Source organism: Rutidosis leptorrhynchoides, chromosome 9 (assembly GCF_046630445.1).
Source record: "Rutidosis leptorrhynchoides isolate AG116_Rl617_1_P2 chromosome 9, CSIRO_AGI_Rlap_v1, whole genome shotgun sequence".
Taxonomy (NCBI): domain Eukaryota; kingdom Viridiplantae; phylum Streptophyta; class Magnoliopsida; order Asterales; family Asteraceae; genus Rutidosis; species Rutidosis leptorrhynchoides.
The window spans coordinates 6,619,217-6,763,395 of NC_092341.1; the positions used below are offsets into that span (position 1 = coordinate 6,619,217).

At 32.9% G+C, this 144,179-nt stretch overlaps 1 non-coding gene across 1 annotated transcript; it reads right to left on the reverse strand.

The window, feature by feature from the left end:
• Positions 1-113,204: 113,204 nt before the first annotated feature.
• Positions 113,205-113,311, reverse strand: LOC139869556 (small nucleolar RNA R71). The gene has a single exon (XR_011766163.1). It is a non-coding gene; the product is annotated as a small nucleolar RNA R71 (small nucleolar RNA).
• Positions 113,312-144,179: the final 30,868 nt, after the last annotated feature.

Here is a 144,179-nt window from a genome sequence, read left to right on the forward strand (position 1 = left end):
CTCCCTAACTCTACTGGTATCAAGTCAATCTTAAATGTTTCGCTAACCAGTTTAATTTCTCAATTCCGACATATATTATCTGCTGAAATTAATTTACCATTTACTAATTCGAGTTAAAATTTACTATCTAAAGGCGTCAATGGACAACTTAATTTAGCACAAAAATCTCTACTCATATAGCTTCTATCCGCACCCGAATCAAATAAAACGTAAGCAGATTTATTGTCAATAAGAAACGTACCCGTAACAAGCTCTGGGTCTTCCTGTGACTCTGCCGCATTAATATTGAAAACTCTTCCGCGGCCTTGTCCATTCGTGTTCTCCTGGTTCGGGCAATTTCTAATAATGTGGCCCGGTTTTTCACATTTATAACAAACTACATTGGCATAACTTGCTCCGACACTACTTGCTCTGCCATTACTCATTCCAACACCATTTGTTCATTTCGTTCTGTTAACCCCTGGTCCGTAGACCTCACACTTTGCCGCGCTATGACCATTTCTTTTACACTTGTTGCAAAATTTGGTGCAGAACCCCGAGTGATACTTTTCACACCTTTGGCATAGCTGCTTCTGATTGTTATTGTTGTTGTTGTTGCGGTTGTTATTGTTGTTGGGATGATTGTTGTAGTTGTTGTTGTTGTTGTTGTTGTTGTTGTTGGGCCGTTTGTTGTAGTTGCGATTGATGTTGCGATTGTTGGGATAGTTTTTGCGATTATTGTTGTAATTGCTGTTGTTGTTGTATTGGTGATTCTTATCACCGTTTTCCTCCCACTTTCTTTTGACTTGCTTCACATTGGCCTCTTCAGCAGTATGTTCTTTAATTCTTTCTTCAATCTGGTTCACTAGTTTGTGAGCCATTCTACATGCCTGTTGTATGGAGGCAGGCTCGTGTGAACTTATATCTTCTTGGATTCTTTCCGGTAATCCTTTCACAAACGCATCGATCTTCTCTTCCTCATCTTCGAACGCTCCCGGACACAATAGGCATAATTCTGTGAATCGTCTTTTGTACGTGGTAATATCAAATCCTTGGGTTCGTAACCCTCTAAGTTCTGTCTTGAGCTTATTGACCTCGGTTCTGGGACGGTACTTCTCGTTCATCAAGTGCTTGAATGCTGACCACGGTAGTGCGTAAGCATCATTTTGTCCCACTTGCTCTAGATAGGTATTCCACCATGTTAACGCAGAACCTGTGAAGGTATGCGTAGCGTACTTCACTTTGTCCTCTTCAGTACACTTACTTATGGCAAACACCTCTCGGTCCACCGTTTTAATCCGATCGGTCATTCGGTTCCATCAAATTCCAAAGGTTTGCAGGCAGTGAATTCTTTGTAGGTGCATCCTACACGATTTCCTGTACTGCTAGTTCCAAGGTTATTGTTGGTATGTAGCGCAGCCTGTACTGCGGCTATGTTTGAAGCAAGAAAGGCACAAAATTCCTCTTCGCTCATATTCAAGGTGTGTTGAGTAGTTGGTGCCATTTCCTTCAAAATAGTCAAATGGAACAAGTTAATCATACAGAATATTAAGAGTAGTCAATAGTATCTCGTAGCATAATATGAACTCATTTATAAAAGCTTTTTCTTCATATTAGCGTTTTATAAGTTTAAAGTCGGGCAGTACCTACCCGTTAAGTTCATACTTAATAGCTAATATACAATTCAACTACTACAATTCTATATGAAAAATTGATTATAATAATATTTCACGTTCAAACTTTTACACAATATTTTTCAAACTTACAATACCGCTTATTTTACATATAGCATGAAATATAGCACACAATAAATTTGATACAAGATGGTTGTGAAGATAATTCTAGCTAGTACACAAGTCGTTCCACAAAGGCAATAAAGACACGTAATTCATACGTCCAGAAACAAGTCATGCATTCTGGTTTTACTAGGACTACTTCCCATCCTTGGTCTTGTGGAACATAACCGTTATGGCCGTTTATAAGACAGCGTGTTGTAACGTCGTCAAAGGGACGAGGGTTATGTAATGTCCAACAGTCCCGTAACAATATAAAAATCTCATTTCTTACCCCAATTACCGACTCCGTCACTTGTGGGAATGTTTTGTTTAATAGTTGTAGCCCGATGTTCTTGTTCTCACTTTGGTGAGAAGCGAATATTACTAACCCGTAAGCATAACATGCTTCCTTATGTTGCATGTTAGCCGCTTTTTCTAAATCACGAAGTCCTATATTCGGATATATTGAGTCAAAATAATTTCTTAACCCGTTGCGTAAAATAGCATTTGGGTTCCCCGCAATATATGCACCAAAGTAAACACATCGTAACTTATGGATTTCCCAATGTGATATCCCCCATCTTTCGAACGAAAGCCTTTTATAAACCAAGGCATTCTTGGAACGTTCTTCGAATATCTTACAAACTGATCTCGCCTTAAATAGTTGTGCCGAGGAATTCTGACCAACTCTAGACAAGATTTCATCAATCATGTCTCCGGGTAGGTCTCTTAAAATATTGGGTTGTCTATCAATTTTGTGTTTTTATACTGTAAAATAGACAAGAGTTAGATTAAAAAAAAAAATACTTATTAATACAAGCAATTTTTACATATATCATAAAGCATAAGCACACTATATTACATATATTACACCACACGAATACAACTATCTTATTCCGACTCGCTCGTTTCTTCTTCTTCGGTTTTGGTTCGTTTTGCCAAGTTTCTAGGGATATATGATGTTCCCCTAATACGAGCCGTCATTTTCCACATTGGTTTAGAAAAACCTGGTGGTTTAGAGGTTCCAGGGTTATTGTCACAACTTAAGAAATACGGGTGTTGACGATACATATAAAGTTCATCGGGTTTGGAATCAAATTTCTCTATTTTTATACCCTTTCCCTTATTGTTCTATTTTGCCTTATTAAATTGTGTTGGGGTAATTTCTATAAGATCATCGGAATCCTTGTCGGGATCCGATTCATCGGAGAATTGGTAATCCTCCCAATACTTTGCTTCCTTGGCGGAAACACCATTAACCATAATTAACTTTGGTCGGTTGGTTGAGGATTTTCTTCTACTTAACCATTTTATTATTTCCCCCACTTGTTCTATTTCTTCTTCCGGTTCCGATTCTTCTTCCGGTTCTGACTCTTCTTCCGGTTCCTCTTCGGGAACTTGTGAATCATTCCACGAATCATTCCAATTTACATTTGACTCTTCATTATTATTAGGTGAGTCAATGGGACTTGTTCTAGAAGTAGACATCTATCACATAATATCAAACATGTTAAGAGATTAATATATCACATAATATTCGCATGTTACAAATATATAGTTTCCAACAAAATTTGTTAAGAAATCATTTTTCAAGTAAACACGGTCGAAGTCCAGACTCACTAATGCATCCTAACAAACTCGATAAGACACACTAATGCAAAATTCTGGTTCTCTAAGACCAACGCTCGGATACCAACTGAAATGTCCCGTTCTTATTGATTAAAAACGTTCCATATTAATTGATTTCGTTGCGAGGTTTTGACCTCTATATGAGACGTTTTTCAAAGACTGCATTCATTTTAAAACAAACCATAACCTTTATTTCATCAATAAAGGTTTAAAAAGCTTTACGTAGATTATCAAATAATGATAATCTAAAATATCCTGTTTACACACGACCATTACATAATGGTTTACAATACAAATATGTTACAATGAAATAAGTTTCTTGAATGCAGTTTTTACACAATATCATACAAGCATGGACTCCAAATCTCGTCCTTATTTAAGCATGCGACAGCGGAAGCTCTTAATAATCACCTGAGAATATACATGCTTAAAAACGTCAACAAAAATGTTGGTGAGTTATAGGTTTAACCTATATATTATCAAATCATAATAATAGACCACAAGATTTCATATTTCAATACACATCCCATACATATAGATAAAAATCATTCATATGGTGAACACCTGGTAACTGACATTAACAAAATGCATATATAAGAATATCCCCATCATTCCGGGTCACCCTTCGGATACGATATAAATTTCGAAGTACTAAAGCATCCGGTACTTTGGATGGGGTTTGTTAGGCCCAATAGGTCTATCTTTAGGATTCGCGTCAATTAGGGTGTCTGTTCCATAATTCTTAGATTACCAGACTTAATAAAAAGGGGCATATTCGATTTCGATAATTCAACCATAGAATGTAGTTTCACGTACTTGTATCTATTTTGTAAATCATTTATAAAACCTGCATGTATTCTCATCCCAAAAATATTAGATTTTAAAAGTGTGACTATAACTCACTTTCACAGATTTTTTACTTCGTCGGGAAGTAAGACTTGGCCACTGGTCGATTCACGAACCTATAACAAATATGTACATATATATCAAAGTATGTTCAAAATATATTTACAACACTTTTAATACATTTTGATGTTTTAAGTTTATTAAGTCAGCTGTCCTCGTTAGTAACTTACAACTAGTTGTCCACAGTTAGATGTACAGAAAAGAAATCGATATATATTATCTTGAATCAATCCATGACCCAGTGTATACATATCTCAGTATTGATCACAACTCAAACTATATATATTTTGGAATCAACCTCAACCCTGTATAGCTAACTCCAACATTCACATATAGTGTGTCTATGGTTGTTCCGAAATATATATAGATGTGTCGACAGGATAGGTCGAAACATTGTATACGTGTCTATGGTATCTCAAGATTACATAATATACAATACAATTTGATTAAGTTATGGTTGGAATAGATTTGTTACCAATTTTCACGTAGCTAAAATGAGTAGTTTTTACCAAATTTTGTTTTGCTCGCCATTTCTTCGTTTCTAATCCGTTTTGAGTGATTTAAGCGGCCACGGTTTCGTATTGAACTTGACTTTATGAAAATAAACAGAAAAGGTATAGGTTTATAGTCAGAAATACAAGTTACAAGTTGTTTTTGAAAGAGGTAGTCATTTCCGTCGAAAGAACGACACCTTGATGACTATTTTGAAAAACATACTTTCACTTTGAGTTTAACCATGATTTTTGGATATGGTTTCATGTTCATAAGAAAAATCATTTTCCCAGAAGTATAGATTTTAAATCAAAGTTTTTCATAGTTTTTAATTATCCAAACCAAAACAGCACCCGGTTGTAACTCTGACGGCGTACATCCGGTTTTATGGTGTTTATCGTGTTTCCGGGTTTTAAATCATTAAGTTAGCATATAATATAGATATAGATCATGTTTATAGTTGATTTTAAAAGTATATTTAGATGGATTAACTTTATTTGTGAACAAGTTTAGAATTAACTAAACTATGTTCTAGTGATTACAAGTTTACCACTTCGAATATGATAGCTTTTTATGTAAGAATTGAATGATGTTATGAACATCATTACTACCTTAAGTTCCTTGGATAAACCTACTGGAAAAGAGAAAAATGGATCTAGCTTCAACGGATCCTTGGATGGCTCGAAGTTCTTGAAGCAGAATCATGACACGAAAACAAGTTCAAGTAAGATCATCACTTGAAATAAGATTGTTATAGTTATAGAAATTGAATCAAAGTTTGAATATGATTATTACCTTGTATTAGAATGATAACCTACTGTAAGAAACAAAGATTTCTTGAGGTTGGATGATCACCTTACAAGATTGGAAGTAAGCTAGCAAACTTGGAAGTATTCTTGATTTTATGAAACTAGAACTTGTAGAATTTATGAAGAACACTTAAAACTTGAAGATAGAACTTGAGAGAGATCAATTAGATGAAGAAAATTGAAGAATGAAAGTGTTTGTAGGTGTTTTTGGTCGTTGGTGTATGGATTAGATATAAAGGATATGTAATTTTGTTTTCATGTAAATAAGTCATGAATGATTACTCATATTTTTGTAATTTTATGAGATATTTCATGCTAGTTGCCAAATGATGGTTCTCACATGTGTTAGGTGACTCACATGGGATGCTAAGAGCTGATCATTGGAGTGTATATACCAATAGTACATACATCTAAAAGCTGTGTATTGTACGAGTACGAATACGGGTGCATACGAGTAGAATTGTTGATGAAACTGAACGAGGATGTAATTGTAAGCATTTTTGTTAAGTAGAAATATTTTGATAAGTGTCTTGAAGTCTTTCAAAAGTGTATGAATACATATTAAAACACTACATGTATATACATTTTAACTGAGTCGTTAAGTCATCGTTAGTCGTTACATGTAAGTGTTGTTTTGAAACCTTTGGGTTAACGATCTTGTTAAATGTTGTTAACCCATTGTTTATTAAATCAAATGAGATGTTAAATTATTACATTATCATGATATCATGATGTATTAATATATCTTAATATGATATATATACATTAAATGTCGTTACAACGATAATCGTTACATATATGTCTCGTTTCAAAATCATTAAGTTAGTAGTCTTGTTTTTACATATGTAGTTCATTGTTAATATACTTAATGATATGTTTACTTATCATAATATCATGTTAACTATATATATATATATATATATCCATATATATGTCATCATATAGTTTTTACAAGTTTTAACGTTCGTGAATCACCGGTCAACTTGGGTGGTCAATTGTCTATATGAAACCTATTTCAATTAATCAAGTCTTAACAAGTTTGATTGCTTAACATGTTGGAAACACTTAATCATATAAATATCAATTTCATTATATATATATATATATATATATATATATATATATATATATATATATATATATATATATATATATATATATATATATATATAAACATGGAAAAGTTCGGGTCACTACACCTGTTTTGTTTGTCAAGAAGAAGGATGGTACATTTAGGTTGTGTATTGACTACAGAGAGTTGAATAAACTTACCATCAAAAACCGTTATCCACTGCCGAGAATTGACGACATATTTGATCAACTACAAGGCTCGTCGGTTTATTCGAAAATCGATTTACGTTCTGGATATCTTCAAATGCGAGTAAAGGAGGATGATATTCCAAAAACTGCTTTTAGGACGCGTTATGGTCATTACGAGTTTATGGTTATGCTGTTTGGATTGACTAACGCACCAGCTGTGTTCATGGACCTTATGAACCGAGTGTGTGGGCCATATCTTGACAAGTTTGTCATTGTTTTCATCGATGACATACTTATTTACTCAAAGAATGATCAAGAGCACGAAGAACATTTGAGAAAAGTGCTAGAAGTATTGAGAAAAGAAAAACTGTACGCTAAGTTTTCAAAGTGTGCATTTTAGTTGGAAGAAGTTCAATTCCTCGGTCACATAGTGAACAAAGAAGGTATCCAGGTGGACCCGACAAAGATCAAAACCGTTGAAAAGTGGGAAACCCCAAAAACTCCAAAGCATATACGTTAATTTTTAGGATTGGCTGGTTACTACAGAAGATTCATCCAAGATTTCTCCAAAATAGCAAAACCCTTGACTGCATTAACGCATAAAGGGAAGAAATTTGAATGGAAGGATGAACAAGAGAAGGCGTTTCAGTTATTGAAGAAAAAGCTAACTACGGTACCTATATTGTCATTGCCTGAAGGGAATGATGATTTTGTGATTTATTGTGACGCATCAAAACAAGGTCTCAGTTGTGTATTAATGCAACGAACGAAGGTGATTGCTTATGCGTCTAGACAATTGAAGATTCACGAGCAAAATTATACGACTCACGATTTGGAATTGGGTGCTGTTGTTTTTGCATTAAAGACTTGGAGGCATTATTTATATGGAGTCAAACATATTATATATACCGACCACAAAAGTCTCCAACATATATTTAATTAGAAGCAACTGAATATGAGACAACGCAGGTGGATTAAACTTTTGAATGATTATGATTTTGAGATTCGATACCACCCGGGGAAGGCGAATGTGGTAGCCGACGCTTTAAGTAGAAAGGACAGAGAACCTATACGGGTAAAAGCTATGAATATAATTATTCGTACTAACCTTACTACTCAAATAAAGGAGGCGCAACAGGGGGTTGTAAAAGAAGGAAAGTTGAAGAATGAGATACCCAAAGGATCAGAGAAACATCTTATTATTCGGAAAGACGGAACCCGATATAGGGCTGATAGAATTTGGGTACCAAGATTTGGAGATGTGAGAGAAATGGTACTTAAGGAAGCACATAAAACCAGATATTCAATACATCCCGGAGCGGGGAAGATGTATAAAGATCTCAAGAAACACTTTTGGTGGCCGAGTATGAAAGCCGATATTGCTAAATATGTAGGAGAATGTTTGACGTGTTCTAAGGTCAAAGCTGAACATCAGAAACCATCAGGTCTACTACAACAACCTGAAATCCCAGAATGGAAATGGGAAAACATTACCATGGATTTCATTACTAAATTGCCAAGGACTGCAAGTGGTTATGATACTATTTGGGTAATAGTTGATCGCCTCACCAAGTCAGCACACTTCCTGCCAATGAGAGAAGATGACAAAATGGAGAAGTTGGCGCGATTGTATTTGAAGGAGGTTGTCTCCAGACATGGAATACCCGTCTCTATTATCTCTGATAGAGATGGTAGATTTGTTTCAAGATTCTGGCAGACGTTGCAACAAGCATTGGGGACTCGTTTAGACATGAGTACTGCCTATCATTCACAAACTGATGGGCAGAGCGAAAGGACGATACAAACACTTGAAGACATGCTACGAGCATGTGTTATTGATTTCGAAAACAGTTGGGATCGACACCTACCGTTAGCAGAATTTTTCTACAACAACAGTTATCATTCTAGTATTGAGATGGCGCTGTTTGAGGCACTTTATGGTAGAAAGTGCAGGTCTCCGATTTGTTGGAATGAAGTGGGGGATAGATAGATTACGGGTTCGGAGATAATACAAGAAACTACCGAGAAAATCATCCAAATTCAACAACGATTGAAAACCGCCCAGAGTCGACAAAAGAGCTACGCGGACAGTAAAAGAAAAGATATAGAGTTTGAAATTGGAGAAACGGTCATGCTTAAGGTTTCACCTTGGAAAGGCGTTGTTCGATTTGGTAAACGGGGGAAACTAAATCCAAGGTACATTGGACCATTCAAGATTATAGATCGTGTCAGACCAGTAGCTTACCAACTGGAGCTACCTCAACAACTCGCGGCTGTACATAACACTTTCCACATATCGAATTTGAAGAAATGTTTTGCTAAAGAAGATCTCACTATTCCGTTGGACGAAATCCAAATCAATGAAAAACTTCAATTCATTGAAGAACCCGTCGAAATAATGGATCGTGAGGTTAAGAGACTTAAGCAAAACAAGATACCGATTGTTAAGATTCGATGGAATGCTTGTAGAGGACCTGAGTTCACCTGGGAGCATGAAGATCAGATGAAGAAGAAATACCCGCATCTATTTCCAGAAGATTCGTCAACACCTTCAACAGCTTAAAATTTCGGGACGAAATTTATTTAACGGCTAGGTACTGTAGTGACCCGACCTTTTCCTTGTTTATATATATTAACTGAGATTGATATTTACATGACTAAATGTTTCTAACGTGTTAAGCAATCAAATTTGTTAAGACTTGATTAAATGAAATAAGTTTCATATAGACAATTGATCACCCAAGTTGACCGGCGATTCACGAACGTTACAAATTTGTAAAAACTACATGTTGTGGTATATATATATATATATATATATATATATATATATATGGTTGACATGAGATTATGATGAGTAAGTATCTCACTAAGTATATTAATAATGTGTGATATACATAAGAAATGAGATTACTAAGTTAAGAAACTCGAAATGATATATATAACGATTATCGTTATGATAACGTCTACTAAATACATATGTATCATATTAAGATATTGATACACTATATTTAACATGGTAAAATGATATTTAAATATATCATTAAGTGTGTTAAAAATGAACTACATATGTAAAAACAAGACTACTAACTCAAGAATTACGAAACGAGACTTATATGTAACGATTATCGTTGTAACGATATTTTAATGTATATATCATATTAAGAGATATTCATACATGATAATATTATGATAATATAATAATTTAACATCTCATTTGATATAATAAACATTCGGTTAACAACATTAATTGAGATCGTTAACTTAAAGGTTTCAAAACAACACTTACATGTAACGACTAACGAAGACTTAACGACTCCATTAGAATGTATATACATGTTGTGTTTTGATATGTATTCTTACACTTTTGAAAGACTTCAAGACATATATCAAAGTACTTCTACTTACCAAAAATGCTTACAATTACATCCTTGTTCAGTTTCATCAACAATTCTACTCGTATGCACCCGTATTCGTACTCGTACAATACACAGCTTTTAGATGTATGTACTATTGGTATATACACTCCAATGATCAGCTCTTAGCAGCCCATGTGAGTCACCTAACACATGTAGGAACCATCATTTGGCAACTAGCATGAAATATCTCATAAAATTACAAAAATATTGGTAATCATTCATGACTTATTTACATGAAAACAAAATTACATATCCTTTATATCTAATCCATATACCAACGACCAAAAACACCTACAAACACTTTCATTATTCAATTTTATTCATCTAATTTATCTCTCTCAAGTTCCATCTTCAAGTTCTAAGTGTTCTTCATAAATTCCATAAGTATAGTTTCATAAAAATCAAGAATACTTCCAAGTTTGCAAGTCTACTTCCAAGCTTTCTAATCCATTCCAAGTAATCATCTAAGATCAAGGAACCTTTGTTATTTACAGTAGGTTATCTTTCTAGTTCAAGGTAATATTCACATTCAAACTTTGATTCAATTTCTACAACTATAACAATCTTATTTCAAGTGAAAATCTTACTTGAACTGTTTTCGTGTCATGATTCTGCTTCAAGAACTTTCAAGCCATCCAAGGATCCTTTGAAGCTAGATCCATTTTTCTCATTTCCAGTAGTTTTATCCAGAAAACTTGAGGTAGTAATGATTTTCATAACATCATTCGATTCATACATATAAAGCTATCTTATTCGAAGGTTTAAACTTGTAATCACTAGAACATAGTTTAGTTAATTCTAAACTTGTTCGCAAACAAAAGTTAATCCTTCTAACTTGACTTTTAAAATCAACTAAACACATGTTATATATCTATATGATATGCTAACTTAATGATTTAAAACCTGGAAACACGATGAACACCATAAAATCGGATATACGCCGTCGTAGTGAAACCGGGGGCTGTTTTGGTTTGGATAATTAAAAACTATGATAAACTTTGATGTAAATGTTGTTCTTCTAGGAAAATGATTTTTCATATGAACATGAAACTATATCCAAAAATCTTGGTTAAACTCAAAGTGAAAGTATGTTTTTCAAAATGGTCATCAAGATGTCGTTCTTTCGACGGAAATGACTACCTCTTTAGTAATTGACATGTAACTTAAATTTCCAACTATAAACCTATACTTTTTCTGTTTGGATTCTTAAATTAGAGTTCAATATGAAATCATAGCAATTTGATTCACTCAAAACGGATTTAAAATGAAGAAGTTATGGGTAAAACAAGATTGGATATTTTTGATCTTTTTAGCTACGAGAAATGTTTAACAAATCTATACAAATCATATCCTAACTAACTTATATTGTATTATACATGTATTCTAATATATTATGTAATCTTAGGATACCATAGACACGTATGCAAATGTTTTGACATATCATATCGACCCATGTATATATATTATTTGGAACAACCATAGACACTCTATATGCAGTAATGTTGGAGTTAGCTATATAGGGTTGAGGTTAATTCCAAAACTATATATACTTTGAGTTGTGATCTAGCCTGAGACGTGTATACACTGGGTCGTGGATTGATTCAAGATAATATATATCGATTTATTTCTGTACATCTAACTGTGGACAACTAGTTGTAGGTTACTAACGAGGACAACTGACTTAATACACTCAAATATTTAAAACATAATAAAAATGATTGTAATTATATTTTGATCATACTTTGATATATATATATACATATTTGTATTGGTTTGTGAATTGATCCGTGGCCAAGTCTTATTTCCGAGGAAGGAAATATCTGTGAAAGTGAGTTATAGTCCCACTTTTAAAATCTAATATTTTTGGGATGAGAATACATGCAGGTTTTATAAATGATTTACAAAATGGACACAAGTACGTGAAACTACATTCTATGGTTGAATTATCGAAATCGAATATGCCCCTTTTTATTAAGTCTGGTAATCTAAGAATTAGGGAACAGACACCCTAATTGACGCGAATCCTAAAGATAGATCTATTAGGCCTAACAAACCCCATCCAAAGTACCGAATGCTTTAGTACTTCGAAATTTATATCATATTCGAAGGGTGTCCCGGAATGATGGGGATATTCTTATATATGCATCTTGTTAATGTTGATTACCAGGTGTTCACCATATGAATGATTTTTATCTTTATGTATGGGATGTGTATTGAAGTGTGAAATCTTGTGGTCTATTGTTACGATTTGACACCAACATTTTTGTTGACGTTTAAAGCATGTTTATTCTCAGGTGAATACTCAGAGCTTCTGCTATTGCATACTAAAATAAGGACAAGATTTGGAGTCCATGTTTGTATGATATTGTGTAAAAACTGCATTCAAGAAACATATGTCGATGTAATATATTTCTATTGTAAACCATTATGTAATGATCGTGTGTAAACAGTATATTTTAGATTATCATTATTTGATAATCTACGTAATGCTTTTGAAACTTTTATTGATAAAATAAAGGTTATGGTTGTTTTAAAAATGAATGCAGTCTTTGAAAAACTTCTCATATAGAGGTCAAAACCTCGCAACGAAATCAATTAATATGGAACGTTTATAATCAATATGAACGGGACATTTCAGTTGGTATCCGAGCGTTAGTCTTAGAGAACCAGAAAATTTGCATTAGTGTGTCTTATCGAGTTTGTTAGGATGCATTAGTGAGTCTGGACTTCGACCGTGGTTTCTTTAAAAATGATTGCTTAAAATTTTTGTTGGAAACTATATATTATTAACATGTAAATATTATGTGGTATATTAATCTCTTAACATGTTTGATATTGTGTGATAGATGTCTACCTCTAGCACAAATCCCATTGACTCACCTAATAATAACGAAGAGTCGAATATATATTGGCAAGATTCACAAGTTCTCGAAGAACCGGAAGAAGAGGAACTAGAAGAAGAGGAACTAGAAGAAGAGGAACCGGAAGAAGAAGAGGTTTCGGATGGGGGAATAGTAGGAACCACAGAAAACTGGTCAAATAAAAGAAAATCCTCAACCAATGGACCAAAGTTAATAATGGTCAATGGTGTTTCCGCTAAGGAAGCAAAATATTGGGAAAATTATCAAATTTCTGATGAATCGTATCCTGATGAGGATTCCGATGATGTTATAGAAATTACCCCGACCCAATTTAATGAGGCAAAAGAAAATAATAAGGGAAAAGGCATCAAAATAGAGAAATCTGATTCCGACCCCGATGAACTTTATATGTACCGTCTGAAATGTCCCGTTCTTATTGATTAAAAACGTTCCATATTAATTGATTTCGTTGCGAGGTTTTGACCTCTATATGAGACGTTTTTCAAAGACTGCATTCATTTTAAAACAAACCATAACCTTTATTTCATAAATAAAGGTTTAAAAAGCTTTACGTAGATTATCAAATAATGATAATCTAAAATATCCTGTTTACACACGACCATTACATAATGGTTTACAATACAAATATGTTACATCGAAATTAGTTTCTTGAATGCAGTTTTTACACAATATCATACAAACATGGACTCCAAATCTTGTCCTTATTTTAGTATGCAACAGCGGAAGCTCTTAATATTCACCTGAGAATAAACATGCTTTAAACGTCAACAAAAATGTTGGTGAGTTATAGGTTTAACCTATATATATCAAATCATACCAATAGACCACAAGATTTCATATTTCAATACACATCCCATACATAGAGATAAAAATCATTCATATGGTGAACACCTGGTAACCGACATTAACAAGATGCATATATAAGAATATCCCCATCATTCCGGGACACCCTTCGGATATGATATAAATTTCGAAGTACTAAAGCATCCGGTACTTTGGATGGGGTTTGTGAGGCCCAATAGATCTATCTTTAGGATTCGCGTCAATTAGGGTGTCTGTTCCCTAATTCTTAGATTACCAGACTTAATAAAAAGGGGCATATTCGATTTTGATAATTCAACCATAGAATGTAGTTTCACGTACTTGTATCTATTTTGTAAATCATTTATAAAACCTGCATGTATTCTCATCCCAAAAATATTAGATTTTAAAAGTGGGACTATAACTCACTTTCACAGATTTTTACTTCGTCGGGAAGTAAGACTTGGCCACTGGTTGACTCACGAACCTATAACAATATATACATATATATCAAAGTATGTTCAAAATATATTTACAACACTTTTAATATATTTTGATGTTTTAAGTTTCTTAAGTCAGCTGTCCTCATTAGTAACCTACAACTAGTTGTCCACAGTTAGATGTACAGAAATAAATCGATAAATATTATCTTGAATCAATCCACGACCCAGTGTATACGTATCTCAGTATTGATCACAACTCAAACTATATATATTTTGGAATCAACCTCAACCCTGTATAGCTAACTCCAACATTCACATATAGAGTGTCTATGGTTGTTCCGAAATATATATAGATGTGTCGACATGATAGGTCGAAACATTGTATACGTGTCTATGGTATCTCAAGATTACATAATATACAATACAAGTTGATTAAGTTATGGTTGGAATAGATTTGTTACCAATTTTCACGTAGCTAAAATGAGAAAAATTATCCAATCTTGTTTTACCCATAACTTCTTCATTTTAAATCCGTTTTGAGTGAATCAAATTGCTATGGTTTCATATTGAACTCTATTTTATGAATCTAAACAGAAAAGTATAGGTTTATAGTCAGAAAAATAAGTTACAAGTCGTTTTTGTAAAGGTAGTCATTTTAGTCGAAAGAACGACGTCTAGATGACCATTTTAGAAAACATACTTCCACTTTGAGTTTAACCATAATTTTTGGATATAGTTTCATGTTCATAATAAAAATCATTTTCTCAGAATAACAACTTTTAAATCAAAGTTTATCATAGTTTTTAATTAACTAACCCAAAACAGCCCGCGGTGTTACTACGACGGCGTAAATCCGGTTTTACGGTGTTTTTCGTGTTTCCAGGTTTTAAATCATTAAGTTAGCATATCATATAGATATAGAACATGTGTTTAGTTGATTTTAAAAGTCAAGTTAGAAGGATTAACTTTTGTTTGCGAACAAGTTTAGAATTAACTAAACTATGTTCTAGTGATTACAAGTTTAAACCTTCGAATAAGATAGCTTTATATGTATGAATCGAATGATGTTATGAACATCATTACTACCTTAATTTCCTTGGATAAACCTACTGGAAAAGAGAAAAATAGATCTAGCTTCAATGGATCCTTGGATGGCTCGAAGTTCTTGAAGCAGAATCATGACACGAAAACAAGTTCAAGTAAGATCATCACTTGAAATAAGATTGTTATAGTTATAGAAATTGAACCAAAGTTTGAATATGATTATTACCTTGTATTTGAATGATAACCTACTGTAAGAAACAAAGATTTCTTGAGGTTGGATGATCACCTTACAAGATTGGAAGTGAGCTAGCAAACTTGAAAGTATTCTTGATTTTATGAAACTAGAACTTTTGGAATTTATGAAGAACACTTAGAACTTGAAGATAGAACTTGAGAGAGATCAATTAGATGAAGAAAATTGAAGAATGAAAGTGTTTGTAGGTGTTTTTGGTCGTTGGTGTATGGATTAGATATAAAGGATATGTAATTTTGTTTTCATGTAAATAAGTCATGAATGATTACTCATATTTTTGTAATTTTATGAGATATTTCATGCTAGTTGCCAAATGATGGTTCCCACATGTGTTAGGTGACTCACATGGGCTGCTAAGAGCTGATCATTGGAGTGTATATACCAATAGTACATACATCTAAAAGCTGTGTATTGTACGAGTACGAATACGGGTGCATACGAGTAGAATTGTTGATGAAACTGAACGAGGATGTAATTGTAAGCATTTTTGTTAAGTATAAGTATTTTGATAAGTGTATTGAAGTCTTTCAAAAGTGTATAAATACATATTAAAACACTACATGTATATACATTTTAACTGAGTCGTTAAGTCATCGTTAGTCGTTACATGTAAGTGTTGTTTTGAAACCTTTAGGTTAACGATCTTGTTAAATGTTGTTAACCCAATGTTTATAATATCAAATGAGATTTTAAATTATTATATTATCATGATATTATCATGTATGAATATCTCTTAATATGATATATATACATTAAATGTCTTTACAACGATAATCGTTACATATATGTCTCGTTTAAAAATCATTAAGTTAGTAGTCTTGTTTTTACATATGTAGTTCATTGTTAATATACTTTATGATATGTTTTCTTATCATAGTATCATGTTAACTATATATATATATCCATATATATGTCATCATATAGTTTTTACAAGTTTTAACGTTCGTGAATCACCGATCAACTTGGGTGGTCAATTGTCTATATGAAACATATTTCAATTAATCAAGTCTTAACAAGTTTGATTGCTTAACATGTTGGAAACATTTTATCATGTAAATATCAATCTCAATTAATATATATAAACATGGAAAAGTTCGGGTCACTACAGTACCTACCCGTTAAATAAATTTCGTCCCGAAATTTTAAGCTGTTGAAGGTGTTGACGAATCTTCTGGAAATAGATGCGGGTATTTCTTCTTCATCTGATCTTCACGCTCCCAGGTGAACTCGGGTCCTCTACGAGCATTCCATCGAACCTTAACAATTGGTATCTTGTTTTGCTTAAGTCTTTTAACCTCACGATCCATTATTTCGACGGGTTCTTCGATGAATTGAAGTTTTTCGTTGATTTGGATTTCATCTAACGGAATAGTGAGATCTTCTTTAGCAAAACATTTCTTTAAATTCGAGACGTGGAAAGTGTTATGTACAGCCGCGAGTTGTTGAGGTAACTCTAGTCGGTAAGCTACTGGTCCGACACGATCAATAATCTTGAATGGTCCAATATACCTTGGATTTAATTTCCCTCGTTTACCAAATCGAACAACGCCTTTCCAAGGTGCAACTTTAAGCATGACCATCTCTCCAATTTCAAATTCTATATCTTTTCTTTTAATGTCAGCGTAGCTCTTTTGTCGACTTTGGGCGGTTTTCAACCGTTGTTGAATTTGGATGATCTTCTCGGTAGTTTCTTGTATAATCTCCGGACCCGTAATCTGTCTATCCCCCACTTCACTCCAACAAATCGGAGACCTGCACTTTCTACCATAAAATGCTTCAAACGGCGCCATCTCAATGCTTGAATGGTAGCTGTTGTTGTAGGAAAATTCTGCTAACGGTAGATGTCGATCCCAACTGTTTCCGAAATCAATAACACATGCTCGTAGCATGTCTTCAAGCGTTTGTATCGTCCTTTCGCTCTGCCCATCAGTTTGTGGATGATAGGCAGTACTCATGTCTAGACGAGTTCCTAATGCTTGCTGTAATGTCTGCCAGAATCTTGAAATAAATCTACCATCCCTATCAGAGATAATAGAGATTGGTATTCCATGTCTGGAGACGACTTCCTTCAAATACAGTCATACTAACTTCTCCATCTTGTCATCTTCTCTTATTGGTAGGAAGTGTGCTGATTTGGTGAGACGATCAACTATTACCCAAATAGTATCAAAACCACTTGCAGTCCTTGGCAATTTAGTGATGAAATCCATGGTAATGTTTTCCCATTTCCATTCCGGGATTTCGGGTTGTTGAAGTAGACCTGATGGTTTCTGATGCTCAGCTTTGACCTTAGAACACGTCAAACATTCTCCTACGTATTTAGCAACATCGGCTTTCATACCCGGCCACCAAAAATGTTTCTTGAGATCCTTGTACATCTTCCCCGTTCCAGGATGTATTGAGTATCTGGTTTTATGAGCTTCTCTAAGTACCATTTCTCTCATATCTCCAAATTTTGGTACCCAAATCCTTTCAGCCCTATACCGGGTTCCGTCTTCCCGAATATTAAGATGCTTCTCCGATCCTTTGGGTATTTCATCCTTTAAATTTCCCTCTTTTAAAACTCCTTGTTGCGCCTCCTTTATTTGAGTAGTAAGGTTATTATGAATCATTATATTCATAGATTTTACTCGAATGGGTTCTCTGTCCTTCCTGCTCAAGGCATCGGCTACCACATTTGCCTTCCCCGGGTGGTAACGAATCTCAAAGTCGTAATCATTCAACAATTCAATCCACCTACGCTGCCTCATATTCAGTTGTTTCTGATTAAATATGTGTTGAAGACTTTTGTGGTTGGTATATATAATACTTTTGACCCCATATAAGTAGTGCCTCCAAGTCTTTAATGCAAAAACAACCGCTCCTAATTCCAAATCATGCGTCGTATAATTTTGTTCGTGAATCTTCAATTGTCTAGACGCATAAGCAATCACCTTCGTTCGTTGCATTAATACACAACCGAGACCTTGCTTTGATGCATCACAATAAATCACAAAATCATCATTCCCTTCAGGCAATGACAATATAGGTGCCGTAGTTAGATTTTTCTTCAATAACTGAAACGCTTTCTCTTGTTCATCATTCCATTCAAATTTCTTCCCTTTATGCGTTAATGCAGTCAAGGGTTTTGCTATTCTGGAAAAGTCTTGGATGAACCTTCTGTAGTAACCAGCTAGTCCTAAAAACTGGCGTATGTGTTTCGGAGTTTTCGGGGTTTCCCACTTTTCAACAGTTTCTATCTTTGCCGGATCCACCTTAATACCTTCTTTGTTCACTATGTGACCGAGGAATTGAACTTCTTCCAACCAAAATGCACACTTTGAAAACTTAGCGTACAATTCTTCCTTCCTCAATACTTCTAACACTTTTCTCAAATGTTCACCGTGTTCTTGGTCATTCTTTGAGTAAATAAGTATGTCATCAATGAAAACAATGACAAACTTGTCAAGGTATGGTCCACACACTCGGTTCATAAGGTCCATGAACATAGCTGGTGCATTAGTTAAACCAAACGGCATGACCATAAACTCGTAATGACCGTAACGTGTTCTGAAAGCAGTCTTTGGAATATCATCTTCTTTCACCCGCATTTGATGATACCCGGAACGTAAGTCAATCTTTGAATAAACAGACGAGCCTTGTAGTTGATCAAATAAGTCGTCGATTCTCGGTAGTGGGTAGCGGTTCTTGATGGTAAGTTTGTTCAACTCTCGGTAGTCGATACACAACCTGAATGTACCATCTTTCTTCTTGACAAACAAAACAGGAGCTCCCCACGGTGATGTGCTTGGTCGAATGAAACCACGCTCTAAAAGTTCTTGTAATTGGCTTTGCAGTTCTTTCATCTCGCTGGGTGCGAGTCTGTAAGGAGCACGAGCTATTGGTGCAGCTCCTGGTACAAGATCTATTTGAAATTCAACGGATCGATGTGGGGGTAATCCCGGTAATTCTTTCGGAAATACATCGGGAAATTCTTTTGCAATGGGAACATCATTGATGCTCTTTTCTTCAGTTTGTACTTTCTCGACGTGTGCTAGAACAGCATAGCAACCTTTTCTTATTAGTTTTTGTGCCTTCAAATTACTAATAAGATGTAGCTTCGTGTTGCCCTTTTCTCCGTACACCATTAAGGGTTTTCCTTTTTCTCGTATAATGCGAATTGCATTTTTGTAACAAACGATCTCCGCTTTCACTTCTTTCAACCAGTCCATACCGATTATCACATCAAAACTCCCTAACTCTACTGGTATCAAATCAATCTTAAATGTTTCGCTAACCAGTTTAATTTCTCGATTCCGACATATATTATCTGCTGAAATTAATTTACCATTTGCTAATTCGAGTAAAAATTTACTATCCAAAGGCGTCAATGGACAACTTAATTTAGCACAAAAATCTCTACTCATATAGCTTCTATCCGCACCCGAATCAAATAAAACGTAAGCAGATTTATTGTCAATAAGAAACGTACCCGTAACAAGCTCCGGGTCTTCCTGTGCCTCTGCCGCATTAATATTGAAAACTCTTCCGCGGCCTTGTCCATTCGTGTTCTCCTGGTTCGGGCAATTTCTAATAATGTGGCCCGGTTTTCCACATTTATAACAAACTACATTGGCATAACTTGCTCCGACACTACTTGCTCCACCATTACTCGTTCCGACACCATTTGTTCCTTTCGTTCTATTAACCCCAGGTCCGTAAACCTCACACTTCGCCGCGCTATGACCATTTCTTTTACACTTGTTGCAAAATTTGGTGCAGAACCCCGAGTGATTCTTTTCACACCTTTGGCATAGCTGCTTCTGATTGTTGTTGTTGTTGCGGTTATTATTGTTGTTGGGATGATTGTTGTAGTTGCTGTTGTTGTTGTTGTTGTTGTTGTTGTTGTTGTTGTTGGGCCGTTTGTTGTAGTTGCGATTGATGTTGCGATTGTTGGGATAATTATTGCGATTATTGTTGTAATTGCTGTTGTTGTTGTATTGGTGATTCTTATCACCGTTTTCCTCCCACTTTCTTTTGACTTGCTTCACATTGGCCTCTTCAGCAGTCTGTTCTTTAATTCTTTCTTCAATCTGGTTCACTAGTTTGTGAGCCATTCTACATGCCTGTTGTATGGAGGCGGGCTCGTGTGAACTTATATCTTCTTGGATTCTTTCCGGTAATCCTTTCACAAACGCGTCGATCTTCTCTTCCTCATCTTCGAATGCTCCCGGACACAATAGGCACAATTCTGTGAATCGTCTTTCGTACGTGGTAATATCAAATCCTTGGGTCCGTAACCCTCTAAGTTCTGTCTTGAGCTTATTGACCTCGGTTCTGGGACGGTACTTCTCGTTCATCAAGTGCTTGAATGCTGACCACGGTAGTGCGTACGCATCATCTTGTCCCACTTGCTCTAGATAGGTATTCCACCATGTTAACGCAGAACCTGTGAAGGTATGCGTAGCGTACTTCACTTTGTCCTCTTCAGTACACTTACTTATGGCAAACACCGATTCAACCTTCTCGGTCCACCGTTTCAATCCGATCGGTCCTTCGGTTCCATCAAATTCCAAAGGTTTGCAGGCAGTGAATTCTTTGTAGGTGCATCCTACACGATTTCCTGTACTGCTAGATCCAAGGTTATTGTTGGTATGTAGCGCAGCCTGTACTGCGGCTATGTTTGAAGCTAGAAAAGTACGGAATTCCTCTTCATTCATATTCACGGTATGTCGAGTAGTCGGTGTCATTTCCTTCAAAATAGTCAAATGGAACAAGTTAATCATACAGAATATTAAGAGTAGTTAATAGTATTTCGTAGCATAATATGAACTCATTTATAAAAGATTTTTCTTCATATTAGCGTTTTATAAGTTTAAATTCGGGTATTACCTACCCGTTAAGTTCATACTTAGTAGCTAATATACAATTCAACTACTACAATTCTATATGAAAAACTGATTATAATAATATTTCGCGTTCAAACTTTTATACAATATTTTACAAACTTACAATACCGCTTATTTTACATAAAGCATGAAATATAGCACACAATAACTTTGATACAAGATAGTTGTGAAGATAATTCTAGCTAGTACACAAGTCGTTCAGCAAAGACAATAAAGACACGTAATTCATACGTCCAGAAACAAGTCATGCATTCTGGTTTTACTAGGATTACTTCCCATCCTTGGTCTTGTGGAACATAACCGTTATGGCCGTTGATAAGACAGCGTGTTGTAACATCATCAAAAGGACGAGGGTTACGTAATGTCCAACAGTCCCGTAACAATCTAAAAACCTCATTTCTTACCCCAATTACCGACTCCGTCACTTGTGGAAACGTTTTGTTTAATAGTTGTAGCCCGATGTTCTTGTTCTCACTTTGGTGAGAAGCGAACATTACTAATCCGTAAGCATAACATGCTTCTTTATGTTGCATGTTAGCCGCTTTTTCTAAATCACGAAGTCCAATATTCGGATATATTGAGTCAAAATAATTTCTTAACCCGTTGCGTAAAATAGCATTTGGGTTCCCCGCAATATATGCGTCAAAGTAAACACATCGTAACTTATGGGTTTCCCAATGTGCTATCCCCCATCTTTCAAACGAAAGTCTCTTATAAACCAAGACATTCTTGGAACGTTCTTCGAATGTCTTACAAACTGATCTCGCCTTAAATAGTTGTGCCGAGGAATTCTGGCCGACTCTAGACAAGATTTCATCAATCATGTCTCCGGGTAGGTCTCTTAAAATATTGGGTTGTCTATCCATTTTGTGTTTTTAAACTGTAAAATAGACAAGAGTTAGATTCATAAAAAAATACTTATTAATACAAGCAATTTTTACATATATCATAAAGCATAAGAACACTATATTACATATATTACACCACACGAATACAACTATCTTATTCCGACTCGCTCGTTTCTTCTTCTTCGGTTTTGGTTCATTTTGCCAAGTTTCTAGGGATATATGATGTTCCCCTAATACGAGCCGTCGTTGTCCACATTGGTTTAGAAAAACCTGGTGGTTTAGAGGTTCCCGGGTCATTGTTACAACTTAAGGACTTCGGGGGTTGACGATACATATAAAGTTCATCGGAGTTGGAATTAGATTTCTCTATTTTTATGCACTTTCCCTTATTATTTTCTTTTGCCTTTTTAAATTCAGTTGGGGTAATTTCTATAACATCATCGGAATTCTCGTCGGAATCCGATTCATCGGAGAATTGGTAATCCTCCCAATATTTTGCTTCCTTGGCGGAAACACCATAAACCATAATTAACTTTGGTCGGTTGGTTAAGGATTTTCTTTTACTTAACCGTTTTATTATTTCCCCCACCGGTTCTATTTCTTCATCCGGTTCCGATTCTTCTTCCGGTTCCGATTCTTCTTCCGGTTCCGACTCTTCTTCCGGTTCCTCTTCGGGAACTTGTGAATCAGTCCACAAATCATTCCAATTTACATTTGACTCTTCATTATTATTAGGTGAGTCAATGGGACTTGTTCTAGAGGTAGACATCTATCACATAATATCAAACACGTTAAGAGATTAATATATCACATAATATTCATATGTTAAAAATATATAGTTTCCAACAAAAATGTTAAGCAATCATTTTTAAAGAAAACACGGTCGAAGTCCAGACTCACTAATGCATCCTAACAAACTCGATAAGACACACTAATGCAAATTTTCTGGTTCTCTAAGACCAACGCTCGGATACCAACTGAAATGTCCCGTTCTTATTGATTAAAAACGTTCCATATTAATTGATTTCGTTGCGAGGTTTTGACCTCTATATGAGACGTTTTTCAAAGACTGCATTCATTTTAAAACAAACCATAACCTTTATTTCATAAATAAAGGTTTAAAAAGCTTTACGTAGATTATCAAATAATGATAATCTAAAATATCCTGTTTACACACGACCATTACATAATGGTTTACAATACAAATATGTTACATCGAAATTAGTTTCTTGAATGCAGTTTTTACACAATATCATACAAACATGGACTCCAAATCTTGTCCTTATTTTAGTATGCAACAGCGGAAGCTCTTAATATTCACCTGAGAATAAACATGCTTTAAACGTCAACAAAAATGTTGGTGAGTTATAGGTTTAACCTATATATATCAAATCATAACAATAGACCACAAGATTTCATATTTCAATACACATCCCATACATAGAGATAAAAATCATTCATATGGTGAACACCTGGTAACCGACATTAACAAGATGCATATATAAGAATATCCCCATCATTCCGGGACACCCTTCGGATATGATATAAATTTTGAAGTACTAAAGCATCCGGTACTTTGGATGGGGTTTGTGAGGCCCAATAGATCTATCTTTAGGATTCGCGTCAATTAGGGTGTCTGTTCCCTAATTCTTAGATTACCAGACTTAATAAAAAGGGGCATATTCGATTTTGATAATTCAACCATAGAATGTAGTTTCACGTACTTGTGTCTATTTTGTAAATCATTTATAAAACCTGCATGTATTCTCATCCCAAAAATATTAGATTTTAAAAGTGGGACTATAACTCACTTTCACAGATTTTTACTTCGTCGGGAAGTAAGACTTGGCCACTGTTGATTCACGAACCTATAACAATATATACATATATATTAAAGTATGTTCAAAATATATTTACAACACTTTTAATATATTTTGATGTTTTAAGTTTATTAAGTCAGCTGTCCTCGTTAGTAACCTACAACTAGTTGTCCACAGTTAGATGTACAGAAATAAATCGATAAATATTATCTTGAATCAATCCACGACCCAGTGTATACGTATCTCAGTATTGATCACAACTCAAACTATATATATTTTGGAATCAACCTCAACCCTGTATAGCTAACTCCAACATTCACATATAGAGTGTCTATGGTTGTTCCGAAATATATATAGATGTGTCGACATGATAGGTCGAAACATTGTATACGTGTCTATGGTATATCAAGATTACATAATATACAATACAAGTTGATTAAGTTATGGTTGGAATAGATTTGTTACCAATTTTCACGTAGCTAAAATGAGAAAAATTATCCAATCTTGTTTTACCCATAACTTCTTCATTTTAAATCCGTTTTGAGTGAATCAAATTGCTATGGTTTCATATTGAACTATATTTTATGAATCTAAACAGAAAAGTATAGGTTTATAGTCGGAAAAATAAGTTACAAGTCGTTTTTGTAAAGGTAGTCATTTCAGTCGAAAGAACGACGTCTAGATGACCATTTTAGAAAACATACTTCCACTTTGAGTTTAACCATAATTTTTGGATATAGTTTCATGTTCATAATAAAAATCATTTTCTCAGAATAACAACTTTTAAATCAAAGTTTATCATAGTTTTTAATTAACTAACCCAAAACAGCCCGCGGTGTTACTACGACGGCGTAAATCTGGTTTTACGGTGTTTTTCGTGTTTCCAGGTTTTAAATCATTAAGTTAGCATATCATATAGATATAGAACATGTGTTTAGTTGATTTTAAAAGTCAAGTTAGAAGGATTAACTTTTGTTTGCGAACAAGTTTAGAATTAACTAAACTATGTTCTAGTGATTACAAGTTTAAACCTTCGAATAAGATAGCTTTATATGTATGAATCGAATGATGTTATGAACATCATTACTACCTTAATTTCCTTGGATAAACCTACTGGAAAAGAGAAAAATGGATCTAGCTTCAATGGATCCTTGGATGGCTCGAAGTTCTTGAAGCAGAATCATGACACGAAAACAAGTTCAAGTAAGATCATCACTTGAAATAAGATTGTTATAGTTATAGAAATTGAACCAAAGTTTGAATATGATTATTACCTTGTATTTGAATGATAACCTACTGTAAGAAACAAAGATTTCTTGAGGTTGGATGATCACCTTACAAGATTGGAAGTGAGCTAGCAAACTTGAAAGTATTCTTGATTTTATGAAACTAGAACTTTTGGAATTTATGAAGAACACTTAGAACTTGAAGATAGAACTTGAGAGAGATCAATTAGATGAAGAAAATTGAAGAATGAAAGTGTTTGTAGGTGTTTTTGGTCGTTGGTGTATGGATTAGATATAAAGGATATGTAATTTTGTTTTCATGTAAATAAGTCATGAATGATTACTCATATTTTTGTAATTTTATGAGATATTTCATGCTAGTTGCCAAATGATGGTTCCCACATGTGTTAGGTGACTCACATGGGCTGCTAAGAGCTGATCATTGGAGTGTATATACCAATAGTACATACATCTAAAAGCTGTGTATTGTACGAGTACGAATACGGGTGCATACGAGTAGAATTGTTGATGAAACTGAACGAGGATGTAATTGTAAGCATTTTTGTTAAGTATAAGTATTTTGATAAGTGTATTGAAGTCTTTCAAAAGTGTATAAATACATATTAAAACACTACATGTATATACATTTTAACTGAGTCGTTAAGTCATCGTTAGTCGTTACATGTAAGTGTTGTTTTGAAACCTTTAGGTTAACGATCTTGTTAAATGTTGTTAACCCAATGTTTATAATATCAAATGAGATTTTAAATTATTATATTATCATGATATTATCATGTATGAATATCTCTTAATATGATATATATACATTAAATGTCTTTACAACGATAATCGTTACATATATGTCTCGTTTAAAAATCATTAAGTTAGTAGTCTTGTTTTTACATATGTAGTTCATTGTTAATATACTTTATGATATGTTTTCTTATCATAGTATCATGTTAACTATATATATATATATCCATATATATGTCATCATATAGTTTTTACAAGTTTTAACGTTCGTGAATCACCGATCAACTTGGGTGGTCAATTGTCTATATGAAACATATTTCAATTAATCAAGTCTTAACAAGTTTGATTGCTTAACATGTTGGAAACATTTAATCATGTAAATATCAATCTCAATTAATATATATAAACATGGAAAAGTTCGGGTCACTACACCGTCAACACCCGTATTTTCAATATCGTGACAATAACCCGGGAACCTCTAAACCACCAGGTTTTTCTAAACCAATGTGAAAAACGACGGCTAGTATTAGAGGAACATCATATATCCCTAGAAAATTAGCAAAAAGAACCAAGTCCGAAGAAGAAGAAACCAGTAATTCAGATTAGAGGGGTGTGAGCATGTTGTGTAATAAATGTATTGTAGTGTACTTGTACTTTTATGTTCTATGTAAAAATTGCTTGTATTGTTTGTTATTACGAATCTAATCCTTGTCTATTTTACAGTATAAAAACAAAATGGACGTTAAGGGTAGACAACCGAATATTTTAGAAGACCTACCAGAGGATATGATTGAGGAAATCTTGTCTAGAGTCGGTCAGAATTCATCAGCACATTTAGTTATGGCGAAATTAACTTGTCAAACATTTGAAAGACTTTCCAGAAATATCTTAGTTTATAAAAGGCTTTCCTTTGATAGGTGGGGTATATCACATTGGGGAGACTTCAAGTTACACGGACAGAGTTCCGACTTTAAAACCCGTAAAACATTCTTACAAAACCTTATTATTATTAACTTTAATTAAAATTATAATTATACTAAAAATATAAATATATATATATAGATTGAGAATCAGAGAAACAGAAAAGAAAAAGATGATGAGAATTCGAGCAGAATGCATGAGCTTTTATAGGCCCACTTTGAACTGTACAGCTCCGCGAGTGCGGTACTTTTGTGCCTTACAGCTCCGCGAGTGTGGAGCTTCAGATTTCAGCTCACCAAATTGAGTTAAACATGGGATGCTGAATTTTATAATATATAATATAATAATATATAATTTTATATAATTATATATATATATATATTATATTATATTCTTGTGCATAGTTGACTTGTAATTTTAGCTCCGTTGAGTTGTACGTTGATGCTCGGTTTATGTCTCAGTTCTAGATTTTCGAACGCCTTTTTGTATGCTTAGATATCTTGTACTTTGCGTTTCGCGACTTGTAATCTTGTCATTTTTAGACATTATTCATCAATAAATTGAACCACTTGGATTATAACTTGTACGTTTGAGCTTTTTGGTCATTTGCGTCTTCAAATCATTGATTCTGTCTTCTGTCTTCACATTTATTTATTTAAACGAATATTACTTGGAAATAGAACAATTTCAACTAAAATCTTTACATATTGGAAAGATATTGATACTAAATATATATTCATTTGGAGCACTATCAAATATCCCCACACTTGAACGTTGCTTATCCTCAAGCAATATAGAATTTGAAATTCAATCACACTTCACTCGAATCACTTTTTTTTATTCTCACACTTTATACATCGGTGATTTTGATACAATGGTATGAACAATGATAGTAACGATGTGGTTTACAGTCCCACATGACTATGAAAATTTAGATCTTTTAAGGAAATTGGATCTTTATGAAAACATTTGATCTTTTGAAAATTCATTCTAGCTTTTACCCTAGATAAGTTTTCCGAAATAACCTTTCACCGGTGTTTGCAAAATGTTTTTGCGGGTTTTGTGGATTTCAGATTTTAAAATTTTTAGCTCAAAACTTCTGGTTTTTTGTCACCCACTTGCTAACCTTGTATTAGGAAAGCACACGTCTAGTATACTTGCTCCGTATATTACCTTTCGGTAAACTACCATCCGGTTGTAAAGGAAAGCGATGAACAAGAAACTGTTAAGGCAATGTCTCATGACATGCAGATAATTGTGGTCAAAAACGTGTCGGATGCAATTACTATCCTTTGTAGGAGAAATAATAAAGATCACCCTATAATTTTTCGGTCTGGCACAAGGTCCTGTCTTCGACCATGCTGTGCAACCACCATTCTTACGGTTGACACCCGATTTGGTTCAGGTGACCTAATGAATTCCAGGTGAATTCTCAGGATTTTACGTTCAATGGTAATGAATGCATTGAAAATAGGTTTTCAGAAAACAAATCGGTTTTAATTTGATCAAAATATTTTCTAGTTCAAGCTCGAGTTTAGATATCATTGAATTCCATGAGTTCGTAATTCTCAATCTTTAAAGTCAATCTCAAGGATTGAGTAATATCAGGCTTAAATGCTGATTTTTAATCTTTAAGGAGATTATCCTTTCTAGGGGTCTGATTCATTATTCTTATCAAGCTAATTTGCACAGCGCCCTCCCCATTTTACGAGACAGATCCTATCATGGCTAGGATAAGTCTGACCACATGGCGACCCTGTTTGATGCTGAGGTCCGTGGATTTCCTGCTGATTTTAGAGATGACTTTTCTAGATTTTTCGTCAACCTACAGCTGGTCTGGACGACAACTTCCTGACCTAAATCAAGAAGCGCGTGTCTTTTTTGAAAGACTTTACTTCCTTTTAATGATGGAATAGATTCATCGTGTAGATCCATCTTTCTTTCAAATATATTACAGTAAATCAGGTAAAACTAATTAGTTTATTCCATAGCAAAAGTACCTGCAATAATCATGTACAAAAATATGTGATATATGTTTTAAAGAATTTGGTAAATTCTTTCCACACTTAGCTTTTATTTATTCTTTTCTTTGCCTTTTTATTCTCTTCTATTCCGTTTTAAATGAATTTAAGCGTTTTGGGTTGTTTCTCCATTATGTTCTCTTCGAGGTAACAATAATTTCGGTATTATAACCTAGTTTTATCGTTCATAAATATGTATAAACATGATTTTGAATTAATTTAGTTGAAAATTTTTCAAATTTTCACAAAATTTGGCAATTAAACTAAGTGTAAACCCGAGAGAATTTATAACCCTTCCCCACACTTGAGATCATGCAATGCCCTCATTTGCATGAAATCAGACTATAATTATAAACTCATGAGGGTAATTAGTGTAGAAAAGTGATTAAAAATACCGACTTTGCAAACATATTGTTTTATATCACATTTGATATTTTACGTCTTGTCGTGAAAATTAGTAGCTTTTGCTGAACTTAATGTCAGTCTTTGAAAGTGCGCTGTTTTACCCTCTTTTACATAAGATAAACTACAAACATATATATATACATATATTATTTTTTTATAAAACTTTTATTTATTAAAACAATTTAAATGAATAATTAAAAATTGTCTTTTTAAAGCGAGTGTTTTAAAAACAAAGATTTTCGAGTTTTTTAATTTTTTTTTTGCATACTTTAGATCAGTAATATTAAAAATAATGATAACAAAATTTTTTACCCCTTCTTTAGGTAAAGCAATTTCGATTCTATGATCTAGTCTTTAACTCACGACAAATTTTAGAAATCAATTTTTAAACTTAATGAAATAAAGTAAATTTTGTTTTTAAATTCACACAAAACTTAAATTTAAAAAGCATATTAATTTCATACAAAACCTATAAAACAAAAATTCAGAATGGAGGGAGAAAACTAGTTCTTTAGTGTCTGCTAGTGGAAAAGACCAATCGGATTCCATTCTCGGAACTACACGAGAACAGAACAACTAACTCTAGACAACGTTTTCTTTTTAGAACATTTGAATCTCCCCACACTTAGGTAGCTATGGTGTCGAATTTATGATTAACTTCATTGTCAATTTCTTTTGGACTATAATCAACTTGCATATCTGTGACTTTTGCTTTAAGCCATTGGTCGGATTCCTGTGTAATATTCACAAATTCAACCAGTTTTGCCTTTTCTTTAGGCGATAGATTGGATACTAACCAGTTACATAACTTAAAGTTCCCCTTGGTTCTAGCATCGTGAATCCGTTTAATAAGTTTCTTCATTGAACTGTTAATAACGGGGTCATTTAATTTTGTATCAACAACGGGTTCTTTGTTATCAGGTCATCATTAGGTGTCACTTCATCTTCCCCACACTTAGGCGTTTTATTATTGTTAAGCACTACCGTTGGAGTTGGTAAAACTATATGGTTCTCATCGATCATTTTTATTGGTTCAACGGTTTTGGTTGGAAACAGGATGGGTGGTCTGTATGGTGCCACCACTGGCTTTACATACTCGGGTGGTGGTGGTGGTGTAACTTCTTCATTGTTACTCACATCTAAAACCTTCCCATCTTCTGTTGCTGATTTTTCAGAATTTTTTGACACCATATTAACATTCCCATTCCGAGGATTTACTTCAGTATTACTTGGTAGCTTTCCTTGTTCCCTCTCACTCATCATGCTAGCAAGAGTACCTACGTGTTTTTCTAGATTCAGAATGGAAGCTTGTTGAGTTCTAAATGACTAATCAAACCTCTCATTCGTTTGGGTTTGAGATGTAATAAATTGAGTTTGAGATTCCATTAGCTTTGCCATCATTTCTTCCAGATTTGGCTTTTTCTCTTCGATTTGTTGTGATGGTTTATACAAGCCAGGTCTTTGTTGATTGAAAGTGTTGTTTTGAGTTGGTTGGTTATTCGGACCTTGTTGGTTATACGAGTTATTGTTGGGTCCATTTAGATTGTAAAGAATGTTTTAATTTCGATTAAAGTTTGGCCTTGGCAGTTGATAATTATTTCCCGGCCTTTGGTTCATGTAGGAAACATTCTCACGTTGTTCTATCATTTGCTCGATGTGACAATCTTTCGTTAAGTGTGGTCCACCGCATTGCTCACAACTGATTCGTATTGCGTGAATATCTTTAGTCATCTTTTCCATTCGTCTTTCAAAAGCATCTATTTTTGCGGAAACGGAATCAAAGTCATGGCTAGAATCGGCTCTAGCCGCTTTAGATGAACGAAAAATATCTTTTTCCTGACGCCACTCATGTGAGTGGGAGGCTGTGTTATCAATAATTTTATAAGCTTCAGTTGCGGTTTTCTTCATAATGGAACCACCAGCTGCTATGTCGATGTCTTTTCGTGTAGTAATGTCGCATCCTTGGTAGAATATTTGTACTATTTGATAAGTGTCTAAACCGTGTTGAGGACATCCTCTCAATAACTTTTCAAATATTGTCCATGCCTCATATAGAGTTTCATTTGGCTTTTGTGTGAACGTAACAATTTCTCCTTGAAGTCTCACGGCTTTAGATGCCGGAAAGAATCTTTTAAGAAATTTCTCAACTAAAACATCACATGTGTCAATCGCCCCTTCAGGTAATGATTCTAACCAATCTTTGGCTTCTCCCTTTAAAGTCCAGGGAAATAACATGAGATAGATCTGTTCATCCTCAACTTCTCTGATTTTGAATAGAGTACAGATCCTACAAAAGGTTCGAAGATGTTCGTTTGGATCTTCTTTTCCCGTACCACTAAATTGGCATTGATTAGTTACCATGTGTAGGATTTGTCCTTTGATTTCATAATCTGGCGCATTAATGTCTGGCTTAATAATGGCGCGACCTTGGCCCGTGCGTGTGGCTCTCATTCGGTCTTCCATACTTAGTGGTTCTGTTACTTCCATAATTGAATTTGTTGAATACGAATCATTAGAGGATTCTGATTTAACGGTTTATAGTTCAGGAGGAATGATTAGTGGTTCAGGATCTTGGAATTGTCCTTGAATATCCTCCGGGTTCTCAATTGTGAAGTCGGTTTCAAAAAATAGATTATCGAAAATTTAAATTGGAGTTCTTGTTCGACTAGATGATGATTCTAAAGAAAAATCAACGGCGACAATATTGGCTAGATGTCTTGATCGAGTTACAGGTGGTGAACGTATGAAATGTGGTGAACGTTTTCCTCGGTGCATTCACTGAATATCCTATTAGTTATAAAGATAAAAATTATATAAGTTATCAAATTAATAGACTTTTCTGATTTTGCCCACATTTCGAATAGCCAATAGATGCAGCAGGTAGCCAGGACCCTTTGAATCGGAAGTCCACAACTCGCCACTAACAAATTCAACTATTACTACGAACCAGAAAATTTTGGATGTCTATCAATTTAACCGCTTAAAATAATTTTTCGTCGAAATTCAAAGAAGATAAAAATCTATGTCCTAAAAACTAGAGCTTAGAAATGAGAAAGAAAAAGCGCGTCGAAAAATAAGAGGTCGAAAAACAAACGTCGAAAAATAAAAAGTCGAAAAATAATAAAAAGAAAGAAAAACGTCGAAACTTAAAAGTCTAAAAACTAACTCTAAAAAATTACGCCTAAAGGTATTAAAACTTAAAAGAAATTCTATATCCAAAACGGCAATAACTTAAAAGACACTAAAATATATAAAAGGCGTCGCAAAATTCTAAAGCGCCTAAATCTTAATTCTAAAGAAAAAGCACTTAAGGGATTTTACGGTAAAACCTAAGAAATCTAGAAATATAAATTAACTACGGCAAAAACTAATCTTAAAACTAATTACGAACGAAAAATATACAAATTACAAATAAACGATAAAAATATAAAATTTATAAAAAGAAACAAAAAAATGATAAAATTACTTATTTTTATAAAAATATTATTTTTATATTATTATTTTATAAAAGTATTAATTTTTATAATTAATAATTATTTTAGAACTTAATATTACTAATTATAAATTAAAACTAAAAACTAAATACTAATTAAATAAATAAAAATCTAATTAGGTTAATAATAATAATAATAATTAATTAAAACCCTAAATACGTAATTAATGCGTACAAGGTTGCAGATGTCAGACAGCTCCGCGAGTGCGGATGCTTGATGCCCAAAAGTCTCCGCGACTGCGGAGTAATGCAGTTCAGACTTCGTGCAGGCCAAAATTCGTGCAGGTTCAGTTTACTTTTTTTTTTTACTTTCTGTTTTTAATTTATTGAAAATATAATTTAAATAAAACTTAAAAATAAAAAAAAATTTACTTACTAGTTTTTATAACTTTTAACAATAAAAATATAAACATTTTTTTTATTTAACTAAACTTTAAAAATATAGATATATATTTTTTTCTTTTTCTTGTTTTTATATTTTTGTTTTTAATATTTAAAACTTATGTAAATATATTTTTACAAATATAGATTAAAAATATAGTGTTTCGCCGAGTCCCCGGCAGCGGCGCCAAAAACTTGATGTGTGCAGCGGTGTATACGAAATACTATTATTTTTTTAAATACAAAATAAGATACAATTTTACACAAATTTTATTATTTATTTATAGATTGGATATACCTAAACTCTACTACAACACTATAGGCAGTGTACCTAATCGTAGAGTAGTGTAGTTTTTAGTAAGTCCGGTTCGTTCCACAGGGAGCTCACTAAGTTTAACGCTATATTTATTTTAAACTATATTTATGTGTATATATATATATATATATATATATATATATATATATATATATATATATATATATATATATATATATATATAAGTAGTATTATTATTATTATAAAAAGGGGGTTTTACTGTTTAATGACCGGTTTGTCGATTTTATGTCTTAAGTCACAATTAAAACCTAATGTAAAATATTAAATATAAATATAACTTAATTTAAAGCGTAAAGTAAATGACGATAAATAAAAATGCGATAGAATAAAAGTACGATAATAAAAAGTGCAATAATTTAAAGTACGAAAAATAAAATGACGATAAATAAAAATGCGATGAGATATAAAATAAAGGAATTATGCTTATTTAAACTTCCGTAATCATGATGTTAGACGTGTTGATTTTAATTTATTACCATGGGTTAATTGTCCTTTGTCCTGAATTATTTGATAAGTCCATCTGGTTTTTGTCCATAATAGTCCATCGGTCATAAATATAAAGTGCGAGTGTCCTCGTCAAATTACCCTTATATCTGAAGTCAAATATTCCAACTAATTAATGATTTAAACTGTGACGCAGTTATCACTTCTGTCAACAATTACACCAGTTATCACTGTATGTAATCCACCCCTGTTTTAATTAGATATGAATATTAATTTACCCACTTGATCAGTTTGAATAATCAATTACCCAACCCGAATAATTAATTAAATGATTAATTATTATAATAGATTCCATATGAACGTCACTAAATAGGACAACCATGATCATTATTAATTATTAGGTTAATTAATTTGAAGATAGGTTCGACAGACTCCAATGAGTTGTCACTCAATTAGACAATACCCCCATCTATTAATAGTCAATAGTCCAATTTCTACAAGTGTCGGTCTTTTGCCCAAACCTTAATTATGGTCCAAAGTTCAATAGCCCCATCTTAATATTTAGTCCAACATCACGATTACTTCAGCTCAAATAAGCATAATAATAACTTAGTTACGAGACATTAAATTAAAAAGAAAGAACATAGCTTACAGTGGTATTTAATCGCGTAGCATTACACAGACAGAGTTCTGACTTTAAAACCCCTAAAACATTCTTACAATAACCTTATTATTATTAACTTTAATTAAAATTATAATTATAATAAAAATATAAATATATATATAGATTGAGAAAAAAGAGAAACAGAAAAGAAAAAGACGATGAGAAATCGAGCAGAATGCGTGAGCTTTTATAGGCCCACTTTGAATTGTACAGCTCTGCGAGGGCGGTACTTTTGTGCCTTATAGCTCCGCGAGTGCGGAGCTTCGGATTCCAGCTCATCAAATTGAGTTAAACGTGGGCTGCTGAATTTTATATTATATAATATAATAATATATAATTTTATATAATTATATATATATTATATTATATTCTTGTGCATAGTTGACTTGTAATTTTAGCTCCGTTGAGTTGTACGTTGATGCTCGGTTTATGTCTCAGTTCCGGATTTTCGAACGCCTTTTTGTACTTTGCTCGGTTTTGTACGTTGATATCTTGTACTTTGCGTTTCGCGGCTTGTACTCTTGTCATTTTTCGACGTTATTCATCAATAAATTGAACCACGTGGATTGTAACTTGTACGTTTGAGCTTTTTGGTCATTTGCGTCTTCAAATCATCGATTCTGTCTTCTGTCTTCACATTTATTTATTTAAACGAATATTACTTGAAAATAGAACAATTTCAACTAAAATCTTTACATATTGGAAAGATATTGATACTAAATATATGTTCATTTGGAGCACTATCACTCATTAATATGCGCCGCCAAATATAGTACATTTGGCGGCGCATCATTTTTGGTTCTAAACTGTGCTGAAATTCCTAAGATCACCCTAAAAGAGAATAAGGAGCAAGACTCCCTGAAGGTGTCTTGCCACTATAGCTCATGTGTATGAAGAAAATGATATTTTATTCATTTTAATGTTCTTTTTAAACGTTTTGAATTTCTATCATATTATTATTTTTGTTAATTCATGAATTAGGATGGTATAAATAGTTTAAAGGCCTATTATTTCCCTCACATTGTAATTATGTATAACACATCTAATTTTGAAACTAATATCACTTCACCAAGTACAAATTTTAACTCATTAATATGCTTCGCCAAACGTAGTATCATTTGGCGGCGCATCATTTTCGGTTTCAGATTGTGCTGAAATTCCTAAGATCACCTTAAAAGAGAACAAGGAGCAAGACTCCCTGAAGGTGTCTTGCCATTAGAGCTCATTTAGATGATGAAAATTATATTTTATTCATTTTCATGTTCTTTTTAAATGTTTTGAATTTCTATCACATTATTTTTTTTTTTAAAGCATGACTCAGGATGGTATAAACAATTTTATGGCCTACTACTTCTCTCACCTTGTAATTATGTATAACGCATCTAATATTGAAACTAATATCACTTCACTAAGTACAAATTTTAACTCATTAATATGCGCCACAAATGCAGTGTCATTTGGCGGCGCATCATTTTCGGTTTCAGACTGTGCTGAAATTTCTAAGATCACCCTAAAAGAGAACTAGGAGCAAGACTCCCTGCAGGTGTCTTGCCATTAGAGTTCGTCTAGATGACGAAAATGATATTTTATTCATTCTAATGATCTTTTTAAAAGTCTTGAATTTCTATCATATTATTATTTTTGTTAAAGCATGACTTAGGATGGTATAAATAGTTTTAAGGCCTATTTTTTCTCTGACTTTGTAATTATGTATAACGCATCTAATTTTGAAAATAATATCACTTCGCGGAGTACAAATTTTAACACGTTAATATGCGTCGTCAAATGTAGTATCATTTGGCTGTGCATCATTTTCGATTTCAAACTGTGCTGAAATTCCTCAGATCACCCAAAAGAGAACAAAGAGCAAGACTCCCTGAAGGTGTCTTGCCATTAGAGTTTGTCTAGATGACGAAAATGATATTTTATTCATTTTAATGTTCTTTTTAAACGTTTTGAATTTCTATCATATTATTATTTTTGTTAAAGCATGACTTAGGATGGTATAAATAGTTTTAAGATCTATTATTTCTCTAACATTGTAATTATGTATAATGCATCTAATTTTGAAACTAATATCACTTCACTAAGTACAAATTTTAACTCATTAATATGCATCGTCAAATGTAGTATCATTTGGCGGTGCATCATTTTCGATTTCAGAGTGTGCTGAAATACCTAAGATCACCCTAAAAGAGAACAAGGAGCAAGACTTCCTGAAGGTGTCTTACCATTAGAGCTCTCTTAGATGACGAAAATTATATTTTATTCATTTTAATATTCATTTTAAACGTTTTGAATTTCTATCATATTATTATTTTTGTTAAAGCATGACTAAGGATGGTATAAACAGTTTTATGGCCTATTATTTCTCACACATTGTAATTATGTATAACGCATCTAATTTTGAAACTAATATCACTTCACTAAGTACAAATTTTAACTCATTAATATGCGCCACCAAATGCAGTATAATTTGGCGGTGCATCATTTTCGGTTTCAGACTGTGCTAAAATTCCAAAGATCACCCTAAAAGATAACAACGAGCAAGATTCCCTGAAGGTGTCTTGCCATTAGAGTTCGTCTAGATGACGAAAATAATATTTTATTCATTTTAATGTTCTTTTTAAATGTCTTGAATTTCTATCATATTATTATTTTTGTTAAAGCATGACTTAGGATGGTATAAATAGTTTTAAGGCCTATTATTTCTCTCACATTGTAATTATGTATAACTCATCTAATTTTGAAGCAAATATCACTTCACTAAGTACAAATTTTAACTCATTAATATGCGCCGCCAAATGTAGTATCATTTGGCGGTGCACTATTTTTGATTTCAGACTGTGCTGAAATTCCTAAGATCAACCTAAAGAGAACTAGGAGCAAGACTCCCCGCAGGTGTCTTGCCATTAGAGTTCGTCTAGATGACGAAAATGATATTTTATTCATTCTAATGTTCTTTTTAAAAGTCTTGAATTTCTATCATATTATTAGTTTTGTTAAAGCATGACTTAGGATGGTATAAATAGTTTTAAGGCATATTTTTTCTCTGACATTGTAATTATGTATAACGCATCTAATTTTGAAAATAATATCACTTCTCGGAGTACAAATTTTAACTCATTAATATGCGCCGTCAAATGTAGTATCATTTGGCGGTGCATCATTTTCGATTCCAAACTGTGCTGAAATTCTCAGATCACCCTAAAAGAGAATAATGAGCAAGACTCTCTGAAGGTGTCTTGCCATTAGAGCTCGTTTATATGACGAAAATGATATTTTATTCATTTTGATGTTCTTTTTAAACGTTTTGAATTTCTATCATATTATTATTTTTGTTAATACATGACTTAGGATGGTATAAATAGTTTTAAGGCCTATTATTTCTCTAACACTGTAATTATGTATAATGCATCTAATTTTGAAACTAATATCACTTCACTAAGTACAAATTTTAACTCATTAATATGCACCGTCAAATGTAGTATCATTTGGCGGCGCATCATTTTTGGTTTCAGAGTGTGCTGAAATACCTAAGATCACCCTAAAAGAGAACAAGGAGCAAGACTCCCTGAAGGTGTCTTACCATTAGAGCTCGCTTAGATGACAAAAATTATATTTTATCCATTTTAATGTTCTTTTTAAAAGTCTTGAATTTCTATCATATTATTATTTTTGTTAAAGCATGACTTAGGATGGTATAAATAGTTTTAAGGCCTATTATTTCTCTCACATTTTAATTATGTATAACTCATCTAATTTTGAAACTAATATGACTTCACTAAGTACAAATTTTAACTCATTAATATGCGCCGCCAAATGTAGTATCATTTGGCGGTGCATCATTTTTGGTTTCAGATTGTGCTGAAATTCCTAAGATCACCCTAAAAGAGAACAAAGAGTAAGACTCCCTGAAGGTGTCTTACCATTAGAGTTCATCTAGATGACGAAAATGATATTTTATTCATTTTAATGTTCTTTTTAAAAGTCTTGAATTTCTATTATATTATTATTTTTGTTAAAGCATGACTTGGTATAAATAGTTTTAAGGCCTCTTATTTCTCTCACATTGTAATTATGTATAATGCATCTAATTTTGAAACTAATATCACCTCACTAAGTACAAATTTAAACTCATTAATATGCGCCGTCAAATGCAGTATCATTTGGCGGCGCATCATTTTTGGTTTCAGATTGTGCTGAAATTCCTAAGAATACCCTAAAAGAGAACAAGTAAAACGTATTTTTACAAAAGTAAATTAAGACTTGATAAAAATCTTTTTTATAGCGTTTCGCTTTCGGCGTTGTTTGTCTCCGGCAGCGGCGCCAAAAACTTGATGTGATAGCGGAGGTGTACGAAATACTATTATTGTTTGTTATGAAATACGGCGAAATTACACAAGTTTTATTTATTTATTTATTTAGTGGATATACCTAAACCTTGCTACAACACTTATAGGCAGTGTACCTAATCGTAAAGTAGTGTAGTTTTTAGTAAGTCCGGTTCGTTCCACAGGGAGCTAGCTGAGTTTAACGCTATATTTTTTACAACTATATTTATATAAAATATATATAATTATATATAGTAATATTATTATAAAAGGGGGTTTTTACCATTTAATGACCGGTTTGTCAATTTTAAATAAAGCGTAAAGATAAATGACGATAATATAAATGACAGAATTTAAATTACGATAAAGTAAATTGCAGTAATTAAAATGACAGTAAATAAAGGTACAATGAAATAAAAATATTATGCTTATTTAAACTTCCGTAATCTTGATGTTTGACGTTTTGATTTTAATTTATTACCCTAGATTAATTGTCCTTTATCCTGGTTTATTTGATACCTATTTGGTTTTTGTCCATAATAGTCCATCGGTCATAATTATAAAATGCTCGTCAAATTAACCTTATTCTCGAAGTCAAATATTCCAACTAATTAGGGACTCGAACTGTAACAAGGTTTTAATACTTTGTTTAATGATTACACCAGGTTATCGACTGCGTGTAATCCAAGGTTTTAATACTTTGTTAACAATTACACCAATTATCCTTGTATGTAATCCACCCCTGTTTTAATGAGATATGAATATTAATTTACCCACTTGATCAGAATGAATAATCAATTACCCAACCCAAATAATTAATTAAATGATCGTAAAAGATGTCGTATAAACGTCACTAAATAGGACATACATAATCATTTTAATAATTATTAGATTAACTAATTTGAAGATAGGTTCGACAGGTTCCAATGAGTGGTCGCTCAATTAGACAATACCCCCTATCTATTAATAGTCATAGTCCAATGTCCAGAAGTGTCGGTCTTTTGTCCAAACCTTAATTATGGTACAAAATCTAATAACCCGTCTTAATATTTAGTCTAACATCGCGATTACTTTGGCTCAAATAAGCATAATAATAACTTAGTTACGAGACATTAATTTAAAAAGGAAGAACATAGCTTACAGTGATGATTAATCGCGTAGCGTTGCTCGAACAGAATTTTGACTTAAAACCTGTAAAACATTCTTAAAATAACCTTATTATTATTAATTTAAAATTAAAACTATATTATATATATATATATATATATATATATATATATATATATATATATATATATATATATATATATATATATATATATATATATATATATATACGTTTCAGAGAAGGAAAAATAAAAAGATGTGTCTTGAGCTCGAGCACCAGACTGCCTTTTATAGGAATGTGGCCAGAAAAAGTAGGCCATGCGATTGCATGGGAATTAGGCCTCGAGGCCATGCGATCGGATAGAGCAAGGATCCAGCTCACAATCGTTTGTCTCCTAGTTTGCCGACGGTTTTTAATATATAATATAATATATATATAATTTTAAGAATTATTTATATATTCTATTATATTTATGTGCATAGTTGACTTATAATTTTAGTTCCGTTGCGTCGCACGTTGAAATTTGGTTCGTGTCCCGGTTCCGAATTTTCGAACGTCCTTGCGTACTATTTAATATCTTGTACTTTGCGTTTTGCGGCTTGTACTCTTATCATTTTTGAACGTTTCTCATCAATAAATTGAACCACTTGAATTATATCTTGTACATTTGAGCTTTTTGGGTCATTTGCGTCTTCAAATCGTCGTTTTCTTCTTTTGTCTTTGCACTTATTTATTTAAACAAATATTACATAAAAATAGAACAATTACAACTAAAAGCTTTACATATTGGAAGGATATTGTGCCTAACTTTATGTTCATTTGGAGCACTATCAAATATCCCCACACTTGAACGTTGCTTGTCCTCAAGCAATACAGAACTTTAAAATAAAATCACACTTCACTCGAATCACTTTTTTTTTATTCTCACACTTTATACATCAGTGATTTTGATACAGCGATATAAACAATGATAGTAACGATGTGATTTACAGTCCCACATGACTATGAAAATTTAGATCCTTTAAGGAAATTAGATCTTTATGAAAACATTTGATCTTTTGAAAATTTTCCGGAATAACCCTTCACCGGTGTTTGCAGAATGTTTTTGTGGGTTGTGTGGGTTTCATATTTGAAAATTTTAGCTCAAAAACTTGTGGTTTTGTGTCACCCACTTGCTAATCCTTGTATTAGGAAAGCACACGTCCAGTATACTTGCTCCGTATATTACCCTTCGGTAAACTACCGTCCGGTTGTAAAGGAAAGCGATGAACAAGCAACTGTTAAGGCAATGTCCCGTGATATGCAGATAATTATGGTCAAAAACGTGTCAGATGCAATTATTATTCTTTGTAGGAGCAATAGTAAAGATCACCCTATAGTTTTTTGGTCTGGCACAAGGTCCTGTCTTCGACCACGCTATGCAACCACCGTTCTTACGGTTGACACCCGATTTGGTTCAGGTGACCTAATGAATTCCGGTGAATTCTTAGGATTTTACGTTCGATGGTAATGAACGCATTGAAAATAGGTTTTCAGAAAACAAATCGGTTTTAATTTGATAAAAATATTTTTTCGTTCAAGCTCGAGTTTAGATATCATTGAATTCCATGAGTTTGTAATTCTCAATCTTTAAAGTCAATATCAAGGATTGAGTAATATCAGTCTTAAAAGCTGATTTTTAATCTTTAAGGAGATTATCCTTTCTGGGAGTCTGATTTATTAGTCTTATCAAGCTAATTTGCACGGCGCCCTCCCCATTTTACGAGACAGATCCTCTCATGGTTAGGATAAGTCTGACCACTTGGCGACCCTGTTTGATGCTGAGGTCCGTGGATTTCCTGCTGATTTTAGAGATGACTTTTCTAGATTTTTCGTCAACCTACAGCTGGTCTGTACGACAACTTCCTGACCTAAATCAAGAAGCGTGTGTCTTTTTCAGAAGACTTTACTTCCTTTTAATGATAGAATTGATTCATCGTGTAGATCCATCTTTTCATTCAAATATATTACAATAAATCGGGTAAAACTGATTAGTTTAGTCCAAAGCAAAAGTACCTGCAATAATCTGTACCAAATATGTGGTATGTGTTTTAAAGAAATTAGTACATTCTTCCCACACTTAGCTTTTATTTATTCTTTTATTTGCCTTTTTATTCTCCTCTATTCCATTTTAAATGAATTCAAGCGTTTTGGGTTGTTTCTCCATTTATGTTCTCTTCGAGGTAACAATAATTTCGGCATTAACACCTAGTTTTATTGTTCATAAATATGTATAAACATGATTTTGAATTCATTTAGTTAAAAATTTTTCAAATTTTCACAAAATTTTTCAAATTTTCACAAAATTTGGCAATTATACTAAGTGTAAACCCGAGAGAATTTATAACCCTTCCCCACACTTGAGATCATGCAATGCCCTCATTTACATGAAATCGTACTATAATTATAAATTCATGAGGGTGATTAGCGTAGAAAAGTGATTAAAAATACCCAGTTTGTAATTACTAAGGTCGTCGAATGATAGATGGCGCGCCTCATCGTTCATTCCTTTTGTTGTAATTTCACATATGTTTTGCGTCTTATAGTTAAAATTAGTAGCTTTTGCTGAACTTTAATGTCAGTCTTTGAAAATGCGCTGTTTTACCCTGTTTTGTACATAAGATAAACTACAAACATATATAATATATATATATATATATATATATATATATATATATATATATATATATATATATATATATATATATATATATATATATATATATATATTTATTTATTTTTTATAAAACCTTTATTTATTAAAATAATTTAAATGAATAATTTTTTAAAATTTTGTTTCCTTTTACTTTAGGTAGTTTCGGTATGTTTACCTAGTCCGTCCCTCGACAAAATTTAAAATTTGTCGTTTGTAAAGCGAATGTTTTAAAAGATTTTTGGTTTTTTAATTTTTTGGTATACTTTAGATCAATAAAATTAAAAATAATGATAACAAAATTTTTCGCCCCTCCCTCGGGTAAAGCAATTTCAGTTCTATGACCTAGTCTTCAACTTACAATCAATTTTAGAAATCATTTTTTAAACTTAATGAAATAAAGTAATTTTTGTTTTTAAATTCACACAAAACTTAAATTTAAAAATGCATATTAATTTCCTACAAAACAAAAATTCAGAATGGGGGGAGAAAACTAGTTCTTTAGTGTCTGCTAGTGAAAAAGACCAATCAGATTCCATTCTCGGAAACTATACGAGAACAGAACAACTAACTCTAGACAGCATTTTCTTTTTAGAACATTTGAATCTCCCGACACTTAGGTAGCTGTGGTGTTGAAATTGTGATTAACTTCATCATCAATTTCTCTTGGACCATAATCAACTTGCATATCTGTGACTTTTGCTTTAAGCCATTGGTCGGATTCCTGTGTAATATCCACAAATTCAACTAGTTTTGCCTTTTCTTTAGGCGATAGATTGGATACTAACCGGTTACATAACTTAAAGTTCCCCTTGGTTCTAGCATCGCGAATCCGTTTAATAAGTTTCTTCATTGAACTATTAATAACGGAGTCATTTAATTTTGTATCAACAACGGGGTTCTTTGTTATCAGGTCATCATTAGGTGTTACTTCATTTTCCCCACACTTAGGCATTTTATTATTGTTAAGCACTACCGTTGGAGTTGGTAAAATAATATGGTTCTTATCGATCGTTTTTGTTGGTTCAACGGTTTTGGTTGGTGGAGATTTAGACTTTCGAATCACAAAGGTGACCGATTTGTCATCATCACTAAGTGTCATTCTACCTTTTCTTACATCAAATAACGCCCTGGTGGATGCTAAGAATGGTCGACCTAAAATTAGAGGAATGGTTGAGTCCTCTTCTATGTCAATGACAATAAATTCGACTAGAAAGGTTAAATTACCCACTTGAACGGGTAGGTTGTCAGCAATTCCAACTGGGTGCCTAATGGTTTGATCAAAGAGTCGAACACTCATCTCTGTTGGACTTAACTCACCTACTCCTAATCTCTTATATAATGAAAGAGGCATAACACTCACACTCGTACCTAAATCTGCTAGTGTATCATACATGACACAATCACTAAGTAGACAAGGAACAATAAATTCACCCGGATCACCCACCCTGGGTGGAGGTTTTGGTGGAACTGTCTTCACCGGGTTTATCTTTACGATTTTTGTTTCTTGCACTTTCTTATTCTTCTTCTTCTTTCCAGTGGTATCACAAACTTTATTACCTATCACTTGCTCATACTTAACTCCTTTTCTTGGAAACGGGATGGGTGGTCTGTATGGTACCACAACTGGTTTTACATACTCGGGTGGTGGTGGTGGTGTTGTAACTTCTTCATTGTTACTCATATCTAAAACCTTCCCATCTTCTTGTGCTGGTTTTTCAGAATTCGTTAATACCATATTAACATTCTCATTCCGAGGATTTACTTCAGTATCACTCGGTAGTTTTCCTTGTTCCCTCTTACTCATCATGCTAGCAAGAGTACCTACGTGTTTTTCTAGATTCAAAATGGAAGCTTGTTGAGTTCTTAATGATTGATCAAACCGCTCATTTGTTTGGGTTTGAGATGTAATAAATTGTGTTTGAGATTCCATTAGCTTTGCCATCATTTCTTCTAGATTTGACTTTTTCTCTTCGGTTTGTTATGGTGGTTTATACAAGCTAGGTCTTTGTTGATTGAAAGTGTTGTTTTGAGTTGGTTGGTTATTCAGACCTTGTTGGTTGTTGTATGGAACATTTCGGTTATAATTCTGATTTTGATTGTAGATTGGTCTTAGCGGTTAATAATTATTCTGATAATTATTTCCAGGCCTTTCGTTTATATATGAAACATTCTCTCTTTATTCCATTGTTTGTTCAATACTGAGACAATCTTTTGTCAAATGTGGTCCTCCACACTGCTCACAACTAATTCATATTGAGTGAATATCTTTAGTCATCTTTTCCATTCGTCTCTCGACATCATCTATCTTTGCGAACATGGAATCAAAGTCATGGCTAGAATCGGCTCTAGCCGCTTTAGATGATCTAACGATATCTTTTTCTTGATGCCACTCATGTGAGTGGGATGCTGTGTTATCAATGATTTTGTAAGCTTTAGTTGCGGTTTTCTTCATAATGGAACCACCAGCTGCTATATCGATGTCTTTTCGTGTAGCAATGTCGACACCTTGGTAGAATATTTGTACTATTTGATAAGTGTCTAAACCGTGCTGAGGACATCCTCTCAACAACTTTCCAAATCTTGTCCACACCTAATATAGAGTTTCATTTGGCTTCTGCATGAACGTAACAATTTCTCCTTGAAGTCTCACGACTTTAGATGCCGGAAAGAATTGTTTAAGAAATTTTTTAACTAAAACATCCCATGTATCAATCGCCCCTTCAGGTAACGATTCTAACCAATCTATGGCTTCTCCCTTTAAAGTCCAGGGAAACAACATGAGATAGATATGTTCATCCTCAACTTCTCTGATCTTAAATAGAGTACAAATCCTATTATAGGTTCGAAGATGTTCGTTTGGATCTTCTTTTGGCGTACCACTATATTGGCATTGATTAGTTACAATGTGTAGGATTTGTCCTTTGATTTCATAATCTAGCGCGTTAATATCTGGCTTAATAATGGCGTGTCCTTGGCCAGTGCGTGTGGCTCTCATTCGATCTTCCATACTTAGAGGTTCCGTTACTTCTATAATTGAAATTGTTGAATACGAATCACTAGAGGATTCTGATTTAATGGTTTGTGGTTCAGGAGGAATGAATAGTTGTTCAGGATCTTGGAATTGTCCTTGAATATCCTCCGGGTTCTCGGTAGTGAAGTCGGGTTCAAAAAATGGATTATCAGAAATTTAAATTGTAGTACTTGGTCGACTAGATGACGATTCTAAAGAAAAATCAACGACAATATTGGCTAGATGTCTTGATCGAGTTACAGGTGGTGAATGTATGAAAGGTGGTGAACGTTTTGCTCGGTGTATTCACTGAATATCCTATTAGTTATAAAAGATAAAAATTATATAAGTTATCAAATTAATAGACTTTTCTGATTTTGCCCACGTTTCGAATAGCCAATAGATGCAGCAGGTAGCCATGACCCTTTAAATCGGAAGCCCACAACTCGCCACTAACAAATCCAACTATTACAACGAACCAGAAAATTTTGGATGTCTATCAATTTAACTGCTTAAAATAATTTTTTCGTTTTGAAATTTTGAAGAAAAAATCTATGTCCTAAAAACTAGAGCGTTGAGAAATAAGAAAGAAAAAGAGTGCGTCGAAAAACGTCGAAAAAATAAAAATAAGAAAATAAGCGTCGAAACTTAGAATTCTAAAAAAACTAAAAATTAAAACTTGCGTCTAAAGGTATTAAAGCTTAAAAGGAATTCTATATCCAAAATGGCAATAACTTAAAAGGTACTAAAATCTATTAAATATTAAAGCGATAAGCGACGTCGTAAAATTCTAAAGTGCCTAAATCTTAGTCTAAAGAAAAAGCACTTAAGAGATTTTACGGCAAAGCCTAAGAATTTAGAAATAAAAATAAACTATGGCAAAAACTAAGTTTAAAAACTAATTACGAACGAAAAATATACAAATTACGAATTAAATGTTTAAAGTATACAATTTATAAAAAGATACAAAAAATGATAAAATTACTTATTTTTATAAAAATATTATTTTTATATTATTATTTTATAAAAGTATTAATTTATAAAGTAATAAAACTAATTAAAACTAAATTTATTAAAACTAATAGTAATTATTATTAAATTAAAACCCTAAATAATATAATAATTTAATTAAACCCTAATCTTAATTATAATTATAAATTAAAACCCTAAGAGTATTTAATACAGTACGAGGTTTGTGGCCTGCCAGAACCTCTCATGCGAACGCATGAATTCCATGAACTGCAGCCATGCGATCGCATGGTGTGAAGGTTCAGTTTAGTGCAGGTTCAAAAAATGCAAATCCAACGTAATTTTTTTATTTTTTTTTTTGTTTTTAATTTAGAGAAAATGTTTTATAAGTTAACTAAAACTTATATTTTAAATAAAAATTACTTATTAGTTTTTGTAACAAAAAAAAAATAAAAACTTTTTAATTTTAAAAACGTAAAAATATATAGTAATATATATATTTATTTTTCTTTTTCTTGTTTTTAAATTTTTGATATTTAAAACGTATTTTTACAAAAGTAAATTAAGACTTGTAAAAAATCTTTTTTTATAGCGTTTCGCTTTCGGCGTTGTTTGTCCCCGGCAGCGGCGCCAAAAACTTGATGTGATAGCGGAGGTGTACGAAATACTATTATTGTTTATTATGAAATACGGAGAAATTACACAAGTTTTATTTATTTATTTATGGAGTAGATATACCTAAACCTTGCTACAACACTTATAGGTAGTGTACCTAATCGTAAAGTAGTGTAGTTTTTAGTAAGTCCGGTTCGTTTCACTGGGAGCTAGCTGACTTTAACGCTATATTTTTTACAACTATATTTATATAAAATATATATAATTATATATAGTAATATTATTATAAAAAGGGGTTTTTACCGTTTAATGACCGGTTTGTCGATTTTAAATAAAGCGTAAAGATAAATGACGATAATATAAATGACAGAATTTAAATTGCGATAAAGTAAATTGCAGTAATTAAAATGACAGTAAATAAAGGTACAATGAAATAAAAATATTATGCTTATTTAAACTTCCGTAATCATGATATTTGACGTTTTGATTTTAATTTATTACCCTAGATTAATTGTCCTTTGTCCTGGTTTATTTAATACCTATTTGGTTTTTGTCCATAATAGTCCTTCGGTCATAATTATAAAATGCTCGTCAAATTAACCTTATTTTAAAGTCAAATATTCCAACTAATTAGGGACTCGAACTGTAACAAGGTTTTAATACTTTGTTTAATGATTACACCAGGTTATCGACTGCGTGTAATCCAAGGTTTTAATACTTTGTTAACAATTACACCAATTATCCTTGTATGTAATCCACCCCTGTTTTAATGAGATATGAATATAAATTTATGTAACATCCTCAATCGGGCCTAGCTGTAAGATTACTAAATTGCCCTTAAGTTAGTATTGTGTTATTATATCTTTTATTTTTATTTAATGTTTATGATTAATTAATGATGTGGTTAGGACCAGTTTGTGACAAGGGTCACAGAACAGGTTTATTTATTTAATTTGGACTTCGTTTGGGTTGCCAAATGATGTACGAAAGATATCAGCTAACTGATAAATACCCGTGAGTTACACAGTATGGGATTTAATCCCAAATAATAGACTGATGTCTATCCCCTTCTTGCATTTTCTAGACTTCTCCCAAAAACAACCCGTTCTTCATCTTCTCACCTACTTCAAACCCTAATCCTTAATTCTTGCTTTAGAGCTCAAATCGTTTATATTATTGTGTTCCTTGTGATTCACTGATCCTTTTAAGGTAAGGTTTGTATCATTTCGTGAATTAATCTTTGAGAAAATGGAGTTTTTGTGTTAGTTTTTCATAAAAGTGTAAATTGGGTCAAAATGGGTTGATTTGGTGTTGTTAGTGTCAAAACCTTGTGGGTTTGTGTTTCTAAATGATCAGTGTACTTGATTTGGCAAGTTTTAAGGTTAAAAACGTGCTCTAGGTCGAGAATTGGTGAGTTTGGTGAGAAACCCGTCACTTTGCCAGCTGCTGCTGCAGATGAACTACCCTCGACCGATGGTGTCTGACGATCGGCCGAAGGACTAGACCCTCGACCGATGGTATGAGTCCTTCGACTAACAGTTGAAATTTTAACGATCGACCGATGGTGTAGTCCCTCGACCGATGGTGTAGTAACGATCGGTCGACAGTCCCTGACGATCGGCCGATGGTCTTAGACAGTGAAAATTTTACTAAGTGTTGATTATTAGCCGTTATGCTGCCTGTTTGTATTTTGGTGTTCAGGATGTAAATTTTGAAAGTGTATAAGTGTTAAGCAAAATTTTTTAGCGGACAGATTTTCTGACAAAAATTTATATATTGTGTTATTTGATGTTAACGAACAGAAACTAACTTGTGTATATGTTTTTCTCAGGAGAAAAGGAGAAAGAGAAGGTTCAGTGATTAGATAGCTGAATACCTTCTCGTTTGCTGGTAATCGGTGAGTGGGACTAACTGGAGAATATAGTATATAGAAGCATGTTATATTATGATTTCCATGCTTGTTAGATATACTTATTGTTGTGGTTAGCTAGTTCTTTCGATGACTGCATGTTAGTTGATGCTTGTCTGCTGGAGCCCAATGCGTCCCTATTGTGTGGTAGCCTCGGTAGGAGAGATCAACCTGCGGGTTGGGTTCCTCTGTGGTAGCCTAGACAGCCGTGATGTATATATATGTGAATGACGCGTCCGTCGCGTGTGGATTATGTATATACATACGGTGGTGGAGGAACTTTTGGTAAGCCCCAGTCCGATCAGCTGGTGGTTAATGGTTTGGCCGAGCTGCCAGAGTCTCTGTAGATGGCACTTGGGTGATGTTTGTGTGTTAGACTATGTGACATGATTAGTATAACAGTTATGTATGCTATGGCATGTAGTTAGTCGTACTCACTTAGCTTTGTGCTAATTCCCCTCCATCTCCTCCCTGCAGATTGTTAGCTTTTGTAGATAGTGCTTTTGGGAGAAGACGGGCATGATGATGTTATGTTTGACAGGGTTAACTCTGATGTGATCTTTTAGAATATGAACCGTGTACTTTTGAAAACATAATGTATTTACGTCTTTTCCTGTTAATATATAAATTGTTTTAATGACACATGACAACGGTTTGTACAAATGTCGATATCGTATTTAATTAATATTATGCTTCCGCCACGTGTATATATATAAATAAATAAAAATAAAATAGCGGTGTCACAATTTACCCACTTGATCAGAATGAATAATCAATTACCCAACCCAAATAATTAATTAAATGATTGTAAAAGATGTCGTATAAACGTTACTAAATAGGACATACATAATCATTTTAATAATTATTAGATTAACTAATTTGAAGATAGGTTCGACAGGTCCCAATGAGTGGTCGCTCAATTAGACAATACCCCATATCTATTAATAGTCATAGTCCAATGTCCAGAAGTGTCGGTCTTTTGTCCAAACCTTAATTATGGTACAAAATCTAAAAACCCGTCTTAATATTTAGTCTAACATCACGATTACTTTGGCTCAAATAAGCATAATAATAACTTAGTTACGAGACATTAATTTAAAAAGGAAGAACATAGCTTACAGTGGTGATTAATCGCGTAGCGTTGCACGGAAAGAATTTCGACTTAAAACCCGTAAAACATTCTTAAAATAACCTTATTATTATTAATTTAAAATTAAAATTATATTATATTATATATATATATATATATATATATATATATATATATATATATATATATATATATATATATATATATATATATATATATATATATATATATATATATATATATATATACGTTACAGAGAAGGAAAAAGAAAAAGATGTGTCTTGAGCTCGAGCACCAGACTGCCTTTTATAGGAATGTAGCCAGAAAAAGTAGGCCATGCGATCACATGGGAATTAGGCCTCCAGGCCATGCGATCGCATGGAGCAAGGATCCAGCTCACAATCGTTTATGTGCATAGTTGACTTATAATTTTAGCTCTGTTGCGTCGCACGTTGAAAGTTGGTTCATGTCCCAGTTTCGGATTTTCGAACGTCCTTGCGTACTATTTAATATCTTGTACTTTGCGTTTTGCAGCTTGTACTCTTATCATTTTTGGACGTTTCTCATCAATAAATTGAACCACTTGAATTATATCTTGTACATTTGAGCTTTTTGGGTCATTTGCGTCTTCAAATCATCGTTTTCTTCTTTTGTCTTCGCACTTATTTATTTAAACGAATATTACATAAAATAGAACAATTACAACTAAAAGCTTTACATATTGGAAGGATATTGTGCCTAAATATATGTTCATTTAGAGCACTATCAAATATCCCCACACTTGAACGTTGCTTGTCCTCAAGCAATACAGAACTTTAAAATAAAATCACACTTCACTCGAATCACTTTTTTTTATTCTCACACTTTATACATCAGTGATTTTGATACAGCGGTATAAACAATGATAGTAACGAAGTGGTTTACAGTCCCACATGACTCTGAAAATTTAGATCCTTTAAGGAAATTGGATCTTTATGAAAACATTCGATCTTTTGAAATTCCGGAATAACCCTTCACCGATGTTTGCAGAATGTTTTTGTGGGTTGTGTGGGTTTCATATTTGAAAATTTTAGCTCAAAAACTTGTGGTTTTGTGTCACCCACTTCCTAATCCTTGTATTAGAAAAGCACACGTCCAGTATACTTGCTCAGTATATTACCTTTCGGTGTCTTACCCTAAAAGAGAACAAGGAGCAAGACTCCCTGAAGGTGTCTTACCATTAGAGCTCGTTTAGATGACGAAAATTATATTATATTCATTTTAATGTTCTTTTTAAACCTTTTGAATTTCTATCATGTTATTATTTTTGTTAAAGCATGACTTAGGATGGTATAAATAGTTTAAAGGCCTATTATTTCTCTCACATTGTAATTATGTATAACGCATATAATTTTGAAACTAATATCACTTCACTAAGTACAAATTTTAAATCATTAATATGCGCCGCCAAATACAGTATCATTTGGCGGCGTATCATTTTCGATTTCAGACTGTGCTGAAATTCCTAAGATCACCCTAAAGGAGAACAAGGAGCAAGACTCCCTGAAGGTATCTTGCCATTAGAGTTCGTGTAGATGAAGAAAATGATATTTTATTCATTTTAATGTTCTTTTTAAAAATTTTGAATTTCTATCATATAATTATTTTTGTTAAAGCATGACTTAGGATGTTATAAATAGTTTAAAGGCCTATTATTTCTCTCACATTGTAATTATGTATAACGCATCTAATTTTGAAAATAATATCACTTCACGGAGTACAAATTTTAACTCATTAATATACGCCGTCAAATGTAGTATCATTTGGCGGTGCATCATTTTTGGTTTCAGATTGTGCTGAAATTCCTAAGATCACCCTAAAAGAGAACAAAGAGTAAGACTCCCTGAAGGTGTCTTGCCATTAGAGTTCGCCTAGATGACAAAAATGATATTTTATTCATTTTTATGTTCTTTTTAAAAGTCTTGAATTTCTATCATATTATTATTTTTTTAAAGCATGACTTGGATGTTATAAATAGTTTTAAGGCCTATTATTTCTCTCACATTGTAATTATGTATAACACATCTAATTTTGAAATTAATATCACTTCACAAAGTACAAATTTTAACTCATTAATTTGCGCCGCCAAATGCAGTATCATTTGGCGGCGCATCATTTTCGATTTCAGACTGTGCTGAAATTTCTAAGATCACCCTAAAAGAGAACAAGGAGCAAGACTCCCTGAAGGTGTCTTGCCATTAGAGTTCGTCTAGATGACGAAAATGATATTTTATTCATTTTAATGTTCTTTTTAAAAGTCTTGAATTTCTATCATTATATTTTTTTTGTTAAAGCATGACTTAGGATGGTATAAATAGTTTTAAGCCCTATTATTTCTCTCACGTTGTAATTATGTATAACGCATCTAATTTCGAAAATAATATCACTTCACGGAGTACAAATTTTAACTCATTAATATGCGCCGTCAAATATAGTATCAATTGGCGGTGCATCATTTTCACTTTCAAACTGTGAAGAAATTCCTCAGATCACCCAAAAGAGAACAAGGAGCAAGACTCCCTGAAGGTGTCTTGCCATTAGAGTTCGTCTAGATGACGAAAATGATATTTTATTCATTTTAATGTTCTTTTTAAACGTTTTGAATTTCTATCATATTATTATTTTTGTTAAAGCATGACTTAGGATGGTATAAATAGTTTTAAGGCCCATTATTCCTCTCACATTGTAATTATGTATAACGCATCTAATTTTGAAACTAATATCACTTCACTAAGTAAAAATTTTAACTCATTAATATGCACCGCCAAATGTAGTATCATTTGGAGGCGCATCATTTTCGGTTTCAGACTGTGCTGAAATACCTAAGATCACCCTAAAAGAGAACTAGGAGCAAGACTCCCTGAAGGTGTCTTACCATTAGAGCTCGTTTAGATGACGAAAATTATATTATATTCATTTTAATGTTCTTTTTAAACGTTTTGAATTTCTATCATGTTATTATTTTTGTTAAAGCATGACTTAGGATGGTATAAATAGTTTAAAGGCCTATTATTTCTCTCACATTGTAATTATGTATAACGCATCTAATTTTAAAACTAATATCACTTCACTAAGTACAAATTTTAAAACATTAATATGCGCCGCCAAATACAGTATCATTTGGCGGCGTATCATTTTCGATTTCAGACTGTGTTGAAATTTCTAAGATCACCCTAAAAGAGAACAAGGAGCAAGACTCCCTGAAGGTGTCTTGCCATTAAAGTTCGTGTAGATGACGAAAATGATATTTTATTCATTTTAATGTTCTTTTTAAAAAATTTGAATTTCTATCATATAATTATTTTTGTTAAAGCATGACTTAGGATCTTATAAATAGTTTTAAGGCCTATTATTTCTCTCACATTGTAATTATGTATAACGCATCTAATTTTGAAAATAATATCACTTCACGGAGTACAAATTTTAACTCATTAATACGCACCATCAACTGTAGTATTATTTGGCGGTGCATCATTTTCAATTTCAAACTGTGCTGAAATTCCTCAGATCACCCAAAAGAGAACAAGGAGCAAGACTCTCCGAAGCTGTCTTGCCATTAGAGTTCGTCTAGATGACGAAAATGATATTTTATTCATTGTAATATTCTTTTTAAACGTTTTGAATTTCTATCATATTATTATTTTTGTTAAAGCATGACTTAGGATGGTATAAATAGTTTTAAGGCCTATTATTTCTCTCACATTGTAATTATGTATAACACATCTAATTATGAAACTAATATCACTTCACTAAGTACAAATTTTAACTCATTAATATGCACCACCAAATGTAGTATCATTTGGTGGCGCATCATTTTCGGTTTCAGACTGTACTAAAATACCTAAGATCACCCTAAAAGAGAACAAGGAGCAAGACTCCCTGAAGGTGTCTTATCATTAGAGCTCGTTTAGATGATGAAAATTATATTATATTCATTTTAATGTTCTTTTTAAACGTTTTGAATTTCGATCATGTTATTATTTTTGTTAAAGCATGACTTAGGTGTGAAAACCCAGAAATTTTCAACCAAATTTAAACTTTAATCTTTATATGTTTCCGACATGATAAGCAATATTTGTTAAGTTAAATTTCAAGAATTTTAAACTATGTTCATACATTCATTCAACCTCGACCAAGTTCCAACGATTCACGAACCATTAAACGAATATGATTATATATGTATATGTGTATATATATTATAACTTGAAACGTAAACAAAATATTAGATTAAATACTTTATATAATTGTATCTGTTTCAAAATGTTTGTCAATGGAATTAGAAGATAAGATCAAATGATTGAATTATCAGATATATTGAATTATGATTACAAGTCTCTGTTGAAAAGCCCACGTTGATTTGAGAAATCTTTCCATTTTAACAATAATCGAAAAATGGTAAAGTGATTTATAAATAAGAACAAATTATCTATCATTGAGAATTAGACAAAGGGTAGTGGAAGATTGAATATCATAAAGACTCGATTGATCTATTTAGTTTCAAACGTACAAAAACGTTTTCAGTTTAAAAAGAACTTTATTATTAAAACGTATATAACTTTTATAAATATCTAGAACCACTTTTGACAACTCATTACTTAACTAGTATGATAAAGATAACGATATTTATATTTTATTTTATTAAATATATATAACGATTTAAATTAATATTATATATATTTATACGCGTATTATACATACATAGTTTTATACTTTTACTATACTTAAACTTTACCTTTACTTTATTTTTACTTTACTTTAACTTTAATAATTCACTTTAATAATTTATACTTTAATAATTCACTTTAATAATTCATACTTTAATAATTCATACTTTAATAATTCACTTTAATAATTCAGACTTTAATAATTCACTTTAATAATTCATACTTTAAAAATTCACTTTAATAATTCAAAAATCTATTATAAATAGAATTCAATAGGTTTCATTATTTCATAGAAACTTGAAAATATTTTTCTCTAAACTCTCTCAATCGATTTACATATATATATTTACTCAGTATTATTTCAAGATATTATTAGTATACATAAAATATTATGACGGAGTGCTGTCCGAGTGATTTCGAAATTGTTTTTCGAGTGGGATAGGATTAAGAAAATTATGGGTTATAGCTATGGAGGTGATTGAGTATGGTTCATGGGTATGCTCGTGTGGTCAATATAGTGTTTATCATTTCCGTTGCGTCTACGTACCTTTCCTGCAATATTGAATTTCAATATTGATACGTGAGTAATCATAATTTAACTTTTACATACTAATAGTGTATCCCTGACTAGTGCTCGAGTATTTAGGATTATGCATGCTTGTACTTTTGATATTGCCCTTAGACAGGTTAGGTTGAATCTTGAATTAGTTACACTTGCGGTTGAGATAAGGTATAAGATATGCATGTTCTTAGAAAGCTAGCGAAAAATTAAGAACTTTTCCTTTAGATATCGAATGGTTTCGATGAACGGATTAAAGTTATAATCAATTAAATTTTCGATATTTTTATTAAAAATGATTATTATTATCGTCGTTCTAGTTTTATCTTATTATTATCATTATTATTATCTTTATCAATAAAAGGGATTTATCATTAAAAATTGTTATTTTTTTTATTATTACTATCGTTATTATCGTTAAAGTTATAATTAGTATTATTATTATTATCCAATTATTATTATTATTATTATTATTATTATTATTATTATTGGTATTATTATTATTATTATCATTATTAATATATATATCATTATTTAAAAATATTTATTGTTATTGTTATTATTATTATTACTATATTATCATTAAGATAATTATTAGTATTATCATTAATAATGTTATAGTAACTATCATTATTAATATTAGTGTAATTAAAACAAATATTTGTAACACCTAATTATTTTGATTACTATTATTATCATTATTATGAACACGATATAAAAGACGATTAAAAGCTATTAAACAAAACGATTAGGAAATAATGGATAAGAGTATCATGATGAAATTAAAATATTATAAGATATTGATTTAGATAAAATTATCGTTCTTATTATTTTTATCATTACTATTATTATTAAAAGTATCGTTAGTATTAAAACTATCATTTTAACAAAAATTATCATTTTAATAGAAATGTCATTGTTACTATAAAATATCATTATTATTATTATTTTAAATAGAATTATTATTTTAAAGATAATATTAAAAATTATCGTAAATATTAAAGTTATCATAATTAGAATTATCGTTTTATCATAATGTCATCTTAGTAATTATAAATATTGATATTTTATAATAATAATTATTATTACAAAATAATACAACTTTTACTTACTATCATTATAGATATTATTTTATCAAATAAATATGTGATACAAACATATTTTACTACGTGTAATAACTTACTTTAATAATACCTATCATATTATCTTTATGATATTAAATGAACCTTATAAATTTTATTACTTAATATATATAAAAGTATATTTTATTATATAAATTTAATATAAAATTTTATTTATTAATAAATAAATTATATTATTTACTCTAATAAATCTTTTAAAAATATTTAAAAATATAAAACGACGATATTTAAACTATATATTAATCATGTATAGATTTTTGGAAATTATTTTGAGCCAAATTTACTTTTGTTGACTTTTGCATATTAGTCTCGAGCATTAGGATTGTGGTACACTATGACTTGACCTAATTTGTTAGACAAATATTGACCAACACATAAATATATATAATTAATTTAGGTTCGTGAATCCGAGGCCAACCTTGCACTTGTTCAATGACGTTATATGTATTTTTACTACGAAATACAGTATGGTGAGTTTCATTTGCCTTTTTACCCTTTATATTTTTGGGACTGAGAATACATGCGCTTTTATAAATGTTTGACCAAATAGACACAAGTAATTGAAACTACATTCTATGGTTGAATTATTGAAATCGAATATGCCCCTTTTTATTAAAGTCTGGTAATCTAAGAATTAGGGAACATACACCCTAATTGACGCGAATCCTAAAGATAGATCTATTGGGCCTAACAAACCCCATCCAAAGTACCGGATGCTTTAGTACTTCGAAATTTATATCATGTCCGAAGGAGGATCCCGGAATGATAGGGGATATTCTTATATGTATCTAGTTAATGTCGGTTACCAGGTGTTCACCATATGAATGATTATTTTTGTCTCTATGCATGGGACGTATATTTATGAGAACTGGAAATGAAATTCTTGTGGTCTATTAAAATGATGGAAATAAATGATTATGATAAAATAATGAACTCACCAACCTTTTGGTTGACACTTTAAAGCATGTTTATTCTCAGGTGTTAAAGAAATCTTCTGCTGTACATTTGCTCATTTTAAAGATATTACTTGGAGTCTTTCATAGCATATTTCGAAGAACATTGCATTCGAGTCATTGAGTTCATCAAAGATTATTATTAAATCAATTTATAGTTGGATAGTGGATATTATGAAATGGTATGCATGCCTGTCAATTTTTGATGTAAAGAAAGATTGTCTTTTAAAAACGAATGCAATGTTTGTAAAATGTATCATATAGAGGTCAAATACCTCGCAATGTAATCAACTATTGTGAATCGTTTATAATGTATATGAACGGGTCCTTTCAGTTGGTATCAGAGCGGTGGTCTTAGCGAACCAGGTCTGCATTAGTGTGTCTAACTGATAAGTCGATAGGTTGCATTAGTGAGTCTGGACTTCGACCGTGTCTGCATGTCAAAAGTTTTGCTTATCATTTTGTGTCGAAAATTAACTACTTATCATCCTCAGGAAATTACCTGCTTATCATTTTTAGTCTAAGACACGTCTTGCTGCATTGATTGCATGAATAGTGTATAGACAAAAATTCATATCTTAGCATATCTGCTAAATCATATCTTATCGTATCTGTTACTTTAAACTTTGCCTGACATATCCCGCAAAGTCCTCCATAATCTACGAAATCTTTTGATATATATATATATATATATATATATATATATATATATATATATATATATATATATATATATATATATATATATATATATATATATATTCTATGTAATTAGAATACCATCCGTTAGCCAAAATCATTTCATATAAAAAAAACAAATCCTTTATCCAATCGTACGAAATAGAATTCGTCATCAGTTCAAGTCACTCAGAATCCGAAATGGAATCCCATTCAAGCTTCGAAAGCAGTGTGACCGGAATAGATCAACCAATCAGTCATCACCTATTCTGGGTGAATTGGGGATGGGTTCGTAGCCTCCTCAATCATTGGAGACAAGAAGAAGGTGATCCCTTCCATCCACCACATTTCCCTCTTGACGAAGAACCTGAAGCACTTACCGGCGAACCTGTCCGAAACACCATTTTCTCGCTCATTTCCAAAGTATCTCGTCACGATTATGTATTACATCAAATTTTAGATTTTATTTATCCGCTCGTCCGAACCGACAATCACCCCGGTGTAATAGAAGAAGTCAACGAGCTTCGCGCTCGGGTAGTGGCTTTGGAGAATATGGTGCAGAGATTACAAACACCAGCAACAGCAGCATCAGCATCATAACCAGTACCACCATCATCAACGCCAATAGTACCATTACCACCTCCAACCACAACCGCGTTGTAAACCTCAACTTCACAATCTGTCCCACGAGCATCAATGTCATACGCACCATAGATACCAAGGAGTACCAACAACAATAACTGACGAAGTATTAATTCATAACCTCATTGGAGAAACATTCCGCGGCGATTATGTAATCTCTAAAGTCTTAGAGATTATCTAATCTAGCCCTAACCATAAATCAGTTAAGCGAACCAAAATGATAGAAGGAAGAGTAGAAACCCTGTCAAAAATGGTGTGTGATTAACAAGCAAAACTTGCTTTACCAACAGCATCAATAGTACCGTCAGCGTTACCAGTATCGTCAGTACAGTCAACATTCGAATCAACAACACCGATAACATCACAAACTCCGTCAGTTCAAGAATCACTGTGGACATCATTACGAATCAATAACGTGTATATTGTATCAACGAGTTATGAAGAATTAACTCATTCCCTCTGAAGAAATTATATGTATATTATATATATATATATATATATATATATATATATATATATATATATATATATATATATATATATATATATATATATATATATATATATATATATATATATATATATATATATATATATATATATATATATATATATATATATATTTTGAAATAAATCTTTCCGTGCTAAGCTATTGTGTGTGAATCTTAACTACTCAGTTAATTCATATTACAAATATGCAATAATGTACGTCCTTCGGCCGCAACTTAACCAGCGTTAACTACAATCTCTGTCGCAATTCAACAAATTCCAATTCATAATAAATCAAGTATATATATTTGATTTTACACTTTCATCATCGATATACCCGAAACTTTTCAGATAACATCATTCGTACTTTGCGAAATTCACAAGAATTCCATGAACCGAACATCATACATCAACAAATAACGAAGTATTGATTCATAATTTTAATGTCATTAAAGAAATACTGCGTAAAAGTTATGTACTTTTAAAGCCTTTAGGGATTATTCAATTCTAGTTTCAACCGTAAATCAAATGAGTTTAATTTAACATTAACTCATTAAATTTATGTTACATCTGAAGAAAATATACATATATATTTTCATAAAGACTGTAATAAAATTCTTTTGTACAAAATATTAATTGTGAAATTTTTTTTAACGGGTAGGTAATACCCGAGAGATATATAAATTCACAATTAATATGTTACATTCTTCGAATCTGATTCAGCAAATCATCCATTATACTCCCTACTTTCACAACAATATACATTCTTTTATAGAAATCAAAACCACCATACTCATTCAAAATTTAATTACATATTCTGATTTTGAAATCTCAAAATTCAACTTGAGATATGACCAAAATCATCACTCTTAGATCTTTACATCTTTCACAAGCTATATTTTGACTTCAAAACTGTGTTAGAACATCAAATGTATGTTAATGATTACAATCTGTGTTCAAACCCTTCGAAAATTTCTGAAGACACTTCGAATGATGAGCAATCGAGATGATGATCCAACCACATGTTACCCACAGTTATGTACCCGAAAACTCTTGAAACCAAAGTAAAAGTTTAAACAACGTATCCGCGTCAGATTCTTTGGCATTTATTAGCAAAAATAACTTTGCGACTCCTATTCAAAGTAGCCAGTTTTGTCACAGCTCCAGCAAGTCAACTTCGACGTTTTAGTCAGACTAACCTTATTATAACCTTGAGATATACACCATCTTTACCAGGGAACCTTTTACATTGCACCACATTATTAGCAGATGTACCAACAACTTCATTACCCTTTGACTTTAGCCTCTCCAAAAAGTCATTATAATTATTCATTGAAACCACATCATTTACTCATTCGCATCTTGTAATGAGAATTGTCATACGAATCATTGGGAATTAGCAATCAGTATTTTGAAATCTCGCAGGATGTCTACGCCAACAGTTATATGTGTATATATAACGTCTATCTTCTGGACTTAATTTGAATGTGAAGTTTCTGAAAAAACACTTCGAACTACGAATTGGTTCTCCGAAAATGAAAAAAAAATGCTGATGAAGCAGCAAAAACTATAAACGACTTTAAACGGTAAAAGCTGGATGATAATGATGAAGTGTGCTGGCAAAGCGCAGAAAAAGAGAATTTTTGGAACTGGAAAACGGATTGAGCAAAGTAGGAAGGAGGCTGTAAACAAATTACAAAGACTGAACCTGACTTCAAAGGATCCAAATGATTCAGTACCTGCTGAAGTCATTAACGAATACCTTGCTCCTGACTCTAAACCCCTGCGGACAATATTCTTCATCATCCTCTGATATTAGAAATTCTAAAATATCATCATATCTTTCATTATAAATATCCTCCATATTTCTGAAGATATTTTCTTAATTTTTCTTATTTGAAATCATTTACCTCTTCGCGCTATCTGTATTACATCATAAAAGAAACTATTTTAGTTTCTAAATTCTGAAACATTCAAGTTTAAAATAGGAATACTTTGAAGTAATGTTGGGAACTGAAGCATGAATTAGTATAATATAATGACACTTGATCAATGTGATTATATTACAGTAAGTCATGCTGAGTTTCTAAATGGAACGTGATGATTCACAGATCATAACATCATCATGTGCCATGTTATACGACTCTTGTATTCTATTTAACCTCTAAAATATCAAGAAAATATTTCTTGATGATTCGGCCTTTTCCAAGGTATTCTAGTAATTTGACAAGTCAAGATCGTGCCATCACAATTTCCTTCCTAGAACATTAACAATGTTCATTCCAAAATTCATATCTGTGAATTCTGGACCATTACAAGCGGTGCTTAATCGCAAGAAGAAGAAACGAAAGGACAAAACTCCGAAATAGAAATTGGGGTATAAATTGCAGCAAATAAAAGAGAGCATTAACTGTGAATGATAATGATTATAGAAGACAGAAGCAGAGACTTTGAAATATAAGGGAACATATAAATCCCAACGACAAACCAGAAATTATAAACCATATATATCGATGCATATAGCAATATAAAGACACGCGAGAACTAGAAACACTATAAACCTAAGAGTATAGTAGAAGTAAATAGATTCTTCTGGCGGTAGATGAAAAAGAAGAATGACCGATATGAAAGTTAGAAGTATATCGAGAATCATAACTGGATGGAGCATATTGATGAATACTTTAAAATATGAGTTGAGGGGGAAAGAATAGAAGGTGATGAAACATGACTAGGAACTTAGAAATCAACAGATTTAACTCACACAATGGCGGAATAAGTGAATCAAACCCTCTAGTGAATAGGTTAAGTTTTTTTTGATTAATTTAGTCAAACCACAACTAAATCAAGTGTGATTAGATCAACACCTAGAGCTATTATTCACCACATGGGTGATTTGGACTGAGAGAGAATCGGAGGAGCTCACTAGATCTGAGTGTGTGTAACAAATGAGAGGCTTAACCTAAAATAAAGAACATAAGACTTTATATACCCCTGCTGTTGACTCACCCATACGATTCATTCATCACACGTACGAGTTGGCTTCATCAGCCGTACGGGTGATCACTCACTCGTGTCTTCTCATTTAGGTTGTAATTGTGACTTAGCTCAGCATCAACCGTGCGTATGAGCCTGTCAGCCGTACTAGTGAGGCTTCACTCGTACGTCTAACTAAGTCTAACATAGTCAAACATCTAAATCTCGTTCCTGCAGTTCCTGTAACCACATACAAACACGGATAGGATAATAACGAGCAATCATGGTGGCCTGTAAACTGTTGTACCTGCAATGGACGTGGGTAGATGTCTAGGGACTTGCATAAAATGCATCAACAGAAGGTGTGAGTTGTAAGGAAACGAAGGAGGTGAATTTATAAGAAAATCTCCGACAGAACAATTAAAATGGACGATCGCATTTAAAGTGGATCATAATTCCCTTGATTAGCGGAGAGTCAAATCTTATTAAGAAGATTTTCTTCAAATCCCTTAAAATCTGGGAATCAATCATATCTACGTCAAATGATAAGATGAATCTACACTTACTCATTTCACTCTTCTATGTTAGCTTCATTCGTACTCTTCATATAAATGGATTGTTTATTCAAATTATTCGCTGATGATAAAACTCTAATTTTCAGCCCGTATGCATCATGAAAACATACTTATTATCATTCACGACCTTTCCACTCAAATTTCGGGACGAAATTTCTTTAACGGGTAGGTACTGTGAAAACCCGGAAATTTCCAACCAAATTTAAACTTTAATCTTTATATGTTTCCTATATGATAAGCAATATTTGTTAAGTTAAATTTCAAGAATTTTAAACTATGTTCATACATTCATTCAACCTCGACCAAGTTCCAACGATTCACGAACCATTAAACGAATATGATTATATATGTATATGTGTATATATATTATAACTTGAAACGTAAACAAAATATTAGATTAAATACTTTATATGATTGTATCTGTTTCAAAATGTTTATCAATGGAATTAGAAGATAAGATCAAATGATTGAATTATCAGATATATTGAATTATGATTACAAGTCTCTGTTGAAAGGCCCACGTTGATTTGAGAAATCTTTCCATTTTAACAATATTCAAAAAATGGTAAAGTGATTTATAAATAAGAACAAATTGTCAATCATTGAGAATTAGACAAAGGATAGTGGAAGATTGAATATCATAAAGACTCGATTGATCTATTTAGTTTCAAACGTACAAAAACGTTTTCAGTTTAAAAAGAACTTTATTATTAAAACGTATATAACTTTTATAAACATCTAGAACCACTTTTGACAACTCATTACTTAACTAGTATGATAAAGATAACGATATTTATATTTTATTTTATTAAATATATATAACGATTTAAATTAATATTATATATATTTACACGCGTATTATACGTACATAGTTTTATACTTTTACTATACTTAAACTTTACCTTTACTTTATTTTTACTTTACTTTAACTTTAATAATTCACTTTATTAATTCATACTTTAATAATTCATTTTAATAATTCATACTTTAATAATTCACTTTAATAATTATACTTTAATAATTCACTTTAATAATTCATACTTTAATAATTCACTTTAATAATTCAAAAATCTATTATAAATAGAATTCAATAGGTTTCATTATTTCATAGAAACTTAAAAATATTTTTCTCTAAACTCTCTCAATCGATTTACATATATATATTTACTCAGTATTATTTCAAGATATTATTAGTATACATAAAATATTACGACGGAGTGCTGTCCGAGTGATTTCGAAATTATTTTTCGAGTGTGATAGGATTAAGAAAATTATGGGTTATAGCTATGGAGGTGATTGAGTATGGTTCATGGGTATGCTCGTGCGGTCAATATAGTGTTTATCATTTCCGTTGCGTCTACGTACCTTTCCTGCAATATTGAATCTCAATATTGATACGTGAGTACTCATAATTTAACTTTTACATACTAATAGTGTATCCCTGACTAGTGCTCGAGTATTTAGGATTATGCATGCTTGTACTTTTGATATTTCCCTTAGACAGGTTAGGTTGAATCTTGAATTAGTTACACTTGCGGTTGAGATAAGGTATAAGATATGCATGTCCTTGGAAAGCTAGCGAAAAATTAAGAACTTTTCCTTTAGATATCGAATGGTTTCGATGAACGGATTAGAAGTTATAATCAATTGAATTTTCGATATTTTTTATTAAAAATGATTATTATTATCGTCGTTCTAGTTTTATCTTATTATTATCATTATTATTATCTTTATCAATAAAAGGGATTTATCATTAAAAATTGTTATTTTTTTTTATTATTACTATCGTTATTATTGTTAAAGTTATAATTAGTATTATTATTATTATCCAATTATTATTATTATTATTATTATTATTGGTATTATTATTATTATTATCATTACTAATATATATATCATTATTTAAAAATGATTATTGTTATTGTTATTGTTATTATTATTATTACTATATTATCATTAAGATAATTATTAGTATTATCGTTAATAATGTTATAGTAACTATCATTATTAATATTAGTGTAATTAAAACAAATATTTGTAACACCTAATTATTTTGATTACTATTATTATCATTATTATGAACACGATATAAAAGACAATTAAAAGCTATTAAACGAAACGATTAGGAAATAATGGCTAAGAGTATCATGATGAAATTAAAATATTATAAGATATTGATTTAGATAAAATTATCGTTCTTATTATTTTTATCATTACTATTATTATTAAAAGTATCGTTAGTATTAAAACTATTATTTTAACAAAAATTATCATTTTAATAGAAATGTCATTGTTACTATAAAATATCATTATTATTATTATTTTAAATAGAATTATTATTTTAAAGATAATATTAAAAATTATCGTAAATATTAAAGTTATCATAATTAGAATTATCGTTTTATCATAATGTCATCTTAGTAATTATAAATATTGATATTTTTATAATAATAATTATTATTACAAAATAATACAACTTTTACTTACTATCATTATAGATATTATTTTATCAAATAAATATGTGATACAAACATATTTTACTACGTGTAATAACTTACTTTAATAATACCTATCATATTATCTTTATGATATTAAATGAACCCTATAAATTTTATTACTTAATATATATAAAAGTATATTTTATTATATAAATTTAATATAAAATTTTATTTATTAATAAATAAATTATATTATTTACTCAAATAAATCTTTTAAAAATATTTAAAAATATAAAACGATGATATTTAAACTATATATTAATCATGTATAGATTTTTGGAAATTATTTTGAGCCAAATTTACTTTTGTTGACTTTTGCATATTAGTCTCGAGCATTAGGATTGTGGTACACTCTGACTTGACCTAATTTGTTAGACAAATATTGACCAACACATAAATATATATAATTAATTTAGGTTCGTGAATCCGAGGCCAACCTTGCACTTGTTCAATGACGTTATATGTATTTTTACTACGAAATACAGTATGGTGAGTTTCATTTGCCTTTTTACCCTTTATATTTTTGGAACTGAGAATACATGCGCTTTTATAAATGTTTGACGAAATAGACACAATTAATTGAAACTACATTCTATGGTTGAATTATCGAAATCGAATATGCCCCTTTTTATTAAAGTCTGGTAATCTAAGAATTAGGGAACAGACACCCTAATTGACGCGAATCCTAAAGATAGATCTATTGGGCCTAACAAACCCTATCCAAAGTACCGGATGCTTTAGTACTTCGAACTTTATATCATATCCGAAGGAGGATCCCAGAATGATAGGGGATATTCTTATATGTATCTAGTTAATGTCGGTTACCAGGTGTTCACCATATGAATGATTATTTTTGTCTCTATGCATGGGACGTATATTTATGAGAACTGGAAATGAAATTCTTGTGTTCTATTAAAATGATGAAAATAAATGATTATGATAAACTAATGAACTCACCAACCTTTTGGTTGACACTTTAAAGCATGTTTATTCTCAGGTGTTAAAGAAATCTTCCGCTGTACATTTGCTCATTTTAAAGATATTACTTGGAGTCTTTCATAGCATATTTCGAAGAACGTTGCATTCGAGTCATTGAGTTCATCAAAGATTATTATTAAATCAATTTATAGTTGGATAGTGGATATTATGAAATGGTATACATGCCTGTCAATTTTTGATGTAAAGAAAGATTGTCTTTTAAAAACGAATGCAATGTTTGTAAAATGTATCATATAGAGGTCAAATACCTCGCAATGTAATCAACTATTGTGAATCGTTTATAATGTATATGAACGGGTCCTTTCATTAGGATGGTATAAGTAGTTTTAAGGTCTTTTATTTCTCTCACATTATAATTATGTATAACGCATCTAATTTTGAAACTAATATAACTCCACTAAGTACATATTTTAACTCATTAATATGCGCCGCCAAATGTAGTATCATTTGGCGACGCATCATTTTCGGTTTCAGACTATGCTAAAATTCATAAGATCACCCTAAAAGAGAACAAGGATCAAAATTCCCTGAAGGTGTCTTGCCATTATAGTTCGTCAAGATGACGAGACTGATATTTTATTCATTTTAATCTTCTTTTTAAACGTTTTAAATTTCTATCATATTATTATTTTGTTAAAGCATGACTTAGGATTGTATAAATAGTTTTAAGGCCTATTATTTCTTTCTCATTGAAATTTGTATAATGCATCTAATTTTGAAACTAATATCACTTCACTGAATACAAATTTTCACTCATTAATATGCGCCGCCAAATTTAGTATCATTTTGCGGCGCATCATTTTCGATTTCAGACTGTGCTGAAATTCCTCAGATCAAGCTAAAAGAGAACAAGGAGCAAGAGTATCTAAAGGTGTCTTCTTACCATTACAGTTCGTCAAGATGATAAAAATAATATTTTATTCATTTTAATGTTCTTTTTAAACATTTTGAATTTCTATCCTATTATTATTTTTGTTAAAGCATGACTTAGGATGGTATAAATAGTTTTACAGCATAATATTTCCCTCACATTTTAATTATGTATAACGCATCTAATTTTGAAAGTAATATCACATCACTAAGGAAAAATTTTAACTCATTAATATGCGCCGCCAAATGCAGTATCATTTGGCGGCGCATCATTTTCGATTTCAGACCGTGCTGAAAATCCTAAGATTACCCTAAAAGTGAACAAGGAGCAAGACCCCCTGAAGGTGTCTTGCCTTTATAGTTCGTCTAGATGACGAAAATGATATTTTATTCATTTTAATATTATTTTTAAAAGTCTTGAATTTCTATCATATTATTATTTTTGTTAAAACATGACTTAGGATGGTATAAATAGTTTTAAGGCCTATTATTTCTCTCACATTGTAATTATGTATAAAGCGTCTAATTTTGAAACTAATATCACTTCACTAAGTACAACTTTTAACTCATTAATATGCACCGCCAAATGTGGTATCATTTGGCGGCGCATCATTTTTGGTTTCAGATTGTGCTGAAGTTCCTAAGAATACCCTAAAAGAGAACAAGGATCAAGACTCCCTGAAGGTATCTTGCCATTAGAGTTCGTCAAGATGACGAAAAAGATATTTTATTCATTTTAATGTTATTTTTAAACGTTTTGAATTTCTATCATATTATTATTTTGGTTAAAGCACTACTTAGGATGATATAAATAGTTTTACGACATATTATCTCTCTCACATGTTAATTATGTATAACGCATCTAATTTTAAAACTAATACCACTTTACGGAGTACAAATTTTAACTCATTAATATGCGCCGCCAAATGCAGTATCATTTGGCGGCACATCATTTTCAGTTTCAAACGGTGCTGAAATTCCTCAGATCACCCTAAAAGAAAATAAGGAGCAAGACTCCCTGAAGGTGTCTTGCCATTAGAGTTCGTCTAGATGACGAAAATGATATCTTATTCATTTTAATGTTCTTTTTAAAAGTTTTGAATTTCTAGCATATTATTATTTTTGTTAAAGCATGACTGAGGATGGTATAAATAGTTCTAAGGCCTATTAGTTCTCTTACATTGTAATTATGTATAACTCATCTAATTTTGAAACTAATATCACTTCACTAAGTACAAATTTTAACTCATTAATATGCGCCGGCAAATGTAGTACATTTGGTGGCGCATCATTTTCGGTTCCAAACTGTGCTGAAATTTCTAAGATCACCCTAAAAGAGAATAAGGAGCAAGACTCCCTGAAGGTTTCTTGCCATTAGAGCTCGTTTGTATGACGAAAATGATATTTTAATCATTTTAATGTTCTTTTTAAACGTTTTGAATTTCTATCATATTATTATTTTTGTTAATGCATGACCTAGGATGGTATAAATAGTTTAAAGGCCTATTATTTCTCTCACATTGTAATTATCTATAATCCATCTAATTTTGAAACTATATCCAAATTTTAACTCATTAATATGCGTCGCCAAACGTAGTATCATTTGGCGGCGCATCATTTTCGGTTTTAGATTGTGCTGAAATTCCTAAGATCACCCTAAAAGAGAACAAGGAGCAAGTCTCCCTGAAGGTGTCTTGCCATTAGAGCTCGTTTAGATGACGAAAATTATATTTTATTAATTTTCATGTTCTTTTTAAACGTTTTGAATTTCTATCATATTATTATTTTTGTTAATGTATGACTCAGGATGGTATAAATAGCTTTATGGCCTACTACTTCTCTCACATTGTAATTATGTATAACGCATCTAATTTTGAAACTAATATCACTTCACTAAGTACAAATTTTAACTCATTAATATGCGCCACAAATGCAGTATCATTTGGCGGCGCATCATTTTCGGTTTCAGACTGTGCTGAAATTTCCTAAGATCACCCTAAAAGAGAACAAGGAGCAAGACTCCCTGCAGGTGTCTTGCCATTTGAGTTCGTCTAGATGACGAAAATGATATTTTATTCATTTTAATATTCTTTTTAAAAGTCTTGAATTTCTATCATATTATTATTTTTGTTAAGGCATGACTTAGGATAGTATATATAGTTTTAAGGTCTATTTTTTCTCTGACATTGTAATTATGTATAACACATCTAATTTTGAAAATAATATCACTTCTCGAAGTACAAATTTTAACTCATTAATATGCGCTGTCAAATGTAGTATCATTTTGCGGTGCATCATTTTCGATTTCAAACTGTGCTGAAATTCCTCAGATCACCCAAAAGAGAACAAGGAGCAAGACTCCCTGAAAGTGTCTTGCCATGAGAGTTTGTCTAGATGACGAAAATGATATTTTGTTCATTTTAATATTCTTTTTAAACGTTTTGAATTTCTATCATATTATTATTTTTGTTAAAGCATGACTTAGGATGGTATAAATAGTTTTAAGTCCTATTATTTCTCTCACATTGTAATTATGTATAATGCATCTAATTTTGAATCTAATATACCTTCACTAAGTACAAATTTTAACTCATTAATATGCACCGTCAAATGTAGTATCATTTGGCGGCGCATCATTTTCGATTTCAGAGTGTGCTGAAATACCTAAGATCACTCTAAAAGAGAACAAGGAGCAAGACTCCCTGAAGGTGTCTTACCATTAGAGCTCTCTTAGATGACGAAAATTATATTTTATTCATTTTAATGTTCTTTTTAAACATTTTGAATTTCTATCATATTATTATTTTTGTTAAAGCATGACTAAGGATGGTATAAACAGTTTTATGGCCTATTATTTCTCTCACATTGTAATTATGTATAACGCATCTAATTTTGAAACTAATGAAGGTATTTTGTATGCCCAAGAGACATATTAAATTAATGTGGCTAGTATGTTTTGATCCAAGTCGGGTCATACCCAATAACAAGCTTACCGACACCTTATTTGTATTTAATCTTAGCGATTGGTTCGTTGATTAAATACACGACACTTAAATTATATGAAAAATGGTTTCTTAAATCGCTTGATATGTATATAAATTATGGAGTAATTTATAATGAGGATTTAATTATTTATAGGTTAAATAATTAATTAAGTTATGTTACATTTTATAAAATGGGTTTTATAAATAAAGTGTACATAACAAATAATATGGAAGTATATATAAAATATGTTTTTTTTAAAAACTATTTTATAAAGTGGGAGTGGCATTGGGAGTGCAAGTTTGCATGTCCTAGACACATTTAATTGGTCATTTAATGTGGTTGCTTCCCACCCTCCATATGCATAAGTACCTAGGCACTTTGGGTACTACCAAGACATGCAAAAATACACATATGAAGTTTTGAAAAGCTCTCTTCTTCTTCTTGGTTTTGCTAGCCGAAAATCACAAGGAAAAAGAAAAGGGTTCTTGAGTGATTTTAAGCTATTTTCAAGTGTAGAAAAATCCTAACCAAATCTAGAAGGTGTTGGGGTCGAGCTTGGGGTATCACTACTTGAGACTTCATCATTTTGGAGTTGCATTCATCATCATCATCTTCACCATTACCTCCTAACTTGGAGTAGGTACAACCTCTATCTATCTTGTAGTTTGTAAGCATATTTCACAACTTGATCCTATTTGGGATTTAACTTTAATCGGTTAAAGTATAACATGTTTGTAATCGGTTTTACACGCTTCCGCAAAGTAAACTTATGAAATGGTTTTAAGATTTTGGAACATGTTAAATCCAAACAATGGTATCTAGAGCCGAGGTTGTTGGAATACGCTTCGAGATGGTTATTAAACCTACTATATTTGCATTCTATGAACATGCATGAAAGTAGAATGCAAAACTTTTCGGGTTTTGGGTGGTTGTAATTTTGGCCGAAATTTGGGGACCCAAAAATGGGTTTTGGGTTTTTCCATTTTGGTCATACTTGGTTGTATGATGATGTTCACAATCTAATCTTTGACCTTGTGGTTGGTTGAATGTTTGGTTGATTTGTTATTATTCAATTGGTTTGTAATAATAATTATTCATTTGGTCATGTAATTTATTTTATATTTGGTATGTAAAATAGATTAGGTTGTATTTTCATTTTCTAGAGAAAAATGTATTAGGATATATCTTTTTGTAACAAAATGAAGATACAGGATGGTGACAAGGAAGAACACAAAGAGGAAGCATTTGGATGCAAGATTTAGTGGGAGATTTTGGAATCTCCAAATTTGTGTTTGTCCCCATTGACTGGTGACATTTGTTTTCGGCTAAACAAATGTCTACGAAATTGGCTTGATTGTGAACATATTCTTTGCATGCTTGGTTGTTTATTGTTTGATTATGGATTGTATGTTTGTATGCTACAAGTTTATCTTAGATTATTAACAACTAGCAAAGAATAAAACTAAAAATTTAATCGGTTAAATTTGAAGTGACTAAAAGGATTTAGTAGTAATAAAATTGGTTTTATTACATGACATGAAAATGGATTTTCACATGTACCACACACTAAATGCATGTTAGTGTATGATATAAAAGTTTTCTTGAACTAGAATAAAGAAACCTTAAAAACCCTTTTACATGCAAGGTAAACAAGTTTAACGCCATCCTTTTGTGTGACACTTGGGCATATTAAGGAACTCATAATGGGATAAAGGTTACCTAACCGTTGTGAGCAAACTAATATGATTAAGGTGAATTTCGCATGCTTGTGGGATAAAGGTCACCTAACCACTTGTATGTTAAGTTTACATGTTTACACAAGTAGGACGACTTGATTTGGGAATCATAAACTTAGGGTCACCGAAGCATGAGGAACAAATAGGCGTTGATGGGATAAATATGCCATGCAAAAGGATTGCATGATCTCATACCTTAGAAGTTGCAAAGGGATTGCAATTGTCATATAAATGACTACCTAGCTAAAACAAATAACGGGATAAAGGTCACCTAACCGGAATTTGGTTTACCGTTGGATTCTAAAATTTAATATATCAATTGGATTTAAAAGGGTATTGATTGTTAAATTGAAAATTGATACTTAAACGAACTTTGTTAAATTTTGTAGATGGCCGCCAATAACAACAACATTCCTAATGCCCCAATCAAAATAACCTATCATTAAGGTCCTTACTCGAAAAGGAAAAACTCAAACATACGAATTTCATGGATTGGTATCGCAATCTAAGAATTGTCCTCAAGCTTGAGGATAGGGCGTATGTGTTGGAAGACCCCATTCCCGATCAGCCCGAGGAGGATGATGTCGAAGATATGGCATATTGGGAGAAATATTGCGCCAATTCGGTGCAAATTTCTTGCCTTATGCTTGGGACCATGATTCCCGAGCTCCAAAAGGACTTTGAGCAAAATGGGGCATACGAGATGATCACTCAGTTGAAGGAGATGTTCCTTCAACAAGCTCGTATTGAGCGCTTTGAAACAGTTCGAGCGCTTCATGCTTGTCGAATGGACGACTGCCAGTCCGTCTCATCCTATGTTCTTAAAATGAAAAGCCTAATTGATCGATTGCACCGTCTAAACTGTAACGTGTCTAATGATTTAGCCACGGACCTTATCCTCAACTCTTTGTCAAAAAGGTTTGACACATTCGTGTTGAATTACAACATGAATGGTTGGGATAAGAGCATTAGCGAATTGCATGCCATGCTTAGGACGGCCGAATCAAGCATGGGTAAAAGGGCTTCACCCGTGCTTATGATCAATGAAGATGGGTCCAAGGACGATTCCACTTCTAAGCCAAAGGTGGCTAAGAGGAAAGGACCCGCCTACCAAGGCAAGGGTAAGGGAAAGAGGAAGATGGTTACCCCAAGCAACAAAAACAAGAAGTAAAAGGTTGCTGGTAAAGGAAACCCCAAGGAAGATCCGTGCTTTGGTTGTGGTGAAATGGGTCACTGGAAACGCAATTGCCCGATCTACCTAAAGGAGTTGAAAGAAAAGAGGGATGCAGGGCAAACCTTAGGTAATGTATACATGGTATACGTTGAGCTTAGTATTACTTCTTCTAATACATGGGTATTAGACACAGGATGTGGAACTCATATCTGTAATTCTTAGCAGGGGTTCAAAAGAAGTAAACTAAATGCGGGAACAACAAGTCTCTTCATGGGAAATGGTGCAAAGGTTCACGTAGAAGCTCAAGGAGACTTTGTTTTAAAGCTACAAACTGGTTTGGAGCTTATTTTGAAAGATGTTTTGTATGCACCTGATTTGACTCGAAACATTATTTCTGTATCCCGTTTAAGACAATGTGGTTTTAATCTTAATTTTATTAATGATGATATCCATGTTTCTTTAGATAATGTGTTCTATATTAAGGCTTCGCCTTTGAATGGTATTTATGAATTGGTTCATGATGACACATCATACAATAGCTCAATATTTCATGCAAACACTAAGAAACTCAAAAGGAATTTGAGTGATTCCTACTTATGGCATTGTCGCCTTGGTCACATAAACAAGAACCGAATGCATACACTACAAAAGAATGGTCTTTTGAAATCAAGTGAGCTAGACTCATTTGATGTATGTGAATCCTGTTTACAAGGCAAAATGACTAAAGCACCTTTCAAAGGGACCTATGAAAGGGCTAAAGACTTATTGGGATTAATACATTCAGATGTATGTGGACCCTTTAAGCCCATGACTAGGAATGGTGAAAGATACTTCGTTACTTTCATTGATGACTTCAGTCGTTTCAGATATGTCTACTTGTTAAGACACAAGGATGAAACTTTTGAAGCATTCAAAGAATATCAAAATGAAGTAAAAAATCAACTCAACAAGACTATAAAGGTATATTGATAGAGGAGGTGAATACCTAGGCAATGCTTTCCAAAATCATCTTAAAAGTTGTGGGATTATCTCGCAACTTACTCCACCTGGAACACCCCAGCTGAATGGAATATCCAAAAGGAGGAACCGAACCCTAATGGATATGGTTCGATCTATGATGGCAAGAAGCTCGTTACCTCTATCATTTTGGGGTTATTGTCTATGCTCCGCGGCTCGTATTCTAAATATGGCCCCAACCAAGAAAGTGGAACGAACTCCTCATGTGATGTGGTTTGGAAAACCTCCTTCTCTATCATACTTAAAAGTATGGGGATGCGAAGCTTATCCTAAGTGCTTCGTCGCTAATAAGCTGAATGCTCGATCCACAAAGTATATTTTCAGAGGATATCCCGAGGATGATATGGGATACTATTTCTATGATCCAATCGAACAAAATGTATTTGTTGCTCGAAAGGCTGAATACCTTGAAACTAAGTTCCTTATGGAAGGTAATAGTGAAAGGAAGGTGGATCTTGAAGAGGTTCATGATCAAGAAGATGATACACAATTGGTTGACACTGGCACTCAACTTCAAAATGTTGGGAATGATCACACGGGTGATCAAAGTATACAAGACGTTCGTAGATCTGGTAGGATTAGTAATCCTCCTGAGAGATATGGGTTTCTCATGGATGGTTGCTACATGGTTGATTTGGATGAACCAACCAACTACCAAGATGCTTTATCAAGGATTGATAAAGATAAATGGCAGGAAGTCATGAACGATGAGATGCAATCCATGTATGACAACCAAGTTTGGGAACTGGTTATACAACCGACTGGCTCTAAGTTAGTTGATTGTAAATGGCTTTTCAAGAAGAAAACCGACATACATGGAAAATTGGATACATATAAAGCTAGACTTGTAGCAAAAGGTTTCACTCAAACTCAAGGGGTTGACTATGATGAAATTTTTTCGCATGTGGTAATGCTGAAGTCTATCAGTATATTATTTGCCATTGCTGCTCATTATGATTATGAGATATGACAAATGGATGTCAAAACTGCTTTCCTAAATTGATATCTTGAGGAAGATGTCTATATGGTTCAGCCTGAAGGTTTTGTTGATCTGAAATATCCTAACAAAGTATGCAAGTTAAAGAAGTCAATCTACGGATTGAAACAAGCATCTAGAATGTGGAATCATCGTTTTAATGAGGAGGCCAAGAAATTTGGCTTGATTAAAGATGGTGATGAAGCTTGTGTATACAAGAAAGCTAGTGGGAGCACTATCATGTTCCTTGTACTATATGTGGATGATATATTATTATTTGGAAATGATATTCCGATGATGCAAGGTGTTAAAACTTGGCTAAGTAGACGCTTCTCCATTAAGGATCTTGGAGAAGCACAATACGTTTTAGGGATTGGAATCTACAGGGAAAGATCCAAGAAACTGATAGTTTTGAATCAAAGTGCATACATTGAAAAGGTCTTGAAGATGTTCAAGATGGAGAACTCTAAGAAAGGTTTGGTACCTATTCAAAGAGGAACACTTCTCAGTTCATCTCAGTGCCCCACCAAAAAAGATGAACAAGAGAGAATGAAGAATGTCTCATACGCGTCTGCTATTGGGTCAATCTTGTATGCAATGATATGCACTAGACCAGATGTGTCATGCGATCTAAGCTTGACAAGTAGATACCGGAATAACCCTGGAAACAATCATTGGATTGTGGTTAAAAGTATATTGAAATACCTTAGGAGGACTAAGGATATGTTTCTCATATACGGGTCTAGTGAGGAGGAACTCGCAGTAAAAGGTTACGTGGACGCAAGTTTCCAAACTGATCGAGATGATTCTCGATCACAATTTGGTTTTGTCTTCATGTTAAATGGAGGTGCAGTCTCTTGGAAGAATTCAAAACAGGATGTTGTTGCATTATCCACTACAGAGTTAGAGTACATTTCCGCCTCATTGGTAGCTCAGGAAGCTACATGGATGAAGAAATTCATCGACGACTTAGGAGTGGTCCCTTCCATTCAGGACCCTCTTGAGATCTTTTGTGACAACGAGGATGCGATTGCTCAAATCAAGGAACCTCGTGCTCACCAAAAGACCCGTCACATTGAGCGGAGGTTCAACTACATAAGGGATGAAGTTGAAAAGGGAAAGATATGTATTCGCAAAGTTCACACAGATCTTAATATAGCGGATACACTCACGAAGCTCTTACATGGAGCAAAACTTGTCTTTTAAAAACGAATACAATGTTTGTAAAATGTAACATATAGAGGTCAAGTACCTCGCGATGTAACCATACGTTATTGTATTCGTCCTTATGGATTAGGACGGGTCATTTCAGGTGGTATCAGAGCAGTGGTCTTAGCGAACCAGGTCTTGTATTAGTATGTCTAACGGATAGTTATTAAGATGCATTAGTGAGTCTGGACTTCGACCATGTCTGCATGTCAAAAGTTTTTTTTTTATCATTTCTAGTCAGAAATCATCTGCTTATCATCCTTAGGAAATTACCTGCTTATCATTCTTAAGTCTAGACACGTTTTCCTGCATTTATTGCATACATAGTGTACAGACGATTTCGTATCTTAGCATATCTGTTACTATAAACTTTTCTTGATATCTTCCGAAGATTCCTCCGTGATTTATGGAATTTTGGTATTATATATGCATATGTAAATTATGTATTGAAGAGTATCAATCTAAATTCTATAATCTATTTCAAATCATAAATCATCTCCCTAATTATACAAGATGGATCCCGTATCTAGTTCAAACTCCTTAAACTCCGACAGCTATTCCGATATGGATATTCACCTGAACTTCGAAGACAGTGTAACCGGAATAAATCAACCAATTAGCCATCATATATTCTGGATGAATTGGGGATGGTTTCGTAGCTTACTTAATCACTGGAGACAAGAAGAAGTTGATCCCTTCCATCCATCACATTACCTTCTTGGCGAAGAACCTGAAGCACTTACCGGCGAACCTGTCCGAAGCACCATTTTCTCTCTCATTTCCAGAGTATCCCGTCACGATTATATACTATTTCAAATTCTAAATCTTATTCACCCGCTCGTCTGAACCACCGATCATTCCAGTGTAATAGAAGAAGTTAACGAGCTTCGTGCTAGAGTGGTAGCTTTAGAGAATATGATGCACAACTTGCAAGCATCACAAGCACCACAAGCACCACCAACATCAGCACCATCAACACAAGCAGCACCTATAACATCACAAGCTCAGCCAGTTCAAGAAATCACCGTGGACATCATCACTGATCAACAACAAGTATATGGCATCAACGAGTTATGAAGTATTAACTCATTCCCTCTGAAGAATTTATATGTATATCTTATATATATAAATTTCAAAAACATAATAAATCTTTTTGTACTAAGCTATTATGTGTGAATCTAAACTACTATGTTAATTCATATTACTAATATGCTATGAGGTACATTCGTCGTTAACCACTTAACCATTGTTAACTACAATTTCTGTTTCAAATCAATGAATTTCATTTCAAATAAACCAAGTGTATTATTCAATTGTATGTTTGATTTTTACACTTTCATTTTCGATATACTCGAAATTTTCTAGAAATCATCATTCGTATCTTGCGAAGTTCGCATGAATTCCCCAAGCACCAACACCATTCACCGAGAAAAAACAATAAAAATGAATAATGAAGTATTGATTCATAATTTCATTTACATTGAAGAGATAATCCGCGAAGATTACGTAATTTCTAAAGGTTTTAGAGATTATTCAATTTTAGATCCAGCCAAAAATCAAATGAGTCAATATTACATTAACTCATTAAATCTGTATTACGTCTGAAGAAAATATACATGTATTTTCATAAAGACTGTAATAAAATTCCCTTGTACAAGATATTACTTGTGAAACTTTTAACGGGTAGGTAATACCCGAGAAATACTTAGATTTCACATTAATATGTTACACTGTACATTCTTCGATTCTAACTCACCAATCACTAACTATATTCACTACTTTTACAGCGATACACATTCTTTCATAAAATCAGGACACCCATTTTCATAAATTACATACCCTGGTTTTGAATAAATCAGAAATCCAAAGTCAAGATTTAGCAGAAGATATCACTCTTAGATCCCTACATCTTTCAAAGCTATACTTTGACTTCAAAACTGTGCTAGAACATCATTTTTATTCATAGAACCCAGAAAAGTATTTGTATCATTCAAAATCCTAGAACATCATATGAATATTAATGATTACAATCTATGTTCAAACCCCTCGAAATTCCTGAAGACACTTCAAATAATGAACAATCGAGATGATGATCCAACCACATGTTACCCACAGTCATGCACCTGAAAAACTCTTGAAACCAAAGTCGCAGTTTAACACGTACCCGCATCAGATCCTTTGGCATTTATTAGAAAAAATAACTTTATGATTCCTTTTCAAAGTAGCAAATTCTGTCACAGCTCTAACAAGTCAATTTCGATCTTTCATTCGGAGTAGCCTTATTATAACCCTGATATATAAGATTAACTTTTTTGAAATGTCCCGTTCTTATTGATTAAAAACGTTCCATATTAATTGATTTTGTTGCGAGGTTTTGACCTCTATATGAGACGTTTTTCAAAGACTGCATTCATTTTTAAAACAAACCATAACCTTTATTTCATAAATAAAGGTTTAAAAAGCTTTACGTAGATTATCAAATAATGATAATCTAAAATATCCTGTTTACACACGACCATTACATAATGGTTTACAATACAAATATGTTACATCGAAATCAGTTTCTTGAATGCAGTTTTTACACAATATCATACAAACATGGACTCCAAATCTTATCCTTATTTTAGTATGCAACAGCGGAAGCTCTTAGTATTCACCTGAGAATAAACATGCTTTAAACGTCAACAAAAATGTTGGTGAGTTATAGGTTTAACCTATATATATCAAATCGTAACAATAGACCACAAGATTTCATATTTTAATACACATCCCATACATAGAGATAAAAATCATTCATATGGTAAACACCTGGTAACCGACATTAACAAGATGCATATATAAGAATATCCCCATCATTCAGGGACACCCTTCGGATATGATATAAATTTCGAAGTACTAAAGCATCCGGTACTTTGGATGGGGTTTGTTAGGCCCAAAAGATCTATCTTTAGGATTCGCGTCAATTAGGGTGTATGTTCCCTAATTCTTAGATTACCAGACTTAATAAAAAGGGGCATATTCGATTTTGATAATTCAACCATAGAATGTAGTTTCACGTACTTGTGTCTATTTTGTAAATCATTTATAAAACCTGCATGTATTCTCATCCCAAAAATATTAGATTTTAAAAGTGGGACTATAACTCACTTTCACAGATTTTTACTTCGTCGGGAAGTAAGACTTGGCCACTGGTTGATTCACGAACCTATAACAATATATACATATATATCAAAGTATGTTCAAAATATATTTACAACACTTTTAATATATTTTGATGTTTTAAGTTTATTAAGTCAGCTGTCCTCGTTAGTAACCTACAACTAGTTGTCCACAGTTAGATGTACAGAAATAAATCGATAAATATTATCTTGAATTAATCCACGACCCAGTGTATACGTATCTCAGTATTGATCACAACTCAAACTATATATATTTTGCAATCAACCTCAACCCTGTATAGCTAACTCCAACATTCACATATAGAGTGTCTATGGTTGTTCCGAAATATATATAGATGTGTTGACATGATAGGTCGAAACATTGTATACGTGTCTATGGTATCTCAAGATTACATAATATATAATACAAGTTGATTAAGTTATGGTTGGAATAGATTTGTTACCAATTTTCACGTAGCTAAAATGAGAAAAATTATCCAATCTTGTTTTACCCATAACTTCTTCATTTTAAATCCGTTTTGAGTGAATCAAATTGCTATGGTTTCATATTGAACTCTATTTTATGAATCTAAACAGAAAAAGTATAGGTTTATAGTCAGAAAAATAAGTTACAAGTCATTTTTGTAAAGGTAGTCATTTCAGTCGAAAGAACGACGTCTAGATGACCATTTTAGAAAACATACTTCCACTTTGAGTTTAACCATAATTTTTGGATATAGTTTCATGTTCATAATAAAAATCATTTTCCCAGAATAACAATTTTTAAATCAAAGTTTATCATAGTTTTTAATTAACTAACCCAAAACAGCCCGCGGTGTTACTACGACGGCGTAAATCCGGTTTTACGGTGTTTTTCGTGTTTCCAGGTTTTAAATCATTAAGTTAGCATATAATATAGATAAATAACATGTGTTTAGTTGATTTTAAAAGTCAAGTTAGAAGGATTAACTTTTATTTGCGAACAAGTTTAGAATTAACTAAACTATGTTCTAGTGATTACAAGTTTAAACCTTCGAATAAGATAGCTTTATATGTATGAATAGAATGATGTTATGAACATCATTACTACCTCAAGTTCCTTGGATAAACCTACTGGAAATGAGAAAAATAGATCTAGCTTCAAAGGATCCTTGGATGGCTTGAAAGTTCTTGAAGCAGAATCATGACACGAAAATAATTTCAAGTAAGATTTCCACTCGAAATAAGATTGTTATAGTTATAGGAATTGAATTAAAATTTGAATATGATTATTACCTTGTATTAGAAAGATAACCTACTGTAAGTAACAAAGGTTTCTTGATCTTGGATGATTACTTGGAATGGATTTAGAAAACTTGGAAGTAAACTTGCAATCTTGGAAGTATTCTTGATTTTATGAAACTAGAACTTTTGGAATTTATGAAGAACACTTAGAACTTAAAGATAGAACTTGAGAGAGATCAATTAGATAAAGAAAATTGAAGAATGAAAGTGTTTGTAGGTGTTTTTGGTCGTTGGTGTATGGATTAGATATAAAGGATATGTAATTTTGTTTTCATGTAAATAAGTCATGAATGATTACTCATATTTTTGTAATTTTATGAGATATTTCATGCTAGTTGCCAAATGATGGTTCCCACATGTGTTAGGTGACTCACATGGGCTGCTAAGAGCTGATCATTGGAGTGTATATACCAATAGTACATACATCTAAAAGCTGTGTATTGTACGAGTACGAATACGGGTGCATACGAGTAGAATTGTTGATGAAACTGAACGAGGATGTAATTGTAAGCATTTTTGTTAAGTAGAAGTATTTTGATAAGTGTCTTGAAGTCTTTCAATAGTGTATGAATACATATTAAAATACTACATGTATATACATTTTAACTGAGTCGTTAAGTCATCGTTAGTCGTTACATGTAAATGTTGTTTTGAAACCTTTAGGTTAACGATCTTGTTGAATGTTGTTAACCCATTATTTATTATAACAAATGAGATGTTAAATTGTTATATTATCATGATATTATTATATATAATATATCTTATTATGATATATATACAGTTAAATGTCGTTACAACGATAATCGTTACATATATGTCTCGTTTCGAAATCATTAAGTTAGTAGTCTTATTTTTACATATGTATTTCATTGTTAATACACTTAATAATATATTTACTTATCATTTAACATGATTAACCAAGTGTATCAATATCTTAATATGATTCATATGTACCTAGTAAGACGTTGTTATAACGATAATCGTTATATATATCGTTTTCGAGTTTCTTAAATTAATAGTCTCATTTTTATGTATATAACTCATTGTTAAAATACCTAATGAGATACATACTTATAATAAAATCATGTTAACTATATATATAACCATATATATGTCATCGTATAGTTTTTACAAGTTTTAACGTTCGTGAATCACCGGTCAACTTGGGTGGTCAATTGTCTATATGAAACCTATTTCAATTAATCAAGTCTTAACAAGTTTGATTGCTTAACATATTGGAAACACTTAATCATGTAAATGACAATTTCATTTAATATATATATAAACATGGAAAAGTTCGGGTCACTACAGTACATACCCGTTAAATAAATTTCGTCCCAAAATTTTAAGCAGTTGGAGGTGTTGACGTATCTTCTGGAAATAAATGCGGGTATTTCTTCTTCATCTGATCTTCACGCTCCTAGGTGAACTCGGGTCCTCTACGAGCATTCCATTGAACCTTAACAATCGGTATCTTGTTTTGTTTAAGTCTCTTAACCTCACGATCCATTATTTCGACGGGTTCTTCAATGAATTGAAGTTTTTCATTGATTTGGATTTCGTCCAACGGAATAGTGAGATCTTCTTTAGCAAAACATTTCTTCAAATTTGAGACGTGGAAAGTGTTATGTACAGCCGCGAGTTGTTGAGGTAGCTCCAGTTGGTAAGCTACTGGTCCGACACGATCTATAATCTTGAATGGTCCAATGTACCTTGAATTTAGTTTCCCCCGTTTACCAAATCGAACAACGCCTTTCCAAGGTGAAACTTTAAGCATGACCATTTCTCTAATTTCAAACTCTATATCTTTTCTTTTACTGTCCGCGTAGCTCTTTTGTCGAATCTGGGCGGTTTTCAATCTTTGTTGAATTTGGATGATTTTCTCGGTAGTTTCTTGTATTATCTCCGGACCCGTAATCTGTCTATCCCCCACTTCACTCCAACAAATCGGAGACCTGCACTTTCTACCATAAAGTGCTTCAAACGGCGCCATCTCAATTCTTGAATGGTAGCTGTTGTTGTAGGAAAATTCTGCTAACGGTAGATGTCGATCCCAACTGTTTCCAAAATCAATAACACAAGCTTGTAGCATGTATTCAAGCGTTTGTATCGTCCTTTCGCTCTGCCCATCAGTTTGTGGATGATAGGCAGTACTCATGTCTAGACGAGTTCCCAATGCTTGCTGTAATGTCTGCCAGAATCTTGAAATAAATCTGCCATCCCTATCAGAGATAATTGAGATTGGTATTCCATGTCTGGAGACGACTTCCTTCAAATACAGTCGTGCTAACTTCTCCATCTTGTCATCTTCTCTTATTGGCAGGAAGTGTGCTGACTTGGTGAGACGATCAACTATTACCCAAATAGTATCATAACCACTTGGAGTCCTTGGCAATTTAGTAATGAAATCCATGGTAATGTTTTCCCATTTCCATTCCGGGATTTCAGGTTGTTGTAGTAGACCTGATGGTTTCTGATGTTCAGCTTTGACCTTAGAACACGTCAAAAATTCTCCTACATATTTAGCAATATCGGCTTTCATACCTGGCCACAAAAAATGTTTCTTAAGATCCTTGTACATCTTCCCCGTTTCAGGATGTATTGAGAATCTGGTTTTATGAGCTTCTCTAAGTACCATTTCTCTCATATCTCCAAATTTTGGTACCTAAATTCTTTCAGCCCTATATCGGGTTCCATCTTCCCGAATATTAAGATGCTTCTCCGATCCTTTGGGTATTTCATCCTTTAAATTTCCCTCTTTTAAAACTCCTTATTGCGCCTCCTTTATTTGAGTAGTAAGGTTAGTGTGAATCATTATATTCATAGATTTTACTCGAATGGGTTCTCTGTCCTTTCTACTCAAGGCGCCGGCTACCACATTTGCCTTCCCCGGGTGGTAACGAATCTCAAAGTCGTAATCATTCAACAATTCAATCCACCTACGCTGCCTCATATTCAGTTGTTTCTGATTAAATATGTGTTGAAGACTTTTGTGGTCGGTATATATAATACTTTTGACCCCATATAACTAGTGCCTCCATGTCTTTAATGCAAAAACAACCGCGCCTAATTCCAAATCATGCGTCGTATAATTTTGTTCGTGAATCTTCAATTGTCTAAACGCATAAGCAATCACCTTCGTTCGTTGCATTAATACACAACCGAGACCTTGCTTTGATGCATCACAATAAATCACAAAAATCATCATTCCCTTCAGGCAATGACAATATAGGTGCCGTAGTTAGCTTTTTCTTCAATAATTGAAACGCCTTCTCTTATTCATCCTTCCATTCAAATTTCTTCCCTTTATGCGTTAATGCAGTCAAGGGTTTTGCTATTTTGGAGAAATCTTGGATGAATCTTCTGTAGTAACCAGCCAATCCTAAAAATTGACGTATATGCTTCAGAGTTTTTGGGGTTTCCCACTTTTCAACGGTTTCGATCTTTGCCGGGTCCACCTGGATACCTTCTTTGTTCACTATGTGACCGAGGAATTGAACTTCTTCCAACCAAAATGTACACTTTGAAAACTTAGCGTACAGTTTTTCTTTCCTCAATACTTCTAGCACTTTTCTCAAATGTTCTTCGTGCTCTTGATCATTCTTTGAGTAAATAAGTATGTCATCGATGAAAACAATGACAAACTTGTCAAGATATGGCCCACACACTCGGTTCATAAGGTCCATGAACATAGCTGGTGCGTTAGTCAATCCAAACGGCATAACCATAAACTCGTAATGACCATAACGCGTCCTAAAAGCAGTTTTTGGAATATCATCCTCCTTTACTCGCATTTGATGATATCCAGAACGTAAATCGATCTTCGAATAAACCGACGAGCCTTGTAGTTGATCAAATAACTCATCAATTCTCGGCAGTGGATAACGGTTTTTGATGGTAAATTTGTTCAACTCTCTGTAGTCAATACACAACCTAAATGTACCATCCTTCTTCTTGACAAACAAAACAGGAGCTCCCCATGGTGATGTGCTTGGTCGAATGAAACCACATTCTAATAGTTCTTGCAGTTGGCTTTGCAGTTCTTTCATCTCGCTGGGTGCGAGTCTATAAGGAGCACGAGCTATTGGTGCAGCTCCTGGTACAAGATCTATTTGAAATTCAACAGATCGATGTGGAGGTAGTCCCGGTAATTCTTTCGAAAATACATCGGGAAATTCTTTTGCGATGGGAACATCATTGATGCTCTTTTCTTCAGTTTGTACTTTCTCGACGTGTGCTAGAATAGCATAGCAACCTTTTCTTATTAGTTTTTGTGCCTTCAAATTACTAATAAGATGTAGCTTCATGTTGCCCTTTTCTCCGTACACCATTAAGGGTTCTCCTTCTTCTCGTACAATGCGAATTGCATTTTTATAACATACGATCTCTGCTTTCACCTTCTTCAGCCAGTCCATGCCAACTATTACATCAAAACTCCCTAACTCTACTGGTATTAAATCAATCTTAAATATTTTGCTACCCAGTTTAATTTCTCGATTCCGGCATATATTATCTGCGGAAATTAATTTACCGTTTGCTAATTCGAGTAAAAATTTACTATCCAACGGCGTCAATGGACAACTTAATTTAGCACAAAAATCTCTACTCATATAGCTTCTATCCGCACCCGAATCAAATAAAACGTAGATTTCTTGTCAATAAGAAACGTACCCGTAACAAGCTCCGGGTCTTCCTGTGCCTCTGCCGCATTAATATTGAAAACTCTTCCGCGGCCTTGTCCATTCGTGTTCTCCTAGTTCGGGCAATTTTTAATAATGTGGCCCGGTTTTCCACATTTATAACAAACTACATTGGCATAACTTGCTCCGACACTACTTGCTCCGCCATTACTCGTTCCGACACCATTTGTTCCTTTCGTTCTGTTAACCCCTGGTCCGTAGACCTCACACTTTACTGCGCTATGACCATTTCTTTTACACTTGTTGCAAAATTTGGTGCAGAACCCCGAGTGATACTTTTCACACCTTTGGCATAGCTGCTTCTGATTGTTGTTGTTGTTGCGGTTGTTATTGTTGTTGGGATAATTGTTGTAGTTGCTGTTGTTGTTGTTGTTGTTGTTGTTGGGCCGTTTGTTGTAGTTGCGATTGATGTTGCGATTTTTGGGATAATTGTTGCGATTATTATTGTAATTGCTGTTGTTGTTGTATTGGTGATTCTTATCAACGTTTTCCTCCCACTTTCTTTTGACTTGCTTCACATTGGCCTCTTCAGCCGTCTGTTCTTTAATTCTTCCTCAATCTGGTTCACTAGTTTGTGAGCCATTCTACTTGCCTGTTGTATGGAGGCGGGCTCGTGTGAACTTATATCTTCTTGGATTCTTTCCGGTAATCCTTTCACAAACGCGTCGATCTTCTCTTCCTCATCTTCAAACGCTCCCGGACACAATAGGCACAATTCTGTGAATCATCTTTCGTACGTGGTAATATCAAATCCTTGGGTTCGTAACCCTCTAAGTTCTGTCTTGAGCTTATTGACCTTGGTTCTGGGACGGTACTTCTCGTTCATCAAGTGCTTGAATGCTGACCACGGTAGTGCGTACGCATCATCTTGTCCCACTTGCTCTAGATAGGTATTCCACCATGTTAACGCAGAACCTGTGAAGGTATGCGTAGCGTACTTCACTTTGTCCTCTACAGTACACTTACTTATGGCAAACACCGATTCGACCTTCTCGGTCCACCGTTTTAATCCGATCGGTCTTTCGGTTCCATCAAATTCCAAAGGTTTACAGGCAGTGAATTCTTTGTAGGTGCATCCTACACGATTTCCTGTACTGCTAGATCCAAGGTTATTGTTGGTATGTAGCGCAGCCTGTACTGCGGCTATGTTTGAAGCTAGAAAAGTACGGAATTCCTTTTCATTCATATTCACGGTGTGTCGAGTAATCGGTGCCATTTCCTTCAAAATAGTCAAATGGAACAAGTTAATCATACAGAATATTAAGAGTAGTTAATAGTATTTCGTAGCATAATATGAACTCATTTATAAAAGCTCTTTCTTCATATTAGCATTTTATACTCTTTAATTCGGGTAGTACCTACCCGTTAAGTTCATACTTAGTAGCTAACATACCATTTCAACTACTACAATTCTTTATGAAAAACTAATCACAAAAAAATATATATCATATTCAAACCTTTATACAATAACTTGCAAACTTACAATACCGCTATTTTACATATAGCATGAAATATAGCACATAAAACTTTGATACAAAGTAGTTGCGAAGATAATTCTAGTTAATAAATAAGGCGTTCAGCAAAGATAACAAAGACACGTAATTCATACGTCCAGAAATAAGTCATGCATTCTGGTTTTACTAATACCACTTCCCATCCTTGGTCTTGTGGAACGTAACCGTTGTGACCGATAGTATGACAATGTGTTGTAACGTCGTCAAAAGGACGAAGGTTACGTAATTACCAAAAGTCTCGTAATAACCTAAAAACCTCATTTCTTACCCCAATTACCAACTCCGTCACTTGTGGGAACGTTTTGTTTAATAGTTGTAGCCCGATGTTCTTTTTCTCACTTTGGTGAGAAGCGAACATTACTAACCCGTAAGCATAACATGCTTTTTTATGTTGTATGTTAGCCGCTTTTTCTAAATCATGAAGTCCTATAATCGGATACATTGAGTAAAAATAATTTCTTAACCCGTTGCGTAAAATAGCATTTGGGTTCCCCGCAATATATGCGTCAAAGTAAACACATCGTAACTTATGGGTTTCCCAATGTGATATCCCCCATCTTTCAAACGAAAGCCTTTTATAAACCAAGGCATTCTTGGAATGTTCTTCGAATGCCTTACAAACTGATTTTGCCATAAATAGTTGTGCCGAGAAATTCTGACCGACTCTAGACAAGATTTCATCAATCATGTCTCCGGGTAAGTCTTCTAAAATATTGGGTTGTCTATCCATTTTGTGTTTTTATACTATAAAATAGACAAGAGTTAGATTCATAAAAGATACTTATTAATACAAGAAATTTTTATATATATCGTAAAGCATAAGCACACTATATTACATATATTACACCACACGAATACAACTATCTTATTTTGACTAGCTCGTTTCTTCTTCTTCTTCGGTTTTAGTTCGTTTTGCCAAGTTTCTAGGGATATATGATGTTCCCCTAATACGAGCTGTCGTTTTCCACAACGGTTTAGAAAAACCTGGTGGTTTAGAGGTTCTCGGGTCATTGTTACAACTTAAGGGCTTCGGGGGTTAATGATACATATAAAGTTCATCGGGGTTGGAATTAGATTTCTCTATTTTTATGCCCTTTCCCTTATTATTTTCTTTTGCCTTTTTAAATTCAGTTGGGGTAATTTCTATAACATCATCGGAATTCTCGTCGGAATCCGATTCATCGGAGAATTGGTAATCCTCCCAATATTTTGCTTCCTTGGCGGAAACACCATTGACCATAATTAACCTTGGTCGGTTGGTTGATGATTTTCTTTTACTTAACCATTTTATTATTTCTCCCACCGGTTCTATTTCCTCCTCCGGTTCCTCCTCTTTCGGTTCTGATTCTTCTTCCGGTTCTGATTCTTCTTCCGGTTCTTCTCCGGGAACTTGTGAATCAGTCCAATATATATTCGACTCTTCGTTATTATTAGGTGAGTCAATGGGATTTGTGCTAGAGGTAGACATCTATCACACAATATCAAACATGTTAAGAGATTAATATATCACATAATATATACATGTTAATAATATATAGTTTCCAACAAAAATGTTAAGCAATCATTTTTAAAGAAAACACGGTCGAAGTCCAGACTCACTAATGCATCCTAACAAACTCGATAAGACACACTAATGCAAATTTTCTGGTTCTCTAAGACCAACGCTCGGATACCAACTGAAATGTCCCGTTCTTATTGATTAAAAACGTTCCATATTAATTGATTTCGTTGCGAGGTTTTGACCTCTATATGAGACGTTTTTCAAAGACTGCATTCATTTTTAAAACAAACCATAATCTTTATTTCATAAATAAAGGCTTAAAAAGCTTTACGTAGATTATCAAATAATGATAATCTAAAATATCCTGTTTACACACGACCATTACATAATGGTTTACAATACAAATATGTTACATCGAAATCAGTTTCTTGAATGCAGTTTTTACACAATATCATACAAACATGGACTCTAAATCTTGTCCTTATTTTAGTATGCAACAGCGGAAGCTCTTAGTATTCACCTGAGAATAAACATGCTTTAAACATCAACAAAAATGTTGGTGAGTTATAGGTTTAACCTATATATATCAAATCGTAACAATAGACCACAAGATTTCATATTTTAATACACATCCCATACATAGAGATAAAAATCATTCATATAGTGAACACCTGGTAACTGACATTAACAAAATGCATATATAAGAATATCCCCATCATTCCGGGACACCCTTCGAATATGATATAAATTTCAAAGTACTAAGCATCCGGTACTTTAAATGGGGTTTGTTAGGCCCAATAGATCTATCTTTAGGATTCGCGTCAATTAGGGTGTCTGTTCCCTAATTCTTAGATTACCAGACTTAATAAAAAGGGGCATATTCGATTTCGATAATTCAACCATAGAATGTAGTTTCACGTACTTGTGTCTATTTTGTAAATCATTTATAAAACCTGCATGTATTCTCATCCCAAAAATATTAGATTTTAAAAGTGGGACTATAACTCACTTTCACAGATTTTTACTTCATCGGGAAGTAAGACTTGGCCACTGGTTGATTCACGAACCTATAACAATATATACATATATATCAAAGTATGTTCAAAATATATTTACAACACTTTTAATATATTTTGATGTTTTAAGTTTATTAAGTCAGCTGTCCTCGTTAGTAACCTACAACTAGTTGTCCACAGTTAGATGTACAGAAATAAATTGATAAATATTATCTTGAATCAATCCATGACCCAGTGTATACGTATCTCAGTATTGATCACAACTCAAACTATATATATTTTGGAATCAACCTCAACCCTGTATAGCTAATTCCAACATTCACATATAGAGTGTCTATGGTTGTTCCGAAATATATATAGATGTGTCGATATGATAGGTCGAAACATTGTATACGTGTCTATGGTATCTCAAGATTACATAATATACAATACAAGTTGATTAAGTTATGGTTGGAATAGATTTGTTACCAATTTTCACGTAGCTAAAATGAGAAATATTATCCAATCTTGTTTTACCCATAACTTCTTCATTTTAAATCCGTTTTAAGTGAATCAAATTGCTATGGTTTTATATTGAACTCTATTTTATGAATCTAAACAGAAAAAGTATAGGTTTATAGTTGGAAAAATAAGTTACAAGTCATTTTTGTAAAGGTAGTCATTTCAGTCGAAAGAACGACGTCTAGATGACCATTTTAGAAAACATACTTCCACTTTGAGTTTAACCATAATTTTTGGATATAGTTTCATGTTCATAATAAAAATCATTTTCCCAGAATAACAATTTTTAAATCAAAGTTTATCATCGTTTTTAATTAACTAACCCAAAACAGCCCGCGGTGTTACTACGACGGCGTAAATCCGGTTTTACGGTGTTTTTCGTGTTTCCAGGTTTTAAATCATTAAGTTAGCATATAATATAGATAAATAACATGTGTTTAGTTGATTTTAAAAGTCAAGTTAGAAGGATTAACTTTTATTTGCGAACAAGTTTAGAATTAACTAAACTATGTTCTAGTGATTACAAGTTTAAACCTTCGAATAAGATAGCTTTATATGTATGAATAGAATGATGTTATGAACATCATTACTACCTCAAGTTCCTTTGATAAACCTACTGGAAATGAGAAAAATAGATCTAGCTTCAAAGGATCCTTGGATGGCTTGAAAGTTCTTGAAGCAGAATCATGACACGAAAACAATTTCAAGTAAGATTTCCACTCGAAATAAGATTGTTATAGTTATAGGAATTGAATTAAAGTTTGAATATGATTATTACCTTGTATTAGAAAGATAACCTACTGTAAGTAACAAAGGTTTCTTGATCTTGGATGATTACTTGGAATGGATTTAGAAAACTTGAAAGTAAACTTGCAATCTTGGAAGTATTCTTGATTTTATGAAACTAGAACTTTTGGAATTTACGAAGAACACTTAGAACTTGAAGATTGAACTTGAGAGAGATCAATTAGATGAAGAAAATTGAAGAATGAAAGTGTTTGTAGGTGTTTTTGGTCGTTGGTGTATGGATTAGATATAAAGGATATGTAATTTTGTTTTCATGTAAATAAGTCATGAATGATTACTCATATTTTTGTAATTTTATGAGATATTTCATGCTAGTTGCCAAATGATGGTTCCCACATGTGTTAGGTGACTCACATGGTCTGCTAAGAGCTGATCATTGGAGTGTATATACCAATAGTACATACATCTAAAAGCTGTGTATTGTACGAGTACGAATACGGGTGCATACGAGTAGAATTGTTGATGAAACTGAATGAGGATGTAATTGTAAGCATTTTTGTTAAGTAGAAGTATTTTGATAAGTGTCTTGAAGTCTTTCAAAAGTGTATGAATACATATTAAAACACTACATGTATATACATTTTAACTAAGTCATTAAGTCATCGTTAGTCGTTACATGTAAATGTTGTTTTGAAACCTTTAGGTTAACGATCTTATTGAATGTTGTTAACCCATTGTTTATTATAACAAATGAGATGTTAAATTTTTATATTATCATGATATTATGATATATAATATATCTTAGTATGATATATATACAGTTAAATGTCGTTACAACGATAATCGTTACATATATGTCTCGTTTCGAAATCATTAAGTTAGTAGTCTTATTTTTACATATGTATTTCATTGTTAATACACTTAATAATATATTTACTTATCATTTAACATGATTAACCAAGTGTATCAATATCTTAATATGATTCATATGTACCTAGTAAGACGTTGTTATAACGATAATCGTTATATATATCGTTTTCGAGTTTCTTAAATTAATAGTCTCATTTTTATGTATATAACTCATTGTTAAAATACCTAATGAGATACATACTTATAATAAAATCATGTTAACTATATATATAACCATATATATGTCATCGTATAGTTTTTACAAGTTTTAATGTTCGTGAATCACCGGTCAACTTGGGTGGTCAATTGTCTATATGAAACCTATTTCAATTAATCAAGTCTTAACAAGTTTGATTGCTTAACATGTTGGAAACACTTAATCATGTAAATAACAATTTCATATAATATATATATAAACATGGAAAAGTTCGGGTCACTACACTTTTGTTATCGAAGAACCTTTTATATTCCACCACATTATCAGCAGATGTACCAGCAACTTCAGCTTTAGTCTCTCTGAAAAATATCTATATTATTCATAAAAACCCATCATCTACTCATCTGCATCCTGTAACAATAATTGCCATACCAACTGCCGGAAATCATCAATCATTATTCTTGAATTTTGCAGCAATTCTAGACCAACAGTTATATATATACATATAACGTCTATCTCCTAGACTTATATACTGCGAATGTGAAGTTTCTGAAAAACACCCTAAACTGTAAACTAGTTCTCCGAATTTTTGAAAAAATGCTGATGAAGCAGCAAAAACTATAAACGATCTTAACAGTCGAAAGTTTGATGATAAAGAATAGTGGGTTGGCAAAGCTCAGAAAAAGAGAAGGTTTGGTACTGGAAAACGGATTGAGCAAACTATGAAGGAGGCTGTGGACAAATCACAAAGACTAAACCTGCCTTCAAAGAATCCAAATGATTCAGTATCTGCTGAAGTCATTAACGAATACCTTACTCCTGACTCTAAACCCTTGCAAACAATATTCTTCATCATCCTCTGATATTAGAAATTCTAAGATATCATCATATCTTTCATTATAAATATCTTCGATGTTCCTAAAGATATCTTCATACCAATTGTTATCCGAAATCATTTACCTCTTCGCGTTATCTGTGTTAAATCATAAAAGAAACTATTTTAGTTTCTAAATTTTAAAACCTTCGAGTATAAAATATGAATGTTTGAAGTAGTGTTGGGAACTGAAGCATGAGTTAGTATAATATAATGACATTTGATCAACGTGATTATGTTACAGTAAGTCATGCTGAGTTTCTAAATGAAACATGATGATTCACAGACCATAACGTCATCATGCGCCATGTTACATAACTCTTTCATTCTATTTAACTTCTAAAATATCAAGAAAATATTTTCTTGATGATTCGGTCTTTTCCGGATATTCTGGTAATTTGATAAATCAAGGTCGTGCCATTACAATTTTTTTCTTAGAACATTAACCATGTTCATTCCGAAATTCATATCTACGAATTCTGGACCATTATTCGCTTGACTTAAAGTCAGGAAGAGAAAACAGAGCATAAAGCTCCGAAACAGAAATGGGAGTATAAATCGCAGCAAATAAGAGAGGGCATTAACTGTGGATGTCAATGATTATAGAAAGACAAGAGCAAAGACTCTGCAAAATCAGTAAATACAAAAAGCCCGACGACGACACATAAATTACAAACCGTGTATATCAATAAGTATTGCAACGTAAAGACACGGGAAAACTAAAAACACTATAAAACCAAGAGTATAGTAGAAGTGAATAGATTCCTCCGGCGGCAGATGAAAATAAAGAATGATAGATATGAAAGTTAGGAGTATATCAGGAATCATAACTGGATGAAGCATATTGACGAATGCTTTAAAGTATGAGTTGAGGGAGAAAGAATAGAAGGTATGAGCTGTGGAACTAAGGAAACGAAGAGGGTGGATTTATAGTAAAATAATCGACAGAACAATCGATATAGATTATTTCATATTACCTAAGAAGATCCTAATTTCCTTAATTACCAAAGAACCAAATCTTATTACAAAGATTTTCTCTAAAATCCCTTGAATTCCGGAAATCAACCGTGACTACGTCATCGGTTAAAGCGAATCTACATTTACTCATTTCACTCTTTTGCGATAGCTTCACTTATACTCTTCACATAAATAAATTTTTTTGTCTATATTACTCGATGATGATAAAAGCCTACTTTTCAGCTCGTAGGCCTCATGAGAACATACTAATTGTCAGCAATGACCATCCCAATCAAATTTCGAGACGAAATTTCTTTAACGGGTAGGTACTGTGATGACCCGGAAATTTCTAACCAAATTTAAACTTAATCTTTATATAATTTCGACAAGATAAGCAAACTTGTAATGTTGAGTCCCGAAAATTTTGAACTGTTTCATATATTCATTTGACCTTCGACTATTCCCGACGATTCACGAACCACTATCTGTAAATAAATATATATATATATATATATATATATATATATATATATATATATATATATATATATATATATATATATATATATATATATATATATGTATATATATATTTAATATTATATTTAATTCATATATATATATGAAAAGTATATTGAATATATATATATATATGATTTAGAATTTATTTAATAAACGCTCGTAGCACCCGTTTGTCGTCTTGATAGTTATTAATAAAGTTAAAAAAGAACTTATGTGATTTTAAAATAAACGGTGATCCGAAAATGAGTTCTATAAATTTTAGGCTTACTAAAAATGTATTTAGGATTTAGTTATTAAATTTTAACACTTTTTATATTTTAACCAGAATTGAGAGGGACAGTTGATGTAATTTTTATTTAATAAATTAATGATCGAATTTTATACCATAATGACTAAAATAAATAAATATAATTACTGTAAAAATTTGGGAATTTTTTTGAATACTTTTATCTGCCACTGAGTAACGACGGAGTACGAAATAATAGTCCGTGAAAACTTTCGGTATAAGATTACAAATTACCGGCTGCTAAATCATATTATTAAAGTTGATTCCTGTGGTCTGAAACATGCATCATACACTTTTTATTTTATTATTCTTTTTACATGAACCTAACCCTATATATATAAACTTATTTTTAGCGTTACTAATAACGATAATTATAATACTTGAAATAATAATAATAATAACTAATAATAACAATAACAATAATAATATTAATAAACATAATAATAACAATAATAATAATTATAGAGATAAGATAAAAGTGTATACCCTTTCCTAAGATTTTTGTAAAAAGAAATGCCCATAGCCGGGCTCGAACCCGCTACCTCTTGCTCAATCCAAACACTTCTAACCATTCTTTTGTAAATTATCTTCTGGAATAATTAGGATTTTAAATCCTTTAACCCAATTTCTGTCGATTTCCTTTTTTCTTAAATCAAAACCCATTTAACATCATCATCATCATATATATCTAGCATCATCATCATCGTTTTCTATTTAAACATCATCTAATCTCGCCATCATACCATCATTATCATTGTTGTTATATCATCATCGAAGCATCCATCATCTTAAATCATCACAGTCGCCTCCATCATCAATTCTTATCCTAATCATCATCGAACCCTTATCATCTTTATCATGTATAATCGTCACATAAGCATCATCATTATCATTCATTAATCTACCCAGCATTATCTATATTCATAATTTTAATTCGACAGACCCCCATCTAGACTACTGCTCCGTTGGACCAAGTCATTTCGGCCCAACACAGAAATAATTATACGGCCCAACCAACCATAAGCCCAAGAAAACAAATAAACGAGCCCATGATCATAAGTCCATTAATTATGTTATTAAGTTTACGATGCAGTTTGACAAAAGATTATTTACAACTAATAACCAAACCACGGCCCCACTAGTAACAGATATTGTATCACGAACCTAAGATGATATCTCTATACATGAAACGACCCCACGATTCTTCTAATAATACAACCTAATCGACAAGTTCCTCAATCAATCACTTTTATTTAATGAATTTGTATTCTCTTTATAATCCACTAGTAAAAGATAATGGCAAGTGGGGTAATCTTTGTTTGAAAAAAAGAATGTCGACCAAGAATATATATTCCCATCAACTTGTTCGATAACATATACATTTATTGTTTTAAAATTTACCTTTGCAACCTAACGAAAGTTGTCAAATAGATTCTATTATATTCGGTAATTGTCGGCCAAAGTAGCAGCCTGCGTTGGTGAGTTTGTAATTAATAATTTTCGGATAACAGGAAAGAAATCAAACTATGCAGCAACATTTATATTTGATGTGGTTGTGATTTCATGGGTGGTTCTTGGCTATGGTAAGTTCAAGAGAGAAGAAAGAAAGAAAAACAATACAGAAAAGAGTGAGAGAGAGAGAGAGAGAGAGAGATAGCTTTGATGGTGAGTGTCGACTATGGTCAAGGTTTGATGGTGGTGATAACCGACGGGTTCAAGGTAATTTGGATGGTAGCATGCGCGAACATGAGTAAATGACAGCAGCAGTTAGCGAGCCGTTTGGAGGTTTGACTTGTTGTTTTACTATAAACCGAATCATTAACAGGTTGGTTAATGGTTTATGAAAGATGAAGTGGCGAGTGTTTGGTGATGGTGGTACGGTTTGGTTTGATCATTGAAGAGAAAAGAACAGGAGGAGTTAAAGAGCATTTTAAAATTATGTTTTAATTTTTCAATTGTAGGGAAGTATAGCATTATAAATATTTATCAATAGTATAATTGAGTTAGTACATATGATATAATCGATTCTTGTTTGGTAATGACAATTGAATTCTACTTTTTCCATTAAGCAGACAGGAAACAAAATAGTGTACAACTCGATTGTGAAAGCTAACGAAATTTGGATTTTTATCTTGTGATTAAACACTGATTGTACGATTTTGAGAAAGCAAAATAAATCATCAACAGGTTGAAAGTGATTTGAAACCGAATACTTCATTATTTGCATATATTTTGTATTTAACAGTGTTTATATATATATATATATATATATATATATATATATATATATATATATATATATATATATATATATATATATATATATATATATATATTGGTTTATATATATCTGTACATATATTATTTATATAATATAATTAATCCTTTTAATTTATAACTATAATAATAATACTCTTAATATTATAAATAATAATAAATAATATTTATAATAATACTATTATTGATAATAATGATTCTTATTAATCTTCATAAAATTAATAATGATAATATCAATGATAATTATAATAATAATAATAATACTAATTATATTAATACTAATTATAATAATACAAATAATATTTATAATAATAATAATATAACAATTTATTTATATTTCAACTTTCATATTTATATGTTATCTATTTACAATTTATTGTTCGTGAATCGTCGGGAATTGTCAAAGGTCAATTAAATTCATGAAAACAGTTCAAAAATTTTTAGACTCAACTTTACAGACTTTGCTTATCGTATCGAAATTATATAAAGATTAAGTTTAAATTTGGTCGGAAATTTCCGGGTCGTCACATATATTAACTAACATATAAATATATATAATTAATATAGGTTCGTGAATCCGAGGCCAACCTTGCACTTGTTCAATGCCATCATATGTATTTTTATTATGAAATACAGTATAGTGAGTTTCATTACTCCCTTTTTATATATATTTTTGGGACTGAGAATACATGCGCTGCTTTTCTAACTGTTTTACAAAATAGACACAAGTAGTTGAAACTACATTCTATGGTTGAATTATTATACTGGATATCACCCTTTTAGCTTGGTAGCCTAAAAATTTGGGAACAGACCCCCAAATTGACGCGAATCCTGAAGATAGATCTATGGACTTTGACACGTCCCATCCGGGTTACGGATGCTATAATACTTTGAATTTATATACAGATGAGTGTACCTGTATATTGGGGATATTCTAGATGCATTTGTTAATGTCGGTTACCAGGTGTTCACCATATGAATGATTTTTAATTCGCAGGTTATGCGTACTATTTTGTACTCTGGTTACGTGTACAATTATATATCTGAAATCTTGTGGTCTATTAAAATGATGAAAATGAATGTTTATGATAAACTAATGAACTCACCAACCTTTAGGTTGACACTTGAAAGCATGTTTATTCTCAGGTTTGAAAGAAATCTTCCGCTGTGCATTTGCTCATTTAAAAATATTACTTGGAGTCATTCATGGCATATTTCAAAAGACGTTGCATTCAAGTCATTGAGTTCAATAAAGATTATTATTAAGAAGATAACAGATTAAGTCATTTATAGATTGGATATATTATGAAAGGGTATGCATGACTGTCAACTTTCAATGAAATGAAAGTTTGTCTTTTAAAAACGAATGCAATGTTTATAAAATGTACATATAGAGGTCAAGTACCTCGCGATGTAACCATACGTTATTGTATTCATCCTTATGGATTAGGACGGGTCATTTCAAATTTTAACTCATTAATATGCGCCTCCAAATGCAGTATCATTTGGCGGTACATCATTTTCGGTTTCAGACTGTGCTAAAATTCCTAAGATCACCCTAAAAGAGAACAATGTGCAAGACTCCCTGAAGGTGTCTTGCCATTAGAGTTCGTCTAGATGACAAAAATGATATTTTATTCATTTTAATATTCTTTTTAAAAGTCTTGAATTTCTACAATATTATTGTTTTTGTTAAAGCATGACTTTGGATGGTATAAATAGTTCTAAGGCATATTATTTCTCTCACATTGTAATTATGTATAATGCATCTAATTTTGAAACTAATATCACTTCACTAAGTACAAATTTTAACTCATTAATATGCGCCGCCAAATGTAGTATCATTTGGCGGCGCATCATTTTTGGTTTCAGATTGTACTGAAATTCCTAAGATCACCCTAAAAGAGAACAAGGAGCAAGACTCCCTGATGGTGTCTTGCCATTAGAGCTCGTTTAGATGACGAAAATTATATTTTATTCATTTTAATGCTCTTTTTAAACGTTTTGAATTTCTATCATATTATTATTTTTGTTAAAGGATGACTTAGGATGGTATATGATATCGCTCAATTTATATATGTTTATCTCGCGATATCTACCTCACTTTGCTCGATTTTTGACTATCTTGGGGCCTATTTAGTGTGTTATTGAGCTAATTGGTAAATAATGGGCTAAGGAGTTGATTTGGTGTAAAATTGACCAAATCTTGGGCAAAATTGGCTAAGAAAATGACAAGTGCAGGAAACAGCTCCAAAAGTGCCGCTCCTGTATAGGAGCGCCGCTCCTGAAGGACCAAAAGCGCCGCTCTAGGATTAAAAGCGCCGCTATTATGCACGATTTGTCTCCATTTTTCATCAGTGAGCAGAAGCGTCGTTCTTTAAGCTAAAAGCGTCGTTCCTGATCAGCCAAAAGCATCGCTCCTCAACAAAAGTGTCGCCCCTGTTCAAGGCCAAAACGGCATTCTAAATGAAAAGGCGCCGCTCCTGATTAGCCAAAAGCGCCGCTCCTATAGTAAAAGAGGCGCTCCTGACACTGTTTCAGCCCAGATTTTCAGCACTATAAAAGGAACGAGATTAGGTCATTTTTCATATGCATCTTAGAGAGCAGCTGCCTAGGGTCCGAATTTCACACACAAAACCCTAATTTCATCATCCATTGGAGATTAAGGGAGGATTCATGGAAGATTGCTCAAGATTCATCATCACTTAGCTTAGATCTTCATCTTCTTTACATTTTGGGTTGTAATCTTTACTTTGCTTTATATATTTTGCACTATTTAGTTGTAATCTTTACTTTACTCTACATACTTTCCTTTGATTACTTGTAATAGCTTGAATACGATGATGATTTACATTTCTATGCTTATTATTAGTTTAGTTTTAGTCATGATTGACTTAATCTCTTGTGTTTACTTATCTATGAATCTCTAATGCTAGTGCTTGCCCCAAATCCATTGAATATTGTTGTTTGAATGAATTACATGATCATGTGTTATTGATTTTGCTAAAGAACCATTGCTATGAGTTTGTTTTAGGCTTGACTTTGATTACATATGTTGAGTAGCTCTCTTAGTGATTTGAGAAGTGAATCAATGTGTGCTTCAACACCTTAGGTGATCTAGACAACTAGCTAGGGAACTGCAAGTGATTGTGTTCTTGATCTAGGTTGGTTTTCAATTGGCCTTTAGTCAACATAGTAGTGCCAATTATCTTAAGTGATTTTGATAGTCGGGAGTTTTAAGTGATTTTAACTCAAGCTCAATCTTAATGACCAAATCATGCTTAACTCGATCTTAGGATACAAAGCTTATTTGAATTCGTGGAGTATCATTTGATTTGAGGTTTAGAAGTGATTCTAACATTTAATAGTTCAACAACTTATGAGATAACAAAATAGGCAAAACGGGATAAGCCAAGCATAGAGAGGATTGGATAAGTGAACACCTCTTAGTTAATTGATTTAAGTCTTTAATACTTTGCTACTTTTTTCTTGTTTCTAGTTTAATTGTTAATTTAGGTTTGTTTAATTGCACAAGTTTTAGTTGTTAGTTAATATCAATCAACCCCTCCCCCCCCCCCCCCAATCAAACAAACCCTAGGACAATTATTAGTTTCAAATAACCAACTTACACCGCTTCCCTTGGGACGAACTTATAATAACTGGGTTTTAAGTGCTCGTTAGTTTTGTGTGCTTAATTGTATTGTTTAAGTCAAATATAAATTTAGAGGGTAAGAGATGTATTGTAACGCACACATCACACTTTCTTGGCGCCGCTGCCGGGGATGCGGTTAGCCTAGTGGGCTATTTGGTTTAAACTTTTGATTGTTTGATCCTTTCGTAAGGGCTTGCCCTTGCGGGAGTCACTTTTCGCATTTTATATATTATTTTTGTTTGGAAAAACCATTGTGTTTGTGTTGTGATTTAAGGATAGGTGCCTTTGGTGTATGAAAACAAGGTGTCACAAGGATTAAGAGTTCACACATCCATTCTCCGATCTAGAACGATACGTGCACGGGGTTTATTATCGTAGATAAGCAAGGGTAATAAGGAAAAATTTTGAAGCTTTGCCATTTTGTTTAGAAGAGATGGATCCAAATGGTAATCCAATTTTTAATGAAGAGGGCAATCCTAATGGTCCTCCGGTTGATCAAGAAGTATTGAATGACCCAAACGATACGCCAATGTGGAACGCTAGATTGATTGCACCAACATTGATAGCACCGGCTATTACCAAACCACCAATCAAAGCGGACAATTGAAAGATCGAGGGTAACTTTTTCACGTTGATCAAGGATACTTACTTTCATGGGTTGATAGATGAAAATCCGTTCGAGCATGTGACGGCCAGTACAAAATCCATGTGTACAGATCATCAACAACAGATCCATTACATGGTTACAACATTATATGCTATTTTAAAACAAGTTTTGCATTCATGAAAAGATAACGTTTTTACCAACGTCAAATGTTTTACAAAAGATAACGTGCTTCTACGAATAGAGAGCATTAACATAAGTACGTGACGCAAAGGTCATTACAAAACCATTGTTCAAATGTAACATAAGTTGTGAATGCAAAGTAAAAGTTCCATGATTGAGACATCTCTAAACAATGCAGCAGAAGTCTAACACAGCGAGTCTATAAAAGCGGAAGCAAATCGTCTAAGCACCTGAGAAATAACATGCTTAAAAAGTCAACACGAAAGTTGGTGAGCTATAGTTTGATTGTAAACAACAATGTAATGTAGACCACGAGATTTCGTATTCAAAACAGTATCCCAAATCCGTATGATAAAGTATATGCTTATCCGTGGGCACCCGGTAACTAACTTAACAAAGTAATATAAATATCACCCCCTAAAAGTACACTTGGCGAGTGCGTATGTTCTCGAAGTATTGAACACCCATTAAATGCTAGCGTGACTAGCCCGAGTGGGGATGTCAAACCCTATGGATCCATATCTAAGATTCGCGTCTACCAGTTCATAAACCAATAGTTAAACGTTACCGAGCTAAGGGGAAAATTTGTGCCGTTATATCACCCACACATATATAAAGTTTAAGTACTCGTGTCTAGTATGTAAAACATAAAAAGCGCATGTATTCTCACTCCCAAAAATAGTTAAAGTAAAAAGGGAGCTATAACTCAAAGTGAATGTGCGGTAAAATCGATACGAAAATGTAAGCACGTAGTAAGTCGGTCCAAACAAGTAAGTTGGTCGATCCAAAAGGTCCTCAACCTAAGTCAATGGTTACTAAGTCAGTAAATCGTCCCCAAAAGTTTAAAAGTAAATAAGTTAAGTCTTAAGCATCATCATCATCATCATCATCATCATCGTTATCATCATACGTAAAAGATAAAGTAAGGTTTTCAACAAGAATAGAGATCAAAACAAAGGGCTGACTTCGGACAGCTGCTACAACCTCTATACAAACTTAAATGACGCGCGGCCAGTGGCCAAGGCTCCGTTTGTGAGTCCTCTTACCGCTATCCAATTTTCAGATCCTAATCAATGTCGTTTGACCGTGGCGACGGTTCAAGCGCGAGTAGGTCAGAAATTTCAGCACGTCGTTACGAAGGCGTAGTGATTTTCGGAAGGCTATAAATCTCAAACATTATATCGGATTTAGGCGAGTCTTGAACGAAAAGTCATCTACTCAAGCCGAACTATCTGAAAATCATCTTTCCAGAAGTCCCAGGAGTCTGATCAGACCCCAAAAAACAGAAACAAGTGCTACAGTGGTTTTCTTGGTGCTTGATGCTTATCACGGTTCTCATCCTTGATGTGTATAAGCCTCAAGTGTACAACTCTTTGATGTTTTAGCATCATTATGATCAAGTTTTAACCATCAACACACAACTAAAAGTAAAAGCTAATTTTCTACAAGTTTTGAACATCAAGGTTGTCTCTTTATTGTATAAACACAATAAAGCTTCAACCTTTGTCCTTTTGATACAAGTTTATGCATCTTCTTCATATGATATGATGAAGACTTGATTTTTTTCACCATAAAAATCATAAAAAGGTTTCAAGTAAGTGAGATCTACAATAACAACTTAGATCTCAAGTGTTAAGAAACCCTAAGCTAGAAAGCTTGGATCTTTACAAGATTAACGAGACCATAAGTTAGAAAGCAAAGATCTAGTAAAAGTAATGAGATCATAAACCAAAAAGCTTAGATCTTTAAGAAAATAATGGAACCCTAAGCTAGAAAGCTTGGATCTTTAATGTTCTTGAAGATCCTTAAAGCAAAAAGCTAGATCTACAAGTTACATGAAGATCATAAACACAAGTTTTGATCTTTTAACAAAATAAAGTGATCTTAAGCTTCAAAACTTAGATCCAACAAAGTAATGAAGATTCAAAGCTAAAAAACTTGAATCTTTCATGTTCTTGAAGATTTCAAATCAAAGTTTGAATCTACAATATGTAACAAGATCAAAAAGCTAAAAAGCTAGACCCTTTGATGATGATGATGATGATGTCGTGGTTAAGAATAAAAAGAGAAGAAGAAGAAAATTCAAGAATTTACAATTTTAGTGTGAGAAAGACTAGAGAGAAAATTAGAGAGCAAGTTTGTGTAAAATGAGAATGAAATCAAGTGTGAAATGAAGAATGAGGCTTGATATTTAGAGTGGTGGAGGTGGTGGTGGGTGTCTCCAAACCGTAGGCATCATGGGGGACAAGGGGGGGGGGACAAATGTTTGCTTTTGCATGGTGGTGGTACAAAGGTGGTGCTTGTTGTTGGGATCCCATGCAACATGTGTAGTAATGGTTAACAAAAATACTAGTATGTTGGCTCATCTTAATGGGGTTTTGTCCTACATCTTAATGGATCATAAATCCATTAAAGTTGGGCTAATTTAATGGTCCATTAACTAGAGTAGGGTGGGCTTAAGTCCATTAAGGTAAAGAGTCCGTTAAGACTAACTAGTGTGCATTAGTAAATTACTAAGCGTAATTAAGCGACCAATAGGCCAAGTAATTGTCATTAGAAAATAACAATTAGTTTTACGTAGTCATAATATTCCAATTATGACAAAATTTTAACGTGTACAAAGTACATAGCTCATTTTAAACGACAAGTGACACTAATGATCGTAAAAGCATTCGAGAATCAAGTTAAGTGATTACGCACTTAACAACACGTTGTAAGATACTAACGGAAGTAATTAATCATGAATAAAGATCCCAGAGCATAAACTAGCTCAGTACGCACATATACGCAGATTCGTGAAAGTATAGACCACAAAAATATAAGTGGAAAAAGTTGGGTCGTTACATTACCCACCCGTTAAAGAAAAATTCGTCCTGAAATTTTGAGGAGTGACTAACAACGGTACCGAATTTGAAAAAGAAGGAGCGTATCAAAATTTCGAGAGACTCGTGGGCTCAGAAGTGAGCTATTTACCTTGAGAGGTACTTGGGTGTATAAAAGTAAGAATATGTATATGCCATTAATTAAGTCTCTTGACCTTAAGATCAACAAATTGATTTCGTTTCTTGTTAACATGAGTATGTCATCTGAATATATATTCACAAAAGGAAAGATGATGTTTTTAGCCTTACAGGCATCTTCAGTAAGCTTGATGCATGAAATGCATCATGAATGTTACCAAACTCATCTAAAACATTGAGCGCTTATGTCGCAATACAAAGCTGACAGATAGAATGGAAAACATGGTGATCACAACCATACAATTTGATGTCTGGATAGTGTTAGCCACAGATTTTACTAACCCCTTAATTTCGGAAGGAGACCGTAGGCATATAGAACCCGATATTTAAGAAATGTTTCATTTGAATAAATGAATCGAAATTTTAGCTGAGAGTGACTAATCAGACTTATATGCAATGCAAGCCATAATTATTTATAGTGTCTTCAGGACGATCTAAACGAATAATGAAAGATATCACCCAGTTTAACATACTGCATGTGAACTTATTCTGGGATGGAATGAAAGCACAGTTCCATAATGTAGCTATATGCTGTCAGTTACATGCTGAAGTTAGGGTTAACATCGACTAGAACAACATATAGTTGCAACCAATGAAGGCAGAAATATATATAATAACCACATTAGTGTTATAGATGTTTTAAGCAGTCCCATCCAAGACGATAACAAGATTCATAGATTTTTAAGGTATTTTTCATTATATTTCCGAAAGGAAATCCCACGAAAGGTGTGATCTTTGAACGAGAGTGAACTCTTCGTACAACGAGCGAGTTGATCTGAATTTATCCTTATACTTAAGGGGATGTGCGGATGAGAAGATACGTGAACCCTTGGTCATAAAGAATGGTTTACTCCAAGTGAAAAGAATCTCAAAAATGATTTATTGTACCTCAACATACTGATTCATAGAGAGGATGTTTACGAGGGTGTTGCAATTAGCCGTGAAATATTGAGAGTAGAAACCCACCTAGTGCCTTTCCTACAATGGGGTGACCACTCAGTGTACCTCAAAAAACTTATTTATCAGCCCACATTTTTACCATGTCTAACCTTAAAAGGAACATTTTATGAGCGCCAAGACTTCCTAACAAATTTTATAAAACTGCCATCCAAAGTGGCTCAAGAGTTTTTAACAAAGATCTTAATGGTAAGCTTCATCCCTAACGGAGGGCGAGAAGAAGTGTGATCCATACATGGTGTAGTCTAATACAAAAACCTTTAATAAAATCAACCAAGGAGGTTTTGAAAAACCTTTAAATGTTTGATGTGACAACATAAATAGAACGAAGTTCTTAGTAAATTTAGAAGTATGTACAACGTGTACCATTTTGCACAAAACTATTTGAGTTAAGTTAAACAACTCAATAAAGGAGCGATTTTAAAGAATTTGAAGGTATCACTTAGTATGTACTAACCAAAATAAGTAAAGGTAAACTTGTTAACTTAATTATATACATACATATATAATTTTATAAATCGCATAAGTGACAGAAAAATTTTATTACTTTCATTTTTCCATAAATCTCGTGAGGACCGCACAAATAAACAACGTGTAAAAATTTTGATAAACATAGTTTTTCGTAATTCAGAGGTTACGAGTTGAAAAAGATCGAGTGAAAAAACCTTGAATCATTGGGTGACATGTTACTAGGTAATGAAAACTAATGAATTATATGTAGTTTTGATAATTATCAGGACATAAGTCTTTGGGCCAAAAATGTTCACATGTGAAGCCGTTGCTAAAAAGTGAGGTATGAAGGATAGAGCATGAGGATGAGGAGTTAATTGCTTCTTAACTTTGCATAATGCCAAACAGGTTATGACTAATATTAAAGTCGGAATACTGGTGGTGTTAATATCACTAAATGAGAATCTCTTGGAATAAGTCAGGACTTAGAGTTATGTAACAAAGAGCATCGTTCCAACAGGTGTGGCAAATAAGATCCCTGTGGTAACGCAATAATCTTGAATGGTTTAAGTGTTAGTGGATGCCCAAAGGCTCTGTATGAAGTGGCAGTAAGTGCCTTTATCACACGCACACACACACACACACATGAATCTCTCGATTTCGATGGTTGTAAAGTCTTCATGATGACTTGGATACGAATAACACGAAAAATTTTGTATAACAAGCAACAAAAATTTTATAGAAATCGTTTAAGGTGACAATGTAAGAAAAGAAACGAAGTTCTTAGTAAACATGTACTATTCTAATTAAAATATCTTTTGAATAAAAGAATTGATTTGTAAAAATTAAAGTAAAATTTCACATGTACTAGTCAAAAATAAGTAATTATTTACTTTATTATATATAACATATACGATTTCTAAAATTTGTACGAATGGTAATGAAATAAATTTATTTTTATAAAACTTTGAGAGGATCGCACAGTAAAATAGTGTGTGTAAAATTTTGGCAAACAAAATTTTCATATATCGGAGGTTACAAGTTGGAAAAAGATTGATGAGGATCGAGTAAAAGATTTTTGAAAATTTCGGGTGATATTTGAGCAACAATGTTACGAGGTAATGAAAACTATTAAATTTAAATTTGGTTGATGACTATTAGTAGGGCATAAGTCCTTCGACTAAAAATGCTTAAGTGTGAAGTTGTTGCTTATAAGTGAGATATGAATGGGAGAGTATGAGGATGAGAATTAACCACCCATTGATTTTGGAAAAAAAACAAATTTGAACTGGTATGACTAATATCGAAGTAAGAAGGATGATGGTGTGATTATCATCAAATAAGAAATCTCTCGGAATAAGTTAGGATTTAGAGTCGCGTAAGAATGAGTATCAAATAAGATTTTTGGGTAGTCCTTAATATAGAATTTGAATTGCTGAAGTGACGGGATACAATTTCCTGTATCGTTGTGCAAGTTTGTCCATTGTATCGGTTTCCTTCATGGCTAGAAAGTGAGCAGTTTTGGTGAGACGGTCAACAATAACCCAGATAAGGTCATAACCGCCTACCATTTTCGGTAGCTTCGTGATGAAATCCATTGTTATTCCTTCCCATTTCCATTATGGGATTTTGGGTTATTGAAGTAACCCAGATTGCTTTTGGTGTTCGGCTTCGACCTTGGAACAAGTCAGACACTTCCCAACATAAGTAGCAATGTCCCTTTTAAGGCTCGGCCACCAATATTGTTCCTTGAGATCGTGGTACATCTTACCAGCTCCTGGATGAATCGAATACCGTGACTTATGTGTCTCGTCTAGAATAAGGCCTCGTAAATCCTCACAACTAGGTACCCAAATTCTTCAGACGAAATATCGGAGTACGGTCTCTTTAACCTCGAATCGAGAGACGAGAATGTTCAAGCGTTCTAGAGCAATATTCTCCTCCGTCTCCAATTTCTTCACATGTGCCAAAATAGCAAAACGCCATTTTATCATGACCTTTTGTGCCTTCATGCAACTAATAAGGTTCAGCTTCGGGCTACTTCTCTCCCCGTAACTATTAATGGCTCACCATTCTCGCGAGGTATACGAATAATTTTCTCACTATAATTAACTTTCGCTTTCATCCTTGAAAGCCAGTCCATTCCAACTATTACATCAAGCTTCCCAATTTGATGGGTGTTAGGTTAATCTTAAGGTTCATTCCAACCAAATCTTATTATACTACCGTGAAAAATTCTATCAATCTTCTCAAATAACATCTGCTTGTGCGTAGGTAACTAATCCTTTCCAACTACTACTTTAAAAGTTCCAAGTTTTGTTGACATGAGGTCATCTCCAAATGACCCACCTGTTAATTTTAAGGTACTACCTTAAATTATTCCTCTATTTCTGCCAGCTTACGATTAGCTTGTCCTATATAATACTTAACTCTCATGGTTGTTAATGGCTTATTAGTCAAAACACTAAGGTTCTTAGATATAAGGTTTCTATCGCTCTAGTATTAAACAACTTCGAGACAATAAAACGTTGTGATGAAACGTACCCTAACTAAAATCAGGATCTATGCGTTTCTCCATAGCTGAGATAACGATTGCTCTACCGCAAGTAAGTCCAAAGTTTTTCCTATTTGAGAACTTTTTCCTTAAGTGTCCAGGGTGTCTATATCTATAACAAATTTTCGGGTTATCAATTCTGCAATCAAGGCCCTTCTTGTACAGTATCTGGGCTATGTGATTATTCTTTCCCTACCTCTAACAGACCATAATGCGTATACTCAAGTGGTTCCTACTAAAATTTTCTTTGAATCACTTCATATTCCTTATGTAGTAACATTGGAACTTCTGCATGATTTACTTCAATATAATCACGCTGGCCGGGTGTCATTATATTGTACTAAATCGTACGTTCATTCCATATCACTCCATATGGTCAATGTAACGTGATCACTTCAAGTTCTACTCAATTTCATTCAATGGTGCTTTATCTATGCTATCACAAAACAAAATCTACATAATTAATCTCACGACTTCTCGGTGTGGGTGCGTAGGTTCCGTAGGTCATGCATCAATGCTTAAATGTCCCGAAATTTCTTCAAAATGTTCGGGTTCAGGTATATTCATTAGGTTCCTTTCTAGAAATTCAATCTGGGTCTCGTGTCGAGTTATACGTGTAGTAAGTAGTAACACGATATGTCTTGAGGCGACTCCCAAGTCTTTGGGTATGGCTGAGCATCAGTAGGAGACACTCTGACCTTGTGAAAGGAGATGCCTTCCTGACTTTTCCAATGCCTAAGAGTGTTAGGGACCTAACTCCAGAAGTGTCGTTAGATCGTCGAGTAGTGGTGAAAGATGAAAGAGATAAGTGACGTTCATGAAAGCGTACGGGATACGGGTCAACTTGCGGAAACTGAACAACCTTCTAATGTTCATACATTGTACGTGGCTAATTAGGGTGAGCTCGGGGATGGGGCGAGGTGCGGTTACTCTAACAAGTCCTCACATATCTCCTCCTCCGAGGATCAACTTTAGTGGGCGTGTAATCCAAGGGGTACTCTTCCTAGATTGCGTGAAGTACTGTTTCGATCTCTGAAACTGTGGAACGGTAGTAACATGTGGATTACATTACTAATTATTAGGGTTAGATGAGTGGGAAAAAGGTTCGGAAAAACATCTGAACTAGGAAAGATAAATTTTCCAATTCGGTACAGTGAATAGCAGACATGTAGCAAGAAACAGCAGCCTAGATCATCTATAGCATACATAGCATGGCAATAATAACAGTATCATACCGAAGTAACATGCAATCAAAAGCAGATAGTAGCATGCAGTAGCGAGAATAAGCAATAACATACAGCAAGATCATATAGCAGTAAAAGTAAGTAGTAACATGCAGCAGTTCTGCAGAAACAAGTAAATGAGCAAGTTGTAGATTAGTCCTATTAGTGAATCCTACTCGACTCGATCAAGACACACTAATGCAACCTAATTCCCTACAACCAATGCTCTGATACCAAATGTGATGCCCAGTGAAAAATCCATGTGTACAGATCATCAACAACAGGTCTATTACACGGTTACAACACTATATGTTGTTTTAAAATAAGTTTTGCATTTATGAAAAGATAACGTTATTACCAACGTCAAATGTTTTACAAAAGATAACGTGCTTCTACGAATAGAGAGCATTAACATAAGTACGTGACGCAAAGGTCATTATAAAACCATTGTTCAAATGTAACATAAGTTGTGAATGCAAAGTAAAAGTTCCATGATTGAGACATCTCTAAACAATTCAGCAGAAGTCTAACACAGCTAGTCTATAACATCGGAAGCAAATCGTCTAAGCACCTGAGAAATAACATGCTTAAAAAGTCAACACGAATGTTGGTGAGCTATAGTTTGATTGTAAACAACAATGTAATGTAGACCATGAGATTTCGTATTCAAAACATTATCCCAAATCCGTATGATAAAGTATATGCTTATCCGTGGCACCCGGTAACTAACTTAACAAAGTAATATAAATATCACCCCCTAAAAGTACACTTGGCGAGTGCGTATGTTCTCGAAGTATTAAACACCCATTAAATTCTAGCGCGACTAGCCCGAATGGGGATATCAAACCCTATGGATCCATATCTAAGATTCGCGTCTACCGGTTCATAAACCAATAGTTAAACGTTACCGAGCTAAGGGGAAATTTATGCTGTTATATCACCCACACATATATAAAGTTTAAGTACTCGTGTCTAGTATGTAAAACATAAAAAGCGCATGTATTCTCAGTCCCAAAAATAGTTAAAGTAAAAAGGGAGCTATAACTCACAGTGAATGTGCGGTAAAATCGATACGAAAATGTAAGCAAGTAGTAAGTCGGTCCAAACAAGTAAGTTGGTCGATCCAAAAGGTCCTCAACCTAAGTCAATGGTTACTAAGTCGGTAAATCATCCCCAAAAGTTTAAAAGTAAATAAGTTAAGTCTTAAGTATCATCATCATCATCATTGTTATCATCATACGTAAAAGATAAAGTAAGGTTTTCAACAAGAATAGAGATCAAAACAGTGGCCACGACCTCTATACAAACTTAAATGACGCGCAGCCAGTGGCCAAGGCTCCGTTTGTGAGTCCTCTTACCGCTATCCAATTTTCAGATCCTAACTCGATGTCGTTTGACCGTGGCAACGGTTCAAGCGCGAGTAGGTCAGAAATTTCAGTACGTCGTTATGAAGGCGTAGTGATTTTCGGAAGGCTATAAATCCCAAACCGTATATCGTATTTAAGTGAGTCTTGAACGAAAAGTCATCTAATCAAACTGAACTATCTGAAAATCAACTTTCCAGAAGTCCCAGGAGTCTGTTCAGACCCCGATAAACAGAAACAAATGCTCCGGTGGGTTTCTTGGTGCTTGATGCTTATCACGGTTCTCATCCTTGATGCCTATAAGCCTCAAGTGTAAAACTCTTTGATGTTTTAGCATCATTATGACCAAGTTTTAACCATCAAAACACAACTAAAAGTAAAAGCTAACTTTCTACACGTATTGAACATCAAGGTTGTCTCTTTATTGTATAAACACAATAAAGCTTCAACCTTTGTCCTTTTGATACAAGTTTATGCATCTTCTTCATATGAGATGATGAAGGCTTGATTTTTATCACCATAAAAATCATAAAAAGGTTCCAAGTAAGTGAGACCTACAATAATAACTTAGATCTCAAGTGTTAAGAAACCCTAAGCTATAAAGCTTGGATCTTTACAAGATTAATGAGACCATAAGTTAGAAAGCTAAGATCTAGTAAAAGTAATGAGATCATAAACTAAAAAGCTTAGATCTTTAACAAAATAATTAAACCCTAAGCTAGAAAGCTTGGATCTTTAATGTTCTTGAAGATCCTTAAAGCAAAAAGCTAGATCTACAAGTTACATGAAGATCATAAACACAAGTTTTGATCTTTTAACAAAATAAAGTGATCTTAAGCTTCAAAACTTAAATCCAACAAAGTAATGAAGATTCAAAGCTAAAAAGCTTGAATTTTTCATGTTCTTGAAGATATTAAATCAAAGTTTGAATCTACAAGATGTAACAAGATCAAAAAGCTAAAAAGTTTGATCCTTTTATGATGATGATGATGTTGTGGTTAAGAAGAAAAAGAGAAGAAGAGGAAGAAAATTCAAGAACTTACACTTTTAGTGTGAGAAAGACTAGAGAGAAAATTAGAGAGGAAGTGTGTGTAAAATGAGAATGAAATCAAGTGTGAAATGAAGAATGAGGCTTGATATTTATAGTGGTGGAGGTGGTGGTGGGTGTCTCCAAACCGTAGGCATCATGGGGGACAAGGGGGGACAAATGTTTGCTTTTGCATGGTGGTGGTACAAAGGTGGTGCTTGTTGTTGGGATCCCATGCAACATGTGTAGTAATAGTTAACAAAAATGCTAGTATGTTGGCTCATCTTAATGGATTTTTGTCCTACATCTTAATGGATCATAAATCCATTAAAGTTGGGCTAATTTAATGGTCCATTAACTAGAGTAGGGTGGGCTTAAGTCCATTAAGGTAAAGAGTTCATTAAGACTAACTAGTGTACATTAGTAAGTTAATAAGCGTAATTAAGCGAACAATAGGCCAAGTAATTGTCATTAGAAAATAACAATTAGTTTTACGTAGTCATAATATTCCAGTTATGATAAAAGTTTAACATGTACAAAGTACATAGCTCGTTTTAAACGACAAGTGACACTAACGATCGTAAAAGCATTCGAGGATCAAGTTAAGTGATTACGCACTTAACAACATGTTGTAAGATACTAACAAAAGAATTAATCATGAATAAAGATCCCAGAGCATAAACTAGCTCAGTACGCACATATACTCAGATTCGTGAAAGTATAGAGCACAAAAACATAAGTCAAAAAAGTCTGGTCGTTACATAGCATATCCAACACTTTAATGAACTTTGTGATATTTACAAAACCAAAAACGTCACCGATGATGCTTTTAAGTTAAGGGCATTCCCCTTTTCACTTCAAGGAGACGCAAAAGTTTGGATGCGAAATTTACCATCCGATTCCATAAGATCTTTTCAAGATTTAACGAACGAGTTTATCAATAATTTCTTTCCACCATCCAAAGTAGAGCGATTAAGAATGGAGATTAATGGGTTCACCCAATGGGTTGATGAGAGTTTATATGATGCATCGGTTAGATTCAAGAAGTTACTAAGAGCTTGCCCACCGCATGGTTTGACGAAGAAGGAGTACATCAACACATTCTATCGAGGTTGTAATATGTTAACGAAGCGATATTTTGATTCTTCATCCGGTGGGGTATTTATGTATAAATCACCAATTGCGGTCGAAATTATGTTAGAAGATAGCTCGGTCAACACATATAAATGGGCACCTTCACCACGAGATTTAGCAAGGACGAATGTAGCACAAGTCGAGAGTGAAAATGGACAAGTGACGCTTGCAAGCTTGAACAATCAATTTCAAACATTCGGGAAGGAGTTAAAAAGATTCAACAAATGGTAGTTGCAATGCAAGTTGGTTGTCAAAGATGCGAGGGTCCACATCTCACAAAGAATTATCCTCAAATTACTCAATGCAATCATGTTGATCTAGATGACATTCCCATGAATTCGGATGCTCATGTGAACTACGTGAGTAATCAAAACTACCAATGGGGAGGATCATCTAATCAAAGCTACTACAATCCGAACCAAAAACAAGTGTCATTCAACAACCAAACCAATACACTACCCGGATTCACAAACCAAAACCGAAACCAAAGTTATAACAACAACTATAACCAAAACCGAAACAACAATTCCCAATACCAAAACCAATAGCCTTACAATAACCAACCTTATAACAATCAAAGCAATTCAAATTATCAAAACAACCAAGGTTATAGTCAAACACAAAATAACCAAGGTTACAATCAACAACCTCAACAAAACATACAACAATCCCAACCTTCGAAAAGCTTAGAAGAAATAATACAAAACTACATCAAGAAGGTAGAATCAACTGAAGCTTTCCTAATGAAAGAGAATGAGCTCTTGAACCAATAACTTCGAAACCAACAAGCCTCATTCCAAAACTTTGAGAGCACCGTTGGACGAATTTCAAATCAAGTTGCCGAAAGACCACAAGGAATTTACCTTCAAACACTCAAGTTAACCCGAATAATTACAACAATAACCGAAACAACCAACAAAACCACCAAACTAACAAGAGAGTTATTCCTATCGAGAGTAACATTACCAATCCGAACCAAAGTCAAGCGAGTTCATCGAATCATACCAATACTTATGCTCAAGTGAACTCGATTGATTCAATCATAGAAGATAAACCCAAATATCCTCAAGTTTTCAAGCTCGACGTTGAAGGAGACGAGTTTGATTTTGATGACGCACTAGAAATTGATACTATCGATTATGGGGCATTCAAGTTTTCAGAAGATTCAGATGATACAACATTCATCCCCTATCAAGTTAGAAGTGTAATGTCCATGGAGGCTACCGAGTCAACATGCGAGGAGTTAAGGGATGAATTTGGGCAAATTATGTTGGAAAAGGTTAAGAAAGAGCAAAAGATTGAAACTTTATTGAATGAAAAGGAGCAAAAGAACGAGGTCGAAGTTCTTGCTACATCAACCAAGGAGAAAAATTAGACACCGATCTCAAATCTTCAATCATCGCCTTCTACACATCTAAATGATGTGGATTGTAAGTCAACTTTATCCGATAATGAAAATATTCATGTTAAACTCTCTTTGGCGGAGATGCTTGAGAATATGCCCAACTATGGGAAATTTTTAAAGACACTCATAGCCAAAAAGGGAGATGTTGAGCAAGCATTCACGGCTTTCTTGAAAAAGGAGTGTTATGTTATTTTAAAGAAATGTAACCTACCACCAAACGTGGGTGATCCCGGACCTTTCCATATTCCATGTAACGTGAACGGGTCGGAGGTGCTTACATCTTTGGCCGACTCGGGGGCGAGTATCAACTTCATGCCCTACTCTGTTTACAAAAGGTTAGGCCTAGGTGATCTTTAACCCACCACAATGGGAATTAAATTAATTGATCAATCAATTAACTCTAGTGTGGGAATTGCCGAGGATTTAATTGTTAAGGTAGGGGACATGGAATTCCCCATTGACTTTGTTATTGTTGACATAAAGGAATACCCGGTTGTACCTCTTGTTTTAGGAAGACCATTCTTAGCAACCGCGGGTTCTTTCTTTGACTTTAGTGTGACAACCCAGAAATTTTCGACCAAATTTAAACTTCATCTTTATATTATTCCGACACGATAAGCAAAGTTTGTTAAGTTGAATCTCAAAAATTTTAAACTACGTTCATACATTCATTAACCTCGACCGAACCCCGACGATTCACGAACCAATATATGTAACTTGTTTTGTACATAAATGTATATATATATTATAACTAGAGAATGTTGATAAATGTACTAGGTATATGTTACCGTACATTAAACATCTTGGTTTGAATACCTGTCTCATCGAGTATATATGATTATGCATGCTTGTATATTTAATTTTGTCGTTATATAGTTTATGATAAATCACGAATTTAATACTGATATAAGATATATGATATGCATGTCATTGGATAGCTGGCGAAAAATTAATAACTTTTCATTTAGAAAACGTATCATTTCGATGAACGGATTAAAAGATATAGTCAACTGAATTATCGTTAATTTTAGTATTATTATTAAAAATGATTATTATTATTACATCGTCGTTATTATCATCGTTATTATCGTCGTTATTATTATCTGATTATTATTATTACTATTATCCTTATCGTTATTAATATAAGTATTTTCATTAAAATTGTTATTGTTATTATTAATACTATCGTTATTATCACTAAAGGTTATTATTAATATTAATTATGATTTTATGGCTGAAATTATCGTTATTATTAAAAATTAACATTTTATAAAAACTATCATTTTATTATTTTTTATCATTATTATTATTATTAAAAGTATCATTAATATTAAAATTATCACTTTTATTAAAATTATTATTATTATTAAAAATTATCGTTTTTGTTAGAATATAATATCATTAAAAAGTATAGAATTTAAAACTATCATTTTATTTAAAATTATCATTACTATCAATTTTATTTGTATTATTAATATCATCATTATTATTACCATTATTATTTATATTAAAGTACTTTTAATAACATTATCGTTATTATTATTATCATTATTATTATTATAAAGTAATATAACTTTTACTCATTATTATTATTATCAATATTATTTTATTAAATAAATATGTGATACAAAGATATTTTTATCACACATAATATAATTACATTAATAATACATATCACTATATTTTTAAGATTTTGAATGAACTATATAAATTTCATTACTCGAGATATATAAAAGTATATTTTTATAATATATATAAATTTTAATATAAATTTATGACTTGAAATATTTACTCTAATAAAATCTGATAAATATATTTAAATATAAAAAATGACTATATTTAAGTTATATTATAAACATGTATTGATTTTGGAAGTCATTTTGAGTCAAATTGACTTTTGTTGACGTTGCATATTGATCTCGAGCATTAGGATTGTGGTACACTATGACTCGACCTTAATTATAAGACAGATATTGACCAACTTATAAATATATATACTTAATATAGGTTCGTGAATCTAAGGCCAACTTTGCATTGTTCAATGTCGTCATATGTATTTTTACTACAAAATATAGTATTGTGAGTACATTTGATTCCCTTTTACTCTTTATATTTTTGGGACTGAGAATACATGCGCTGCTTTTATAAATGTTTGACGAAATAGACACGAGTACTTAAAAACATTCTACGACTGAATTATTATACCGGATATCACCCCTTATAGCTTGGTAACCTAAGAATTAGGGAACTGGCCCCTAATTGACGCGAATCCTAAAGATAGATCTATGGGCACTAATGATCCCCATCCTGAGAGTTTGGATGCTTTAGTACTTCAATTTTTGTACAGATATGTTAATCCTGTACGTATACAGATGTGTTAATCCTGTATCTTTGGGGATATCCTATATGCATTTTTGTTAATGTCGGTTACCAAGTGTTCACTCGTATGAATGAATTTGTATACAGATGTGTTAATCCTGTATGTTGATTATGAAAATGAAATCTTGTGGTCTATTAAAAATTATTGAAATCATGATTATTGATAAACTTATGAACTCGCCAACCTTATTGGTTGACACTTTTAAGCATGTTTATTCTCAGGTATTAAAGAAATATTCCGCTGTGCATTAGCTCATTTTAAAGATATTACTTAGAGTCATTTATGGCATATTTCAAAAGACATTGCATTCAAGTAGTTGAGTTCAATAAAGATTATAATTAAACTAAATGACTGATTAGGTCATTTATAGTTTGGATATTATGAAATGGTATGCATGCCTGTCAACTTTCAATGAAATGAAAGTTTGTCTTTCAAAAACGAATGCAATGTTTGTAAAATGTATCATATAGAGGTTAGAACCCCGCAATGTAACCATATGTTATTATATTCGTCCTTATGGATTAAGACGGGTCGTCTCATGTGGTATCAGAGCGGTGGTCTTAGCGAACCATGCGTCTAACTGATAGTTGTTAGGATGCATTAGTGAGTCTGGACTTCGACCTTAGCTGCATGTCAAAAAGTTTTGCTTATCATTTCTTGTCGGAAATTACCTGCTTATCATTCTTAGTCTATACACATCTTACTGCATTGATTGCATGAATAATGTATAGAAAAAAATTCATATCTTAGCGTATCTGCTAATTCATATCTTAGCGTATCTGTTACTGTAAACTTTGCCTGACATATTCAGTAAATTCCTCCGTAATCTACGAAATCTTTTGTTCTATATATATAGATATTCTATGTAATTAGAATACCATTCGATAGCCGGAAATTCTTTCATATCGAAAAATCCTTTATCCAATTGTACAAAATGGAACTCGCCACTAGTTCAAGTTCCTCGGATTCCGATATGGAGTTTCACTCGAGCTCCGAAAGCAGTGTTACCGGAATGGATTAACCCATTAGCCATCATCTAATCTGGATGAATTGGGGATGGGTTCGTAGTCTACTAAATCATTGGAGACAAGAAGAAGGTGATCCATTCTATCCACCACATTGCCCCCTTGGCGATGAACCTGAAGCACTTACCGGCGAACCTGTTCGAGACACCATTTTCTCTCTCATTTCCAGAGTATCTAGTCAGGATTATATACTATCTCAAATTCTAGATCTTATTCATCCACTCATTCGAACCGACAATCACCCCGGTGTAACAGAAGAAGTCAACGAGCTTCGCGCTCGGGTTGTGGCTTTAGATGTAGTGACCCGAACTTTTCCATGTTTATATATATTAAATGAGATTGATATTTACATGATTAAATGTTTCCAACATGTTAAGCAATCAAACTTGTTAAGACTTGATTAATTGAAATATGTTTCATATAGACAATTGACCACCCAAGTTGACCGGTGATTCACGAACGTTAAAACTTGTAAAAACTATATGATGACATATATATGGATATATATATAGTTAACATGATACTATGATAAGTAAACATATCATTAAGTATATTAACAATGAACTACATATGTAAAAACAAGACTACTAACTTAATGATTTTTAAACGAGACATATATGTAACGATTATCGTTGTAAAGACATTTAATGTATATATATCATATTAAGAGATATTCATACATGATAATATCATGATAATATAATAATTTAAAATCTCATTTGATATTATAAACATTGGGTTAACAACATTTAACAAGATCGTTAACCTAAAGGTTTCAAAACAACACTTACATGTAACGACTAACGATGACTTAACGACTCAGTTAAAATGTATATACATGTAGTGTTTTAATATGTATTTATACACTTTTGAAAGACTTAAATACACTTATCAAAATACTTCTACTTAACAAAAATGCTTACAATTACATCCTCGTTCAGTTTCATCAACAATTCTACTCGTATGCACCCGTATTCGTACTCGTACAATACACATCTTTTAGATGTATGTACTATTGGTATATACACTCCAACGATCAGCTCTTAGCAGCCCATGTGAGTCACCTAACACATGTGGGAACCATCATTTGGCAACTAGCATGAAATATCTCATAAAATTACAAAAATATGAGTAATCATTCATGACTTATTTACATGAAAACAAAATTACATATCCTTTATATCTAATCCATACACCAACGACCAAAAACACCTACAAACACTTTCATTCTTCAACTTTCTTCATCTAATTGATCTCTCTCAAGTTCTATCTTCAAGTTCTAAGTGTTCTTCATATATTCTACAAGTTCTAGTTACATAAAATCAAGAATACTTTCAAGTTTGCTAGCTCACTTCCAATCTTGTAAGGTGATCATCCAACCTCAAGAAATCTTTGTTTCTTACAGTAGGTTATCATTCTAATACAAGGTAACTATAACAATCTTATTTCAAGTGATGATCTTACTTGAACTTGTTTTCGTGTCATGATTCTGCTTTAAGAACTTCGAGCCATCCAAGGATCCGTTGAAGCTAGATCCATTTTTCTCTTTTCCAGTAGATTTATCCAAGGAACTTAAGGTAGTAATGATGTTCATAACATCATTCGATTCATACATATAAAGCTATCTTATTCGAAGGTTTAAACTTGTAATCACTAGAACATAGTTTAGTTAATTCTAAACTTGTTCGCAAACAAAAGTTAATCCTTCTAACTTGACTTTTAAAATCAACTAAACACATGTTCTATATCTATATGATATGCTAACTTAATGATTTAGAACCTGGAGACACGAAAAACACCGTAAAACAGGATTTACGCCGTCGTAGTAACACCGCGGGCTGTTTTGGGTTAGTTAATTAAAAACTATGATAAACTTTGATTTAAAAGTTGTTATTTTGAGAAAATTATTTTTATTATGAACATGAAACTATATCCAAAAATTATGGTTAAACTCAAAGTGGAAGTATGTTTTCTAAAATGGTCATCTAGACGTCGTTCTTTCGACTGAAATGACTACCTTTACAAAAACGACTTGTAACTTATTTTTTTGACTATAAACCTATACTTTTTCTGTTTAGATTCATAAAATAGAGTTCAATATGAAACCATAGAAATTTGATTCACTCAAAACGGATTTAAAATGAAGAAGTTATGGGTAAAACAAGATTGGATAATTTTTCTCATTTTAGCTACGTGAAAATTGGTAACAAATCTATTCCAACCATAACTTAATCAACTTGTATTGTATATTATGTAATCTTGAGATACCATAGACACGTATACAATGTTTCGACCTATCATGTCGACACATCTATATATATTTCGGAACAACCATAGACACTCTATATGTGAATGTTGGAGTTAGCTATACAGGGTTGAGGATGATTCCAAAATATATATAGTTTGAGTTGTGATCAATACTGAAATACGTATACGCTGGGTCGTGGATTGATTCAAGATAATATTTATCGATTTATTTCTGTACATCTAACTGTGGACAACTAGTTGTAGGTTACTAACGAGGACAGCTGACTTAATAAACTTAAAACATCAAAATATATTAAAAGTGTTGTAAATATATTTTGAACATACTTTGATATATATGTATATATTGTAATAGGTTCGTGAATCAACCAGTGGCCAAGTCTTACTTCCCGACGAAGTAAAAATCTGTGAAAGTGAGTTATAGTCCCACTTTTAAAATCTAATATTTTTGGGATGAGAATACATGCAGGTTTTATAAATGATTTACAAAATAGACACAAGTACGTGAAACTACATTCTATGGTTGAATTATCGAAATCGAATATGCCCCTTTTTTATTAAGTCTGGTAATCTAAGAATAAGGGAACAGACACCCTAATTGACGCGAAACCTAAAGATAGATCTATTGGGCCTAACAAACCCCATCCAAAGTACCGGATGCTTTAGTACTTCGAAATTTATATCATATCCGAAGGGTGTCCCGGAATGATGGGGATATTCTTATATATGCATCTTGTTAATGTCGGTTACCAGGTGTTCACCATATGAATGATTTTTATCTCTATGTATGGGATGTGTATTGAAATATGAAATCTTGTGGTCTATTATTATGATTTGATATATATAGGTTAAACCTATAACTCACCAACATTTTTGTTGACGTTTTAAGCATGTTTATTCTCAGGTAATTATTAAGAGCTTCCGCTATCGCATACTTAAATAAGGACGAGATTTGGAGTCCATGCTTGTATGATATTGTGTAAAAACTGCATTCAAGAAACTTATTTTGTTGTAACATATTTGTATTGTAAACCATTATGTAATGGTCGTGTGTAAACAGGATATTTTAGATTATCATTATTTGATAATCTACGTAAAGCTTTTTAAAACTTTATTGATGAAATAAAGGTTATGGTTTGTTTTAAAATGAATGCAGTCTTTGAAAAAAGTCTCATATAGAGGTCAAAACCTCGCAACGAAATCAATTAATATGGAACGTTTTTAATCAATAAGAACGGGACATTTCAGTTGGTATCAGAGCGTTGGTCTTAGAGAACCAGAATTTTGCATTAGTGTGTCTTATCGAGTTTGTTAGGATGCATTAGTGAGTCTGGACTTCGACTGTGTTTACTTGAAAAATGATTGCTTAACAAATTTTGTTGGAAACTATATATTTTTAACATGTGAATATTATGTGATATATTAATCTCTTAACGCGTTTGATATTATGTGATAGATGTCTACCTCTAGAACAAGTCCCATTGACTCACCTAATAATAATGAAGAGTCAAATGTAAATTGGAATGATTCGTGGACTGATTCACAAGTTCCCGAAGAGGAACCGGAAGAAGAGTCGGAACCGGAAGAAGAATCGGAACCGGAAGAGGAATCGGAACCGGATGAAGAAATAGAACCGGTGGGGGAAATAATAAAACGGTTAAGTAAAAGAAAATCCTCAACCAACCGACCAAGGTTAATTATGGTCAATGGTATTTCCGCCAAGGAAGCAAAATATTGGGAGGATTACCAATTCTCCGATGAATCGGATTCCGACGAGAATTCCGATGATGTTATAGAAATTACCCCAACTGAATTTAAAAAGGCAAAAGAAAATAATAAGGGAAAGGGCATAAAAATAGAGAAATCTAATTCCAACCCAGATGAACTTTATATGTATCGTCAACCCCCGAAGTCCTTAAGTTGTAACAATGACCCGGGAACCTCTAAACCACCAGGTTTTTCTAAACCAATGCGGAAAACGACGGCTCGTATTAGGAGAACATCATATATCCCTAGAAACTTGGCAAAACGAACCAAAACCGAAGAAGAAGAAACAAGCGAATCGGAATAAGATAGTTCTATTCGTGTGGTGTAATATATGTAATATAGTGTGCTTATGCTTTATGATATATGTAAAAATTGCTTGTATTAATAAGTATTTTTTTTTATGAATCTAACTCTTGTCTATTTTACAGTATAAAAACACAAAATGGATAGACAACCCAATATTTTAAGAGACCTACCCAGAGACATGATTGATGAAATCTTGTCTAGAGTCGGTCAGAATTCTTCGGCACAACTATTTAAGGCGAGATCAGTTTGTAAGACATTCGAAGAACGTTCCAAGAATGCCTTGGTTTATAAAAGGCTTTCGTTCGAAAGATGGGGAATATCACATTGGGAAATCCATAAGTTACGATGTGTTTACTTTGACGCATATATTGCGGGGAACCCAAATGCTATTTTACGCAATGGGTTAAGAAATTATTTTGACTCAATATATCAGAATATTGGACTTCGTGATTTAGAAAAAGCGGCTAACATGCAACATAAAGAAGCATGTTATGCTTACGGATTAGTAATGTTCGCTTCTCACCAAAGTGAGAACAAGAACATCGGGCTACAACTATTAAACAAAACGTTCCCACAAGTGACGGAGTCGGTAATTGGGGTAAGAAATGAGGTTTTTAGATTGTTACGGGACTGTTGGACATTACGTAACCCTCGTCCCTTTGACGACGTTACAACACGATGTCTTATCAACGGCCATAACGGTTATGTTCCACAAGACCAAGGATGGGAAGTAATCCTAGTAAAACTAGAATGCATGACTTGTTTCTGGACGTATGAATTACGTGTCTTTATTGCCTTTGTTGAACGACTTGTGTACTAGCTAGAATTATCTTCACAACCATCTTGTATCAAATTTATTGTGTGCTATATTTCATGCTATATGTAAAATAAGCGGTATTGTAAGTTTGTAAAATATTGTGTAAAAGTTTGAACGCGAAATATTATTATAATCAGTTTTTCATATAGAATTGTAGTAGTTGAATTGTATATTAGCTACTAAGTATGAACTTAACGGGTAGGTACTACCCGAATTTAAACTTATAAAACGCTAATATGAAGAAAAAGCTTTTATAAATGAGTTCATATTATGCTACGAAATACTGTTAACTACTCTTAATATTCTGTATGATTAACTTGTTCCATTTAACTATTTTGAAGGAAATACACACCGTGAATATGAATGAAGAGGAATTCCGTACTTTTCTAGCTTCAAACATAGCCGCAGTACAGGTTGCGCTACATACCAACAATAACCTTGGATCTAGCAGTACAGGAAATCGTGTAGGATGCACCTACAAAGAATTCACTGCCTGCAAACCTTTGGAATTTGATGGAACCGAAGGACCGATCGGATTGAAACGGTGGACCGAGAAGGTCGAATCGGTGTTTGCCATAAGTAAGTGTACTGAAGAGGACAAAGTGAAGTACGCTACGCATACCTTCACAGGTTCTGCGTTAACATGGTGGAATACCTATCTAGAGCAAGTGGGACAAGACGATGCGTACGCACTACCGTGGTCAGCATTCAAGCACTTGATGAACGAGAAATACCGTCCCAGAACCGAGGTCAATAAGCTCAAGACAGAACTTAGAGGGTTACGAACCCAAGGATTTGATATTACCACGTACGAAAGACGATTCACAGAATTGTGCCTATTGTGTCCGGGAGCATTCGAAGATGAGGAAGAGAAGATCGACGCGTTTGTGAAAGGATTACCGGAAAGAATCCAAGAAGATATAAGTTCACACGAGCCCGCCTCCATACAACAGGCATGTAGAATGGCTCACAAACTAGTGAACCAGATTGAAGAAAGAATTAAAGAATAGACTGCTGAAGAGGCCAATGTGAAGCAAGTCAAAAGAAAGTGGGAGGAAAACGGTGATAAGAATCACGAATACAACAACAACAGCAATTACAACAATAATCGCAAAAATTATCCCAACAATCGCAACATCAATCGCAACTATAACAAATGGCCCAACAACAACAACAACAACAACAACAACAACAGCAACTATAACAACCATCCCAACAATAATAATAACCGTAATAACAACAATAATCAGAAGCAGCTATGCCAAAGGTGTGAAAAGTATCACTCGGGGTTCTGCACCAAATTTTGCAACAAGTGTAAAAGAAATGGTCATAGCGCGGCGAAGTGTGAGGTCTATGGACCAGGGGTTAATAGAACGAAAGGAACAAATGGTGTCGGAACGAGTAATGGCGGAGCAAGTAGTGTCGGAGCAAGTTATGCAAATGTAGTTTGTTATAAATGTGGAAAACCGGGCCACATTATTAGAAATTGCCCGAACCAGGAGAACACGAATGGACAAGGCCGCGGAAGAGTTTTCAATATTAATGCGGCAGAGGCACAGGAAGTCCCGGAGCTTGTTACGGGTACGTTTCTTATTGACAATAAATCTGCTTACGTTTTATTTGATTCGGGTGCGGATAGAAGCTATATGAGTAGAGATTTTTGTGCTAAATTAAGTTGTCCATTGACGCCTTTGGATAGTAAATTTTTACTCGAATTAGCAAATGGTAAATTAATTTCAGCAGATAATATATGTCGGAATCGAGAAATTAAACTGGTTAGCGAAACATTTAAGATTGATTTGATACCAGTAGAGTTAGGGAGTTTTGATGTGATAATCGGTATGGACTGGTTGAAAGAAGTGAAAGCAGAGATTGTTTGTTACAAAAATGCAATTCGCATTATACGAGAAAAAGGAAAACCCTTAATGGTGTACGGAGAAAAGGGCAACACGAAGCTACATCTTATTAGTAATTTGAAGGCACAAAAACTAATAAAAAAAGGTTGCTATGCTATTCTAGCACACGTCGAGAAAGTACAAACTGAAGAAAAGAGCATCAATGATGTTCCCATTGCAAAAGAATTTCCCGATGTATTTCCGAAAGAATTACCGGGATTACCCCCACATCGATCCGTTGAATTTCAAATAGATCTTGTACCAGGAGCTGCACCAATAGCTCGTGCTCCTTACAGACTCGCACCCAGCGAGATGAAAGAACTACAAAGCCAATTACAAGAACTTTTAGAGCGTGGTTTCATTCGACCAAGCACATCACCGTGGGGAGCTCCTGTTTTTTTTGTCAAGAAGAAAGATGGTACATTCAGGTTGTGTATCGACTACCGAGAGTTGAACAAACTTACCATCAAGAACCGCTACCCACTACCGAGAATCGATGACTTATTTGATCAACTACAAGGCTCGCCTGTTTATTCAAAGATTGACTTACGTTCCGGGTATCATAAAATGCGGGTGAAAGAAGATGATATTCCAAAGACTGCTTTCAGAACACATTACGGTCATTACGAGTTTATGGTCATGCCATTTGGTTTAACTAATGCACCAGCTGTGTTCATGGACCTTATGAACCGAGTGTGTGGACCATACCTTGACAAGTTTGTCATTGTTTTCATTGATGACATACTTATTTACTCAAAGAATGACCAAGAACACGGTGAACATTTGAGAAAGGTGTTAGAAGTATTGAGGAAGGAAGAATTGTACGCTAAGTTTTCAAAGTGTGCATTTTGGTTGGAAGAAGTTCAATTCCTCGGTCACATAGTGAACAAAGAAGGTATTAAGGTGGATCCGGCAAAGATAGAAACTGTTGAAAAGTGGGAAACCCCGAAAACTCCGAAACACATACGCCAGTTTTTAGGACTAGCTGGTTACTACAGAAGGTTCATCCAAGACTTTTCCAGAATAGCAAAACCCTTGACTGCATTAACGCATAAAGGGAAGAAATTTGAATGGAATGATGAACAAGAGAAAGCGTTTCAGTTATTGAAGAAAAAGCTAACTACGGCACCTATATTGTCATTGCCTGAAGGGAATGATGATTTTGTGATTTATTGTGACGCATCAAAGCAAGGTCTCGGTTGTGTATTAATGCAACGAACGAAGGTGATTGCTTATGCGTCTAGACAATTGAAGATTCACGAACAAAATTATACGACGCATAATTTGGAATTAGGCGCGGTTGTTTTTGCATTAAAGACTTAGAGGCACTACTTATATGGGGTCAAAAGTATTATATATACCGACCACAAAAGTCTTCAACACATATTTAATCAGAAACAACTGAATATGAGGTAGCGTAGGTGGATTGAATTATTGAATGATTATGACTTTGAAATTCGTTACCACCCGGGGAAGGCAAATGTGGTAGCCGATGCCTTGAGCAGGAAGGACAGAGAACCCATTCGAGTAAAATCTATGAATATAATGATTCATAATAACCTTACTACTCAAATAAAGGAGGCGCAACAAGGAGTTTTAAAAGAGGGAAATTTAAAGGAAGAAATACCCAAAGGATCGGAGAAACATCTTAATATTCGGGAAGACGGAACCCGGTATAGGGCTGAAAGGATTTGGGTACCAAAATTTGGAGATATGAGAGAAATGGTACTTAGAGAAGCTCATAAAACCAGAGACTCAATACATCCTGGAACGGGGAAGATGTACAAGGATCTCAAGAAACATTTTTGGTGGCCAGGTATGAAAGCCGATATTGCTAAATACGTAGGGGAATGTTTAACGTGTTCTAAGGTCAAAGCGGAGCATCAGAAACCATCAGGTCTACTTCAACAACCCGAAATCCCGGAATGGAAATGGGAAAACATTAGCATGGATTTCATCACTAAATTGCCAAGGACTGCAAGTGGTTTTGATACTATTTGGGTAATAGTTGATCGTCTCACCAAATCAGCACACTTCCTGCCAATAAGAGAAGATGACAAGATGGAGAAGTTAGCACGACTGTATTTGAAGGAAGTCGTCTCCAGACATGGAATACCAATCTCTATTATCTCTGATAGGGATGGCAGATTTATTTCAAGATTCTGGCAGACATTACAGCAAGCATTAGGAACTCGTCTAGACATGAGTACTGCCTATCATCCACAAACTGATGGGCAGAGCGAAAGGACGATACAAACACTTGAAGACATGCTACGAGCATGTGTTATTGATTTCGGAAACAGTTGGGATCGACATCTACCATTAGCAGAATTTTCCTACAACAACAGCTACCATTCAAGCATTGAGATGGCGCCGTTTGAAGCACTTTATGGTAGAAAGTGTAGGTCTCCAATTTGTTGGAGTGAAGTGGGGGATAGACAGATTACGGGTCCGGAGATTATACAAGAAACTACCGAGAAGATCATCCAAATTCAACAACGGTTGAAAACCGCCCAAAGTCGACAAAAGAGCTACGCTGACATTAAAAGAAAAGATATAGAATTTGAAATTGGAGAGATGGTCATGCTTAAAGTTGCACCTTGGAAAGGCGTTGTTCGATTTGGTAAACGAGGGAAATTAAATCCAAGGTATATTGGACCATTCAAGATTATTGATCGTGTCGGACCAGTAGCTTACTGACTTGAGTTACCTCAACAACTCGCGGCTGTACATAACGCTTTCCACGTCTCGAATTTGAAGAAATGTTTTGCTAAATAAGATCTCACTATTCCATTAGATGAAATCCAAATCAACGAAAAACTTCAATTCATCGAAGAACCCGTCAAAATAATGGATCGTGAGGTTAAAAGACTTAAGCAAAACAAGATACCAATTGTTAAGGTTCGATGGAATGATCGTAGAGGACCCGAGTTCACCTGGGAGCGTGAAGATCAGATGAAGAAGAAATACCCGCATCTAGTTCCAGAAGATTCGTCAACACCTTCAACAGCTTAAAATTTCGGGACGAAATTTATTTAACGGGTAGGTACTGTAGTGACCCGAACTTTTCCATGTTTATATATATTAAATGAGATTGATATTTACATGATTAAATGTTTCCAACATGTTAAGCAATCAAACATTTTAAGACTTGATTAATTGAAATATGTTTCATATAGACAATTGACCACCCAAGTTGACCGGTGATTCACGAACGTTAAAACTTGTAAAAACTATATGATGACATATATATGGATATATATATATATATATAGTTAACATGATACTATGATAAGTAAACATATCATTAAGTATATTAACAATGAACTACATATGTAAAAACAAGACTACTAACTTAATGATTTTTAAACGAGACATATATGTAACGATTATCGTTGTAAAGACATTTAATGTATATATATCATATTAAGAGATATTCATACATGATAATATTATGATAATATAATAATTTAAAATCTCATTTGATATTATAAACATTGGGTTAACAACATTTAACAAGATCGTTAACCTAAAGGTTTCAAAACAACACTTACATGTAACGACTAACGATGACTTAACGACTCAGTTAAAATGTATATACATGTAGTGTTTTAATATGTATTTATACACTTTTGAAAGAATTAAATACACTTATCAAAATACTTATACTTAACAAAAATGCTTACAATTACATCCTCGTTCAGTTTCATCAACAATTCTACTCGTATGCACCCGTATTCGTACTCGTACAATACACAGCTTTTAGATGTATGTACTATTGGTATATACACTCCAATGATCAGCTCTTAGCAGCCCATGTGAGTCACCTAACACATGTGGGAACCATCATTTGGCAACTAGCATGAAATATCTCATAAAATTACAAAAATATGAGTAATCATTCATGACTTATTTACATGAAAACAAAATTACATATCCTTTATATCTAATCCATACACCAACGACCAAAAACACCTACAAACACTTTCATTCTTCAATTTTCTTCATCTAATTGATCTCTCTCAAGTTCTATCTTCAAGTTCTAAGTATTCTTCATATATTCTACAAGTTCTAGTTACATAAAATCAAGAATACTTTCAAGTTTGCTAGCTCACTTCCAATCTTGTAAGGTGATCATCCAACCTCAAGAAATCTTTGTTTCTTACAGTAGGTTATCATTCTAATACAAGGTAATAATCATATTCAAACTTTGATTCAATTTCTATAACTATAACAATCTTATTTCAAGTGATGATCTTACTTGAACTTGTTTTCGTGTCATGATTCTGCTTCAAGAACTTCGAGCCATCCAAGGATCCGTTGAAGCTAGATCCATTTTTCTCTTTTCTAGTAGATTTATCCAAGGAGAGGTAGTAATGATGTTCATAACATCATTTGATTCATACATATAAAGCTATCTTATTCGAAGGTTTAAACTTGTAATCACTAGAACATAGTTTAGTTAATTCTAAACTTGTTCGCAAACAAAAGTTAATCCTTCTAACTTGACTTTTAAAATCAACTAAACACATGTTCTATATCTATATGATATGCTAACTTAATGATTTAAAACCTGGAGACACGAAAAACACCGTAAAACAGGATTTACGCCGTCGTAGTAACACCGCGGGCTGTTTTGGGTTAGTTAATTAAAAACTATGATAAACTTTGATTTAAAAGTTGTTATTCTGAGAAAATGATTTTTATTATGAACATGAAACTATATCCAAAAATTATGGTTAAACTCAAAGTGGAAGTATGTTTTCTAAAATGGTCATCTAGACGTCGTTCTTTCGACTGAAATGACTACCTTTACAAAAACGACTTGTAACTTATTTTTCCGACTATAAACCTATACTTTTTCTGTTTAGATTCATAAAATAGAGTTCAATATGAAACCATAGAAATTTGATTCACTCAAAACGGATTTAAAATGAAAAGTTATGGGTAAAACAAGATTGGATAATTTTTCTCATTTTAGCTACGTGAAAATTGGTAACAAATCTATTCCAACCATAACTTAATCAACTTGTATTGTATATTATGTAATCTTGAGATACCATAGACACGTATACAATGTTTCGACCTATCATGTCGACACATCTATATATATTTCAGAACAACCATAGACACTCTATATGTGAATGTTGGAGTTAGCTATACAGGGTTGAGGATGATTCCAAAATATATATAGTTTGAGTTGTGATCAATACTGAGATACGTATACACTGGGTTGTGGATTGATTCAAGATAATATTTATCGATTTATTTCTGTACATCTAACTGTGGATAACTAGTTGTAGGTTACTAACGAGGACAGCTGACTTAATAAACTTAAAACATCAAAATATATTAAAAGTGTTGTAAATATATTTTGAACATACTTTGATATATATGTATATATTGTAATAGGTTCGTGAATCAACCAGTGGCCAAGTCTTACTTCCCGACGAAGTAAAAATCTGTGAAAGTGAGTTATAGTCCCACTTTTAAAATCTAATATTTTTGGGATGAGAATACATGCAGGTTTTATAAATGATTTACAAAATAGACACAAGTACGTGAAACTACATTCTATGGTTGAATTATCGAAATCGAATATGCCCCTTTTTATTAAGTCTGGTAATCTAAGAATTAGGGAACAGACACCCTAATTGACGCGAAACCTAAAGATAGATCTATTGGGCCTAACAAACCCCATCCAAAGTACCGGATGCTTTAGTACTTCGAAATTTATATCATATCCGAAGGGTGTCCCGGAATGATGGGGATATTCTTATATATGCATCTTGTTAATGTCGGTTACCAGGTGTTCACCATATGAATGATTTTTATCTCTATGTATGGGATGTGTATTGAAATATGAAATCTTGTGGTCTATTATTATGATTTGATATATATAGGTTAAACCTATAACTCACCAACATTTTTGTTGACGTTTTAAGCATGTTTATTCTCAGGTAATTATTAAGAGCTTCCGCTGTCGCATACTTAAATAAGGACGAGATTTGGAGTCCATGCTTGTATGATATTGTGTAAAAACTGCATTCAAGAAACTTATTTTGTTGTAACATATTTGTATTGTAAACTATTATGTAATGGTCGTGTGTAAACAGGATATTTTAGATTATCATTATTTGATAATCTACGTAAAGCTTTTTAAACCTTTATTGATGAAATAAAGGTTATGGTTTGTTTTAAAATGAATGCAGTCTTTGAAAAAAGTCTCATATAGAGGTCAAAACCTCGCAACGAAATCAATTAATATGGAACGTTTTTAATCAATAAGAACGGGACATTTCAGTAGAGAATATAGTGCAAAGGTTACAAGCAACAACAGCAACACCGGCATCTACAGAACCATCATCATCAACACCAACAGTATCATTACCACCACTAACAACAACATCCGCATCCTACACCTCAACATCACAATGTGTACCTCGAACATCAATGTCATACACACCGTAGATACCAAGGAGTACCAGCAACATTAACCGATGAAGTATTGATTCATAACTTCATTGAAGAAATATTCTGCGGCGATTATGTAATCTCTAAAGTCTTAGAGGTTATTTATTCCTACCTTAACCATAAATCAGATGAGTAGATCGAAATGATATATGGGAGAATAGAAACCCTAACAGAAATGGTGCGTGCGTTACAAAATAGATTTGTTATAAAAGCAGCACCATCAATACCGACAACATCACCAGCACCGACAACATCTACAACATCACAAGCATTGCCAGTTTCATAATTACCGCGGACATCATCACTAATCAACAACGAGTATATTGTATCAACGAGTTTTGAAGTATTAACTCATTCCCTCTGAAGAATTTATATATATATCTTATATATATAAATTTTAAAACCATAATATATCTTTTCGTTCTAAGCTATTATGTATAAATTGAAAAAGGGTAAATACTACTCGGTTAGTTCATATTACTAATATGCAAGGTTGTAAAAGTAGCGAGTCGGTGACGCATCGGTCGAGACCTAATAATGACGCGTCAGCCGAGTCGGGGACACGTCGGGGACGCATCGGTCGTTGACTTTATTAATAATTTCTTAAATATATATTTATATATGTATAAAATAGTTGACCATGTACCATAAATTTCTTTAATAAGAACTTGAATTTAAATACAATCAAACTTCAAACTCAATTAATGTTACCGAGTACATAATCAGTAAGGACACAGAGAAAAGGGCGGCCCAAAAAATGAAAACAAACCCTAATTTTAAAACATATCAAATCTTGACAAAAATTTGACCGATTTTGACCGTTTTGACCAACTTTGACCGTCTTTGACAGACTTTGACCGAACTTTTATCTTTGACCGTCTTTTGAGTCGTTTTTAGAAAATACGGGACGGAGAACCCAAAAAAAATGACGCATCGGCCGACGCGTCGGCCAAGTCGGTCGACTTTTACAACACTGCTAATATGCAATGATGTACATCCCTCATTAACGACATAACCATCGATAACTACAATCTCTGTTTCAAATTCAATGAATTCTGTTTCATAATAAACTAAGTGTATTATTCAAATACATGTTTGATATTACACCTTCATTTTCGATATACTCGAAAATTTCTAAGAATCATCATTCGTGTCTTGCGAAGTTCACAAGAATTTCCACAAACACCAACATCATTCATCGAAGAAATATTAATAGATGAATAATGAAGTGGTAATTCATAATTTCATTCAAATAGAAGAAATACTCAGTGAAGATTATGTAACTTCTAAAGTTTTAGGGATTTCTAAATTATAATTCCAGCCATAAATCAAACGAGTTTAATGAAAATATTAACTCATTAATTCTGTATTAAATCTGAAGAGAATATACATAAATTCTCATAAAGACTGTAATGCAAACTCTCTTGTACAAAAGATTACTTGTGAAATTTTTAACGGGTAGGTAATATACGAGAAATAATTTAAGTTCACAATTAATATGTTATATTTCTTCGATTCTGATTCAGTAAATCATCAACTCTACTCACTACTTTCACAACAATATACATTATTTCATAGAAATCAAAACAACCATTCTCATCCAAATTCGATTGCATATTCTGATTTTGACAAATCAAAATCCAAGTCAAGATTTAACAGAAGACATCACTCTTAGATCCCTACAACTTTCAAAGACATACTTTGAATTCAAAACTGTGCTAGAACATCATTTCTATTCATAAAACCCAGAAAAATATTTGTATCATTCAAAATCCTAGAACATCATATGTATATTAATAATTACAATCTGTGTTCAAACCCCTCAAAATTCCTGAAGACACTTCAAATAATGAACAATCGAGATGATGATCCAACCACATTTTACCCACAGTCATGCACCAGAAAGACTCTCGAAACCAAAGTCATAGTTTAACACGTATCCGTGTCAGATCTTTTGGCATTTATTAACTTTTCAATCCCTTTTCAAAATAGACAGTTTTGTCACAGCTCCAGCAAATTAACTTCAATTGTTCATTAGAATAAGCCTTATTATAACGATTATCCCTTCATCATTGTTACCGGGGAACCTTTTATATCTCACCACATTAGCAGTAAACTTAACAACAATTTCATTGATCTTCAAGCCTCTCCGAAAAATCACTATACTTATTCATTGAAACCCTATCATGTACTCATCTGCATCTTGTAATAGTAGTTGCCATACCAAAAAGCTTGAATCATTATTTTTGAATTTCGCAGCAATTCTACGCCAACAATTATATATATATATATATATATATATATATATATATATATATATATATATATATATACATATAACGTCTATCTCCAAGACTTAAATACTTCGAATGTGAAGTTTCTAAAAAACACCTTAAACTGCGAACTAGATCTCGAAATTTTGAAAAATGCTGATGAAGCAGCGAAACTGTAAACAATCTTAACAGTCAAAAGTTTGATGATAAAGAATAGTATGTTGGCAAAGCTCAGAAAAAGAGAAGGTTTAGAACTGGAAAACGGATTGAGCAAACCATGAAGGAGGCTGTGGACAAATCCCAAAGACTAAACCTGCCTTCAAAGAATCCAAATGATTCAGTGTCTGCTGAAATTATTATTGAATACCTTGCTCCTGACTCTAAACCTTTACAAATAAATCATCATCATCATCCATCGATGTTAGAAATTCTAAGATATCATCATATCTTTCATTATAAATATCTTCGATGTTCCTGAAGATATCTTCATAACTATTGTTATCTGAAATCATTTACATCTTCGCGCTATCTGTGTTACATCATAAAAGAAACTATTTTAGTTTCTAAATTCTGAAACCTTCGAGTTTAAAATATGAATGTTTTTGAAGTAGTGTTGGGAACTGAATCATGAGTTAGTATAATATAATGACATTTGATCAACGTGATTAGATTACAGTAAGTCATGCTGTGTTTCTAATGGAACATGGTGATTCACAGACCATACCGTCATCGTGTGCCATGTTACACGACTCTTGTATTTTATTTAATCTCTAAAAATATCAAGAAAATATTTTCTTGATGATTCGGTCTTTTCTGGATATTCTGGTAATTTGACAAATCAAGATCATGCCATTACAATTTCCTTCTTAGAACATTAACTATGTTCATTTCGAAATTTATATCTATGAATTCTGGACCATTACATACGGTGCTTAATGGCAAGAAGAGAAAACAAAGAATGAAGCTCCGAAATAAAAATTGGAGTATAAATCGCAGCAAATAGAAGAAAGCATTAACTGTGGATGTCAATGATTATAGAAAGACAGAAGCAGAGACATCGAAATATAAGGGAAGATATAAAACCCAACAACCACCCAGAAATTATAAACCGTGTATATCGATGCATATAGCAATATAAAGACACGGGAGGACTAAAAACACTATAAAACCAAGAGTATAGTAGAAATAAATAGATTCTTCTGGCGGCAGATGAAAAAGAAGAATGACATATATGAAAGTTAGGAGTATATCAAAAATTAGAACCGGATGGAGCATATTGACGAATGCTTCAAAGTATGGATTGAGGGAGAAAGAATAGAAGGTATGAGCTGTGGAAATAAGAAAACGAAGGGAGTAGATTTATAGTGAAATATCCGATAAAGAAATCGATACAGAGTATTGCATTAATCGAAAAGGATCATAATTTCCTTAATTGTCGAAGAATTAAATCTTGTATAGATTACAAAGATTTTCTTTACTCCGGAGATCAATCGTGATGACGTCAAAAGATAAGACAAATCCCTATTTTCTCATTTCACTCTTTTACGATAGCTTCACTCATACGCTTCAAGCAATCGAATTATTTAGATAATATTTCTCAATTTTGATAAAACCCTATGTATCAACTTATATTCATCATAATAACATTTTTATTGTTAGCCATGACTACCTCGATCAAATTTCGGGACTAAATTTCTGTAACGGGTAGGAACTGTGTAACCCGGAAATTTTCGGCCAAATTTAAACTTCATCTTTATATTATTCCGACACGATAAGAAAAGTTTATTAAGTTGAATCTCAAAAATTTTAAACTATGTTCATACATTCATTAACCTCGACCGGACCCCGACGATTCACGAACCAATATATGTAACTTGTTTTGTACATAAATGTGTATATATATATATATATATATATATATATATATATATATATATATATATATATTATAACTAGAGAACGTTAATAAATGTACTAGGTATATGTTACCGTACATTAAACATCTTGGTTTGAATACCTATTGGATATATTTACTTACGGAGTTAAAAGATAATTTCAAAGGATTGAATTATCATATACATTGAATTATGATTACGGATCTCTATTGTGAGGTCCACGTTAATTTAAGAAATCGTTCCTTTTTAACCGTATTCGGAATAATTGGTAAAGTGATCCACACATGAAAACAAAGTGTCAAATAACGAGAATTAGACAAAAGTTAGTGGAAGACTAAATTACATAATAATCATTTGATTTAGATTCAAATGTACGAAAATGTTTATCGATATAATAGAACTAGATTATTAATGTATTTGTTTAAATAACGTGAGTTGTTAGATATATGAATAGCTTGCAACGTATATTAAAACGTGTTTATGATATATATTATTAATATTAACACTCGCTTATTGATTCGATTAATATTTGGACATGTCAATTAGTACGTTAAGAAGTTAAAGTAAACGCTAGTACACAAATGAACTATATCTATTTAAGTTTTAGAATGTAAACGTTATATGGTACAATATTTACTATTATGTAAATGATTTTAAATTATACTTTGAAAAAAAATATCTTTTGAAAGACTAGATAATATATTACTAAATAAATATTTCTAACATGGATAAATTACATTTCTAAATGAAAATATATTTATATTTTACAAAGTGATAGAATATAATATTAACTTACTCATAAAACGTTTTGATTTAAAATAATATTATCAAATATACTTTGATAAATAACGAGACACTGATTTGTAGAAGCAAATGACCAAAACACTCGATTGCCCAAGTTACACTTCAAGTGATATAGTTTATTGATAATCTAAGTCTATATTTTGACAAGTGTACGAGTCACGAAACATAAAGTGCTAGTTTTCTAAGCGTACAAAACGTCGTTTGAGAAACCGAAACCGGGACATTAGTCGAGTGCCAACATACAACTCATTGGAACAAAAATTACATGTTAACTATGCTCATAAATATTATATAATATATATATATAATTATATAAATTAAATATATATATTAAATATTAAAAACTGTCGGCACCCAGGAAATAATTGTGTATGTGCTGGATGACATAGGCTCGCGATCGCGGAGCATATAGTCTCAAAGATATCGCGATCGCAGAGGATTGAATCCCAATTCTAGCCTATAAAGCTCGAGTTCGGATGCCGAACTCATTCATCCATTCTCAATCTCTATATATGTACTCCGTATATTATTTATTTAATTTATATTATTATTATTATTATTAATATTATTAAGATTAAGATTAATATTATTGTTAATCTTATTATTACCAATATTAGTATTAGTTGTATTATTATACATAAAAATACTACGATGGAGTGTTGTTCGAGTGGTCTAAAACGGATTTTCAAAATGGGTTTAAGCTTTGGAATTATGGGTTATAGCTATGGAGGTTATGGGTATGGTTCATGGGTTTTGTTCGTAAGGTCAACCTAGCGTTTATCATCTCCGTTGCGTCTACGTACTTTCCTGCAATATTAAATATCAATATTGATACGTGAGCATTCTTACCCTATCCTTTATATATTAATAGTGTATCCCTGACTAGTGCTCGAGTATATATGATTATGCATGCCTGTATATTTAATTTTATCGTTATATAGTTTATGATAAATCACGAATTTAATACTGATATAAGATATATGATATGCATGTCATTGGAAAGGTGGCAAAAAATTAATAACTTTTCATTTAGAAAACGTATCATTTCGATGAACGGATTAAAAGATATAGTCAACTGAATTATCGTTAATTTTAGTATTATTATTAGAAATTATTATCTTTATTACATCTTCGTTATTATCGTCGTTATTATTATCTGATTATTATTATTATTACTATTATCCTTATCGTTATTAATATAAGTATTTTCATTAAAATTGTTATTGTTATTATTAATACTATCGTTATTATCACTAAAGGTTATTATTAATATTAATTATTAACATTGATTTTATGACTGAAATTATTGTTATTATTAAAAATTAACATTTTATAAAAACTATCATTTTATTATTTTTTATCATTATTATTATTATTAAAAGTATCATTAATATTAAAATTAGCACTTTTATTCAAATTATTATTATTATTAAAAATTATCGTTTTTATTAGAATATAATATCATTAAAAAGTATAGAGTTTAAAACTATCATTTTATTTAAAATTATCATTACTATCAATTTTATTTGTATTATTAATATCATCATTATTATTACCATTATTATTTATATTAAAGTACTTTTAATAACATTATCGTTATTATTATTATCATTATTATTATTACAAAGTAATATAACTTTTACTCATTATTATTATTATCAATATTATTTTATCAAATAAATATGTGATACAAAGATATTTTTACCACACCTAATATAATTACATTAATAATACATATCACTATATTTTTAAGATTTTGAATGAACTATATAAATTTCATTACTCGAGATATATAAAAGTATATTTTTATCATATATATAAATTTTAATATAAATTTATGACTTGTAATATTTACTCTAATAAAATCTGATAAATATATTTAAATATATAAAATGACTATATTTAAGTTATATTATAAACATGTATTGATTTTGGAAGTCATTTTGAGTCAAGTTGACTTTTGTTGACGTTTGCATATCGATCTCGAGCATTAGGATTGTGGTACACTATGACTCGACCTTAATTGTAAGACAGATATTGACCAACTTATAAATATATATACTTAATATAGGTTCGTGAATCCAAGGCCAACTTTGCATTGTTCAATGTCGTCATATGTACTTTTACTACAAAATACAGTATTGTGAGTTCATTTGATTCCCTTTTACTCTTTATATTTTTGGGACTGAGAATACATGCACTGCTTTTATAAATGTTTGACAAAATAGACACGAGTACTTAAAAACATTCTACGACTAAATTATTATACCGGATATCACCCATTATAGCTTGGTAACCTAAGAATTAGGGAACTGGCCCCTAATTGACGCGAATCCTAAAGATAGATCTATGGGTACTAACGATCCCCATCTTGAGAGTTTGGATGCTTTAGTACTTCGATTTTTGTACAGATGTGTTAATCCTGTACGTATACAGATGTGTTAATCCTGTATCTTTGGGGATATCCTATATGCATTTTTGTTAATGTCGGTTACCAGGTGTTCACTCGTATGAATGAATTTGTATACAGATGTGTTAATCCTGTATGTTGATTATGAAAATGAAATATTTTGGTCTATTAAAAATTATTGAAATCATGATTATTGATAAACTTATGAACTCACCAACCTTTTAGTTGACACTTTTAAGCATGTTTATTCTCAGGTATTAAAGAAATCTTCCGATGTGCATTAGCTCATTTTAAAGATATTACTTGGAGTCATTCATGGCATATTTCAAAAGACGTTGCATTCAAGTCGTTAAGTTCAATAAAGATTATAATTAAACTAAATGACTAATTAGGTGAAATGTCCCGTTCTTATTGATTAAAAACGTTCCATATTAATTGATTTCGTTGCGAGGTTTTGACCTCTATATGAGACGTTTTTCAAAGACTGCATTCATTTTAAAACAAACCATAACCTTTATTTCATCAATAAAGGTTTAAAAAGCTTTACGTAGATTATCAAATAATGATAATCTAAAATATCCTGTTTACACACGACCATTACATAATGGTTTACAATACAAATATGTTACAGCAAAAAGTTTCTTGAATGCAGTTTTTACACAATATCATACAAGCATGGACTCCAAATCTCGTCCTTATTTAAGTATGCGACAGCGGAAGCTCTTAATAATCACCTGAGAATAAACATGCTTAAAACGTCAACAAAAATGTTGGTGAGTTATAGGTTTAACCTATATATATCAAATCATAATAATAGACCACAAGATTTCATATTTCAATACACATCCCATGCATAGAGATAAAAATCATTCATATGGTGAACACCTGGTAACCGACATTAACAAGATGCATATATAAGAATATCCCCATCATTCCGGGACACCCTTCGGATATGATATAAATTTCGAAGTACTAAAGCATCCGGTACTTTGGATGGGGCTTGTTGGGCCCGATAGATCTATCTTTAGGATTCGCGTCAATTAGGGTGTCTGTTCCCTAATTCTTAGATTACCAGACTTAATAAAAAGGGGCATATTCAATTTCGATAATTCAACCATAGAATGTAGTTTCACGTACTTGTGTCTATTTTGTAAATCATTTATAAAACCTGCATGTATTCTCATCCCAAAAATATTAGATTTTAAAAGTGGGACTATAACTCACTTTCACAGATTTTTACTTCGTCGGGAAGTAAGACTTGGCCACTGGTTGATTCACGAACCTATAACAATATATACATATATATCAAAGTATGTTCAAAATATATTTACAACACTTTTAATATATTTTGATGTTTTAAGTTTATTAAGTCAGCTGTCCTCGTTAGTAACCTACAACTAGTTGTCCACAGTTAGATGTACAGAAATAAATAAATATTATCTTGAATCAATCCACGACCCAGTGTATACGTATCTCAGTATTGATCACAACTCAAACTATATATATTTTGGAATCAACCTCAACCCTGTATAGCTAACTCCAACATTCACATATAGAGTGTCTATGGTTGTTCCGAAATATATATAGATGTGTCGACATGATAGGTCGAAACATTGTATACGTGTCTATGGTATCTCAAGATTACATAATATACAATACAAGTTGATTAAGTTATGGTTGGAATAGATTTGTTACCAATTTTCACGTAGCTAAAATGAGAAAAATTATCCAATCTTGTTTTACCCATAACTTCTTCATTTTAAATCCGTTTTGAGTGAATCAAATTGCTATGGTTTCATATTGAACTCTATTTTATGAATCTAAACAGAAAAGTATAGGTTTATAGTCGGAAAAATAAGTTACAAGTCGTTTTTGTAAAGGTAGTCATTTCAGTCGAAAGAACGACGTCTAGATGACCATTTTAGAAAACATACTTCCACTTTGAGTTTAACCATAATTTTTGGATATAGTGTCATGTTCATAATAAAAATCATTTTCTTAGAATAACAACTTTTAAATCAAAGTTTATCATAGTTTTTAATTAACTAACCCAAAACAGCCCGCGGTGTTACTACGACGGCGTAAATCCGGTTTTACGGTGTTTTTCGTGTTTCCAGGTTTTAAATCATTAAGTTAGCATATCATATAGATATAGAACATGTGTTTAGTTGATTTTAAAAGTCAAGTTAGAAGGATTAACTTTTGTTTGCGAACAAGTTTAGAATTAACTAAACTATGTTCTAGTGATTACAAGTTTAAACCTTCGAATAAGATAGCTTTATATGTATGAATCGAATGATGTTATGAACATCATTACTACCTTAAGTTCCTTGGATGAACCTACTGGAAAAGAGAAAAATGGATCTAGCTTCAATGGATCCTTGGATGGCTCAAAGTTCTTGAAGCAAAATCATGACACGAAAACAAGTTCAAGTAAGATCATCACTTGAAATAAGATTGTTATAGTTATAGAAATTGAACCAAAGTTTGAATATGATTATTACCTTGTATTAGAATGATAACCTACTGTAAGAAACAAAGATTTCTTGAGGTTGGATGATCACCTTACAAGATTGGAAGTGAGCTAGCAAACTTGAAAGTATTCTTGATTTTATGAAACTAGAACTTTTGGAATTTATGAAGAACACTTAGAACTTGAAGATAGAACTTGAGAGAGTTCAATTAGATGAAGAAAATTGAAGAATGAAAGTGTTTGTAGGTGTTTTTGGTCGTTGGTGTATGGATTAGATATAAAGGATATGTAATTTTGTTTTCATGTAAATAAGTCATGAATGATTACTCATATTTTTGTAATCTTATGAGATATTTCATGCTAGTTGCCAAATGATGGTTCCCACATGTGTTAGGTGACTCACATGGGCTGCTAAGAGCTGATCATTGGAGTGTATATACCAATAGTACATACATCTAAAAGCTGTGTATTGTACGAGTACGAATACGGGTGCATACGAGTAGAATTGTTGATGAAACTGAACGAGAATGTAATTGTAAGCATTTTTGTTAAGTAGAAGTATTTTGATAAGTGTATTGAAGTCTTTCAAAAGTGTATAAATACATATTAAAACACTACATGTATATACATTTTAACTGAGTCGTTAAGTCATCGTTAGTCGTTACATGTAAGTGTTGTTTTGAAACCTTTAGGTTAACGATCTTGTTAAATGTTGTTAACCCAATGTTTATAATATCAAAAGAGATTTTAAATTATTATATTATCATGATATTATGATGTACGAATATCTCTTAATATGATATATATATACATTAAATGTCGTTACAACGATAAACGTTACATATATGTCTCGTTTCAAAATCATTAAGTTAGTAGTCTTGTTTTTACATATGTAGTTCATTGTTAATATAATTAATGATATGTTTACTTATCATAATATCATGTTAACTATATATATAACCATATATATGTCATCATATAGTTTTTTACAAGTTTTAACGTTCGTGAATCACCGGTCAACTTGGGTGGTCAATTGTCTATATGAAACCTATTTCAATTAATCAAGTCTTAACAAGTTTGATTGCTTAACATGTTGGAAATATTTAATCATGTGAACATCAATCTCAATTAATATATATAAACATGGAAAAGTTCGGGTCACTACAGTACCTACCCGTTAAATAAATTTCGTCCCGAAATTTTAAGCTGTTGAAGGTGTTGACGAATCTTCTGGAAATAGATGCGGGTATTTCTTCTTCATCTGATCTTCACGCTCCCAGGTGAACTCGGGTCCTCTACGAGCATTCCATCGAACCTTAACAATTGGTATCTTGTTTTGCTTAAGTCTTTTAACCTCACGATCCATTATTTCGACGGGTTCTTCGATGAATTGGAGTTTTTCGTTAATTTGGATTTCATCTAACGGAATAGTGAGATCTTCTTTAGCAAAACATTTCTTCAAATTTGAGACGTGGAAAGTGTTATGTACAACCGCGAGTTGTTGAGGTAACTCAAGTCGGTAAGCTACTGGTCCGACACGATCAATAATCTTGAATGGTCCAATATACCTTGGATTTAATTTCCCTCGTTTACCAAATCGAACAACGCCTTTCCAAGGTGAAACTTTAAGCATGACCATCTCTCCAATTTCAAATTCTATATCTTTTCTTTTAATGTCAGCGTAGCTCTTTTGTCGACTTTGGGCGGTTTTCAACCGTTGTTGAATTTGGATGATCTTCTCGGTAGTTTCTTGTATAATCTCCGGACCCGTAATCTGTCTATCCCCCACTTCACTCCAACAAATCGGAGACCTGCACTTTCTACCATAAAGTGCTTCAAACGGCGCCATCTCAATGCTTGAATGGTAGCTGTTGTTGTAGGAAAATTCTGCTAACGGTAGATGTTGATCCCAACTGTTTCCGAAATCAATAACACATGCTCGTAGCATGTCTTCAAGCGTTTGTATCGTCCTTTCGCTCTGCCCATCAGTTTGTGGATGATAGGCAGTACTCATGTCTAGACGAGTTCCTAATGCTTGCTGTAATGTCTGCCAGAATCTTGAAATAAATCTGCCATCCCTATCAGAGATAATAGAGATTGGTATTCCATGTCTAGAGACGACTTCCTTCAAATACAGTCGTGCTAACTTCTCCATCTTGTCATCTTCTCTTATTGGTAGGAAGTGTGCTGATTTGGTGAGACGATCAACTATTACCCAAATAGTATCAAAACCACTTGCAGTCCTTGGCAATTTAGTGATGAAATCCATGGTAATGTTTTCCCATTTCCATTCCGGGATTTCGGGTTGTTGAAGTAGACCTGATGGTTTCTGATGCTCAGCTTTGACCTTAGAACACGTCAAACATTCTCCTACGTATTTAGCAACATCGGCTTTCATACCCGGCCACCAAAAATGTTTCTTGAGATCCTTGTACATCTTCCCCGTTCCAGGATGTATTGAGTATCTAGTTTTATGAGCTTCTCTAAGTACAATTTCTCTCATATCTCCAAATTTTGGTACCCAAATCCTTTCAGCCCTATACCGGGTTCCGTCTTCCCGAATATTAAGATGCTTCTCCGATCCTTTGGGTATTTCATCCTTTAAATTTCCCTCTTTTAAA